The 143,659-nt window shown below is 43.0% G+C and overlaps 8 protein-coding genes across 12 annotated transcripts in view; 6 read left to right on the top strand and 2 right to left on the bottom strand.

The window, feature by feature from the left end:
• wnt4 (wingless-type MMTV integration site family, member 4) overlaps positions 1–7,018 on the top strand; it is a 22,266-nt gene extending 15,248 nt beyond the window's left edge. The window contains exons 2-5 of the mRNA XM_061218910.1: positions 3,375–3,610; positions 4,798–4,929; positions 5,729–5,871; positions 6,551–7,018. Of these exons, the coding sequence (XP_061074894.1) occupies positions 3,375–3,610; positions 4,798–4,929; positions 5,729–5,871; positions 6,551–7,018 (979 nt within the window). The remainder of the gene's footprint in view (positions 1–3,374; positions 3,611–4,797; positions 4,930–5,728; positions 5,872–6,550) is intronic.
• Positions 7,019–22,635: 15,617 nt separating this feature from the next.
• LOC133109292 (cell division control protein 42 homolog) lies at positions 22,636–38,242 on the top strand. 2 transcript variants are annotated; one of them, XM_061218550.1, is made up of 6 exons: positions 22,636–22,780; positions 24,716–24,859; positions 25,109–25,181; positions 26,319–26,428; positions 26,898–27,095; positions 33,860–35,405. In XM_061218550.1, exons 2-6 carry the CDS (start codon positions 24,755–24,757, stop codon positions 33,947–33,949), a joined length of 576 nt encoding a protein of 191 aa, XP_061074534.1. In that variant the 5' UTR covers positions 22,636–22,780; positions 24,716–24,754; the 3' UTR covers positions 33,950–35,405. The 2 variants fall into 2 exon arrangements, with proteins under 2 accessions (XP_061074534.1, XP_061074533.1); XM_061218549.1 differs by lacking the exon at positions 33,860–35,405 and adding an exon at positions 36,359–38,242 and having other exon boundaries at positions 22,637–22,780.
• A 12,370-nt stretch (positions 38,243–50,612) lies between these two features.
• Positions 50,613–69,281, bottom strand: cdc42 (cell division cycle 42). 4 transcript variants are annotated; one of them, XM_061219371.1, is made up of 6 exons: positions 69,167–69,253; positions 59,380–59,523; positions 59,072–59,144; positions 57,201–57,310; positions 56,528–56,725; positions 50,613–52,197 (listed from the first exon to the last, which is right to left on the bottom strand). In XM_061219371.1, exons 2-6 carry the CDS (start codon positions 59,482–59,484, stop codon positions 52,108–52,110), a joined length of 576 nt encoding a protein of 191 aa, XP_061075355.1. In that variant the 5' UTR covers positions 59,485–59,523; positions 69,167–69,253; the 3' UTR covers positions 50,613–52,107. The 4 variants fall into 4 exon arrangements, with proteins under 4 accessions (XP_061075355.1, XP_061075358.1, XP_061075357.1 ...); XM_061219374.1 differs by lacking the exon at positions 69,167–69,253 and adding an exon at positions 61,684–61,818; XM_061219373.1 differs by lacking the exon at positions 69,167–69,253 and adding an exon at positions 60,179–60,332.
• Positions 69,282–69,800: 519 nt separating this feature from the next.
• Positions 69,801–74,574, top strand: ap5b1 (adaptor related protein complex 5 subunit beta 1). Its single transcript, XM_061219370.1, has 2 exons — positions 69,801–70,317; positions 71,545–74,574. Exons 1-2 carry the CDS (start codon positions 70,174–70,176, stop codon positions 74,242–74,244), a joined length of 2,844 nt encoding a protein of 947 aa, XP_061075354.1. The 5' UTR covers positions 69,801–70,173; the 3' UTR covers positions 74,245–74,574.
• Positions 74,565–78,170, bottom strand: c14h1orf50 (chromosome 14 C1orf50 homolog). Its single transcript, XM_061219375.1, has 5 exons — positions 78,005–78,170; positions 77,503–77,618; positions 77,052–77,138; positions 76,523–76,654; positions 74,565–75,492 (listed from the first exon to the last, which is right to left on the bottom strand). Exons 1-5 carry the CDS (start codon positions 78,051–78,053, stop codon positions 75,310–75,312), a joined length of 567 nt encoding a protein of 188 aa, XP_061075359.1. The 5' UTR covers positions 78,054–78,170; the 3' UTR covers positions 74,565–75,309.
• Positions 78,171–80,186: 2,016 nt separating this feature from the next.
• p3h1 (prolyl 3-hydroxylase 1) lies at positions 80,187–93,827 on the top strand. Its single transcript, XM_061219773.1, has 15 exons — positions 80,187–80,723; positions 81,943–82,095; positions 82,775–82,964; positions 83,959–84,090; positions 85,450–85,589; positions 86,028–86,117; positions 86,811–86,863; positions 87,364–87,485; positions 87,884–88,011; positions 88,929–89,024; positions 89,419–89,569; positions 89,951–90,068; positions 90,169–90,244; positions 91,361–91,501; positions 91,856–93,827. Exons 1-15 carry the CDS (start codon positions 80,265–80,267, stop codon positions 92,948–92,950), a joined length of 3,144 nt encoding a protein of 1,047 aa, XP_061075757.1. The 5' UTR covers positions 80,187–80,264; the 3' UTR covers positions 92,951–93,827.
• Positions 93,828–111,993: 18,166 nt separating this feature from the next.
• Positions 111,994–123,274, top strand: cldn19 (claudin 19). The gene is made up of 5 exons (XM_061221002.1): positions 111,994–112,759; positions 117,525–117,689; positions 118,035–118,119; positions 118,803–118,949; positions 122,891–123,274. The coding sequence occupies exons 1-5, from the start codon at positions 112,537–112,539 to the stop codon at positions 122,925–122,927; spliced, it is 657 nt and encodes a 218-aa protein (XP_061076986.1). The 5' UTR covers positions 111,994–112,536; the 3' UTR covers positions 122,928–123,274.
• Positions 123,275–128,800: 5,526 nt separating this feature from the next.
• Positions 128,801–134,307, top strand: LOC133109397 (claudin-16-like). The gene is made up of 5 exons (XM_061218720.1): positions 128,801–128,914; positions 129,424–129,532; positions 132,378–132,542; positions 133,267–133,458; positions 134,219–134,307. The coding sequence occupies exons 1-5, from the start codon at positions 128,801–128,803 to the stop codon at positions 134,305–134,307; spliced, it is 669 nt and encodes a 222-aa protein (XP_061074704.1).
• The last annotated feature ends 9,352 nt before the right edge of the window (positions 134,308–143,659 follow it).

Raw genomic sequence — 143,659 nt, 5'->3', positions numbered from 1 at the left:
GGCACATAGGTGAATCCAAAAGCATCCTTTTTTTTGTTAGTTTTTGGTACAGCCACATACAATCAGATACTTGTTGAGAAATATGTGTTTGTAAATAGTTTTGTTTTCCACAAGCAAAAAAATCTAAACCTATGATTGCTGAGGTTTCAAGGGAGAAACAGTTCTGCTAGGCTGTTGTAAATGTAGGGACACTAACATGTTCATGTGACGCAGTTGGTTATCAGCTGAAGAAATAAAAGATTACATTGTGGAAGTTAATCTCAGGCCATATCAAGTAGTTGTTGCACGCACAAAATATATATGTGCATGATGCATGATGCTATGGGGGGAGGCTACAGACTAGTGTCTTGACTTACTGGACCGGGAAGGTTAGTGGTTCAAGCCACAGCTGTTGGCCCTTAACCCCACATTGTTCCTGGAGGGATTGACCCCTGCTTAGTCTAATCAACTGTAAGTCGCTTTGGATAAAAGCATAAGCTATTTAACCATAATAGTGTAATAATAGTATATGAATGCCTCCCTAAATGGCGTTGCGATTTGCTGTTTAGATTTGGAGGGACTGATTTTGACAGGGGGTGTCAGTACAGTACATGTTCCTCCCATGACTCCAGAGACTCAGAGCATCACACATCTCTCATTGTTACATCTCTCCCTCTCTCTCACCCTCCCTCTCCCCCCTCTCTCTCGCCCTCCCTCTCCCCCCCCCCCCCCCCCTCCTGCCTGCTGTGTCTAAATCTACCATCCCGGGCCTCGCTCCTAATTCTCTGAACATGAGAACTGGTATGTCTCTGGATGAAGTGTGGAAAGAGCCTGTTCAAGCCATTGTCATTTCAGCAACATTCATATTTCTTGCAAGAATTTGTTTCCATAACAAGCTTTCTATAAGCCAGTCCAGAAAGACCCCACTTAATTTAATCAGATGAGATTTTTTTAAAGGTTAATAAATATTGTTAAAGTTAATATTGCTTTCTTGCTTTGGTAGCTAATTATTAGAACAGTTCATTTTTAAGATTGTAATTTACTCAGGGCATTTTTAAAGAAATTAGACTGTGGTTCCAAACCGTAATTAGACTTGGGTAACAGCCCTTGCATTCAACCCTAGTGTACCATAGTGTATTACAGCCTTAGTGTATTATTATTGTAACAAAGTGGTCAATATACAGTGACTAACCTACCATGAACTCACAATGATCATTCAATTAAGCAAACATAACTCTACCCCTATCCCCCCACACACACACACGCATGCACACACACTCACAAAGAAAAAAATGGTCACATTCCTGTCTTGGTTTTTAGTTTTTTTGTATGCCTGAGTGTTATGAGTTTCTGTTGCCAACAGCTGTGCTGAAGTTGAGTGGAAACAGGACGGTAACAAAAACAAATGATTGTGCAAAAAAAAACGACCACAGGAGGAGCATGATAGCATTATACCGCAGGCTATACCGCCATTTTACCCCAGTCCCTGGGCTCTCGGGCAGCCGGAGCGTAGCTCCACCAGAGGAAGCGTTGCCCCCCCGCTTGCCCTCTCCCACCCCCCTGGCCTGTTTGATGTGAGGGGACCTGGCTAAGTGGGATGGGTCAAGGTTATCAGGCCCAGGAAGTGGAGAAATGACCCTGGGGAGACGGAGGTGTGCGTGTTATCTCCAGCGCAGCAGACCCTCAGAAACAGCGTGATTAATGTGGGCCCGTCAGCGGCACACTGGGGTCAGCCCCAGCGCTGTTTACCCAGCAGCCCCGGCGTCCGCGGCTTCAGCAGGGGGCAAAGGTCAGCCTGGTCACAGGCTAACATGCTGAAAGCCAGGAAGAGGCTACACATTATATGAAAAAAATGTATTGTGATCTGAACTCAACTTTCCTGGTAAAATTAGGTCAAAATCCACCCCCCCCCTCACCTAAATACAACAAGACAACTACATAAACTATAAATTAGACTTAAAACTGCAACATTTCATGATGATGTTATACAAAGTGGCACAGTGATTAAGTACTTGGATTTACAAGCAGAAACCTGCAGGTTGACATGGATAATGCAGCATAAGCACAAACCTGGTCTACTGCACAAAATAGCCAACTGGGAAAACGGATTACCTCTATAAACATGTGGGTTTTTTTTTCTGTTGCATTGGGCAATGGTGTCTGAAAGTAAATAAATTATTTATTTTATTTACAATACATTCAATTTCTTTTTGCGAGAGATACTGTACATTCAATCTAGCATAAAATAATTTGAGGATTTTAAATACAGTGTGTTGAATGTTTTCTCCTATATGCAATAATTCAATAATGAAACTGGGGTTAGGCATATCCCTACAGTAAATTCATTTATCAGTTGATTATATAATTGTATGAACTACATCTGCATTGACCGCAGTCCTTCTCCAAGCTCAAGACCTGGTATTTAGTGTTTGTAGCCACAGAAAAGATGTATTTGTTCTCTAAAGGAGAGACGAGCAGACTGCTCATCTGAGAGATGGTTGGATGCGGATGTTCCTGGGAGCCTCTCTTTGATCACCCAATGAAACGGTCTATTTTTATGAGGTGATGTAAAGTGACAGTAGTGCAGAGCATCCTGGGATAGCAGATGGGTGGTGGTGGGGTCAGAGCATCCGGAGAGATCACTCACTGAGTGGGGGGACATTCTGACCTCTGACCTCTGAGGTGAAAGAGCTTATCAGCCCTGAACCTCCCCACCACCGGCCAGTCAACACCACTTCATCCTCCCCCTCTGTCCCCCCCTCTGTCCCCTATCTGAAATACCTGGGAGCAGGGCTGCTTCTAGTCATTGGCAATATAGGCGGTCACCTTGGTCAACATCTGTATGGGCGACTTAAAAGTGAGAAAATAGTGTGTGTATGTATGTGTGTAGTCCCTGTGTACCAGCCCCTCTCTCTCCCTCCCCAGCTACCTGGCGAAGCTCTCCTCAGTGAGCAGTATCTCAGGGGAGGAGACGTGTGTGTGTGTACTGCTCAGTATATGTGTGTGTGCGTGTGTGTGTGTGTACAGTGCAGTGCCGTGTGTGTTTGTGCGTATGTGTGTGTAGTCCCTGTATACCAGCCTCTCTCCCTCTCTCCTCAGGTACCTGGCGAAGCTCTCCTCAGTGAGCAGTATCTCTGGGGAGGAGACGTGTGTGTGTGTACTGCTCAGTATATGTGTGTGTGCGTGTGTGTGTGTGTACAGTGCAGTGCCGTGTGTGTTTGTGCGTGTGTGTGTGTAGTCCCTGTATACCAGCCTCTCTCCCTCTCTCCTCAGGTACCTGGCGAAGCTCTCCTCAGTGAGCAGTATCTCAGGGGAGGAGACGTGTATGTGTGTACAGTGCAGTGCAGTGTGTGTGTGTAGTCCCTGTATACCAGCCTCTCTCTCCCTCTCCTCAGGTACCTGGCGAAGCTGTCGTCGGTGGGCAGTATCTCTGAGGAGGAGACGTGTGAGAAGCTAAAGGGGCTGATCCAGAGGCAGGTGCAGATCTGCAAGCGGAACGTGGAGGTGATGGACGCCGTGCGGCGAGGGGCCCAGCTGGCCATCGACGAGTGCCAGTTCCAGTTCCGCAACCGCCGCTGGAACTGCTCCACGCTGGAGACCCTGCCCGTGTTCGGCAAGGTGGTGACGCAGGGTAAGAGCACGGCGCCGCCCTGCTGGGCCCTCACGGCACTGCTGGGCTTAGCGTGACACCGGGATAATTTCTTCTATCTGTGAAGAAATTCCCGTCCATTAGATGCTCCTTCCCGGTGATAGAAGCCAGAGCTAGGATGCTCCTGAAGATTTATCGAGCAAGAAAACATGAGTCCATCCTTTGCGGAAGTATTTTTCTGGAATGCATGGCATATAAATGATGGACCTGTGGACCCACCTCTCCCCATCTGGCACACATCTGCCTCGTCTGTAACTGATGTGGCTTTGAGGATTTTGAGATGTTTTGGAGATAGTTAGCTACAGAATTTTTTTTTTTTTTTTTAAGATTAAAAGGAGAGGTTTGTGAGATAGACAGGTACAGCTTTGGAAGCTCTGGGGGAATCAGAGTTTTCGGCTGCCCCGCAGGGCCTGTGTGTGTCAGACAGAGCTCCAGGGGTCTCAGCCTGTCTGGGCGGCTTAGGTACATGAGACCCAGGTCATAAGCCTGTCTGAGCAGGCAGGCTGCCGCAGAGCCTTCTGTTAGTGGAGCTGAGGCTGCACTGCCCCCAGCTGGTGGGTATAGGGCATTGCAGCTCCCTGAGACAGTTAAGGTACATTGAGGAAACTAGGACATTTTTTGTATGCAAAACCCAGAAAGCACTTTTTTCCCTCACTTATTTATGAACATATGCCAATTTTAAAAAGGTTTTAAAAAACAAACAATTGTTGGATGTATAAAACATTTATGACACAGCCTTGTAATTATCGTTCACTCGAGAGAAAACCTGTCACTTTTAACACTTTCCCTAAGGCAGGGGTTTTCAGCGTTGGTCCTGGGGTACCACTGTGTATTTGGGTTTTTGTTCCAACCACAAGTGCAATGCCAGAATTTTAACAAGCTGTCACTTATTCTTAATTAGCTGCCTTTCATGTTTAGAGGGATTATTTACCCTCTCAAGCCACATGATGTCAGAGATAGCTATGCATGCCATTAGGAGAAAAAGTCCCACGTTCACGCTGTGCTTATTGTGCTATACTGCCAACAACTGCATAGGCTAAAAATACACAGCATTTTAAGGGTAACACTCCTTCATGGCATGCCTTTAAGTGACAGTGGGCAGCACGGTCCAGTGTGTAGCATATGAAGGATCGCAGGTGTGAATGTGTGCGGTTCTCTCGTGTTCCCAGGCACCAGGGAGGCTGCCTTTGTGTACGCCATCTCGTCGGCGAGCGTGGCCTTCGCCGTGACGCGGGCCTGCAGCAGCGGGGAGCTGGAGAAGTGCGGCTGCGACCGCAACGTGTACGGGGTCAGCCCCGAGGGTAGGTACAGATCCGCCCGGCAACAGGGCTGCTCTCACGGGATTGGCTGTTCACTGTCTTAAGTGGTTCCGTCTTATAATGACTTAAAAAGTACTTATGGTATTTCTTTTATTTCAAGTAGATTTTTTTTTAAGTTACTTTTTCATTGAAAAGTGGAATTGTCTTACCTCATTGGCAAATCTTCAAATGAGTAAAACTGTCTTACCTCATTGGCAATTTTTTTGTCTTATTTACTGTAACAAAAAAGTAATATAAATGTAAAGATTTATGTTTTTAAAATTCTAAATAGAAGATTAAAATAGTTAAGATTAACAACACTGTAAAAAAAAAAAGTAGTCAATCAATTTAGCAACTGTTTCTGTCAGTTGGAGCTTCCACAGCTATTATACTCACTTAACACCATGTGCCACTTAGAAGGATAACTGCCAACACCAGACAGTAACGGCGTAGATATCTAATATCTGACTGACTGGTGCTAATAAAAACTCCAGGAAAAACTTTATTTATAGCTCCTTTCTTTTTATTTTTTACAAAGGGCATTGTTTCAAAACAACTTTACAGAGACCTGGGCCTCAGCCTCCCTGGTTAGTAATGGGAAGAAGCCTTAAGCAGATCTCTGCTGTTGGCTGGTACCGGTTAAATTCAAAAGGGCCAATAGCATAATAAGCAGAACTGAGAAAACTGCAGTGTATAAATGGCAGTGGAGTTGGGTTACGGTGATTCTGGTGGTGTTGGGAGACACCTGGATAAAGTGCTATGACTGTGACAGTGGACCCGTGGATGTTCCCCTCTCCTGCAGGGTTCCAGTGGTCGGGCTGCTCTGATAACATCGCGTATGGCGTGGCGTTCTCCCAGTCCTTCGTGGACGTGAGGGAGAGGAGCAAAGGGCTGTCCTCCAGCCGGGCTCTGATGAACCTCCACAACAACGAGGCGGGGAGGAAGGTAGGCCAGCGCCTCAGACCTCTACAGCAGCAGAAGACTAAAATCAGTCTAAAAAATAAGACTAATAAATACCTAGTAAAGTGCTCACTGAGTGTAAGTCTGGAGGCCTAATACCATTGTGAATAATGACTTTTATTTTGAAAATACCTTTATACATAATGAACTTGTACTTTTTGTCCAAATCATTTGGATAACTACATGCACTAGAATAGAAAGTAATATCTTCAGTCATCTTTAAGGTCCAAACTGAGTGTCTCTGTATGTCTTTGTGTGTGTGTGTGTGTGCGTATGTATGTGTGTGTGTGTGTGTGTATGTATGTATGTCTGTGTGTGTGTGTGTGCGTATGTACGTGTGTGTTTGTGTGTGTGTGTGTATGTGTGCGTGTGTGTGTGTGTGCATATGTATGTGTGTGTATGTGTGTGTGCGTGTGTGTGTGTGCATGTGCGTGTGCGCGTGTGCGTGTGTGTGTGTGTGTACGTATGTATGTGTGTGTGTGTGTGTGTATGTGTGTGTGTGTGTGTGCGTATGTGTGTGTGTGTGTGTGTGTGTGTGTGCGTATGTGTGTGTGTGTGTGTGTGTGCGTATGTATGTGTGTGCGTGTGCATGTGTGCGTATGTGTGTGTGTGTGTGTGTGTGCGTATGTATGTGTGTGTGTGTGCGTGTGCGTGTCTATCCCAGGCCATCCTGAACAACATGCGTGTGGAGTGTAAGTGCCATGGAGTGTCGGGGTCGTGTGAGGTGAAGACGTGCTGGAAGGCCATGCCGCCCTTCCGGAAGGTGGGGAACGTGATCAAGGAGAAGTTTGACGGGGCCACGGAGGTGGAGCAGAGGCGGATCGGCACCACCAAGGTCCTGGTGCCCAAAAACTCCCAGTTCAAACCGCACACGGACGAGGACCTGGTCTACCTGGACCCCAGCCCGGACTTCTGCGACCACGACCCCAAGAACGGGGTTCTGGGCACGGCGGGGCGGCACTGCAACAAGACGTCCAAGGCCATCGACGGCTGTGAGCTCATGTGCTGCGGCCGGGGCTTCCACACCGAGGAGGTGGAGGTGGTGGACCGCTGCAGCTGCAAGTTCCACTGGTGCTGCTACGTCAAGTGCAAACAGTGCCGCAAGATGGTGGAGATGCACACCTGCCGGTGATGCCCCCCTCCCCTCACCAGGCCCCGGGGAGCCCCCTGCTCCAACCCCCCCCCCACCCCCCCACCCCCCTGAGAAAATAAACACGTATGTCAGGGGAGCACAGAAGTCCCAGCGATTCCAGACTTTAAAAAACAGAGGAAAAGATTCAAACCTGGGATGAAAAGAACAGAAAAATCTTTTTTTTTTCTCATTTTAAACTCCCAAAGGATTCTATGTTTCTCATGGCCTTTTTGTTGCTTTTTATTTTTGTACGGTTTTTGTGATTTTAATTTATTGTGTAACTGACATTGAGAAAGGAAGCTGAGACTGGACTGACTGGAGAGGTTTTTGGGGGGCAGTGGATGACATGGGACCAGGGTGAGGGGGAGTGGGATGGGGGGGAGGGGGCCCCCTCCTTTATAAATGCTGCTTTTTGGGACTCGTCTGGTGGGACAGACAAAAGGAGAAACCCAAGGGACTATTGACAGAGAAACATATGTCTTGAGTTACAGTCCAGGTGTACATGTATCTTATGTATAAAAAGCGTTTCAGGTTTGTGGCCATTGGTTTCTGTATAGCAACGTGCTGCTCATCTTTAAAAACAAAAACAAGAAAAAAAAACGCTTACAATGTACAGAATACTTCTTCCATACATAATGGAGTCAGTCTCTCTTACTTCTTCCATAGAAAAATGAAACAAACTAATCAAAATGCTATTGAAACACAAAAGTGGCTCTTTTAGGCTCTCTAGGGTATAGAAATGTGGAGAACTCTGACATTGGTAACAGCTTGTACTAGTACAGGGGGGTTGCTGCCAAGAGAAGCAAATGAGAGATTCCCCAAGAGATGAGTCGGGCACGTACAGTAGATCTGCCAATGAATCAATAGAACATGGTTGTTAATTGATGCTGTTGGTGGTGTTCATGTCTTGCTGTTGCCACGGTTACCAGGTAAGAATGGGGCGTTTACCTGCAGGTTGGACCTCGGACACTGTGCACAAGAGCACTTTCCTCTCCCGGCGCACATACCACAAATAAATAATGTCCCAGCATTCCCTGTTCCTGTCACGTGGGGGGCGGAGTGACTGAATTATTTATGACGAATATGTACAATTACCATACAGTAATTCCAAGCTTTCTATAGTAAATTGCTATCCATTATTAAAAAAAGAAACATAGATCGGTAAAGACTTATACACTGAAGAAGACTATATTACGTATGAATGTATGTTAAATTGAAATATATGCCGTGTCAAAAAGAAATTCTTGTCATATTTCTTCTTATTTAAACTGTAAAAAAGGTGACCATTGCGTACGATTACATCACTGGTGTGTTCAAGTTCTTTTTATCGGTTACTCTTTCCAAACCATAGATGGCTGCACTGTCCTTTTGCTTTCTTTGTTTTGGTTTGAATTAAGGCATTACCTAGTGGAAAAGTATCATGCAAAGTATTCATCAGCAAAATGCTGATTCATCACAAAATTGAATCAGTGGGGTAAGATTTTATTTGTTGCTCGCATTGTTCCATTATTATGTACAAAGGGCCATCTGTTATTCATATCCATTATTGTTATCCGTTATTGCTGCCATAAACAAAATAAGATTAGACGCAGCCTCAATGCCTAATGTACTTTCATAGGAGCGTAGAAGAGGGTAATGTCATAGGCATAGGGAACACTGTACCCCGGGCCGGCAGGACCAGCTCACTCCAGTCCTGACCTCGAATGACCTGTGGAACAGCTCAGACTGAGGGACAGCAATGCAGCTGCTATGCCAATAATAATAATAATATTAATAATAGTAATAATAATAATATAATTATTCAGAGATACTGAGAAGAATGCGAGGAATGAGACTGGGTGAGCATTGTTGCCCCATCTACCCCTCTTTTATTACCGTAGCCTGGTGATAACCAAAGATAGCCTTCTTATCTTTTTAAATCAGTAGGTTTTACGTTAATTGTTCAAGAAAAAATATTTCAACACAACATTATTTTACTGGAAATGTCTTGGGGCTAAAATTAAGGATTGCAGAGTGCCTGGTTTAACTTGCAGAAACAATTTAAATATTTTTCTCACAGAAAATGTCAAAAGTTTGTTCTGGTGTCAATTCTTTTTCGCTTTAGTTTCATGTCTTTTTGTTTGTTTCTTAGAGTTGTCCATAAACAAGACCAGTGTGCGAGCAGTGTTTTGCTCAAACCCTCCTTTTTTAACAGGGTTAACCCAGTTTACAGAACTCCTGATTAAATGTAGCCAGCGCAATGTCCTCCGATCAGCAGAACACATTGTAAGTGTGGAGGTGGAATATGACCTGAAGCTCCACCACGACGCTGCCAAGTGCCTGCTGCTAACCAGATCTCACAACAAAGGAGACTTCATCATGCAGGAAAGAAGCCACTCTTTTTACACATAATTACACCTCCACAACAGAGAACTGAAGGATTATGTGAAAATTAAAGAAATAAAGTGCCTCGTGACATGCAAACTCCCGTCATGGAGGAGGAAATCCATCGTGATTGGATTTCTGGCTGGGACTTAAAATGTCCTCACCCTTGCTTGGGGACGTCTGCTGCCAAAGAAACAGTCTATTATCTATAGTAATTTTCTCTTGGTCTGAGGCGATTGCTTAATTGTCCTTTCTTTGCAGAGAAGCAGGTACATTACCGCTCTCGGTTCCAGCCAGCCTGATAGCTATAAAACGTAATTTATATGCCATAAATCATCAGATGTCCCTGGGGCTTTTACATTGGTTTGGGGGAAAACCCTTGGGAATCTGCGATTGTACTGCCTATGACTTTGCGCTCTATAAAAAGTACATCCATCACAGTACACCAGTCCTCTGGGATTATAATCAAAGTAGGACCACATGGCATCTTCAGAAATGTATCTGTAATTCTACCCGCTGATTTCTTTTCAGAGGTCTGTCTTCAATAAAGCCCTCAGGTTTCTTTAGTCTGAGGACGTGGGTAGACACGATCCAAAGTGATTGTCCCTTTATTGTGTGCCACAAAACAAAGCTTTGCCCAGACAAAACTCCTATTACACTTCATACCTCTGCTTTCTTTGCTTGTGGAGGTGGAGATATTGTGTTTTAATAACAGTTGTTTTTGTTCGATAGACTTGAACACCTTTAAGTTCATATTTGGAGAAGAGAGGCCATCCCTCTCCACACATGTAGGGGCAGTTACTCACAAAAACCTTGCTCTACCAAAAACCAATAGATAGACTGTGCACATATCCTTCAAAAACTGCAGCTTTTGGTAGCTCATTTAATCACTATGTATAACATAACATGCATTCTGCTGTATGAGAGCGGATATGAAAATACTGCCTTCGAATCCACTAACCAAGAAGGACCTGTAATTATCTGGGCAAATATAAATCTGGAAACTAGGTATCCTTCACCAACCCTTTGATGGAAACACCCACCACTCAATAAGCACACTGAAATATGGGGCTCAACGTTTGAGCTACTTTCATCATGAATTTATACACTGCAGTCTACTCTAAAACAGTTCCAGGTCTAAATGAGCATGGTTGTGTGCCAGAGAGATGCCACTGTGGCTCCATGTGATCTGTTGTCTGCTGTAATCTTAATAATTGTGTAAAAATACAGAAATACAGACTAAAATGCTGCCAGCAGTTTGTTAGGGAAAAATGAGAGGAGCAAACAAGGGACACTAAACGAAAATAAATACCAAATAAAGGCTCATATTTACTGATCCAATAGTTTTCAGTAGTTCCAGACACTTTGAGCGATTGGACCACACATAACTCAGTGTACTTAATGGGTTTTAGACAGAATTAGAGACAGTAACAGAAACCTGGGGAGCCAGTCTTAAAAAGAAGCACTTTACACGCAAGGACGTAGAAAACTGTTTTGGAAAGAAGAGAGGGAGAGTACGTGTTTGAGCGCTTAACTTCATATTGTATTGGTTTATTTTTTTCCTTTTGTGCGGTGGTCTCCTTTATCATGCGGCTAATACCCGCCGGACCTTCATTCATCTAAAGCAGATTACTGCAGCATGTGGCCGCGCTTCTCCCGCGCCGTTCATAACGCTCCTGCTGTTTCACCTGCGTGGAATGGGTCATGGGAGGAAGTAAGCGGGAAGAGTTAACCTGGGCAGGGGGTTGGAGGCGGCTAATCTCGTACCCCCATTGAAATTCAGGGAAAGAGGTTTTAGTCCAAAGTGGTCCACGTCTCTCTCAGAGCCAAACTTCAAACTGCAGATCTCCAGCAGCATACTTCTCATATTAAAAGAAAACAGGTTACACAAATGAGACAGCTGTTTCTTGTTTGTGATGACAGTTGCAATTCTTTTTCGCCCCTCTTTTTTCTTTCCGGATCGGCGAGTTGTGTAACGCGATAGGCGCCTTCTCAAAGGGCAGGCCGAGACCAAAGCCCCGGAGAGTCAGCGGGAATAATGAATAACAACGCGTGCCCTGAACTCTGAACGCCACCCAGTTTTGTCTGCAAATTGTCACTGCGGGATTTTGTCTCTTTTTTGGCTTATGTGGCAGCTTTATGGCCTGCCATTCCCACATATGGGTCTGTCTGGGGGACTTAGGAGGAGAAGCTCCTTGTAGCGCAACAGCTTTTATTGAAGACTGATGTAAGCTGACCTTTATCCACGTTTCTGACATTCCGACGGTAAAACACTCTACATCCCCTTTCCCTCCTGCCCAAACCAAGAAGAAGAAATATGAATTCATAGAGTACCTTAATAAAGACCCACCTCCCCTCCCCCCTTGCTCCATACACACACATGTACACAATGCCTGCTCACATAAACACACACACAAAGCAGTTATCATGTTATTGTTACCTTACGAGGACCTAATTTCTCATGCAGTAGGCATCTTTGGCAATTAATAGTCTGCCTTTCTGGTGAGACTTTAAACCGAGTCCTGAAAAGATCCCAAGACCCTCATCGCAATGAGTACGGATTCCCTGGTGTCCTGGCTAAATTCTTAACCTGGCTCTCAGCTTGCCATCGAATCATCCTCTGATTTAATTGGCTAAAATACTGTTCTTTCCCTCTCTGCCTCAGCTGATGTGTGGTGAGCGTTCTGGCACAAAATGGCTGCCCTTGCATCCCCCAGGTGGATGCTACACATTGGTGGTGGTTGAGGCATGTTTCCCTCTCATCACTGTAAAGCACTTTGAGTATGAGAAAGTTAGGAATAATAATATTAATAGTTCATGTACCATGGCAACACAGGCAAACCCAAGACCCTGATCTGGATCTTCTTCTTGAATGAGAAGATACATTTCTCCACACCTTGGAGATCAAAACCCGAAAATGCAGCTTCCATGGCAGCCCCCCAACAATGTTTTCCAGCGTAACACCACATTCCCGTGACCGGGGGCTGGGAGAATGACACACATGATTCCGGAGCACTATGCTGCACCCCTCAGCCCACCACGTCCCGTAGGTCAGGGCCCAAATTTGGGATTGATGACCCCCTGGGTGAGGACCCCTGGTCCAAGGCTACATGACCACTTTCCAGCGTGATTCCACCACACAAAGATGCGGCATTGTGAGGACCTTGCCTGGGCTCAGTGTGTAATTTGTGTGGAATTCGAAGTTAGGGCGAGCCCCCTTTGTTGCCACGGCAGCCCCTGAATGCGGCCTATTGTCTTAGTGAACTTTTCTAAACACAGAGGGAATTCCTCAGTCACTGCTCATCCATCAAGGACTGACGCACGTGGCCTCGCCGATATATTTACAGTTTATTTATCTGTAACTCTCAATCTCTGACCAGGCCTCACATCGGTAGTGTGGACCAGCACACCAAGGATCTATGGCCTATGAGGAAAAGCTCTGAAGAGAAGAGAAATTGAACAGAAAGAATATTATTGCCATTCATGCAGTGCAAGATAGAGCACAATTCATGTGACATGAGGCTCATTACAAGTACTTTTTTTTTTTCTTGCTCCTGACCCGGAAATCGATCAAGACCTGTAAGGACATTCCAATGTGTTAAATGCAACTTCTATGAGCTAGAAGTAGAAGTTAGGAACTCCCCCTTTGTGGAAATATTTCAACCTGTAGGTCCACCTCTCCCCGTCTGCTGCACATCTGCCACGTCTGTATCTGACGGGGCTTCCAACTGATGTCTGAAGGAGCAACGACATTCCATTTACGTATTTTTGATTTCCCTGTCTTCATTTCTTTTTTTAGCCACTCCTGATGGGTGGAGTTAGGACAAGAAAAAGAAAAGGTGAAAAATAAGCGACATGAAACTTTTACAATTATTACTCTCCTCTCCTAACCTCTTCTTCTTTTGTATTAGTGACAAAATTGTATGTCTGTATGTTCCATCAAGGTGGAACAAGAAAACGACCAGACTAACCCAACTGCAAACAGCAGTCAAATAACAGAGCATATGAAGGACATTATACATGGCTTTGTAGTCAGAATATTTAGACCACTCATTAACCACATTAATTTTTTATTTGTATTTTGATGATCTTTGAACTCACCAAACAACATTTGTAAAAAGCAAAAGAAATTATAAAAGAGCAGATGAAATGGTATTGTTCAGTTGTTAAATCAGACAAATATTGATTTAATCCAGCAATCTAAATCTATTAGCATCACTTGAAGGTTACAGCTAGAAAGTAACACGGTCATACATTTGTAATTGCTTGTTGAGGTTGAAGTGCTTTGCAGTCCTATTTAACAGCCCTCTAAGTTATATAATTACACCCGGTAGTGCTGCACTCTAACACATTTATGTCTAGCAGATGAAAACCATGAAAGCACAAGTATTGTTTATGAGCTGAACATTTAAATGTTTACTTGGGGAATCTCTAATAAACCCTAGATCAATCTTCTGCTGAAAAGGTTGGGATGATACAGGAATGATGCTGCATTAGCCCTAGATTAGGGAAATAATTGTAATTGACAGCAGGTGAATATTTGTATCTGTTACTTAAGGCTTCACGACTGCACACTGTGCAGAGATACTGCGAGAATCAATGTAACACTGAGTCCTGATAATAAGACTAAAATACAGCAGAATGCCTTCTTTTGAAATAGCGAACTCAAACTTGAGGTGGGCATGAGCACATGACATTACAGATTAAAACTGAAACAAAAGTAATGAAGAACTATCTGAGCAATGGCACATTATATTCCAACTGAAGCACCCCACAATTATTAAACTTTTCAGGCTGATAAAATCACACTGTGTGCTTTGTAGTAATTCGATCAAGTACAGTAGTGCTAAATTTGGAAGATAACATCCTAAGAGCCCTATAACGCAATATTAAAGATATTAAGACGTAAAAAGTTTGTAAAAGAAATCCAACTCATGTACCTTTGACACAATATACAGGATGAATTTCAACAAAAGTCTGTATAATGTCATACAAAAAAAAAACATGAAATGGAATGTGGTACAAATAGTGGACATCACATCTTGCACAAGTGCCCTGAGAAATTAAAAACAAAAGCCGACAGGTTTGGCATCATGATGTCATCAGCTTCAATCGTGTTTATGCGGGCTCAGATTTTTTTTAACCTGGTCTTGTTTTACCTGGTCCCACCTGTATAGAAGCTGAGCCAGCACAGCTTGCTGTAACGCAGCTGAACTGAGCCTTGTTTCATGAACGTCTGCCTGGAGCTGCTCGCCCAGCTGCTGGGTCCGTCGTCAGGTTCGCTCACTCTGACGGGGTGTGCGGGACCCCTGCACCTGCCAGGTGGCCTGTTAGGGTTTGCGTCGCCACGGGAAACAGCCCGTGCGCAACACACACGTAACGGTAAGCCGCGCGGAGCGCCGTGTCACAACAACGAGCGGCCGGGAACGACGGTCACCGTGACGGTAACCGTGACGGCGGGGGACGAGGATGGAGGCGCCCGGGGCTGAGTCGCCGCTGGTTACAGAGCTGTCAAACAGCCTCGCTGGCCCTCTGCGAACCGCCTACCGCAGCTGTCATCAAAGCAGATGCTGAGGCACTGCCAACAGGTCCACCTGTGCGCCCAGCAAAGCACAATGCATAATGGCTGCATTGTGATTCACGCACAGCGTGTATAACCAACCATGGCCGTTTTAGTCAATTCTCAGCGTTAAGCAGCTGGACTGGGGTTATGGCCTAGAAATCCAAAGGACATGACAGCATCTCAGACACTAAACCAGTACCCTGGTGGTTAAGTAACTAGACCAATGCACGAGAGGTTTAACTTTCAAATAACTGAAAGGCCATTTTATGGGAATTGATCAATAACTTATTTCTATGACAAATATATTTAATTTATTAAGTGATTATTAAATATATATTAAATATAAAAAACTGATATTGAATATTAAACAGGCTTATACTTTATGAAACTGAGGAGACATGGTTTAGTTCTTGTTAAAAAACCCCACTCCGTACCTTCTCCCACTGAAGCCGCACAGGTCACTCAGACATGGATCATCAAGGCACCGGTCACTCAGACATGGATCATCAATGCACCGGTCACTCAGACATGGATCATCAATGCACCGGTCACTCAGACATGGATCATCAACGCTGAGAGCTCTTACAGCTTCAGTCCTCAGCCATCTCACAGTCCAAAGGGAGCAACCTCATCATCGAGGTGCACACAGATCACTTTATTTACATCATGACACAAAAAAACACACATAACGCAAAACACAGCTCACAAAATGGAGAAAAAACCACAACCAACCAAACAAAGAAGTCTAAGAGACTGCTCCCCAGTTGGGGCATTAACGCTGTACACTTGCACTTCCAGTAAATCTGGCTGTTTAAACTGATTGTACGTAAGAACGTAATCTGTGTAAATACATAAGATATACCCAACTGATATTATATTAAACATAAAATGCCCCGTGGCTATGTTTAGCTATCCTCCTAAGACCCTGTGTTCTCAAACGAGGACATGGCTTCCCTGAGTTATAAACAGCATTTCTCGTCACAAAAGATTTCAGTTAAAATGAAATAATGAAAATTTATTTTAAATACATTCACTGCAACATGTTTTTGTCATGCAAGGGTGTGCTGGTTTTGCACTTAACTGATCAATTAAAGCAGTTTATTAACAGTTAGCTCAACTCACCTCGTTACTTAGGTCTGAATTGGTTGGTCATATTAAGGCAAAACAAAACAAAAAGCCAGCAGACCCTGCGGCTCTCCAGGACCAGGAATGAAGATCAATACTCTTGAGGATGTGTCGGGAGACAGGTGGTGTGTTTCTACAATGTAGCCATGGCAGGTATGGAAGTGGAGGTGTCATTGCACCCCTCAGTGCCTGTCACAGATGGCTAGGGGTGCTTCATTGATTTATCGTCCTAAACCTCAGTTCATCTGCCATATTGTCACAGCTGCCTTTCAGCAGGACGTCACGCATGTTCACACACCGCAGCTTGTCTCTGTGTGTGCTCCAGTACCTCCTCCACCTGGCAGATTTAGCGGCACTGCAAACAACCGGCAGCCATCTTAGTTACAGATACATCACACCTGAGTACTATACACCTGGGGCTCATTCCAATCGCTTATTTTTCTCCAATTCTTTTCATTTTTTAACCTGGAAATCAAGCTCCGCCATCTTTCAGGACATTCCAACCCCTTAAATGTTCCTCCTGGGAGCAAGAAGCGGTTAAAACTCCCAATCTTTTCTTTGAACAAGAAAACATCTTTTTTTTGGGGGGGGGTTTGGAAAGCCTGACGTATAAATGATTGACCTGTGGATCCACCTCTCTCCATCTGCCACACATCTGCCACATCTTGGAATGACCCCATGGAGTTTTAAAATACAGAGCTTCTCCCTCCCTTCTTTGTAGACTGATCATTACTATCATAAGCACAGGCACATACTTACACAATCAACCAATCAAATAATCAATAAACTGGGATGTCCACATTGTCTCCAGAGTGACACTCGAAATGTGGCTGTGGACAAGAGGAGGGCTTTCTTCCAGAAGGTTACTTTTCTCAGCTTCTGGTAGGAAGGCAGCCGGGCCAAGTGCTACAGCGAGTGTCAGGCAGGGTGTTTGCTTTGGACCAGAACCAGAGAAACTGTGAGGAGAGGAAACCTTGGGAGCCAGGCCATGGGGGGTGGGGTGGGGGGCAGAGCAGCAGACACTCACGCACATGTCCATGTGCGTCACCTAACACGTTGCCCTTCAATTCTCTGAACTGAAACGTTAATGTTTGACCACCCCACGCTGACTTCACATTGAAACGATAGTTGAGGATAGGAGCTCTGCAGGAAAATTACACAACTCAAATAAGTAGCCTATCGTCAACAAATTTAATCACGACTAATGTCAGTAAATTAAAGGGATGTGCGTCACAGGACAAAATCATGGCTGATATTTGGGACATATGAAAGCCTGAATACAGTTTACAGTATACGGACACAGTATACTCTATTCTGTAACTACATTCAACATTAAAGGTCCTTTAGTGGTGCCAAATAGAAATTACATAAAATTGCCTCAAGCCTCTGACAAGCTAATCGAATAGAGTAGAGGTGTGCAAATATTTGAATATTCCAACTAATCCCTAGAAAATACAGTGGATTGCTGTCCGTTTGTCCCTGATACAACCACACTCCTTTGAAAAAAAAAAAATCCATAACATGGTTTACTGGGAATACCATGGAGAGGCATATTATTTATAGGGTCAATTAATTTTCTTTTTGGATGTCATGTTTAATTCCTTGTTTGAAGCATGAAAGGGTGAAGTCAGTGCCGAAGTTTCGGCACAGACCTGTCCCGTTTTACCCCCGATCCTATCCACATCCGCAGCGGGGGAGAGGCCACGCTTGCATTTCAGACCGCAGTTTGGACGTACAACTGTCAGTGGCGTCAGGCCATATTGTGACAGCAGTAGTGCAGATAAGCCAACCCACTCCTGCAGATGGCAGCCCCCCACAGCCCTCACCCAATTCACGGAATGTCTGCATTCCCCGCATGTTATAATTCATCGCCTTCAGCGGCCATTTAACAGAAGTACTCGCTGACAGACAGGGCCCCAGAAACGCAAAGAATGTGTTAGGGCTTCACTTAGAGATGTGGTGCCCCTCAAATCTACTCCCCTAAATAACAGATGCTCTGTGACACCTTTCTGTGTCCTGGGAGATTTACTGGGGACCTGCAGATCTTTCGTAACGCTCATTCCTTATTCATGCCCTGATAGAAAAAAAAACCCTGAGCTGTGACATAAGCAAGCCATACAACTCTTTCACCCATACGCTTACTTGATATAAGTAGTCTCCAAATGATATTTTGTTGCACAGTAAATGTTTGTGTGTGCTTATTATGCTACGCTGGTTACGGTAGGATTAGGCCAAAAAAAGATACATGTAAATTTAAGGCTGATCCATACTTACCTTTAGCTTTGCCGTTGCATAAACGTTCAGTTCAAGGAGGTTAGAGATCAGCATATGTTGGCACTTGTTCAGCAAAGCATCCAACAAAACCACACACCAGAATATTTTGTACTTTGCAGGAGAAAACAGCAGAGATTAAGAAATGGGCTGTTTAGCAGGAAGATACACCACTCATGTGAAGACACACAATGAATATAGACTCACTGAGCACTTTATTAGCAACATTTTTACTTAATTACTACTTATTCATGCGAGTATCTAATCAGCCAATTGTGTGGCTGCAGTGCAATGCATACAATCATATAGATACAGGTCAGGAGCTTCAGTTGATGTTCACACCAACCATCGGAATGGATAAAAAATGTGATCCAACTGACTTTGACTGTGGGATGATTGTTGGTGGCAGACAGGGTGGTTTGAGTTTGAGTATCAAACTGCTGATCTCCTGGGTTTTTCACACACACACTAGTCTCTAGAGTTTGCAAAGAATGGTGAAAAAAAACAAAAACAAAAATCCAGTGAGCAGCAGTCCTGCAGACAGAAATGCCTTGTTAATGAGAGACGTCAGAGGAGAATGAAGGTGACAGTAACGCAAATAACCACACAAACCTGAAAAAAAAAGTGGATGGGCTACAGCAGTAGAAGCCTAAAAAATTATAAATACCTCATAAAGTGCTCGGTGAGTGTACATACTTCTTTACCCACAAAACTCTCTTGGTGCAGGGGTCCCCTGCCCTGGTGGTCTTATGGGCCAGTTACCAATCTTGGCCAAATAAACCAGATGGCGTAATAAATCAATTGATTGGTAAAGTAGTTTGTAACAGTGAAAACAAACAGAGCCAGGGTTGGGGACCCTCCTTGTCACAGTGTATGGTGTAGTACTGAACTGGGAGACAAATAAATCTAAAACCACATGGCACAAGTATGAGGCAACCTCAAATGAATAATATTTGTCATGAGCATGTATTATGCTTCATACTTATGCCGTAAAGGTTTTAGAATATGCCCCATTCATCAAAACCAGGCAGCTTCACTTAGTCAAATTCTGGCAAAACAAAACAAATCATTTGTACACCCACACTGCCCCCTGCTGTTAATCTGATTCAAGAAAATACCAAACGCTGCAGTTTATGTAACCATGGTAACATTAGTTGCACAGTGGTGCTTAGAATTAAAAGTAAGACTTAAGAATAAGCAATTGGCTTAGTCACAGGGACTCTATAACATTTTTTTATAGACTGGAGGGATTTGTATATTTGTGGGCATTTTCTATGGACAATACTTGAATACTATATTAAAAAAACCTCATTACTCCATTATATTATATATACTGTATATCAAGCTCTGTTTTCTTATAGTACACGATCTTGCTCTAGTCTATACATTATATACCATTCAGTTTCAGTTCTGATGAATATATTGTCTGAAGTTTACTGACTGCTGTTGACCAATCAATAGAAATGGGGAGATTACACAACAAAATAAGTTCTACAATCTATTTAAACCTGGATCTGATATTTGAGTGTATTTTTATTTTATTTATTTTTATATATGAACATAAAATTTACCAGCATTTGGCTGGTGTTCATTTCCCACCCTGGGAGAAAACCAAGAGCATTCCACAATTTTTCAACTGATTTTTCAACTGATTTTTTCATAAAATCAGTTGTATACTATGTGTGTGTTCTGTGTGTGTGTGTGTGTGTGTGTGTGTGTGCATGTGCATGTATGTTCTGTGTGTGTGTGTGTGTGTGTGTGTGCTGTGTGTTCTGTGTGTGTGTGTGTGTGTTCAATCAGCTTTCAGATTAGTCTCAGAGGAGCTGTTTGATGAAAAAGGGATGTGGATTTCACAAGGGCATTTATTAGCTGCTAGTTCAGAATAAGGGTCTGCAAAGGAAAGGTCTTGGATTTCCAGAGTTATTCCATCATGTCGTTTTCTAATTGCACAAGAGCCTTAGTTCAAACCATTGTTTAGCTGATCCGCCTGACTGCTGTCATTAGAGTGATTCTGCTGGACCTGCACACCGGTGTGATTGAGAACACGCAGTAATGGCCAAACATTTTTTTTTCACCAATAGTGTTGGTTGACCCCATTAAAACAACGTTTGTTATTTTATGATTAAACACCCTCTCTTCACATGTAATTCTTGGTATACACTAGGGTCCAAAAGTCTGAGACCACTAGTGAAAATGTTTCTACTTTGCATTCCTTTCTAATTTAATTGAAAAAATTACAAATTATATTATCAGCATAACAATTTGAGTGAAATGTCTAATCTGAAAAATGTACACATCATTTCTTAGTATTTGTAATGTCCCCCTTTTGATTTAATGGTAATGCATACTTGAGCTGTCTTGGATTCCACTCATTTGTGCAAAACCTGATGATCCATGTTATCCCAGCATTATTTGACAATGTACCAAAGGGCATCTTGTGATGTTACTGAATGCTTGGCTTTGGTCAGTCTTCAAGTGCCCCCATAAATATTTAATGGGGTTGAGGTCAGGTGATTGTGGATTGTGCAGCACTCCTTGCTCTTCTTTGGTCTTCAAGTAGTTCTTGCAAAACTTTGAACTAATTTGTTTAATGTTTATTTCCACTATTACATGAAAGATAACTCCCAGATTTTGTATGTGGTCTCAGACTTTTGGACCCCACTGTACGTATACATACATATTCATGGGCAGCACACTACCATTTTTCTAGAAAATAGACCATGAAACTATTGCGGCTTAAGACATGCAAATAAATTCACCTTCTCTTTTCACAGTGCTTTACTAGTAGCCTACTGCCTGAACCAGATTTTGAATTAGGTTACAAACTATACATGAGTTATGAAGGCAAATGTAATTGTTTCATGCGCTCTGTTCAACTCTTTGAGTGTCTGCATAACTCCACACTTCATGTGGCTGGTCAGTACTTTAAGACAGGAAGATGATGTATATCCAGAAGCTGTGCTGAGCGTATTCCCTGCTTGTGTATGTAGTGAGTAGGAGCTGCCTCAGCAGCCTCCCGACTCCTAAATGTTTCATTAGAGGTAGGAAAGCTGACGTTTCGCTTACAGGGTGGGTTTGATGTCTCCTGAGTGGTACTTCCAATTTGGGTGTCATCTAGATCAGGGCTCAATAACCCTGTTCCTGGAGATCTACCAGCTACAGGGTTTAATTTCCCTAAAAAGCACTCCTCAAGCAACCGCTAGAGATCTCGTTGAGCTGCTAAATAGTAGGATCAGGTATGCCAAATTGGGGTTGGAGTGAAAACCTATAGGACAGGGGATACCCAGGGTATCCCCTGCCTCTGCCCAATAGCACCTCCTCTGGTTAGTCTGTGTTTTGCAGGCCAAATGCTAATGTACCATCTTCAACTGAAGGAGCATTTTGCAGCAGTTCAGTGAGCTTAACACTGCAGTGGGGCACGCACATTTGGTGAGGGAAATTCTAAACGAAAACGTGGTGTGAGTGTTAAGCCCCATGCACGGCCTCTGAATCTCCCATAGGCTGACTCATCATACTCATTCATTTGAATGCAACGAGTAGTGTAAATACCGACTCTTTCAGGCTCTGCCGATCACACGTTGGTTGTGATTTTCTGGATAAAGACATTTTGGATGTAATGCTTATCTTGTACCCAGTTATGGGAAGATGGAGAACATCGTTTCTGTGGGTTTTATGCTACCCCTGTTTGAAAATTGTCAGTGTCGTCCTCTACGTCTTCACCCAGGGTTTCTTTCCCTCTGCATAACCTCTGCAAAGTGTTCGATATTAATCTTTATTCAGCTGGCTGCTTGGGCACTGAATTTGAGTTTGTGTGTGTGTGTGTGTGTGTGAATATGCGCATGTATGTTTGAGTTTGTTTGTATGAGTGTGTGTGTAAATATGTGCATGTATGTTAGAGTTTGTTTGTGTGTGTGTGTGTGTGTGCATGTATGTTTGAGTTTGTTTGTGTTTGTGTGTGTGTGTGTGTGTGTGAATATGTGCATGTATGTTTGAGTTTGTTTGTGTGTGTGTGTGTGTGTGTGTGCATGTATGTTTGAGTTTGTTTGTGTTTGGGTCTCAGGTGTGAGAAGCTGATGAGGTCATGGGGAGTTGAGCTGGAGTGTGAAAGCAGGCTCCGTCCCCCTCGCTCTCTCTCCCCCTCGCTCGCCCGTCCCGCTAAAGCAGCCCACTGCAGAGAGAGACGCAGTCAGCACAGCAGCAAGCTCCACCGGGAAGCCCCGCTAGCACGCTCGCTCTCTCTCTCCCGCTCACTCTCTCTCACCCGCTCGCTCTCTCTCACTCGCTCTCTCTCTCTCTCTCACCCGCTCGCTCGCTCTCTCGCTCGGTTGCTCATCCTCACGGCGGCGCACCCCCTCCTTCGGGCCGCCGCACCCCACCACCAGGTCCAGTCTGGGGGGCGAGGCTCCCTCTCTCCCAGAGCCCGACCCTGCAGCTCCAGCGTGAGTTCCGCCGCCCTGGGCTAGCAGAGCCCGTGACGCTAAGCTACGCTATCCTTTAGCCGGAGCGCCGCAGTGACCCAGTAACGGCTGAACGGGGAGGGGGCGGTCGGGGGGAGGGTGTGTTGGTCATTATGCAGCTGCTTTAAACACTTTCTGTGGTCTCCCGAGACGATAGCCGAACAGACTGCCGTTATTGATATTCATACACCCTGCAGAGTGAAAGATGCACTTGACCCTTCCTGCTTGCGTTGTGTGGCTGGGGGCTTTTGTTTGTGTACCTCGGTCGGTCAGTAACTGTGCTGCTGACTGTGTTTTAGTGCACCGGAGACCATAGCGTTTAGGATCGGTTTTCACAAGTCATTGTTTTTTGAGAAAAGATCTTCTATTTCAAGATGCTATGCTTGTTGCTTGTGAAATATGCCTGATGCTCGTGCCAGGAACCGCTGAATGTCAAATCGCTTATTTAAGAAACTCAATATGTAACTGCAGAAAATATTATTGTCTTAGCATTTCCACCAGATGCATTGAAATGTTAGAGGCTGAGTGGAGCTTACTGGGTTTACTGGTAAATTGCTATGTGCAACATTTAAGCCTGACCCATTTGTTTTGCACCCGTCCAGATCACCATAAGGTTTATCTGACCGTACCGGGTCACGTGAAGCCCCTGTGTGGTTGATTGAGCTGGGGGAGTAAAGCATTATAAGGGGGGGGGGGGGGGGGGGAGGAGTGGTAGTGAGGTTCTCAGGGAATAGGCACTTGACCTTGCTTCTGAGCTCCATTTGCTGTGGAACGGATAAAATCAATGAGGGTACAGCAGGTCCACTGAGCAGTAACACGGTTTGGGGTTGATTTATGAGGGGCGTATCTTTGTGCTGGCTGTCCCTTCTGGTTTAACACTGGGATGTCCCATTTTTGCAGGCAAATTCTGTCCATAATTGTGCAGTATTTGTCTGTATGTCAGTATATGATAAAGTATATGAACAAAATATATATTAGCTTTAACTGAATTGTATTGGCCGAGGGTACTGTCTTGCACAAGGGCACGCTGTCTCTGCTGTGTGTTTTCATAGTCTCTTTCGCTAATGCTAAGGGGTAATTAATTAGCCGTTTCAGATCTCCCCCGGGGGCTGCAGTTACGCACATTAAGCAGGAACACAATATAGAGCGACTCAGAGGCTCATAAATTACAGGAAACCCGGCTTCTCAGACTCCATTTTGGCTCTGCCCTCCAACACCATCAATAAGTCAGCCCTGCCCGCGGCGATAAAAGGCCCACGCCGCGCTGACGCGATCCCCGTTTGATGAAATCTGCGGGAGACGTTGGCGGATTGATGTAATCTGGTTTAATGCGGCGGTGGCGGTAGGGGAACGGTATGTGCTCATTTCCTGAGAGTTGTGCAGGGTCAGTGTGGAGTAGTGGTGTGAAATGCGATTCTATTTACTGAGTTGTTCACTTTTGATTCGTTCAGCCAAAAGAACAACTCTTTTGAATGACTCACTTCATTCACTTGATTCAGTAAGGCCAGAGAGCATAGGAACATCAGCACATGCCAAATAGTGTAAATAGTGCTATGGTACTCTCGATAAGTACTGCTATTACTTTAGCTAATTACTGGCCTCTCTACCCAAACAGTACAGTGCTCTTGCAGGCAATTTTGATGCCTTTTCTTTTTCTTGGTTTCTCCATTTCACGGGTTTTAGCACCTGGAGCGAACTAAGAATGGTCAGCTTGTTTCTGTTTTTACTTGAAATCAGCAGTCGGCTCTGAGCCCAGAAAGCAGGTAAGGCAGGTACACTATGCTTTCATCGAGAACTAAAGTGCTGCAGCGCTCCAGAAGTTTAATTATTCTTTTTTTTAGCTGAAGAAGTCTTGGTGTGAGGTGCAGTGGGTGGAGTGGTGCATTGCTAACCTGCTCTTCTCTCCTGCTTTTCCAGATCTTGAATGAGAATAGTGGATCCTAACAAAGCACAGCTATGCAGACCATAAAGTGTGTTGTCGTGGGCGATGGTGCTGTGGGTAAAACCTGTCTGTTAATCTCCTACACAACCAACAAGTTCCCCTCTGAATACGTACCAACGGTAAGAGTCCCCCTGAGGTGTGTGTGAGAGAGACCCCTAAAGTGATGCATGCCACTGATGTATATATATTTATTGTAAAGTATGTTGGCTCTGGAAATTTGGCAATTTAGCACAATTTAAGATGACAAATTCAGAGCTGTTATTTATTAGCCTTGATAACACTTGTCCAATCATTACTAGCCCCTGCATGTAATTGCAGATAACATATATATACATATATATATATATTTTTTTTCTTCTTCCCTGCAGGTCTTCGATAACTATGCAGTAACGGTTATGATTGGAGGGGAGCCGTACACCCTGGGATTATTTGATACTGCAGGTACAGCACACAGGGCTTTGCACTGAGATGTTTTAAAGTAAAATGGCACCTTTCCCAATTCAGTGCAAGACACTCACTATCTGTGGCATTATGATCCATTGTCCTTCACCACATGTAATCATGCAGTTGTGTGTGCCATGACTAGAGTACATAGGATCTGCAAAGCTGCACCTTTGAGTTCAGTTTCAATAAGCTTCAAAAGCTTTCTCTAATTTTCAATGTGGCCCTGTTCTGAAGAAGAACGTTTGTTAGCGAATTTGTTCACACTGGCTGACTAAATATACCGTTGCCTAGTTACCTCAACATTTCTGACTCCTTACTCACCTGTTAGAATTTCAGAATTTAGTAGCTTAAAGTGTTTTGCAAGGATAGCTTTCACAAATTCTTCTTTCATAAATATAAAAATGTTTATACATTTACAAAACAGTTGTAGGCTGCATACAAAATGTTGTGCAATTTAGTTAAAAAATTATGTTTGGATTTATTACTATTATTATTTTTATTATTATTTTTATTATTATTTTTATTATTATTATTATTATTATTATTATTATTATTATGAATTTTAAAGCTGAAGCTAAAAACAAACCTTTTTCACAAAACAGTGCACAGCATGCTCAGTGTTTAGTGTATTACTTCTCACTCTGTGTGCAAGGAAGTATAACGTGTAAAAGTCTGGTCAGAAAACTGTGGGGTAAACTTGGCAATGTTCGTATGCCAAAATGATTTTATGTGCTTGCCAGTGATACTGAGCTCCGTCTGCCCAAAGACTGTTTCCTTTTTAAGTGAAATGCGATTTCAAACAAGGGCTGAACATGGCCACCCATTATAAACAGATTTTTGTTGTTGGAAAGTGGAATTTTCTGCATTCCTGGCATTCATGCAGGGTCTTAAGTTCTCGTGTGGTTGTTTTTTGAGGGAGTGCGTTTGCCTGCCGTGTTGTCAGGCGGAATATTCTGGAATTGGTGTCCCTTTTTCCTCGAGCAGCTGTTTATGGGCAGGTCTGGACCGTTCGACACAGTCCAGGCAGGATGATAGTACAGCGGTTTCTGTGAATGCCTTCTTGCCTGGTCTCTTGGTTTGCTGTGTAAAAGACTGCATTGGTCTAAACGGTGACGTTCTTTCTCCACTCCCCAGGTCAGGAAGATTACGACAGGTTACGACCCCTGAGCTACCCTCAGACAGATGTCTTCTTAGTCTGTTTCTCTGTCGTCTCCCCCTCTTCATTTGAAAACGTTAAAGAAAAGGTGGGTCTGTTTCTGTCATTGGGTCATGTGGCTGCATCCACTATTGCTTGTGATTGTGATACCCGTGTGGTCGCACAATATATCGAATCGCATCTTTTCAAATGTAGTAAGAACGCCACCATGTGGCCTACAGGCAATCTTTTTCTTTCATCATAACCTGATGCAGGAATAAAAGCTTAATCACATATCTATTGGGTGGGACAGCCAATCAGCAGCAAGACCTTGTAACTTCCATGTGATTGAAAAAGGAAATCGCATGATCACACTCACGATGTACAACCTTGCCACCGATAGTCTGCCTCAGATTGCAGTTGCATATACAGCAAATACACGTCTACACTTGGGGAAAAGTAACGAATTCCTAATTCTGCTTGTTGTGGAATCCAGTTGTCCTGGGCCGCCTCATGTCCCATTCTGAAGACCCCCCTCCTCCCCAATTCTGACTCCTTCTCTCTCCTTTCCCTCCCAGTGGGTACCTGAAATTACTCACCACTGTCCAAAGACCCCTTTCCTGCTGGTTGGGACACAGATCGACTTGAGAGACGACCCTTCGACGATCGAGAAGCTCGCCAAGAACAAGCAGAAGCCCATCACCCCGGAGACGGCCGAGAAGCTGGCCCGTGACCTGAAGGCGGTGAAGTACGTGGAGTGCTCTGCCCTGACACAGGTAAGAACACACCTGCACAGGCAGCTCAGAGCCGCTGTTATGCTATGGGCGTCATGGTGCAGTGGTTAAGCATGGTTATGGGTTCCACTCCTGGCCCACTGGATCCTCTCTGCGTGGAGTTTATATGGAAAAATATTTGTCCATTTCTACCCAAAAACAATGTATAATTGTTGGCTAGAAAGCCAAACGTATAAATTGAGCTAAGTTTGCTCAGGAAATTTGACTTGGCATAGTAGCTAGCCAATTAGCTAATTAGAGCACACACAATGCTGCCATGCAGCTGGTGTAACAGGTAGAAACAGAGCACCAGCGGAGGTGAAACTAAAATAGTTTTAGTTTAGCATTTAGCATTTTGTCATGCTAGACCATTGCCGTCATTTCTGTGCACTGCGAGGGAGTGGCTTTGCTGACTTTTACACGCGGACAGAGTGCAGTAATGTAAAGGGTGAGCTGTAGTGTGTGCCCTCCACAAAATATTGTGATATTTTCATGTAAAAGACAGCAGATGGTTCAGAAATATGCTGCCTGCTCGGTTCTTCCCTGCCTCTCTCAGACAGAGGGGAACAATCCCTGCAGCTGTTAGGATAGCAACGTGCATTTTGTCAACCAGTGATTCAGGAAAAGAAAAAGGCCACTAAACTTTGGTCTTGTGGGATTAAAAAAAAAAGTGTAGGTGGAAACCTGCATGTATTGTACTGTAGCATGTTACAAACCAGACAGAGGGGTTCTCGTTACCGCACTTTAATCTCCTTAATCACTCGGCACATTTCCAAAAACAAGAACAGTTTTCAACCAGCTCAAAACACACGAGTCTCACCCTCGCTTCCGCGTGGTCCCTCCCCTTCCTCCCCCCTGACCCCAAAACAATCCCTCCCTCATCAACGTCATCAACAGTCTCTTAAAGTAACAGTAACAGCTACTAACCAGAACTCAGTCCGTTACACTACCTCCCCCCCACAAAGTCACTCGCCCCGAGTGACCACTCAAAGTCTCTCAGGTATCTTGGAGGTCTTACTCTCCTCCAGGCCCGCCTGGGCGGGGAGGGGTGGGTGGGCGACATTCCATCGGGGGGGAATTTGGGTGGGGAGGGGCGGGGGGGTGACAGTCCATCAGGGGAGGAGTTGGGTAGGGTGGGGCAGGGGGTTGATAGTCCATAGGGGGGGGGGGGAATTGGGCGGGGCGGGGTGGGGGGGAGTCGGGTTGTCAACCCGGTTACCGCGCTGTTCACCCCCTTCTCCTGGGGGGGTGCCCGTGCCCCAGTAGGGGGCCAGTCTATCTCGATGCAGGGCGACTCTCCTACCTCTTGCCGGCAGCTGGACCCTGTACACGACTTCGCCCAGTCTCTCGAGGACCCTGCAGGGCCCCATCCACTTGCTGTCCAGTTTGGGGCACCTGCCTTTCTTTCTCTGGGGGTTGTAAACCCAGACCAGCTCCCCGGCCGTGAAATGCTGCCCTTTGGTGTGCACGTCGTAATTTCTCTTCTGTCTCGCCCCTGCGCTCCGTAGCTGATTTCTGGCGAACTCGTGGGCACACTCCAATCGATCCTGCAGCTTCCGGGCATATTCAAGCCCCGGGGGGTCCGCCGGGAGGTCGGGCGGCCTGCCCATCATCATCTCAGCCGGGGTCCTAATCTCCCTGCCAAGCATGAGAAGGGCGGGGGAGCAGGAGGTGGAGTCTTGCGTCGCAGACCGGTACGCCATCAACACCAGGGGGACATGCGCGTCCCAGTCTCGCTGGTGTTTAGCCGTCACTATGGCCAGTTGCTGTCCCAGCGTGCGGTTAAATCTTTCGACTAGTCCCTCGCTTTGCGGGTGGAGGGGTGTGGTGCGAGTCTTGTGGGAGCCAAGCTTTACGCACATGGCCGCAAACACGCGGGATTCAAAGTTTCTGCCTTGGTCAGTGTGAATGACCTCCGGGACCCCCAGTCTGCTGAACATCCCCTCCACCAGCGCATCTACTATCGTCTCTGCTTCTTGGTCCGGCAGGCAGTACGCCTCCGGCCACTTAGTGAAGTAATCCATGGCAGTGAGGATGTAGCAGTTACCTTTCTCTGAGCGAGGAAACGGCCCGAGCACGTCAATCCCCACTCTCTCCATGGGACAGCCTGTCGGAGACTGCTGGAGTTGGCAGTGAGATGTGCCCGTGGGGCCTTTACGTGCTGTGCAGCTGTCACAGCGGCGGCAGTAATCCCCCACGTCCCGCCCATGTTGGCCCCAGTAGAACCCCTGACGAAGGCGGTGGAGCGTTTTGTTGACCCCGAAATGACCAGATCCAGGGGCTCCGTGGACTGATTGTAGCACCGTTTCCCGCAGGGCCCTGGGCACGACCACCTGCCACAGCGTCTCCCCTGTGGCCGCGTCTTTCCACCCCCTCTGCAGTACCCCGTCACACAGACGCAGGTTAGGAAACATACTCCACAGTCCCTTTGTAGCCCTCAAACACAGGCTGATTCCTTCCAACCGGGGTTGGTGTTGTGCCGCTACCCACGTGAGCACGGGTCTGATGTCAGCGTCCTCTTCCTGTTTGCGTCTCCACTCTCCAGTTTCGATAGCTGTTAGGGCCGCTGTTGCGCATCTCACTCCTTGTCGCAGCTGCTCCTCCTCCCGCACCTCTCTTCTTTCACAGTAGCGACAGCCGTCAGCGGCGCAGGGCCGGCGGGAAAGCGCATCCGCGTTCCCATGCTGTCTACCCGCACGGTGGATCACGTTGAAGTCGTACGCCTGTAGTTCCTCGATCCAGCGTGCCAACTGACCCTTTGGCTCTCTGAAGGTCATGAGCCACTGCAAGGCGGAGTGGTCACTCCTGACTGTGAAGTGGAGGCCCCCGAGGTAATACTTGAAGTGTTCGACAGCCATGACCACGGCGAGCAGTTCCCGCCTGGTGACGCAGTAGCGGCGTTCGTGCTTATTGAGTGATCCGCTGTAGTTCGCCACCACCTTCTCCCCCTCCGAGGTCACCTGCGACAGCACCGCCCCCACGCCGACATTGCTGGCGTCCGTGTCCAGTATGAAGGGCAGGGTGGGGTCGGGGGGGGGTGAGGACGGGGGCCTCCAAGAGGGCCTTCTTCAGCGAGGTGAATGCTCTCTGACACTCGTCTGTCCAGATGAACTTCTCCCTGGGCCGTTGCAGCCGGAACAGGGGTGCGGCTATTGTGGAGAAGTCCCTCACAAATCTCCTGTAGTAGGAGGCTAGTCCTGTGAAACTTTTCACTTCGGAACCGGAGCTGGGGGTGGGCCAGTCTTCCACCGCCTGCACCTTTTCATGCGTGGTGCCGATGCCGCCAGAACCCAGCTTGTGCCCCAGAAATCTGACCTCCCGTCTCATGAAGCGGCATTTCTGGGGGTTTAATTTCAGACCCGCTGCAGTCACCCTCTCCAGTACGCGTCTGAGCGCCCTGAGGGCCGTCTCAAATGAGTCTCCATGGGCCAGGATGTCGTCTAGATATACGACACACTCCTGACGGGGGATCCCAGCGAGCAAGTTGTCCATCAGCCTCTCGAACGTGGCGGGTGCATTGCAGAGGCCGAAAGGAAGAACTTTGAACTGCCACAGGCCCCCGTGTGTGACGAAGGCGGTTTTGGGTCTGGCATCGGGGGTGAGGGGGACCTGCCAGTATCCGCTGCGTAGATCCAACGACGTGAACCAGGAGGACCCTGCCACCGCATCGAGGGACTCGTCGACTCGTGGAAAGGGGTAGGCGTCCCTTTTGGTCACGCCATTGAGGCGTCTGAAGTCCACGCAGAAGCGCCAGTCGTCCTTTGTCTTCTTGGGAACCATGACGATTGGAGCGGCCCAGGGGCTGGTGGAGGGTTCAATGAGTCCAGCACGCTGCATGTTCTGTAACGCCTTCTCCGCCGCTGCCTGTCGAGCCATCGGAAGACGGCGGGGTCTCATCCTGATGGGCGGGGCATCCCTTGTGTCGATGCTGTGTTGGGCTAGGTGGGTCTGGCCCACGTCATCCTCTGATAGGGAAAAACTGTCCTTAAACTCTAATAACAGCTGCCACAGCAGGCCCTGTTCAACGTGAGACAGTCCATCACAGTTCCCCTGCCACACCTCCCTCTCTCCATCTTCTCCCCCCCCACTACCAGTCGGTGCAGCGGGTGTGGGGTGCGGTTGCGCCTCTGTGGTGGTGGGCGGGGTATGGGGCAGTATTGGGTGTCTATCCGGGATGCAGACGGAAGTCGTGTTGGCCGCTGCCTCGGTTGCCAGGACTGCAACGGTGGGGGCCGGGGAACGTTTCGGCTGGGTGGGTTGTCTAGTCATTTGCACTACGTGTCCGTCTGGGAATGTGAGTGTCCCCCTCTTGGTGCTAATCACACAGTCCAGTTTTTTGAGTACGTCCAGTCCCAATATGCAGTCTTCTAGTTCCGCTACCCATATTGGGCAGTGAAGTCTCTCCCTCCCCACCTCCACAGTCTCTAATGTCTCCCCCACCATGGGTGCCCGGTCCCCAGTGACTGTCTGTAATCTCACCGTGGTGGGTAAGACTGTGGTCCCGCTCCCCACCGCGTCGGGTCTCACCAGGGTGGCTGATGAACCCGTGTCAACCAGTGCGGAGCAGCATATCCCCCCAAATGTCACCGGGGCGTACCAGCAGTTTCCTGTCCCCGTCCGGCCCAGCATAACGACTTGCACCTGCTGGCCGCCCTCACCCTCCCCTGTTTGCAATGTCCCCACCTGATCGTGTTGTGTTGTCTCCCTGCCTGTGCAGGGTCGGGACGCCGCCCCGGGGAGTCGCACCGTCCCGGTTATGCGTTCCCCATCCCGTTTCCCGGTTTCTCAGCCGTGTTGGGGCACTCTCTGGCCAGGTGGCCGGGCTTTCCACATGCCCAGCAGAGTCTCGCGCCCGTCCATGGCCGCTGTTGCCCACTCAGCGAGGCAGCCCGCACCAGTTGTGTTAGCTCCACCGCCCAGGCCGGTGCCGCTTCACCCCTCGCTGACACACCAGCAGCTCTCACCCTGGGTGCGTCCTCCAACGTAGCGGTAGGGGGGCCAGCGCCCAGCATCTCCCTCTCCGAAGCCAACTCCAATGCCTCCAGGAGAGACTTAGGATGAGCCAGCAGTGTCTGGATACGCAGGTCACTCGGCAGCAGTGCCTGCAGGAAGTGGTCTCGAGCTAATTCACACATAGGCGCGGTGAACAAGCCCTTCCACTTCATTGGCGAGGTCTCTCAATGGTTCCCCGGGCCGCCTCTTCCGACTGCACAGCTCGGAGCGGAGCAAGCTGGCTGCTGAACATTGTCCGAATCGCCTCTTTAATGCCCCCACTAAAGCATCATAGTCACTCCTATCATCGGGGGTCAGTAACAGCAGGCTCGACAGCGCATCCCCAGAAAGGCACATTGCAAGCTGGAGGGCCTTAGCTTCATTGGACCAATTGTTAGCCCGGGCTAACAGTTCAAATTGTGCATGAAAAGCCTCCCAATCAGCCTTGCCATCGTACCTGGGGGTCTTCACTGAGAGAGGAGCCACGTTGACGTTATCGCTCCCCGCGGCCAGCGGCCCCCTGCGCGCCGCACGTCCGTCCATACTGTGGGCAGCCGGTTTAAACCCGGCCTCAGCAGCCATTTGAGCGGTCATTCTCCTCACCCGCTCTCTGCGCTCTGCCTCCTTGGCAGTTTCGTGTCGGCTCCGCTCACTGTGTTCCGCCTGCCAGGCAGCCGTGTATCGACCCCACGCGCTGTTTTCCTCCTCCCGCTTGATCTTGTTCACTTCGCCGGGCAGCATGACTCCGTTTGGGAGGATTTGAGTGCGTTAGGTTAGCTTAGGTTAGCGGTGTAGGCGTACTTCCCTCGTAGCTTCGTCTCTTTCTTTCTTATTATTTATTTTTACTTCTGACACCAGTGTAGCATGTCACAAACCAGACAGAGGGGTTCTCGTTACCGCACTTTAATCTCGGCACATTTCCAAAAACAAGAACAGTTTTCAACCAGCTCAAAACACACGAGTCTCACCCTCGCTTCCGCGTGGTCCCTCCCCTTCCTCCCCCCTGACCCCAAAACAATCCCTCCCTCATCAACGTCATCAACAGTCTCTTAAAGTAACAGTAACAGCTACTAACCAGAACTCAGTCCGTTACAGTACATTTATAGGGGAAATTGTCAGGTAAGTTTGAGGGTGTCCTCTTTAACAAGTTAATGCGGATTAAACCCAACTTGGGTAAAAAAAGAAAAAGAAAAATGAAAGCAAGAAAGTGGAGATGCACGTGTGTGTGATTGAGACACAGGGTCAGATGCTGAAAGTCTTGAGTTGTGGGGTCTTCACTGTTGCCCTCTGCTGGATGGACTCGGTACTGCTCTGAAGGGTTGTGGCCACATTTTGTCTATGTGGGGAAGCTGCTGACCAAGCAATCATTTTGTAAGAAGTCATTGTAATTTTCATTCAGCTGTGTGATTTTATTCGTTTTGAAATAAGAAGCGGCAATTGACTAACATTTTAATTTCCCAAACAGACTATAACCAGTTTTTTAAGTTATTGTTTTGTGTTAGCTCATCGTGAGCATTCTGTAAATAGAATCTAGAGAATTAGCGGTCTAGATCTGTGCCGTAATAAATGGCAAGGTCAGTACCTTTCTTTACCGTGCGTCCTTAGTCTAGATTAGCTCTCTAATTTCTACACCAAGAAGCTTCTAGTTAGGACACCTAGATCCTAGTCTCTCTCTCTCTCTTTGCAGTAGGTTATTGTCTTTAATAAATGTGCACTAGAGCTTTAAAGCTTGCTTTCTCTCTCTCTCTTCCCTCCTCTCCCCTGTGTGTTTGTAGAGAGGTCTGAAGAATGTGTTTGATGAAGCTATCCTAGCTGCCCTTGAGCCTCCAGAAACGCAGAGAAAGAGAACGTGCTGTATATTCTAGTTGTGCCACAACACCCCCCCCCCCCAAGAAGTGCTGTACATTCTAGCTTCCCCCCCCCCCCCCACCCTGAGGAGGTGCTGTGTATTCTAGTCTAAACCCCTCGCCCCACTTGAACAGAACTGCTGTATATTGTACCTGTTCCCCATGTAACAGAAGTGCTGTATATTTTAAGATTCCTTCAGCTCCTCCTCTTTTGTTGGTTTGCCACATCTGTTGTCCCCACATGTAAAAATGCTTTTCTGCCCAATAAACACGCCAACACCATATTAAGCTTGTTCGGCTATGACCTCTAACCCTTCTGATGAGCTCCTGCTTCCTGTCAATCTGCGATTACTTATTTGGCCGTTCAGTTTTTTGGGCCTTGTGTTAAGGCTGCTGCTCATGTTCTTGTGTCCAGCGGGAGTAAGCACCTTCTCTTCTCCTCATAGTCTATTCTGTAGAGCAGTGCTCCCCATCCCTGTTTCTGGAGATCTACCGTCCTGTAGGTTTTCACTCCAACCCAAAAAAAACATTATTGGTCGCATCAGGTGTGCCAAATTAGAGTTGAAATAAAACCTACAAGGAACTCCAGGAACAGAGCTGGGCAGCTCATGGCAATTACTGCCTTTTTTATTTTTCTGTTTATTTAATTAATTTTTGTATTTATTTACTTTTGCAAAATTTCCGTTGTGAAGTAACACTTGATTTCAAGATTTTCCATGCCATTATGTTAGTGTATGATTTATTTTGTACATCTTCCAATGTTTCATAGAAAGTTCAATGATAAATTAAATTCTAAATGAGGTTTGAGAATTAAGAACCCAGTATACTCTTGTGGAATGATGTGTGACTTGAATAAAGGAAAACTGAAATGGCTGTCCTGTTCCTGTCCCTCATTTACTCAGGGGTAGCACACACAGAAGCGTAGCTGGATTTTTATTACTTATTTACAATAAATAATGCCTTCTGCACAATTATACAGGGCAACCCGCTTACTAGAATTGTATCCTTTCCAGATGACCAATTTGTTATGTAAAATATAATAAAAAATTATTGGATTAAAATTCCAAGGTCGACAATGCGATGCTTGTATGTAAACTTCCGCTGTGCTCCAGTGCTGTCCACTAAGCTGAGCCGAAACCAGTCCATTTCATATTTTTATATGAGAATAACTGATGCGTGTATTGTTGTCTTATTCTAAACATCCAGCAATGTTCTGAAATTTGTTTTGTGGTTTTGTGATTTTGTTGCAATCATACAGTAGTTACTTGTTATTCATTTTACTGCCATTTAGCTGTCATTTGGAGCAGAAACTTACCTCATGCATCTAGCCTAATCCCTGTGCCTCAGTTCTGCTGTTTCCATAACTGAGTGGAGCTTTCCCTGCTTCTGTGTTGTGTATCCACCAGACATTTCGTTTTGTCCCTGTTTTTGTAAGTAATAAACCGGCCTGAATAAATTATGCTTTGCTGAAAAATGGCGTGCTTACTTAATGCTGGTGGAGCTAATAAACCACATTATTAATAAACCCCACACAAAGGCAGCCTTGTACACCAGCGTTTGCTCATTCTCACACTGGCCGTTAACTGAGGGGCGTTAAGGCTCCTCTGAAGATGTTCTCCAGCCAATAACAATGCAGCTGGGGGGGGGGGGCCCAATCACAGTCACTTAAGGCAATCGGAGAATGACGGATCTGGAAGCTGAGCTGGTGTGTGATGTCTTCATTGTGTGTGTGGGAGTGTGTAGACCACTAGTATTTACATTTGATAGCCTTCACAAACTAGTGGTAAGGGTCTAAAACAGGAATGTCAAAATGATATATATCTTGTGAGCTGCTTTGGGCAGCCGCCATTTTACCACTACCCGTAATAATCCTGCAAGTGTCCATTATTCTGTACTGTGTGTCTATATTGTTGATGTCCTTTGATGTTCTTTGGTATGTGTACACGAATAAATGTATGAAAATGTGAGTGTTTATTTTAAAGTCCAAACCGAGGTTGTGCTTGTTGGGTTATGCCGCCCTTCTTCCTCCTCCTCCTCTTCCTCGCCTGCCCCCGTGTTGAAGCAGACCTGTGTCTGATCCTGTGTCTCTCCGTGTTCCTCCACTTTCTTGTTGGCATCTCTAGTGGGGTCTGCCACTCCCCATGCGACAGATAAGCTAATTAGTGAAATCAGGAGGTGTACTGAACAGTTGAAGCAAATGCCAGCAGACACTGCGGCCCGCAGGACGTGGAGCTGATTAGCAGTGGTCTAGTGTATTCACAATACAAAATGAAGCCATCTTCTGTGGCCATTTTGTAAGTGTCCCCCCTCCCCTCACACTGTCGAGGCTGGGGGTGAAGGACTCATGATGAAAACCCTCCATTTTGACGCATGCTGACTCCCACCCTCCTCTCTCCTCTTGTATTTCCTCTTCCTTTTTCTCCACAGAAAGGGCTGAAGAACGTGTTTGACGAGGCCATTCTGGCAGCCCTCGAGCCCCCGGAACCTAAGAAGAAGCGCAAATGTGTCCTGCTATGAGCACGCCCCCTACACCCACCCCCCCTCCCAAATAACCCTCACCCCAACTCCACCACCCTTGCTCTGCTAAGGCTGATCATCAGCTTTGTACCCTAAAGCAATGTGTGTTAAACATAGTTTGATTTTACTCCAGGGATCGACTCTGCGTACATCACAGCCAATGGGAAAAAACTAGTCTCTTTGACGATCATCCCATCAATGCAATGTTGTAGGCCTTTTTTCATTCAAGCTGGATAAGAATCCAAACTCATGGGTGTTTATTTTTTATTTGATTTTTTTATTGTTTTTTTTTTTTTGTTTTTTTAAAGGGGGAGGGGGCTGCAGTGACCCTGTATCTTAGTGATGTGATTGGCTATGGGGAATTGCTTGTGATTGTGTGCCACAGCCAGAACACCCACCAACTGATCAACAGATGCTGATGTAAGGTAGTTTATTAAAAGGAGTGGGGTCAGGTGGGAGGTGTCCAGTCCATGTAAAATGGTCGTCCCAGAAAGAGACTGTGCCCATCATGACTAATGGAGTTTCTGCAATGCCCCCGTCTCTCCTCGATTGGCTGGACTCCCAGGCCATGCCCCCAGTAACAGGCTTTTGAGTGACAGAGCTCTCAGTTGGAGAAATGAGCTTGTTTCTAATGGTCGGTATGTCTGTCATCTCTTCCCAAAACCAAATGATCTAATGAACTGAATGCAGCTTGTGCCTTCTAGTCTGCAGACAAGCACATCTCATTCCAAAACCTCTCCATCCTGCTAAACCTAGAATACGTATAAGAATCCCCACCTCCACCCCACCCCAAACCACAACCCTAGTGCTCGGTTGTGGACATTTGAGACATTAACCAGATTAATGTAAGGGTTTGTCTGTGAGGAGCATTTTAACTGCAGAAGTGGGACTGAGGAGTTGACTAAGGAAGAGCAGGGAACTTCAACAGTGTTAGCAGAACAAGTGGGGGAGTGTTCGGATGCCAGGGACCAAGGGGGCGTTTAAACCAGCGTGTTATCATGTATGTAGGAAAGCCTCTGTATTTAGGTTAACAAAATTAATAATAATGTAAGCTGGTAAAAATCAATGTTTTTAGATTCCAGTGTTATGCATTTTTACCAAAATCGACTTTTGTTCTTTTTCCTTTTTTTGAGCCGTTTTTATAAAGGATACTTTCACACCTTTCACCAATTACAGGCTGGATTACATCCAAACTTTGAACCACCCGTGACGGATAAGAAATAGAAGATTGATGAATTGTTGTTGTTTTTTCCCTCCCAACGTGAATTTTGAAATGCCTATTAGCTGTTCCTATTTTTTCCCTTGTTTTAATTGGCAAATAACGTTTGGAGCAAAGTTTTCATTTTATTCTTTGTCTGTTGTTTGTACACGCATTCTTTAAAAAAAATATTAAACTTATACCTTATTGGCCTTTATTACTTTTAACACCCTTTTCTTTTCCAAGTGAGCTTAACGGTCACAAGTGCTGCCTTTTCATAAGTAAACTAACTGTCCACGCCTATTCAAAATCTGTTTTTGAAATGCGGAGGATGAGATCAGTACTTATTTCACTGTTGTCAGTTTGGTTAACAGTGCGAATATATGATTGGAATTGGGTGGCTTTACTAATCTTTTTAGGAGTAACCCCACTGGCTAATCCTCTATGGGATGTGCTTGAGAAGTGTCCAGAAACTTCTGGAAAAGTGACAGATGAACAGCATCAAGACATTACTAATCTGCGAGGAGGTTGGCTGTCTGTTTGCTCAGATTGTTTCTATCCAAGAAAGCTGCATAAAATTCATGAATTAAGCAGAACTGCTCATTTATTTGTTTTTATGTAGTGTTCAGTATGTGTGTGGTAAAAAGGCTGACTGCTGACACGGGTTATTTATATAGGTTAATTTACCTCATATGTTGATAATTAAAATCTTGAGATTTTAATTATCTGTCTTTTTCCAAAGACATGTGAGCTTTATTATTAGTCAACTAAAACTGATTCAGGATTCTTCCGGAGGTGGTCTTATAGGATTCAAAATTTTTCCTGGGTTGCTTGATAAAGGACCCTGATCTTATTTGTGGCCACACTTTAACCACAAACGTTCCAGGTCCCAGTCAAGCACCTTAGCCTCTAGGCAAGAGGCACCTTAGCCACTAGGCAACAGGCACCATAGCCACTAGGCAACAGGCACCTTAGCCACTAGGCAACAGGCACCTTAGCCACTAGGCAACAGGCACCTTAGCCACTCGGCAACAGGCACCATAGCCACTCGGCAACAGGCACCTTAGCCACTAGGCAACAGGCACCATAGCCACTAGGCAACAGGCACTTTAGCCACTAGGCAACAGGCACCATAGCCACTCGGCAACAGGCATCTTAGCCACTCGGCAACAGGCTGCCCTGATAGTTCATATGCTCAAAGGTTGCATCATCTAGTTATTGCTGTATTCCAACACCTTCAGTCGGGACCGCATTGAAATAATGTTGACACGACTGGTTTTATTTGAGAAATGTTGCTGTTCAGTGCACTCATTTATACTTCTAACTGACGTTTCACACCACAGTGAAAATTTCAAGCAATTAATTTAAATCCAGCACAGGGAGGTCTCCTGATTATTCCAAACTGAATACTGTAATATGGGTGCATCCAAAATGCTACAGTATGGAATTGTGCCATGCTCTGAATGATGGATGCACTCCATTCCAGGGATGTAAGCTACACACCGTGATACAGGATGCCGGATGTCTTTGTGTATTGAGGGTGAAAGCAGGAACAGCATGGTGGCAATCTGCTAGATTAAACCTGCCTCACACACACTCGTGGTCTGCTATATGTAATGGAACACAGGCCCAGGAAGTCCCTACACAGCCTTGTGTTATGAGGAATTTCCAGAGTGGGGCAGACATGAAATTGCAGTGTGTAAACAAGATCTCCAGCGCAAGAGGCCGGTGATCTAGACTAAGAGTTCCCCACATCCTTACATTTCTTTTTGCATTCACATTCACATATTGAGCAGATGTTTTATCAAGAACAACTTGCACACAATTTTTGCAAAATAATAAATGCTATTTGTAATGCACAAAACAGTTACAAAGTGCTATACACAGAATAAAATAAAACAATAATGTGGTTAAAATACAAAACAAGCACAAAGTACAAATAGCAGAATAAATGCCAGCTAAAAGCAGCATAAAATAATAATAAAATAGAAATAAACTTATCCGAGACTAAAAGAATACCATGCTATAAAAGTATGTTTTTCAGGAGTGATTTAAAAGAAGACAGTTTACTAGTTTGATGTCCGCAGGCAGGCTGTTACAAAGCACCGGATCTAGGTGCAAGCAATGCATTTATACAGCTGTATAAATGCTTTTGCAATTCAGTTAGAGTATCTTGCTCAAGGACACAATGGCAGCAGCCCATCTGAGAATTGAATCCACAATCTTTGAGGTACAAGCCCCTAATTTCCCTAATTATGTTACACTGCCACCCCTCTCCACTGCAGCAGGTCTGTCTGCACTGTTCTGATGTACTTTCCCAAAAGGCACTGTCGATCACCCCACAGTACTACAGCAGAACTGGCGCTGATTGGAGGTGAGGTACGTCGCTTGGTGATAACTGCTGATGACCTGTGTGTGCCTGGGCTACCCCAGATGGAATGAAGTCAGTTACATTTGAGCCACTGCCGACTCCCAGTCATGGTTGGCTTGTGATATAGACAATGTTCTCAATTCTCTTGGTTACAAGTGCCAGCTAATAGTCATGGCATACAACTGGGCCACTCTGCAAAGCCATACCAAACATCTTTATAACTGACTTGCCAGGGTTAATGGGCGAATATGGACATAAATTAGTCATACTTCGAAAAAACACCTGTTTCTGTTTGGTACCACAAATATGCTGAACAGTTTATGCAAAACAACTAGAACAATGATGAAAATTTTAGGATCCCAATCAGTTTTCAACTTTAGCAAGAACTGAATAAAGCTGGCCTAAAACCCAGTATGCACACAGTGGAAGAATGGCTCTAAAAATTATGTAAGAACTAGATATAATATATAACTATATAAGATTTTTCTAATACATTTTGAGTGTATTTACTGTTTAGCGAGGCATTAATAGGTAAAACATGACAATCTGTTCTATTAGTATTACTGTGGTGTGTGTGCTTCATGTGGGAGCGTTTGAGACTATTTCTGTTGAACAACATTGACCAAATTGAAGTGAAAATCTGACAGGTTGTTGGCAACACACATTAAAGAATAAATTGCAGCAATCCAAGCTGTGCTCTTTAAAATGGGACAATTCCCGCAGGGAACAGGTGTTCCAAGAGTGTAATGTGTAAGGGTAACAGAATACTTAGCTCTGTGTTTTGGCAGAGCTACTTGGATTTGGCAGGGCTACAGTGCGATACATGATTGCAAGTTAACATACATTATACAACGGATAGGTCCAGTCCATTGTCTCTATTCGCCATTTGCGTTCTAGCTGTGTACCAATATCCACAATATATGCATTGCTAAATGGAACGTTCACACATCTTTTAATATTAGTCCACGTTTGTAGATCAGCATTATCTACTTTTTAACTGAAATGAATGAAAATTAATGTTATCATCATCTTGTTGCTAGTAGCCTACCAAAGTAAAACAGAATGAGGGATTTTAAAGTGCCCTTTGACCTTCTCTGGGATTTGGAAAGGAGTCAGATCGAAATAACAGCAAGACCACTGAACACTGGCGACACTATGAGTTATTGCAATAACTGCTCATTATCTGGCAATGTCTAGATAAATGACTACAACAAAGACACATGACTTGTGTGTCAGTGTCGTCAGGTGTGCGTGGGGATACATTATGGCTAGCTAACATTAGCAATACCTTTTCTTAGCAACCAATAAACTACTGTTCAGCAGAAGAATACATTTACTATAAACGATAGTTCCATTAAAAATACATTCATTTTAAGTTTGTCTTGTCTTTCTTTTGTGAAATTTTCTAAGATAAATGTGGTAGCTCCGCTTTGTGCCTTACCACCTCACTAGCTGTGCCAATATCCACAATATACCACAGGTTCTCACTCCATAATGCTAAATTAAACCACAGTCTTGGTAAATACACGATTCTCATTGGATGCTAGGTGGTGATTAAATTTGTATTATCCATCAATATTTGGCAGACAGTAGTAATCAGGCCAAGCCTAATCAAAGTTCTAAATTCCTAAGCTGCCTGCAATTTGCTGCAATTTACGGAGACCCAAAGCGATAGGTGTGATGCGCAGCTTTTTAAAAAATTGAACAGGACTTTGTCATGCCAATAAAATGATATGCATTTAAAAAAATGTGAAATCGTTTTGTGAAGTAACGTTACATTGAGATATTAATAGCCATAAGCGCTCTTATATTTTGTTATTTTGCTAACTCTAGCTAGCTAATGTAATGATGTTCATTCATTCATTATCCTAACCCGCTTATCCTGAACAGGGTCTGAGGGGGGCTGGAGCCTATCCCAGCATACATTGGGCGAAAGCTGGATCACCAGCGAACAGTTTTCGAATGATGCAGTCATGATAACCATTAGGGGATAGGATGGAGCCTGTGAATTTCAATGTGTTTCTATTTTCGTTTTTGACTTTGATAAGACTTGTTTTGGAGAAGGAATATGCTGTGAGACTGCTTTATGAATGCTCTCATCATGAATACTATCATTGTTACATGACAAGGGAATGACGAACTACGATCTAATTGGAATGTTCACCAATTTTCTTGAAACACTTTGTGTTAGCCGAACCTTGACGTGACTCCTGTCAGTCAACGGACATCACTAGAGCTTGATATGTCAGTCAAACAGCCAGCCCTGTCATGTTCTGAATTTGTGACACGGACATTAGCAGAATTTTCCATGGAGTGCATTGTTGGGTGGACATGGGAAGGGTGGCGTTCTATGGTGTGTTGCATGAGCCATTTCATGCGCTGGGCCTGAAACGCCCTTTGTTGCAGATCGCTCTTGTTTTCATTCAGCGGCTGTCCCCTTTCAGAGATCCTCTGCCTTTCATGACACTCTATGGTGCCATTGACCATACATTGTCTACCATCGAGCTGCAGTTAAACCCTTTTGTTGCAACAGTTGGGCAGCTTTTATATAGATTTAAGATAACTCATTTGAAAGCCTAACTCCCCACCCCCCTTATTATAACCCCCCTCCCAAAACTCTTCCAAACTCCAAGCAAGCAGCCGTGTTAGAACTTGTTCAGAATGGACAGTCTGTCTGGTTTCTCATAAATCTTAATAAAACGGTGGGCTTTTGCAACCACTGTGTCCAGCTTAGTCTGAACATAAGCATGTTGACCGGGCAATTGGCTCATTGATGCTTACTGATTGGCCCACAGTCTGGCTGCCTCTGCCCTGCTAATCACATCTTTAGCACCCCAACTTTCACCATTAATCCTGTTTATTCACCTCCTTTACTTTTACCAACAAAACATTTCACACAAATTATTTGTTCGATTTTATAAAATGGGCAGGACAAATCTCGCAATCTGATAGGCCCATAGGAGTGCTAAAACGTCTATATACCACTGCTGTGAGTTCTAATGCTTGTTTACAGCTCTATTTTGAGTATTACCCTGCAGCAAAGCAGCCATTTGAGTCAAAATGGAAAAACCCAGCCACATAAAATCTTTGGAAGCAGGACAGGCTTATCAAAGTAGAATTAACAAATGCCTCTTCAATAATAAAGGAAACTGAAATATTTTTCCCCCCCTCCCCATGAGGCCTCACTGCAAGAAGGTAGGATCAGAAAATCAACCAGAGGCCCACGTTACAGCCTTTCTTAAGCCCAAAAGACAGGGCGTCGCCACACCCTGATTGGCCAAGAGGAGAATGCACCAGGCTGCTCTCAATGACCAATTAACAGCCAGCTCCCACACCCTGAGCTGCAGGTGAACCAATCACTCTCCAATCAGCCCAGTGGCTGTTTACTCTGCTGCAAACTGAAATCTAAATCGAGGAAAAAAATCCCGAAATAAGCGAAGAACTAAAGGAACAACTAGCCAGCACCAGAAAATGGGTGACTGCTACATGACAGATACTGACTGGAGTACACTAAAACTAATCATTTTAATTTGAATTCATACACTCACACAGTGTATAAAAATTCATGAAAGTCTTGAAGTGTTATTATCAGTTTTGAGCAGAACTCTTCTCGACTAAAATAAAATAAAATAATAAAATACTTGTTGAGATGGTTGGTTTTTGCAGTGTGCACAGCATGTTCAAACTGAATGTATGCATGTGCATGGTTAACTATGAACAAAAGAAAACCATGCATGACCGAAGCCTTAACCTGGAGTGCAGCCTCAAGATGCACTGCAAGACCTGCAACAGCAGACACCTGCTCATACTCCACGAGGTCTCAGAACAGATACCTGAAAGGATCCGACTGAACCTGGAAACTCCCTCTTGCTGCACAGCCTCAGAAACCGTTCCCTGCCAAGCTTGGAGAAGAGGAGTTCAGAAAGTCGACATTCTGTAGCCTCACCTCTACCACAGAAATCGCAAGCACCCCAGACGTCAGCAAATTTAAAACGTTCAGCATGGGGCTGCAGAGGGAAGCCCCTCAGCCAACAACTTCAGGGAAGCAGAGATAACACTTTTTCAGTGAGCACAGCAGGATTGTTTTGCTTCTGAAATTGCACTCCTGAGAGCGGGTAAGCCAGTGCCACACGGCAGCTGCCTCATCAAGCTCACCCTTGAGTTTGATGACACTGTCCAGGTGGTTTGAGTAGGAGGTTGTTTACACTATAGCCCTCTGCTGGATCAAGATGCAGTACACCCAACTTTGCTTGACCCTCAGCACCAAATCACAAAGCAGTGGTTTTGATGATGATCTGTTTCACCCAGGTTTTGAGCGCGTGTTCGCTGAAGTGTGGGAAAATATTGGATTATCTGTGGCAGAGAAGCTGTCTGACATCACCAGCGGGAGTGTACCACATGCCAGAAATAGCGTGCTTCTCCACAGATTCTTAAAATAGCAGATCTGCCACCAGCGAGATAGCGCCTCCTCAAGCCTGCATTTTATTCCACTGGAGTGGATTGATTCGATAAGGTTAAGATCGGCCATCGAAATGAGAAGAGATGGGGTATAATTTCAAAGGGGGAGAATGAGAGCTGAAGGAAGCCTTTACTGCACTCCTACCAGAATATCAGGCTCAACTCGCTAGCCAGCTGATCCAGTTTTCCTTTAACCCACCAAGTGCACCCCACTTTGGCTGTTGGGAGCGAGAAACCTCTTCCCTTAAGCAAGCTCTCTCGGTAACCCTAGGTGCTCAGTCAGTCACTGAAGACGTTTTGAAGACTGCTCATTGAAATTGAGGGAATTCTCAACTTTAAACCTCTTTAGACATTACTGATCCTGACCCAGTTACTCTGAACACTCTGCTTATGGGGTGGCTTGATGCATCTCTACCGCAAGTTGTCTACACTGAGACAGACCTACTGAGTTGGCGAAGAGGGCATCACAGCCAGCAGTTGGCAGACCATTTCTGGAAGCAATTTCTTAAATGCTACCTGCCTGGCCTTCAAGCCCGCCAGAAGTGGCAGACAGAAGCACCGGATAGGTCGGTACCACGACCATGATCGTAGATCCACAACTACCACGAGCACTCTGGCCTGAGGGACAAGTCTCTCAAATCCACCCTGGACCTGACGACAGAGTTAGGAAGGCGGAAGTGCAAGTCAGAGAACAAACCTACCTGTGTCCAGTGGCACGGATTGGCAGCCTTGCCAAATTAGACTCCCTCCATTAAGGACTTCCCTTTACCAGAATTATAGTTCAGATTTCCACAAGAAATCTGGGGGTGTCTGGTAAAAAGGCCAAGCATATTCGTCAGCGTTTGAAGTTTCTGTTTTCCTACACGTTGACTCAGCTGTTAATCAGCACTTGCAGCGACCTCTCGGACACACCCGGAAAACCCGCCTTTTCCTTCTTCATCGGCTAGCGAGACAACAGTCATACCTTGGAGAAACAAAACTTTAAAATGTTTTAAGCGATTTCTCCTATACGGAACTTTGCTGCTGCAAACATTCCAAAGTGTTGTGCATACATCAAAACTGTAAGTGTCCAGTTCATATTTGTGGAAGGGAAAATGTATATTGTTAAGTCGATCTGTATGCTATTGCTACTTCTGATGGTTTGTTACTGCCTCAAGCGAGTTTGCAATATGTAATTATCCACAAATATTGTTCTGTTGCACTATCGACGGTTTTATCACTGTATGTGTACTGTGCGGAAGATATTATTTACTTTGGTAATGCAGTTTAGTTAACTTGCCAGCTGTAATGTTACTGAAAAAACTGGGTTTTTATGTTTAAGCTGCAATAGCTAAACATGCATATTAAAGTGCATGTTTAATGTTTGTATGTCAGTCAGCAATAGGCTGTGTGTGTGTGTGTGTGTGTGTGTGTGTGAGTGTGTGTGAACAGAACAGAACAGTGGTGATGAAGATACCTTATTGAAGTCAACATTTATCTCTTACCGGACATCCTGCAGTGTGTCTTCATTCTATATCAGCCAAAATCAGGCATAATTCAACGGGTGAGGGCTACAAGAGCTGACTGCTCATTTCACCCCAGAAATGCAAAGAATGTGTTAATGCTTTGCTTAGAGATGTGGTGCCCCTCAAATCTACTCCTATAAAAATCAGATGCTGTGTGACACCTTTCTGTGTCCTGGGAGATTTACTGGGGCTGCAGACCTTTATTTCTCCTTATTGTGCTGTGCGAGAAAAAAACCCTGGAACTGAGACATGAGCAAACCATAAAACTCTCCTCACCCATGCGAACACGCTTGCTTGATTGAAGTAGTCTCCAAAAGATTTTTTTTTGTTGCACAGTAAATGCTTGCGTGTGTTTATTTACCTCTTAATTGTTATGCGCCGCTGGCGATGGGATTAGGCAGAGAAAAGAGAAATATCAGTTTATGGCTAATCCATACCTACCTTTAACTTTGCCGTTGCAAACACGTTCAGTTCAATGTTGTACAGCATACGTGGGTACTTGTTCAGCAAAGCATCCACAAGAGGATTTTGCGTGAGAAAACTTCAGAGACTGAGAAATGGGCTGTTTAGCTGGACGAAAGCTACATCGTGTGAGGGCATACATTGAATATACATACTTTACCTACAAAATCTCAAATCCCTCTCTTGGTGCAGGGGTCCTCAACCCTGGTTGTCTTATGCGTCATTTTTATTTTTTATTTAAAAATCGCCAAACCAATCTTGGCCAAATAAACCAGGTGGGCTAATAATTAAGTTGATTGGTAAAGTAGTTTGAAAACAAACAGAGCCTGAGGTTACCCAGGACCAGGGTTGGGGACCCCCCTTGTCACAGTGTATGGTGTAGTACTGAACTGGGAGACAAATACATCTAAAACCACATGGCATGAGGCAATCTCAAATAAATAATATTTGTCATGTATTATGCTTCATACTTATGCCGTAAAGGTTTTAGAATATGCCCCATTCATCAAAACCAGGCAGCTTCACTTAGTCAAATTCTGGCAAAACAAAACTAATCATTTGTACACCCACACTGCCCCCTGTTGTTAATCTGATTCAAGAAAATACCAAGCACTGCAGTTTATGTAACCATGGTAACATTAGGTGCGCTGTGTGGTTCCATTAAAACTCCTGCACTAGAGTGTACTATCATTTCCAGCAGCCTGTTGTACCTGTATGACGTAAGTTCAAACGTAAATTCAGAGTCACCAACTGATTTAGTTCCCCCGTTGAGTTAAATACCACTTAAAATGTACACCTATTCCCTACTTGGAGAATAGGTGTCATTGTCATTCCTAAAACAGCCGCTGATTTGAAGGATAGGCAAAGTTCAGCGCGGTATAGGCGAGGAGCGCATTCTCCCCGATAGATAACCCCTTTCATTTGTATGATGAGATTGATGATACTTTATTTCAGTTGTTGGAGAACAATACATATTATCAAATAAAGAAACAGTCCATCCAGTTAACGCCCATAACGCGTCACCAGCCGCCGTTGGATTGTACAGTTTAGCCAACGTATTGACGTTAGGAGGGCACGAGACGTGAATAGCGATTTGTTTTTAAACGAGGGTGATTGGTCTGAATATTGAAACGTCACTGTATGCGACAATGTTTTGGGTTACCTGTGAATTTAGCGATACGTATACGTATTAATTGTGCAACCGAACAAAGACAACTTTAGTTTAAACTAAGTTGTTACAACGTAACCTTTAGTGTGGGCTTTACACTTTATCTTGTGATCAAACTTATATTGGTGCAACAGGCTGCTGATCTTTACCCGTTTATTTCCCGAGTTACAGAAGATGCGACTTGTTTTGAAACAAAGTCGAATTTCCGAAAATGCCATATAGAAAGCTACTGCGAACTTAAATGTTTCAGCATTTGACTTGATGCTCCTCGAGAAAGGAAAAGAATACAGGCAACAGAGACTAAGGCTAGTTCCCATTTATTGTAAATTGTATGCTAACTGCAATCCTGTATCCTGTAACCTACTGTTGCCCTACCAAAACTCAGAGCTAAGTATTCTGTTACCCTTACACATTGCACACTCGGAACACTTGTTCCCCGGGGGAATTGTCCCATTTTAAAGAGCAAAGCTTGGATTACTGCAATGTATTCTTTAATTTGTCTTGTCAACAACCTGTCAGATTTTCAATTAATTTTGGTCAATGTTGTTCAACATAAATAGTCTAAAACGCTCCCGGACCAAGCACCACAGTACGAATAAAGCAGATGTTTATTTTCCAATGAATGCCTCATTAAACAGTAAATACACTTAAAGTTGATTAGGCAAAAAACCGAAAACAATCTAGCAATTATTACTTTTTAGAACCATTCTCTTGGTAACCCACTGTGCAAACTGTGTTTTAGGCCAGCTAAGGTCTCAACTTTATTCAGTTCTTGCTAAATTTAAAAACTGAGTGGGTTCCTAAAATTCACATTCTTCCAGTTTATTTTGTACATAAATGAGACTGATCACAAGTATATCTGTGGAAACAAACAGAATGAGAATACAGCCGTTTCTTCACAATTTGCCCATTAACTCTGACAAGTCAGTTATGAAAACGTTTGGTACGGCTTTGCAGAGTGGCAGTCAGTAAAAGTTGTACGCCATGACTATTGGCTGGAACTTGTAACCAAGAGAATTGAGAACATTGTCTATATCACAAGCCAACCATGACTGGGAATCGGCAGTGGCTCAAATGTAACTGACTTCATTCCATCTGGGGTAGCCCAGGCACACACAGGTCATCAGCAGTTATCACCAAGCGACGTACCTCACCTCCAATCAGCGCCAGGTCTGCTGTAGTACTGTGGGGTGATCGACAGTGCCTTTTGGGAAAGTACATCAGAACAGTGCAGACAGACCTGCTGCAGTGGAGAGGGGTGGCAGTGTAACATAATTAGGGAAATTAGGGGCTTGTACCTCAAAGATTGTGGATTCAATTCTCAGATGGGCTGCTGCCATTGTGTCCTTGAGCAAGATACTCTAACTGAATTGCAAAAGCATTTATACAGCTGTATAAATTCATTGCTTGCACCTAGGGCTCCAGTGCTTTGGAATAGCCTGCCTGAGGATATCAAACTCACTTCTTAAAACATACTTTTATAGGATGGCATTCCTTTGGTCTTAGTATTTCTTCTTTGATATTGCTTTTTGCTGGCATTTATTGTGTTATCAATTCCTTTGTTGTGCTTGCTTTGCATTTTAAACACATTGCCTTATTTTATTCTGTGCAAAGCACTCAAACTCTTTTGGAAAGTCCTACACATATAAAAGTGCTATAAAAAAAAATGCATGCAAGTTGTTCTTGACAAAACATCTGATAAATATGTGAATGTGAATGCAAAATGAAATGTGGAGAACTCGTAGCCTGGATCACCGGGCACTTGAGCTGGAGATCTTGTTCACATACTGCGATATAATGCCTGCCCCACTCTGGAAATTCCTCATAACATAAGGCTTCTTTAGTCTCCTTGCAATCACATCCGGCCATCGTTATTGTGGTAGTCATGTGGAAACTTCCTTGGCCTGTGTTCTCTTACCTACAGCAGATGACTGGTGTATGTGGGGCAGGTGTATCCCAGCAGACTGCAACTATGGCACTCCTGCTTTCACCCTCAATAGACAAAGAAATCTGCCATCCTGTGTCACGGTGTAGCTTCCATCCCTGGAATGGAATGCATCCATCATTCAGAGCATGGCACAATTCCGTACTGTAGCATGTTGGATGCACCCATATTAGAGCTTTCAGTTTGGAATAATTAGGAGACCTCCCTGTACTGGATTTAAATGAATTGCTTAAAATGTTTACTTTAGTGTGAAACTTCACTTAGAAGTATAAATGAGTGCACTGAACAGCAACATTTCTCAAATAAAACCAGTCGTGTCAACAGTATTTCAACGAGGTCCTGACTGCAGGTGTTTGAGCATGTGAATGCAACCTTTGAGCATGTGAATTGTAGGGGCAGCATGTAGCCCCATGGCTAAGGTGGGGGGGTGTGTGATACTATTTATCTAATAATAATAAAGCTCACACGTCTTTGGAAAAAGACAGTAAACTTCCCAGTAATCTCAAGATTTTAATTTTCAACAGATGAGGTAAATTAAACTATAAATAACCCGTGTCAGCAGTCAGCCTTGTTACCACACACATACTGGACACTACATAAAAACCAACAAATAAATGAGCAGTTCTGCTTAATTCATGAAGTTCATGCAGCCCCATGCTAACGATGCTTCATCACTTCATACTTAACTTGCATTTCATATATGTCCTTAGATGGAAACAATCTGAGCAGACAGACAGCCTCCTCGAAGATTAGTAATGTTTTGATGCTGTTCATCTGTCACTTTTCGAGAAGTTTCTGGACACTTCTCAAGCACATCCCATAGAGGATTAGGCAGTGGGGTTACTCCTAAAATGATTAGTAACGCCACTAAATTCCAATCACATATTCGCACTGTTAACAACTCTAAACTGACAACAGTGAAATCGGACTGTACTGATCTCATCCTCCGCATTTCAAAAACAGATTTTGAATAGGCGTGGTCAGTTAGTTTACTTATGAAAAGGCAGCACTTGTGACCGTTAAGCTCACTTGGAAAAGAAAAGGGTGTTAAAAGTAATAAAGGCCAATAAGGTATAAGTTTAATATTTTTTGAAAAGAATGCGTATACAAAGAACAGACATCAGACAAAGCATTTGGTTCTGCACCAAAACAAAAACAAAAAATTCTGATGAACCAGGCTGGAATAAAATAAAAACTTTGCTCCAAATGTTATTTGCCAATTAAAAAAAAGGAACAGTTAATAGGCATTTTGCAAATTCACGTTGGGAGGGAAAAAAACAAAAAACAACGAAAACAAACAATTGGCATCAATCTTCTATTTCTTATCCGTCACGGGTGGTTCAAAGTTTGGATGTAATCCAGCCTGTAATTGGTGAAAGGTGTGAAAGTATCCTTTATAAAAACGGCTCAAAAAAAGGAAAAAGAACAAAAGTAGATTTTGGTAAAAATGCATAACACTGGAATCTAAAAACATTGATTTTTACCAGCTTACATTATTATTAATTTTGTTAACCTAAACACAGGAACCCAGAGGCTTTCCTACATGCATGATAACAAGCTGGTTTAAACGCCCCCTTGGTCCCTGGCATCCGAACACTCCCCCACTTGTTCTGCTAACACTGTTGAAGTTCCCTGCTCTTCCTTAATCAACTCCTCAGTCCCACTTCTGCAGCAAGTTAAAATGCTCCTCACAGACAAACCCTAACATTAATCAGGTTAATGTCTCAAACGTCCACAACCGAACACTAGGGTTGTGGTTTGGGGTGGGGTGGAGGTGGGGATTCTTATACGTATTCTAGGTTTAGCAGGATGGAGAGGTTTTGGAATGAGATGTGCTTGTCTGCAGACTAGAAGGCACAAGCTGCATTCAGTTCATTAGATCATTTGGTTTTGGTAAGAGATGACAGACATACCGACCATTAGAAACAAGCTAATCCCTCCAACTGAGAGCTCTGTCACTCAAAAGCCTGTTACTGGGGGCGTGGCCTGGGAGTCCAGCCAATCGAGGAGAGACGGGGGCATTGCAGAAACTCCATTAGTCATGATGGGCGCAGTCTCTTTCTGGGACGACCATTTTACATGGACTGGACACCCCCCACCTGACCCCACTCCTTTTAATAAACTACCTTACATCAGCATCTGTTGATCAGTTGGTGGGTGTTCTGGCTGTGGCACACAATCACAAGCAATTCCCCATAGCCAATCACATCACTAAGATACAGGGTCACTGCAGCCCCCTCCCCCTTTAAAAAAAACAAACAAAAAAAAACAATAAAAAAATCAAATAAAAAATAAACACCCATGAGTTTGGATTCTTATCCAGCTTGAATGAAAATAGGCCTACAACATTGCATTGATGGGATGATCGTCAAAGAGACTAGTTTTTTTCCATTGGCTGTGATGTACGCAGAGTCGATCCCTGGAGTAAAATCAAACTATGTTTAACACACATTGCTTTAGGGTACAAAGCTGATGATCAGCCTTAGCAGAGCAAGGGTGGTGGAGTTGGGGTGGGGGTTATTTGGGAGGGGGGGTGGGTGTAAGGGGCGTGCTCATAGCAGGACACATTTGCGCTTCTTCTTAGGTTCCGGGGGCTCGAGGGCTGCCAGAATGGCCTCGTCAAACACGTTCTTCAGCCCTTTCTGTGGAGAAAAAGGAAGAGGAAATACAAGAGGAGAGAGGAGGGTGGGAGTCAGCATGCGTCAAAATGGAGGGTTTTCATCATGAGTCCTTCACCCCCAGCCTCGACAGTGTGAGGGGAGGGGGGACTACTGAACTCCACGTCCTGCGGGCCGCAGTGCCCGTGCTACAACCGTTCGGTACATCACCTGATTTCACTAATTAGCTTATTATCTGAACCAAGCAGGCAAATAATTAGTGAAATCAGGTGGTGTAGCACACAGTAGGAGCAAATACCTGCAGACAGAGGCCCGCAGGTCCTGGAATTGAGTAGCGCTGCACTAAACAGATGGAAATAGGAGTCATGACCAAACTCAACAAAGAAACAAAATGGATGCTCAATTCAGTTCATGCCACAGAAGCTCCTTTAAGACTGTAAACCAGGGTTAATGTCCCAACCTATCACAATCATCGTTTAAAAAACCAGTCAGGATCTACGTCTCTACAGCCTGTCTGTAGTGTGTATATTATACTGTAACTAAATGGCCTGGACCAGCAGATCCAAAGCGCGGTGATAAAATGAACGCAGCACCCTTGTGGCCTTTGATGCCGTGACGGTCGGGTGGAAATGCATTCAGCTCGGGCCCACATGCGTCGCAAGGGGGAGTGGCAGACCCGAAGCCTGGGCCAATAACCACGAGCGCAAACGCACGCCAAACGAAACCCAACGGTGCTATGGCTGCTGGGAAATTAAAGACACCAACAAGACAGTGGAGGAGCACGGAGAGACACAGGATCAGACACAGGTCTGCTTCAACACGGGGGCAGGCGAGGAGGAGGAGGAGGAGGAGGAGGAGGAAGGGCGGCATAACCCAACAAGCACAACCTCGGTTTGGACTTTAAAATAAACACTCACATTTCCATACTTTTATTCATGTACACATACCAAAGTAACATCAAAGGACATAAACAATATAGACAGTACAGAATAATGACATTGCAGGATTATTAGGAGTCGAGGTATCAGCGCCGCCTCCAAATACGGCGGCTACCTATCATTGCTGGCATGGAGCAGTATCTTGAGAGCTCGGTCTGAAATTCACATTGCTGCCAGTTTCAGACTAGCTACCAAATATAAATACTACTAGTCTGTCCCACACATAACATGAAGAAGACAATGCAGCAATAGGTGGTCAAACTGCCAGCTCAGCTTCCAGATCCTTCATTCACCGATTGCCTTTGGTGACTTTGAATGGTCTGCATGCTGCGGTCATGTTTAGAATAAGACAATGCACACGCATCACTTATTCTGATAGAAAGATATAAACTGGACTGGTTGAGGCTCAGCTTAGTGGAAAACAGCACCGGAGCACAGCTGAAGTTTACATACAAGCATCGCATTGTCGACCCTGCGCTAGGAATTTTAATCCAATAATTTAATATAATATTCCACATTAAAAATCTGGTCGTCTGAAAAAGATGCAATTCTAGTCAGCGGGTTGCCCTGTATAATCGTGCAGAAGGCATTATTTATTGTAAATAAGTAATAAAATGCAGCTACGTTTCTGTGTGTGCTACCCCTGAGTAAATGAGGGACAGGAACAGGACAGCCATTTCAGTTTTCCTTTATTCAAGTCACACATCATTCCACAAGAGTATATACTGGGTTCTTAATTCTCAAACCTCATTTAGAATTTAATTTATCATTGAACTTTCTATGAAACATTGGAAGATGTACAAAATAAATCATCCACTAATGGAATGGAAAATATTGTCTTATGTAACGACGCATTATCCCACAGAAACTGAAGATATTTCTAAATTTTGAAAAAATAAAGAAAATAAATAGAGAAATATTTTTTTGAAAAGAAACTATAACCATGAGCTGCCGCCTCATATACACCCTCTATATCATTATATATCGAGCCGCCCAACTCTGTTCCTAGAGTTCCGTTTAAGTTCAGTCCAACTCTAATTTGGCACACCTGCTCAACGAGATCTCTACCTGTAGAATAAGGTGTTCTTTTCGGGCTGGAGTGAAAGCCCGCAGGACGGAAGATCTCCAGGAACAGGGTTGGGCAGCTCTGCTCTACAGCAGTGTGACTCAACTCCACATCCTGGGGGCCTCAGTGTCTGCAGGTATTTGCTGCGACCATGCCCTACACCGCCTGATTTCACTAATTTGCTTATTATCTGAACCAAGCAGGTAAAATAATTAGTGAAATCAGGTGCAGAGACTGTGGCCCGCAGGACGTGGAGTTGAGTAGCACTGCTCTACAGTATAGACAAGGAGAAGATGTAGAAAAGGCGCTTACTCCCACTAGACTCAACACAAGAACATGAGCAGCAGCCTTAAGGCCCAAAAAAACTGAACAGCCAAATAAGTCATCGCAGATTGACAGGAAGCAGGAGCTCATCGGAAGGGTTAGAGGCCATAGCCCAGGGGGGCACAACAAGGGCCGAGCCTTTTTCAGGATTTTCCGTCAACTTCTGGTCTTAAGTAATTCATTGGCTCAATCACATCTTATCTGACATGTGTATGAGTACCGGCTACAGCTGCAGACAGCAAGTGTACAGGCTTGAATCAGGGTAATTTGTAGAGCTGTCAGCAAATTAAAAACAAGGCCATTGGTTGGAACAAAAACCAGTATGCCCTCGAGGACCGGAGTTGTGCACCCCTGCCATAGCCGAACAAGCTTAAGATGGTGTTGGCGTGTTTATTGGGCAGAAAAGCATTTTTACATGTGGGGACAACAGAAGTGGCAAACCAACAAAAGAGGAGGAGCTGAAGGAATCTGAAAATATACAGCACTTCTGTTTTCTGTTACAGGGGGAAAAGCTAAAATATACAGCAGTTCTGTTTGAGGGGGGCAAGGGGTTTAGACTAAAATATACAGCACTTCCCTTGAGGGGGGGAGGGGGGCAAAGCTAGAATATACAGCACTTCCTCTGGGTGGGGGGGGGGGGGGGGGGGGCTAGAATGTACAGCACTTCTTGGGGGGGGGGGGGGGGGGGGTGTTGTGGCACAACTAGAATATACAGCACTTCCTCTTTCTCTGCGTTTCTGGAGGCTCAAGGGCAGCTAGGATAGCTTCATCAAACACATTCTTCAGACCTCTCTACAAACACACAGGGGAGAGGAGGGAAGAGAGAGAGAGAAAGCAAGCTTTAAAGCTCTAGTGCACATCTACAGAAGAAAACAGCCTACTGCAAAGAGAGAGAGAGAAAAGAGAGAGAGAGAGAGAGAGAGACCTAGGTGTCCTAACTAGAAGCTTCTCGGTGTACAAATTTGAGGGCTAATATAGACCAAGAACGAACAGTGATTTAAACAAAGGTACTGACCCTGCTCTTTATTACTGTACAGATCTAGACAGCTAATTCTCTAGATGAGCTGACACAAAACAATAACTTAAATAACTGGTTATAATCTGTTCGGGAAATTAAAATGTTAGTCAATTGCCGCTTCTTATTTCAAAACGAATGAAATCACACAGCTGAATGAAAATTACAATGACTTCTTACAAAATGATTGCTTGGTCAGCAGTTTCCCCACATAGACAAAACGTGGCCACAACCCTTCAAGAGCAGTACCGAGTCCATCCAGCAGAGGGCAACAGTGAAAGAGCCGTCACGATGAGTACCTTCAAGACCCCACAACTCAAGACTTTCAGCATCTGACCCTGTGTCTCAATCACACACACGTGCATCTCCACTTTCTTGCTTTCACTTTTCTTTTTTTCTTTTTAAACCCGACATCGGTTTTAATCCGCATTAACTTGTTAAAGAGGACACCCTCAAACTTACCTGACAGTTTCCCCTATAAATGTACAATACATGCAGGTTTCCAACCCAGGAGAGTCCAGGTTTAACGGCATTTTCTTTGCCTCTGCGGAGGGCACACACTACAGCTCACCCTTTACATTACTGCACTCTGTCCGCGTGTAAAAGTCAGCAAAGCCACTCCCTCGCAATGCACAGAAATGATGGCAATGGTCTAGCATGACAAAATGCTAAATGCTAAACTAAAACTATTTTAGTTTCACCTCCGCTGGTGCTCTGTTTCTACCTGTTACACCAGCTGCATGGCAGCATTGTGTGTGCTCTAATTAGCTAATTGGCTAGCTACTATGCCAAGTCAAATTTCCTCAGCAAACTAGCTCAATTTATATGTTTGGCTTTCTAGCCAACAATTTTACATTGTTTTTGGGTAGAAATGGACAAACATTTTTCCATATAAACTCCACGCAGAGAGGATCCGGTGGGCCAAGGAGTCGAACCCATAACCATGCTTAACCACTGCACCATGACGCCCATAGCATAACAGCGGCTCAGAGCTGCCAGGTGTGTTCTTACCTGTGTCAGGGCAGAGCACTCCACGTACTTCACCGCCTTCAGGTCACGGGCCAGCTTCTCGGCCGTCTCCGGGGTGATGGGCTTCTGCTTGTTCTTGGCGAGCTTCTCGATCGTCGAAGGGTCGTCTCTCAAGTCGATCTGTGTCCCAACCAGCAGGAAAGGGGTCTTTGGACAGTGGTGAGTGATTTCAGGTACCCACTGGGAGGGAAAGGAGAGAGAAGGAGTCAGAATTGGGGAGGAGGGGGGTCTTCAGAATGGGACATGAGGCGGCCCAGGACAACTGGATTCCACAACAAGCAGAATTAGGAATTTGCTACTTTTCCCCAAGTGTAGACGTGTATTTGCTGTATATGCAACTGCAATCTGAGGCAGACTATCGGTGGCAAGGTAGTACATGGTGAGTGTGATCATGCGATTTCCTTTTTCAATCACATGGAAGTTACAAGGTCTTGCTGCTGATTGGCTGTCTTCTCAGCAGCCAATAGATATGTGATTAAGCTTTTATTCCTGCATCAGGTTATGATGAAAGAAAAAGATTGCCTGTAGGCCACATGGTGGCGTTTTTATTACATTTTAAAAGATGCGATTCGATATATTGTGCGACCACACGGGCATCACAATCACAAGCAATAGTGGATGCAGCCACATGAGCCAATGACAGAAACAGACCCACCTTTTCTTTAACGTTTTCAAATGAAGAGGGGGAGACGACAGAGAAACAGACTAAGAAGACATCTGTCTGAGGGTAGCTCAGGGGTCGTAACCTGTCGTAATCTTCCTGACCTGGGGAGTGGAGAAAGAACGTCACCGTTCAGACCGATGCAGTCTTTTACACAGCAAACCAAGAGACCAGACAAGAAGGCATTCACAGAAACCGCTGTACTATCGTCCTGCCTGGACTGTGCCGAACGGTCCAGACCTGCCCATAAACAGCTGCCCGAGGAAAACGGGACTTCGGAGAACACACCCATTCCAGAATATTCCGCCTGACAACATGCCAGGCGAGCGCACCCCCTCAAATAACAACCACACGAGAACTCAAGACCCTGCACGAATGCCAGGAATGTAGCCGCCATCAATTCCACTTTCCGAATACAAAAATCTGTTTATAATGGGTGGCCACGTTCAGCCCTTGTTGAAAATCGCATTTCACTTAAAAAGGAAGCAGTCTTTGGGCAGACGGAGCTCGGTATCACTGGCAAGCAGATAAAATCGTTTTGCCGTAAGAACATTGCCAAGTTTACCCCAGTTTTCTGACCACACTTTTACACGTTATACTTCCTTGCACACAGAGTGAGAAGTAACACTAAACTAAACACTGCCTGAGCATGCTGTGCACTGTTTTGTGAAAAAGGTTTGTTTTTAGTTTCAACTTTAAAATGATCATAAATCCAAACATAATTTCTTCACTAAAATACAACATTATGAATGCAGTCAACAAATGTCAACATTTTGGGCCATTTGTATTCATGAAGGATGAATTTGTGAAATCTATCCTTTCAACACATCCTTGCTGTTGAGCTACTGAATTCGGAAATGTTGAGGTAACTAGGCAATGGTATATTAGTCAGCTAGTGTGAGCAAATTCGCGAGCCAATTTAGGCAACTGGCTAGCGAGGCAAGTAAATTACGAAATCACTGTCTCCACACAAAACAAAACGTGTTACGGTATTTAAAAGTAGGGCACATTGAAGATTAGAGAAAACATCTGAAATGTATTTAAACTGAACCGAGTCACTACCATTGCTGAGGGGGTGACAGTGTACAGTGACTGATTCTTAAATTCTCATCTGCTGCTTCTTTCACAGCGCAACACCTATCCCCATAATGGACTATGGGGTTAAATCACTCACTCATGAAAATACAATCGGCTGTTGAAATAAACATTCAAATAAAAAGGTGTCTGACTGTAACAAAACTACAAATATAAGTTAAGAAACATTCACAGCACACAGCCTTCCAAATTCAAGGCCTTGGGTACAAACTTTTTTTTAAATCATATGCGAACAAAGTGGGAAAGTTTGCAACCGAGAGGTTTAAACAGTAGCAGACATATCGCAGGGTGCTTTCCGCAGTCCTAAATTTAGAATTAGGAAACTTACCACTGCTATCAGTACCCAAATCCTCATTTGAATTTAGTGTGCAAGATGGACCAGACAATACAGCTGGGACATTTTACAGACTGCAATTATCAATGTGACCTTTCATTATTAGACGACAAAAAAACCCCGAAAAAAACACAGAAACTCCCCAAAAATGCCACTAACCCCTTGGGAATAGAAAAATGTAATTTGCCTTACGACACTCATCCATAATTTCAGAAGGATACATTCCAAAGAAATCAATGTACAATATTGTGTAAATTGCATCTGTAGTCAACGGTGCAGCTTTACAGATCCTATGTACTCTAGCCATGGCACACACAACTGCATGATTACATGTGGTGAAGGACAATGGATCGTAATGCCACAGATAGTGAGTGTCTTGCACTGAATTGGCCATTTTACTTTAAAACATCTCAGTGCAAAGCCCTGTGTACTGTACCTGCAGTATCAAATAATCCCAGGGTGTACGGCTCCCCTCCAATCATAACCGTTACTGCATAGTTATCGAAGACCTGCAGGGAAGAAGAAAATATATATATTTGTTATCTGCGATTACATGCAGGGGCAAGTAATGATTGCACAAGGGTTATCAAGGCTAATAAATAACAGCTCTGAATTTGTCATCTTAAATTGTGCTAAATTGCCAAATTTCCAGAGCCAACATACTTTACAATAAATATATATACATCAGTGGCATGCATCACTTTAGGGGTCTCTCTCACACACACACCTCAGGGGGACTCTTACCGTTGGTACGTATTCAGAGGGGAACTTGTTGGTTGTGTAGGAGATTAACAGACAGGTTTTACCCACAGCACCATCGCCCACGACAACACACTTTATGGTCTGCATAGCTGTGCTTTGTTAGGATCCACTATTCTCATTCAAGATCTGGAAAAGCAGGAGAGAAGAGCAGGTTAGCAATGCACCACTCCACCCACTGCACCTCACACCCAGACTTCTTCAGCTAAAACAATGTATGTGACAAACATCTGGGCTTCTCAATCGTGGTCCTGGGGAGCTATTCGTTGTTACTCAGCACTGAACTTCTCGATGAAAGCAGGTTACTCCATAGTGCACTTGCTGAACTGAACTGAACTGGTTGCTGATTTCAAAGTAAAAACAGAAAGAAGCAGACCATGCTTAGTCCACTCCAGGTGCTAGACTGAGAACCCGTGAAATGGGAGAAACCAAGAAAAATAAAAAAAACATCAATATTGCCTGCAAAAGCGCTGTACTGTTTGGGTAGAGAGGCCAGTAGTTAACGAAAGTAATAGCAGCACTTGGCCTTATAGAGCATATAATGGTGCTATTTACACTATTTTGCATGTGGTGATGTTCCAGGCTAATGACTAGCTAACCCGCTAGGCAGCCCTGCAAATTAAGCAATAAGATCTTTCCTTCATATAATATAAACACAGCTCTGCATAAAGAAAAATATAAACAGACAGCCTGGTGCTACAGTGTTAACAGTCACTGAAATTTGCCGTGCAACGGGTATAACAATAACATCACAAGGCCTTAACCAAGCACCAGAGTAACGCACCATATCCACAGAGCTGTGAACATTCCAAACATTCCCAAGCATCATCTCATGAATGATCCTGATCGGCACAGAAGGTAGTCTCGCAGACGCTAAATGAAGGCTGCTCTAAGCGGAACAGAACGGACGGCTTGCGTCAGTCAGACGGAAGAGCGGGCGGCGCTGCGCATTCCTCAGTGTAAAAGGAGAAGCGCCTCCACGCTGACCCTGCCCAATTCTCAGGAAATGAGCACATACCTTTCCCCTCCCTCCACCGCCGCATTAAACCCCATTACATCAATCCGCCAACGTCTCCCGCAGATTTCATCAAACGGGGATCGCGTCCGCGCGGCGTGGGCCTTTTATCGCCGCGGGCAGGGCTGACTTATTGATGGTGTTGGAGGGCAGAGCCAAAATGGAGTCTGAGAAGCCGGGTTTCCTGTAATTTATGAGCCTCTGAGTCGCTCTATATTGTGTTCCTGCTTAATGTGCGTAACTGCAGCCCCCGGGGGAGATCTGAAACGGCTAATTAATTACCCCTTAGCATTAGCGAAAGAGGATATGAAAACACACAGCAGACAGCGCGCCCTTGTGCAAGACGGCAACATCCGCAAATACAACAAGCAACAGAATAAATTAATGAATTAAACAACATTTTTTTAATATACTTCATCATATACTGGCATACAGACAAACTATTTTTGTACACAATTTGCATACAAAAATGGGACATCCCAGTGTTAAACCAGAAGGGACAGCCAGCACAAAGATACGCCCCTCATAAATCAACCCCAAACCGTGTTACTGCTCAGTGGACCTGCTGTATCCTCATTCATATAGTCCGTTCCACAGCAAATGGAGCTCAGAAGCAAGGTCAAGTGCCTATAGACAGAGAACCTGACTACCACTCCTCCTCCTCTCCCCCTCCAATAATGCTTTACTGCCCCAGCTCAATCAACCACACAGGGGCTTCACGTGACCCGGTACGGTCAGAAAAACCGCATGGTGATCTGGACCGGTACAAAACAAATGGGTCAGGCTCAAATGTTGCACATAGCGTTTGACATTCAGCGGTTCCTGGCACAAGTATCAGGCATAATTTCACAAGCAACAAGCATAGCATCTTATCTTTAACTAGAAGATCTTTTCTCAAAAAACAATGACTTGTGAAAACCGATCCTAAACGCTATGGTCTCCGGTGCACTAAAACACAGTCAGCAGCACAGTTACTGACCGACCGAGGTACACAAACAAAAGCCCCCAGCCACACAACGCAGTGAAGGCAAGCAGGAAGGGTCAAGTGCATCTTTCACTCTGCAGGGTGTATGCATATCAATAACGGCAGTCTGTCCTGCTATCGTCTCGGGAGACCACAGAAAGTGTTTAAAGCAGCTGCATAATGACCAACACACCCTCCCCCCGACCGCCCCCTCCCCGTTCAGCCGTTACTGGGTCACTGCGGCGCTCCGGCTAAAGGATAGCGTAGCTTAGCGTCACGGGCTCTGCTAGCCCAGGGCGGCGGAACTCACGCTGGAGCTGCAGGGTCGGGCTCTGGGAGAGAGGGAGCCTCGCCCCCCAGACTGGACCTGGTGGTGGGGTGCGGCGGCCCGAAGGAGGGGGTGCGCCGCCGTGAGGATGAGCAACCGAGCGAGAGAGCGAGCGAGCGGGAGAGAGAGCGAGCGAGAGAGCGAGCGAGCGGGAGAGAGAGAGCGAGCGGGAGAGAGAGCGAGCGAGAGAGAGAGAGAGAGAGAGAGAGCGAGCGGGTGAGAGAGCGAGAGAGAGCGAGTGAGAGAGAGAGAGCGAGAGAGAGAGAGCGAGCTGGTGAGAGAGAGAGAGCGAGAGAGAGAGAGAGAGAGAGCGAGCGGGGGAGAGAGAGAGAGAGAGAGCGAGCGGGGGAGAGAGAGAGAGAGAGAGAGAGCGAGCGAGAGAGAGAGAGCGTGCTAGCGGGGCTTCCCAGCACTTGCTGCTGTTACGAAGGCGTAGAGGACGACACTGACCATTTTCAAACGGGGGTAGCCGAAATCCCACGGAAACGCAAAGCACCACATTCTCCATTTTCTCATAACTGGATACACAGTTAAGCATCACATCCAACGTGTGATCGGCAAAGCCTGGAAGAGAGAGCTCACGAGAGCTTGGGAAAGTCGGTATGTGGGTGACAATCAGCTAAGGTGAAATATTCATAGACCATTAGGAAATGGCCCCTTTCATTGTGTTTTTTTTTTATTTCTTTTTATTTTTTTAAGACATTCAGGAACTGATGGTGATATGTTGAAATGTATTTACCCAAGAGACAATAAAGACAATTTTATGCAATAAAAATAACCTTTTGATAAAAATAATTTTAAAAAAACTACATGAGATCTATAGGTGTGGTTCTGGAATTTAAAATCTTGACGTCACATACTGGGGTACCAACCATGAAAGAGCTTGTATACCCTTCAGATGATTTCCTTACAATACCAATCACTTTGTCTTGAAGTATGTATCCACAGCCACTTATAAACAAATAAATATATAAATGAATGATATTGAAAATAGCCCTTGTGCACGTCAGTATGTCCGTCCACATTACGACAGACCTGACACGTTTTCTACCCAAAAAACAGAATCTGATAATGACTGAAATGAACCTAGCGAGAAATAAACCTTCTGCACAAATTTCACCATTTTCCCGGACTTTCCAGTCCGTCCCAAATATAATGGGCACAATTTATGCACGAATCTCCGCCAAAAGAGGATCATTCTTCCTGGAAATTGCCTTCCGCCCCAAGCACCTACTACGCCATCTGTTCTCGCTGAACAAGGCTGTAATGGTCGATCAACCGGTTTATTCAAGTGTGCATAAGTATACTTTATTTTTATTTTTTTTAAGTGGCTTAAAATAAGTCGGAATGCCGTGAGACTATGTAGATATTTTGAAATCTTTGTGCCACTTTATTACACCTTAGCTGATTGTCACCCGTGTACACTACTCGCTCATAAGCGAAACGTCAGCTTTCCTACCTCTAATGGAACAATTACGAGGCTGCTGAGGTAGCTCCTACTCACTACATACACAGCTTCTGGATATACATCATCTTCCTGTCTTAACGTACTGACCAGCCACATGAAGTGTGGAGTTATGCAGACACTCACAGAGTTGAACAGAGCGCATGAAACAATTACTTTTGCCTTCATAACTCATGTATAGTTTGTCGCCCAATTCAAAATCCCATTCAGGCAGTACTTTGAAGAGAGCTGGTGGATTTATTTGTAGGCCTTACGCTGCAATAGTTTCATGGTCCAAATTTCAACTGAGTATTTGCATCTAGTTTCATCTAAGTTTGAATATTTTGGAGTCCATTTTGAAGGAATATGATAGTGTGTGCCGCCCATGAATACGTATTTATACGTATACCATTGCAAGAGTTACATGTGGAGAGAGGGTCTGTAATCATTAAATAACAAATGTCCTGCTACCCGACTAGCAGGCAAGAGGCCATGACTGCGTATTCTCAATCACACTGGTGCGGAGCTCCAGCAGAATCACACTAATGACAGCAGTCAGGCGGATCAGCTAAACAATGGTTTTAACTAAGGCTCTTGTGGAATTAGAGAACGGCGTGACGGAATAACTCTGGAAATCCAAGACCTTTCCTTTGCAGACCCTTATTCTGAACTAGCTGCTAATAAATGCAGATGTTAAATCCACATCCCGTTTTCATCAAACACCACAGCTGCTGCTGCTGCCGACACAGCTAGGGGAGATGCTCCCCCCCGCATGGTAAACATTTATCATGGCAACCTAAAATAATTCAGAGAAACTCCTGCAAACAGAGTAGAACAGCCGTAGGCTGCCAGTGTCATGGCAGCTGAGCTACTGCTCAAGACCTCAGACGGCAGTTCTGTGAAGCGGTGGCATTTTTGACAGTTGCCACTTTCAAAATAAATTATTTTCAATCTCCGGATTGAGTCATAACCTTCACTTGAAGTGGTTAGAAAATATTGGTCATGTCCCAGAAGTGGGGAGGTTTTGCCACTCTGAACAGCAGGCTTATACAGGAGAGGTGAAAACCCCATTACACAGAGCTGCCCTTCGGTCAGACAGCTGTGGAGGAACACAGTGAGACAGTGTTGACAGTGCTGGAAGCCTCAGAGGAAACAGTAGGCTTGTATATCCCAAGCTTTCAAATCTCAGTATAATGAATTGCCACCATTAAATGTTTAATGTTTTGGTCTTTCTTTGCTGGCCACTGCATCCAACTTCTGCATTTGTTAGATCCTGTTATTAGCTAGACACAGAGTAGAGTTTAGAAATAGTATGCAAAATAGTGCTGGCAACATTGTACTGTGGTGGTACACTAAGATGAATTACCAGACAAGTACTGCACAGAAATTAGAAACAGTAGAAACAGATTTTCTTACACATTACTTGACGCATTGTTTTCACATTAGCAAGCCTTTACTGACAGGGTTCTACAGTGCTCCCATTTTAGGAACATTGGCTCCTGAAAACTGGTGTGTGCTAACTGGAAAAAAAAAATGTCACCTAACAAATCCAGCTATCTTGTTTTTGCACCTTCGTTACATGCAGAACAGATCCTGGGTTTCAAAACTGCTCACCCCCTTCCTGTTTCACATCCACCCACTGTGAGCGGCATTTCCCTACTCAGTCTGGGTATCACTGACACTCAACACCTTTAAATCAATATGCCCTGTGCAGCCAATGCTGTCGACGGCCACCGGGCTCATTCGCAAATGCAACCCATCCAAAGAAAGGCCAATCACAAACATGTTCAAGTGTACAGGTAACTATATGTTGCCATTTGCAGAATAAATAAAAATAAGGCCAACAAGACTTTGTCAAAACCTCAGATAAAGAATCATTACATCTAACGCCTCAACCCACAGTACTGCTGCTCAATGCAACATCTGATAAGGCAACGTCCTGATATAACAAGGGGTTTTTTAAAGTGAAACCCATACTTAAATAATCTATTGCATGTAAAATATAATTTTAGGCCTGTGGCAATTTAACCATTTCAATTTTACATCTGTATATACAGTCCGCACCAAAAGTATTGGAACAGCAAGGAAAATTCCTGTTATTCCTATACAATGAAGAGTTTGAGGTCAAAAGATGTATATGATGCCATATACGATTTTAAGCTATTATTTCCTGGTATTTTTATCTAGATTTGTTAAACAAATTAGAACATATCACCTTTTGTATCAGACCATCCAATTTCTAGGGGAGCAAAAGTATTGGAACATGTAACTGACAGGTGTTTCTTGTTGCCCAGATGTGTCCTGTTAGATTGATTGGTTAAACAATAAATTGTTCTGAAAGTCTACTCTTGGTTTTAGCCTTGGGTTTTGCCTATGGAAACTGTATTTGTGTTTGAAAAGATACACCAACATGAAGACCAGAGGCCTGTCTTTGGAGGAAAAGCAAGCAATTTTGAAGCTTAGGAAAAGAGGGGAAATCGATCAGAGCCACAAGCATTGAGGAAAGCTTGTACGACAACTGAAAATGAAAGAAATCGCTGGCGTACTGAGCAACAGACATCAAACAGGTCAACCAAGGAAAACAACAGCAGTTGATGACAGAAACATTGCGAGAGCTGAAGAAAAACCGCATCAAACTCCACAGGCAGTATCTCAATCAACCTTTCGAAGAAGACGTAGAGAGCAGCAACATAGAGGCTATACCACAAGATGCAAACCACTGATCAGTAGTAAGAATCGTAAGTCGAGATTACAATTTGTAAAGAAGTTCAGAGATATAGTACAAAGGCTCTGGAACAAAGTTTTATGGACTGATGAGACCAAGTCCGTCACCTCTCCCAAAATGATGGAAAGGCTAAAGCACGGAGAAAGGAGGGATCTGCTCATGATCCAAAACATACAAGTTAGTCTGTGCAGTGTACAGTGCAGGAAGTGTCATGGCTTGGACTTGCATGGCTGCTTTTGGAGTGGGTTCACTAATCTTTAGTCACGGTGTAACTCATGATGGTAGAATGAATTCAGAAGTCTAGAAAAACTTTCTGTCATGCAAGTTACTGAGAAATGCATCCGAACTAATTGGGAAATTCATCATGCAGCAAGACAATGGCCCAAAACACACTGCCAGCACAACAAAGGACTTCATTAGGGAGAAAAAGGGGAAGCTTTTGTACACTTTTGGCACAAAAAAAAAAAACCCCTGATAATATAATTTTTTGCCTAAGAACCGTTCACATCCCTGCTGTCGTAACCGCAGGCAAAGTCTGTGGATTAATTTCTGTGGAGTGAAGTATTGTTCGCTACGTGCACAGTACAGTATTATGACTTATGACCTCTGTACTATAAAACACAATGTGAGCGGCACGCAGTTACAAAACCACCATTTAACCACAACAGACTTTACACCGTGGAACGATAGACACGACCACAGCTTCGATTTTCCAGTCTAATAAAAAGCGCCCGGCCGCTCTAAAGAGCTTGACCTACTATTGCGCTGAGCGCAGACGTAACAGATGGAGCCTAAGTGAGAGCAGGAAACCAGCACAAAGGCAGACACCAAGGAGAGGAGGAGGAGGAGGAGGAGAAAACACAGGCTCGACCAGGCAGGCCCTGACGTACAGGCAGGTGAAAGAGAATCGGGATCCAATGCGGCGTTCATGCATGCCTTGCCCTAATTGCAGGGTCCTCTCGATGCTACCGGTGACAAAGTCCCACAGAAACATTGTTGCGCTCCACTCATGTGGAGATCAGTCAGCTTCAATCGCCGTCATTCCTCTAACTGGGGCCCCTGGCTTTGATGGGCTCTTTCTGCGAGGCTGAAGCCCACTTAACACGTCACATGCAAAACTGTGCACCACTCAGGACAATCAATTGTAGTTTTCAGTATGCTATACAGTATGGCCCTAACTCCAAAAAAAGGATCTCTGAAAATCAAGAACATAATTCTAGAAAAGTCAGTAGTAACTCCCATGTTGCTTTCTGTATCCCACACTTAGGCAGCAAAATTTTAGTATTTAAAGCCACACAATCCCATTGCAAAACTGGCATCGAGCTGACAGCCAAACACTAAGCTTGAAAACATATCAGCATGCTCTTCCTGTTTTGGGACAGTGATACACAGGACATTACTACCTCCCAATGACAGAGAGAAAGAGCCTTGTTTTCATGCGAAACAGCAACAACCAGTCCACAGTTGAGGGGCTGATTGCTACATGATTTATCTTTCTAAATACATATAATTATATTCCTAAATAAATGCATGTATTTCCTTGCTGTCTACCCAACAAGTACAAATCCACTGGTACTCTATGCAGTGTTGGAAAAGATGACGATATGAATTTCTCTAGAAGCGCATCTCCAGAAAAATGACCAACTGATTGAAAAATGAGAATGTTTACATGGACTCCTTCCAAGACATCCCAAAGGGATACATACCAATCTAAAACTAGTCTCTTAGGCTTGAATTCCATAACACAAGGAGTAAACCTGAAGCCAGGAATTATGTGCAAAAACAATATATATATATATATATATATATATATATATATATATATATATATATATATAAACTGAAATCATTACCATCATTTCTACATCATGACTTCTCTCACAACACTATGTTTTGACAACACAAGTAATGTGTCAGTTAATTAATATCAATTGGAGCCTCTGGCTAAGACTTAAATGGCCTTTCACGTTTACATCCTATTTCAACCAGCTGCTACAAACGTTTTATCGTGCCACTGGGGATTATGTCCACTGCACTGAACACAAATCCAGCTAATTTCGGCACATTATATTATTATGCAATCATAAGTATAACACTTCAAAAAATGTATATCGCGTCACATCCAAAAAACGTTACATTTCGCCGAGTTCGATGTTCCTAAAGATACATTTTTTTATAGAAACTAGTTGATGTGTTTAGATTAACAACTACCATGTAATTGCTTCTTCATAGCCAATTCAACATTGTTTTAATTGACCAGGTTTCTCATTTAAATAACTATCAAATAGGCAAACGTCCAACAAGGAAACTAACTTTAGTTGTCAATCTACTTTTCACGCATACAGGTTGCCAACAGAATGTTAACCCATAAACAGCGCATGACGCGGGCAAAAGTAGTCCAATCTAAATTACCTCGCCATCAGTTTATCAAACTAGCTAGCTTGTTATCTCCCTTTCCGGTGAGGTGTCTGCTTAACTAACTAGATAGCTGGCAAGTCAAATAACATAGAATTGAATGTTATTATAAATTAGTAATAGTATCCACTGACACCATTTATATTGCCAATATCGGATCTTGCAGCAAAAGCTAGCTAGCTACTGAGACAACAGTAGGCGCGCCAACACTATTCGGTCACTAGTTAGCTAGCTCGCTTAAATTCTAAGCAAGAACCCATTAATTCGCCATAGATTCAAGCTAGTAGCTACATTTAGGTCAACAATACGTTACAATCTATCGGCATTCTTGATGCCATCTTGGTTCATAATAACTACCAGAATAGTAGTTCGCTAGCTAGTAGTAGTAACAACAACCCAGATAGCAAGTTAACGTTAGCTAGCTACATGGCTAATATGGGGGTCATCAGGGGGTGTCAATTATTTGTCCATTATAATGCAAATCGTATTGAGATAATACCGTAACGGTAATATATGGGTTACAAATTATGATGAGATCGGTTGGTCATACAAACTACCCCGCGGTTATCAAATTGAATGCATAGCTATAGCAAGACAGCTATCGTTAGCGTGTTAGCAAGCCACATAGCTATGTGTTGTTAGCTAGTTTTTTCTGCTAGCTAGCTTCTGAGTTTTAAACGTGAAGGACCGTTCGATCGCTAGCTAACGACCTAGCCATCTTGCTAACTATCGTTTCGTATAAAACTGGGACAGGCGCGGGATATTCATGTACCATTAAAATTAGGAGGGAAAGCCACAACTGTATCCATTAACAGGTACATTAATAGTTTTATAAATACAAGTACAAACTGGCATTTCATAAATATGAACGGCTCTCTTACCGTATCCTCTCTGTTTGTGTCTTTACGCCGGGCGTTGGCAGGTCCGCGCTCGGGGTTCCACAGTCAAAACTACAGGGGCGCATTACGTAGTGGTACGGACAAATATCCGCTTAAAGTGGTACAGAATCTGTGCACAATAGATCATTAATAGTAGCTAAGCACACTGTCAAACCAAAGCATTTTGTCCACAAACCTGCAGTGCAAACTTGATTTTAAATATGGTATTAATATATATAGTTTAGTAAATCTAAATGGAAAAGATTGCTCAATCTAAACCAAAAAAAGTTAGATTAAATACAGCAAATTACTTTACTTTAAGTGTTTTCGGTGCATTCTGCCAAAATAAATGGCAAAACTAATTTTAGCAAACATTCTAAAATCTTTCATTTGCAATACAAGGAGGTTGAATTATGCATTTATTAAAATAAAATATTGCTACCAGCTAGTTTCGCTTGCTTACTTTAATATCATGTTATGTCATTAAAATATCCAGTTAGTTTGTCTTATTGCCATATGACTTTAATGACCTACTTTTGTAGGACGAATTGCCTTACTCTGCCACTGGATGGTGCTGTTTAGGAGGCATAGATGAATTCCATCGACGCAGACTCCGCTCCTTTGACAGTGGTTTGGTCATATGATACTACATGATCACGTGATTCTTCAATAGGGAACTAACTTCTGAAGATGGAAGCATAATGGAAAAAATAGCACCGACTGCTGCCGTTTAGCATTGATTTTAAAAAATATATTTCTTTAACCGGGTGATTAAAGTACGCATTTATTTTATAAAATAAGACGCGTTTGTTCCTACTAATCGTGTATGGTTGTTCCACAAGCGTGCGTGCTAGCTTGCTAACCTAGTCTAAGTAAAGCAAACGGACTCGGTATGCACCCGACCAACTGTGGCAAAGCAGCTTGTAACATTTTCAAAAAGTCATCTAACTAGTTGTGCCATTTCTAATTTTGAAGACAGACGATGGATTGAATTTGGGTAACCGTTCGCGATGGCAACTCCAAGTCCATGGCCCCAGAGAATCTCGGATTTCTCACGGAGTCCATCTCAGTTCTTGTATAGCACAACGTCTGAGTGCTTCCTGGCTGAACTCCTGTGCGAACTTAGAGATGACAAGGCGAGTGAGAGCATCAAGGTATGTGCCCCCAACTAACTAGTTTCTCTCAACTTTTACATTTAAATATTCGAGAGTGATGTTTCGAGGGATTGTGTAAGCCACATTATGTCAGATATACCTATGCATGCCATGAAGTATAACATTCCCAAGTTCATATTCTGCAAACATTTACATAAACATGAATACATTTTTTGATCAAGTGAAAGACCTGAAGTTAATCAATAGGTTGTTTTATTTAATAATTAACACTATACAGGTTTGGCTCTTTATCATTTTCTTTGTCTGGATTTTTTACATTATCTTCCTGATGGTTAATTTTATTCGCCAGGGAATTTTATTCTTCATGGCATGCATAGTTATCTCACATAATGTGGCTTCCGTAGCCCCACTAAACATGATGCACCTGATTAAGCCTGCTTGATACAATTCTGAGATTGCAATTAGGGTTGGAACGAAAACCAGCATACACAGGGGGCCCCCCAGGACCAAGTTTTGGAACCATTGTTCTCAATACTTTATGGCATGGGTCAAGGGCCGATCCGCTTCAGGATTTTGTGCCAACGTCTGCTCTCAATTATTTAATTAGCTACATAATGTCTTGATCAGACATTTGTATATGCACCAGCTACAGCCGCAGACTGCAAGTGTATCCTAAAGGTTGTACTGTGCTCAAAGTGAACCAACATAATTTCTAGAGCTGTCAGAAAAAGAAAAATAATTAATAAATTAATTGGTTAAAACAAAAACCAGTTTGCAGACCGGAGTTGTGCACCCCTGCTTCATTGGTATGGCATGCACTGTGTTGCCAAAGCAAATATTACAATGAACAATAGTAATAAAATAACCACTCTACAACTTAACTCATATATGCACATCCAATATTAAGTACACATACTTGCATATGTATGGTATATATAAAACATGAGCATTAACTGTAGATCTCTCTATCTCTCTCTCTCTCTCCCCCCCCCACTCTCACACACACACACAAACTTAGTAGATTAAGATCTTAATGAGAAATTTCAGTTGGTTGGATGCAGTGATTAATAAATATCAATTTTGAAATTCACAAGTATTAAAGAAATTGCTGTATTGGAAGAAATGTATTTTAAGATGAAAATGTTAGCTACATAATGCTATTCATTTTTTGAGAGTTTTGTAATTAAATCTGTCCACCAGAAAGCTTCAATGCAAGCTTCTCATTTCCATTATAACTACTGACATTTTATTTCTTTACTGTTGCAGATTCCATTGCTATCGCTCCTGCAGGAGTACCCCAATGTCCTGTGCCCCAGCTCCACAGTGGGAGAAGAGACTGTCCTTGATCTACTGGCCATCTTCAACCAGGCTCCTCCCAGATCCATCAACCTGAAGTGCCACCTGCTGCTGTCAATCACCAATGTCTTGGTGTGTACTTCCCGTTTGGAAAATCAGGGGAATGCAGCCGAGTGTTTCCTGGACCTCTTGTTTCAGACCGTCCAGGACACGAACGATCTTAAGGACGGGCAGGCTTTTCACTCTCTCAGGGCCATAGCCTGCGACTGCCTTCGTGAGGTAGAGACCTGTTTCCCCGGCCTGTTTTCTCAGAAGCTGGAGGCTCTTTACCTCTTGAAGCAGCAAGAGATGACACCCCTGCACCAGGCATACGGCATCTTGTACGCACTGAGCCTGAAGAACGCCATTCACCTTTTGACTCAGGGAAGTGGGGCTCCCGACGGGGAATTGAAGAGCCTTTTGTCTGGAAATGAGGGGTTGGCTTGGAAGGCCATTGAGAAGCCCCTCCCTCCTTTCCCTGCAAGCTCCATGAGTCAGGTCCCTGTGCTACAAACAAACGCAAACACAGACATCCGAGAGCTTCGGTCAATCATCTCCATGCTGCTGGAAGAATCCTATCTACTGACCCCCGTATCCCAAGCTTCCTTGCTCCGAGAGCTTGTGGAGGTCGTGGCGATGGTCCAGGCTCTCTCCCCAGCCATTTTTAAGACTCAACTCCTCCGGCTCTTTGGGACCACGGAGGTCACGCTCATGCACGCCACACTGCTCATGAAGGCGGCCTTCACGGACAGCCTCTTCACCACAGAGGATGAGAACTTCTTCATCAAGAGACTGGTGGGCATGGCCCAGCACCCGCTGCTGAAAAGTGCACAGAAGCTCTTCTACATGAACTGCATCCTCCATTTTCCAGAGAACCGGCCCATTTCCAGCAACGGTGAAGAGAGCCTGCCAGTACTGGTCACCCCTCGCCTGGCTGCCTCTCTCCTGCCCACAGTGTTCAACAACAGCAGCACCATGCTCTGCAGGTTGAGCCTGCTCAGCCTGGTATACATGGAGGCAGACGATGATGACGACAAAGGGGTAAGCTATCTGTTCGACCACCTGATGGCGCTCCACAGAATCGTGGACAACCACGGCACCAGAGAGATGACGGTTACGTTTTTCAGAGCCGCTTTTACCTTCCTTGGCTATTTTTACGACTCTGAGAAATTCACCAGTGCCCTGACAGCAAGGCTTTGCGAACTGTACTCAAGGCACTGCTACCTTGCACCCAATCTGAACAACTTGGTAGACCGAGCCCAGGAATGTTTGGGGGATTCGGCATGGCCAATCCAGCTGCTTAAAGCCTTGCAGAAGGTGATTGTAGAATTGCCTGTCCCAGAACTGACTCTCCAGAACCTCAGCTGGCACCTTAAAGTTTTAGGTCGTGTGGCGAGAGAGAGCCAGGTTCCCCAGAGAAATTCTCTGCGCTTTCTGCTCGGTGTGCTAATCCACTCCAGCCTGTGCTCCGGAGGAGGCTGGCGATTGGGAAACGCGGTCCTTGCGGTCTGTCGAAACTTACTCCTGCACCCAAGCTTGGACCAGGTGTTCATCGAGCTAGCAGACCTCCTGCAGCACATGATGCTCCACTATGAGGACACCGACATCCAGGATCACGCCAGGTTCTACTACACCCTGCTGACCAACCTGTCCAGAGAGAAGCTCTCTGGGGTCCTGACCAAGGGGCCAGAAATCGGGCCGGCGAAAGTGAGATCCCTGTCCGCCATCATGGCAGAAAGCGATGAGCAGTCCAGCTGCTTGACTGTGCACCAAACGAAGAAGCCAGTGCTGCAGCTCGTGAAGGTCCCACAAAACGAGGCGAGGGCATCCAGCAAGGGCGAGTCTGAGAATTTTGATGACAAGGAGGTGCTGATGGTTTATCGGGAACAGTTTCTCGACCCCGTTTTTGCTTCCAAAGTGAATCTGAAATGCCATCTAACGCATGTCGGGGAAGTGGCAGCTCTTTACCACAAGCTCTTCAGCATCTGTCTCCATTTTGAGCTAACAGACACCAATTATGAAGATGTTCAGAACATCAGCGTGCCGTGCGTCTTCAAGGACAGGAAACCCCCGGTCGTCCATCTCAAACTGAAGCCTCGCCATCCTTACCCAACACACCTTCGTGCCAGTGCCATGTTCGCCACTGAGGATGGGCTCTCTTGGTACACCCAGCTGGAAGACGTCTTTGTGTCTTTCCCAGATGTCTTCCTTCCACTCCCCGTCAAAGCTGATTGGTCCCAGGAGAGCCGAGAGCAGCTCTTTGACCATATTTGGAGATACACATGTTCCGAGGAATGCAGCCAGTCCGCCACCAGCCTGTTCTGTTTTGAGCTTGGAGACCGTAGTCTCTGTAGCCTGATAGACCTGAACTTTCACCCTTACCTGATCTCCAAAAACCAGAACCAGGATTGTTACAAGGTCTTGTTCTTCCTCCCTCCTCAATGTCATGTGCTACTGAACATCACAAACACAGAGGATGCTGTTCACATTAGTATCGCTACTGACAACTGGAAGCTTTTACCTTACATAAACTCTTACTTACAAAATGTCACAAGTGAGACGCAAAGAAATGCAGAAAGCATAGTGCAAGTGCCTGATGCTAGAATAGAAAATGCATCGAGTGAGGCGTGAATGGATATGAAAATGACTTGTTTTTACTAAAATAAATCCCTTTTAATGCTTTCCACTAAATGTTTGCTTATGAGTTAAAACTTTTGCTATTGATTTTCTTTATAACCAGTCCTGCTGTCTCTGATTTATTTTCATGAACCATTATGAAAATGCTGATCTGCCTTTTGTTTTGCTTATTTGCTTCTCGTGATATCATTGTTCTCTTTTTTAATATGCCACACTATGCATTTTGTTTAGCCACGTGTTGTGAAGGACAGATTTTTTTCCCTTGTGTGTGGGAATCTTGTATATTGATTCTATTTCTGTAATAAAATGACAAGTTAAAGTTCATCTATTTTATTTGATATTGGATGTTTTACTTATCCTTACCTGAGGACCCAGTGTACATTTCTTTAATCACATAAAAGCATTTGACAATATAATAAATTAAGTTGCTATAACATTGAGTAATCCATGAGTGCCATCGCAAATATAAATTGCCCAAAAAAGATGTGTACCATTAAATACTCCAGTCTGTTTCACAGGCACCAACCAAGACATTTTCAGGTAAAAATATTGGACTGTCTTCAGCGTTGGTTCTGATAAAGCTGTGGTTGGTGCACTTATCCCTTTAAAGCAATTAAATAAAGTAATCGAACATAAATTTCAGTAAGCATTTTTTGCACACTTGAATGCATACATTGGACAAATATAATATGAATCATAGCTTATTCTGAATTCAAAGGTTTGAACTTCTTTAAACATTCTGTTCCTCACTGAGATGCCTGACTCCACTAGGATGCACTACAAATTGACAGAAAGTATTGCACTGTAACAGACACAAACGGTAGGTTAATTTAACAGTTCACTGGTATATATATTTTGAATGCTGGATACATTTAATTGTGAGGAGGCTGGAGGACTTAAGGATTTTGAAAACTGCACAAATTTAAGGCTCTAGTTCTGCACCAAAAGGTGTGATTAGGCTTGCTAACATAATTGCTAAGAATTGTCTTGGTTTAATTAATTAATAATTAAGTCCAGACTGCAATGGAAGGCAGTTGGTTCTTGGTCATGGGCATTCATTTAGGACAGCCCCTGAAAGTTGGGCTCCGTCGCAGAAGGGAGGGCAGTTTGCTGGTTCAACAGCTTGTCCATGATGGCGGTTTCAGAGTCCCTTTTTTCCACATCCTCCAGCGGTGTCCAAGACATGTCGTACTGAAGCTTATACCCGCCAAGGAACTTGTGTGGGCAGCCAGGTCCCCATTCCTTCAAAATAAAAAGCAACCAAAATCAGAACTGACCTGTTTTCAGACTTGTGTTCAGGCTTAATATCGTCTGTTGCACTGAATGGAACACGTAGAATAACTCATTTCAAACAAACACAGAGACTTGAATCTTCACACTTGCTTCTCAACAAAATGGAACTTACAACAGTTTAACAAGGTGTTAGCTCACCTATTGAGTATTGGTCTTGAACAAAATGTTCAAATTCTGCTAATCTCTCCTACGTACCATACACAAATATTGTAATTAAACTTAAGCTTACACTCTTACAACCTTATTGTGAAGGGATAATAGTGACAGACAAATTAACTGTCCTAAACCAGTGTTGGTTCTCTAGGACTGCATCACACACAAACTTTGATCCCTGACATCAGGGAAACGCCACAGGACTGACACTGTTACATAATTCTGAACCATTGTAAAAATGGTAAAATTGTAAATGGCAGGCATTTATATAGCGCCTTCATCCAAAGCGCTGTACAATTGATGCTTCTCCATTCACCCATTCATACACACTCACACACCGACGGCAATTGGCTGCCATGCAAGGCCCTGACCAGCTCGTCAGGAGCATTTGGGGGTTGGGTGTCTTGCTCAGGGACACTTCGACACAGCCCAGGCGGGGGATTGAACCGGCAACCCTCCGACTGCCAGACGACTGCTCTTACTGCCTGAGCCATGTCGCCCCTTAGTTAAAACATTACTGTCCTTCGATAAAGTTGAGAATTGATCATTCTAGCTTTCTGAAGAGAGTGTGGGGAAAGTAGTGAAATGATTCTACATTTCCTCATAAAATTTGATGATACACAGAAATATTGTGGATTTAATTCTGTTACTTTGGAGCGGTGGTTCTCAATGTTGAGGGTGGGGCTCCCCAGGTCGGATGTGGTTAGGGTTGAAAGGGGGGGGGGGTCCTTTAAAAACTAAATTAGCACCCAAGGAGGACCGGGGAGGGGGGGGGGCACTGCTTTACAGGAAGGTATCGAGAGGTAATGGCATCACTCTGCCCTACCTCAGGTGAGAGGATGGAGAAATAGCGCTGCCCTGACTCGCGCAAGTAAAGGTAATACATGTTCCCGGGTTTCTTCACCACATTGCAGGCTGCATGATGCAGCTCGGCGTCCTTCTTCGCATCTTCCAAAACCTGAATGAAGGAAACACAACACAAAATCGATGAACCAATCAGTCATGTCCTCACCCCTACTGGGCATTTGACATAAATTATTTACGGAGCACTGTTAAAAGTTCCATCTTCATGAGCAGCCTGTGTTATTCAATGTCGATTTATATAATGACAACCTTAATTATCATTGTCAATTTCCTGTACAATTCCCTGTTCCCCCTCTGAGTCAGGTTTTACTCAAGGCTTCTTCCTGTTATCAGCCAGGGAGGTTTTCCTTGCCATTGTTGGCCTAGGCATACTCTTTGGGGCCGGTTCTCTGTAAAACTGCTTTGTGACAAAGCCCCTTTGTTAAAAGCACTATTTAAATAAAAATTGATTACTTGATCAATTGGCAAGAATTCCGAAAATGCCACCTTACCTTTCTTGCTTGCTCCTGAAGGTATCTTATTTGATCAGCGATGACAGTCAATCTGTTACATGCATTGGCTCTGATAAACTCATCTCCCTGTGAATCCAAAAACTAGCATTACATTTTTTTTGTAGAAGCCAGTTTATCAGAAGTTTTAACAATTATACAACTTGATGTCCTTCTCCTTTGTCACTTATAGCTTAATATTTTGTCATAGCATTATTGACTTAGCTAGCACCTTACTGTAAGAACAAGAGTTGATGTTCATGGCTGCAGAACAGCTGCTACCTTTGTACTTTTTTGTCCTTTTCCTGGCATGTATTTTGTACCCAACCACATTATTGCATGTTGCTTTGGATGAAAGTGTCAGCCAAATAAAATATGATGTTATATCCTAAACCAATATTTTATTTTTTAAGCAAATAAAATAGCAATAATGATACAGCATAATATCCCTTACTTTCTGCACTTGCTGCGCCAGGACAACGAGGTCCATAGGATCTCCAACTCTGTTCGTTTGATAGGAGCTCACCAGTTCCACACCACTCGGGGCGCTGTTGGTCTCCACCAAGGTAACTGCATGGAACAGTAATACAGTAGTGTGGGGCATGTCAGAATTAAACTGCTAAGCTAACGTGAGTTACTCTCGCTGTCACGTTGAAAGTTTCAATTTTATCCAATGCAAAAATTTTTAAAAGCTGTCAACATGTCAATACGTGCTGGAAACAACTAGCTATCTATAATACAAGAGATTGTTCACTATAGCTATATCACACTGGGCTGTCGAAGTAAGAAAATCACATAAACATGCAGAGCTAGTTTGTTGGACAAATTGGAAGCTTAGTTTCTTCGGTATTTCACGAGTAGTATAAAAATAATCTTATGCATCTGGAAATTCAGAGGGTAACGTACTCGAAACGACAATTTGCAATTACTGTTTATTTTAAAATAGAACGGCTTACCCGGAGTGGTTTTGTTAAGTTGATTTGGTAAGCTAATCGTCTTTTCCATTTTTATCTACTCACGCAAAGCACATGTAGTTACTTTCCAGTGCATACAGCACAATTTCGCAACAAACTCCAGTCAGTACTCAGTACGCAGCGACGCAAGTCTTAGGGGAATCGAGGTCCTTCTTTGCCGAATGCCTGTCCGCATTTATGCCTGACTGTATTTAAAATATAAAAATTGCTTATGTTTGCAAATCAGTGAAATATGTGGTATTAACATCTATATAGATTTTCTTTTACAAAAATAGTAGCAAAATACGAAGTAAAACGTCTAAACTTTAGAATATTTTCCTTATAAACTCCAGGCACCAACTGCAGCGTTCGGCTAAATGTTACGAAAGGATAATGGTAAATTAATAGTTAAAAAAGAAAAGCAAACAAGTTGTCCTCTCTAGTATTACATCACCAAAACCATTTCAGGATAAAAAAACACACAACATATATGTGAAAAAAGAATTTATTTTGGTATACCTGGACACAATTGATATCAAAATGATCGGAAAATGCATATATTTTCACCAATATGTTTGACAGAAACTAAACAAGCCTAGTCCCAAATAAATTATACCTTTATTTTCTTACATTCGTTCAAGTAACTTGGACCAGGGTTTCTTCATCTTACTATCTCATATATTTTACTTACTTTGTATCTAGTGTGAGGTGGCACGGATGATGCAGTGGGTAGCACTGCCGCCTCACAGAAAGGAGGTCCTGGGTTCGAATCCCCGTCGGCTGGGGCCTCTCTGTGAGGAGTTTGCATGTTCTCCCTGTGTCTGCGCGGGTTTCCTCCGGGTACTCCGGTACCCACAGTCCAAAAACATGCAGGTTAGGCTGATTGGAGAGTCTAAATTGCCTGTGGGTATGAGTGTGTGAGTGTGTGAGTGAGTGAATGGTGTGTGTGCCCCGCGATGGACTGGCGACCTGTCCAGGGTGTATTCCTGCCTTTCGCCCAATGTATGCTGGGATAGGCTCCAGCCCCCCGTGACCCTGTTCAGGATAAGCGGGTTAAGATAATGGATGGATGGATGGTATCTTGTGGAGAAGCAATAATAGAGGAATGAAAAACAGGAAAAATAACTGTGTGTTTACATAAGGATATACAGGGGAAATCCCAAATAGTGCTAAACTGTCAGGAGGCTACTGTACTGTATGGTCTAGGGCATGTCCTCAGCTAAGGTGTAACTTGGTGAAACGCCACCACATATTAGTGTAGTTTTCTCCCATTTATATGACCCAGGACTGTTAATGGCTGGTCCTGTGGCTAAATGCTTCAAAGTAGTTGGAAAAACTATGGTACATAACACAGAGAACATGTACGGTATGGACTGGATCTAATTACTTGTTGCCTATATTGCCAAAGGTATACAAGTTAGCAATCAGCATGGCATCCAGATCACCATAGGTACAATCCCTGAGTTAATTAAGCAACTGGCATGCTAATATTCTCAGGGTTAGGCACAAGCACATTGGACGGGGCTGCTTGCCAATAATTATAGCTATAGTATGGCTAGGAGACTTTGTGTCTTTAAAGAAGGGTGGGGGTGCTGGACAGGAGCTCCAATGATGAAGACCACTGAACTTGCAGATGATGATGGAACTGTGAGGGAACAACAAGCAGTATGTGAATGCGTATACATTAGCAGAAATGGCTGTTTGGTTTATCTCAACAGAAGATGCAGGGGAAGACACTATGGGCAGAAAGACACTTGTGTTATTTAGCTATGCTACTCTAATAAAAAATATAAATACTGTAAATATGGCAGGGAACATCACATTGTACATTATGAGTGTATTATCATTGTGCAAATAGATATTTGTATATGTAATGGTCCTGTTCCATTAAAATAGAAAAGGCATTAGACTACTGAGAAAATGGTAAATAAGAATTATCTTGTATCATGCACTGGAATTGTTTCATAATTTTATATAAAACACAAAATACAGTCAACAGACACCAGTCATTTCAGTAGTTACATACTTTCCTGGCTAAATTGTAGGTTACGCTGAGGTGGTCTTACTTTAGAAACACATGTGTTTAGGCCACTTACAATAGGCTACTTTTACATTTGGGAGTGTTAGCGGGTCTCTGCTAACTCCGCCCTCCGAAATAAGTGTGGTCCCCTCCGGCTAGGAATGTAGTTCTCTCTGTGCTGTAGCCTGAACTGCGCCGTGGCAGGATCTGTCTGGATAGCCAACAGAGGCCCAATCTCTCAGGATGTACCGGTTCATATGTATAGCAATATTAACTGTAAACCTTATTCCTAGCTGCTTCGCGGACACTAATTTAAATGTAGGATTAGAACCGTACGATCTACTTTTCGACAATGCAGTTGAAGCTTACTACAAGGCGGACTGGATATCTGTAATTCTGAACATGGAGCGAGCGCTTCGAAACAAGGGGACCGTTCGCCGTGTGAGGGCGCATTGCCGGCTTTCTTGCGCCAACCAGACCGACTTTGGTGAGCCCGTACCGGGCGTTGGTATTCCAATCCCCGGTAGTGGCTCCGTGGAAGATCTCAGCTTCTTTCAGAACATTTTGAAGCGGGCTGATTGTGTTAATTCCTGCGAAAGCGAGAAACTGGGATACCAGTCTCTTCACAAAATCAGTGCAGAAGTGGAACTTGAGTTTCGGAAGAGGTCACCCTATAACTATCTTCAAGTAGCTTACTTCAAGGTAATTCGTCTTTGTATTTAGGCATAAGACTGACGCCCACGGGCTTCTAAAAACATTTGATTTAACTAATTAATCTATTAACTACTTCGTACTGCTTCAAATATTTCCGCTGATGTTGCAGCAAGGATAAGTAGCCTGCAGATAGCCTACAATTAGCAAGGCAACTAGAGCGTTGATTCCTGGTGGATTGGTGAAGAATGATGATGTGCAATAAGTAATTCAACTTTACATACGTGTAACTGAACTATTGTTGTATACTTCATAGTATTCTACTTAGTAGTAGCTATACCTTGTCTTTTCCCGGAGGTTGAACATCTGTAATTCTCATAATTGTAGGCTCTTGGAGACCCAAGTTTTAATGCCACGTTTTTTTTTCCGCTGCAACCTGAATTTGTATGCTATTTTATGATCATAGATTTGCATGATTTGTAACGAATGTATGCTTCTTCTGTTTTCGGAAATGAAGAGGTAAATTGTACTGTCCAGAAAAGAAACGTAACGTTGAATGATACTCTAACTATTAAACGTCAGGAAGTTAATAACCTAGCCTATGTAGGCGATAGCCTAATCAAGTCCAATTCTGATGTAGGCTTACGTGCATTGACTCAAAAACACGTTTACGGGTACATTATGTTATTAATAGCTGTAGGCTATTTGATGTGATTTCGTGCTGAGTTCTCCCAACCCCCCCAGCTACAACTTCTGTGCCACGTCGTGAGGCGGAGTCAAAAGCAATTCGCAATTCCTAGCCTGTCTGGGATCATTCATAGCCTTGTCGCCTCCACGCCTTTTAAACGTCCTTTAATAAGATATAGCCTACTAACGAACTGTAAAGTAATTAAGAAAATGTTTGACCATGCTGTATTCCATTAGGCTAAAATATACATCAGGTTTTCCTTCCCCACTAGCCTATAAACTATCGTACCTAACTTACAACACTGTCGGTTATTAGGATGCATTTCAACCGGAACGGTATATTGAAAACTCTTTATGAGCGGATCGAAAGGATACTATCTATTCTGCATGTGATTTATTATGTCTATCTATTCTTCATGTGAATGCTGCACCCCCCGGACAGACTATAAAAAATATGCTGTTGATTTAATGTGGAACATTCTTAAGAACAAAAAAATGCTCATTTCCTATTGGATTTGTTATAAAAATTAGTTTAAAACTGAAGGTTTCACTTGACGTTTAATTCAGTGTTTTAACCGGATAGATTAACAAGCTGGATAAGGCAGTGGCAGCCGCTTACACCTTCTACCTGGCCAACCCTGATCACATGGAAATGAGGCAGAACCTGGAGTACTACAGGATGATGGCAGGAGTCAAGGAGACCGACTTCAAAGACCTGGAAGCTAGGCCGCACATGGTGGGATGCTGTGTGTGTGTGTGTGTGTGTGTGTGTGTGTGTGTGTGTGTGTGTGTGTGTGTTTGTGTGTGCGTGTGAATGGTGGGGGTGGGGTGGTGGTGTTGCACTGCAATGCTTACCATCTGTCACTGCAGTATAATGCAGGAATATACTGTAAATCCTAAATCAAATGAAAAATCCTCACTCATTAAGTCCAGCAGTCTTCGAAAAGCCTTGGAAACATTTCCGTCCAGCAAAATTATGGATAGGTAATGAAATGTAATGCAATATTACCCTGTCCCTGAACATTACAAATAATTATTGCAACTTCCTGGACTGTACTATTTGAAAATATGAATCCTATTTGATGGGAACCCTGAAATAAATAAAATAACATAAAAAACTTAGTTAATTATTTATTTGTGTACAATTGCTTTGCTTGTATTTTCAAAGCATGCATAGCATCACAGGTTATAGATGGCACATCATTTACTTTTAAGTAATAAGAATGAGATAAGCACTTTCTGGACTGAATATATTTTCTGGGCTACTTGACTATACAAATGGTATACATGCTGTTTATTTTGCACAGGTTGTGGCTCTGACAGTGAATGATACATTGCTGTAATTGTTCTGTGAGCTCTGAGTGGCTCTGCTGAATGCATGCAGTTTAAATGTAACACAAAGTGTTGTTTTTCAGGAGGAGTATCTGGATGGAAAGAAGATGTACAGCGAGGATAATTTCGCCCCCGCGATCGAACACTTTGAAGGGGCCGTGACTGAGTATTTCTTCACTAACCAGGATTGCAGGGCTCTGTGTGAAGGAGCCTATGACTATGATGGCTACAACTACCTGGAGTACAGTGCTGACCTCTTCCAGGCCATGACAGGTTAGGATTCCAGCCTGTAGCACAATGGTTAAGGTACTGGTTCAATCCCCAGTGTAGCCACAATAAGATTTTCACTACTGTTGAGCCCTTAAGCAAGGTCTTTAATTGTGTCTTTCTTTGTCTAATCAACTGTAAATTGCATTGGATAAAAGCTTCAGCTCAATAACATGCACATTCCATGGAGGAAGAGTTCTTTGTCAGGCAAAATGGTGCTTTGTCTGGTAACTTTACACCTATGCAGGGTTCCACAAAGAACTGAAATGGGTTCTTCTAAAGAGACCAGCCAAATAACCCTTTTTTCTGTGAGTGTATAACCTCAGAAATAAATAACAAATAACCTCTGGATCTCATTTTATTTCTCGCTGTGTGGAAGACGAGGGCATGAAGTATGGTTGTAGAACGGTATTAGAATCCAGAATGAAAACTCACACACTTACACTTACTTATGATCCAATAAAAAGGTGCCATTTTATTTGAGCATTAGTATAGGTTCTAATGAAGACCTACAGTTATTTACTCATTGTCACAAGTAAATAAAAAAAAAAGTGTTTTAAGTTTTAATTCTGGATTCCCTAATGTGACATTTTGACTGCACCTTACGGCAAGACATTTTTAGAGCATGCATGTTTGTTCTTTCTCATAACTGACTTTCAAGTTCAAGTCTTGACTAGCAGATGGGGCCTCCCTTGAGCATTGTACACTTCTGTACGGTTTCTCTGAATGTCCAAGTTGCAGGTTTTGTCTGAGCAAAACATCGTCTGGTGGAGGGGCTCAGTGCCTGTATTCACACTGTAAAACTCTACATTTATGACCTCATAGCTATGCCCAGCATGACATACTTTATTTATTTAATGATGGTTTTGACTGTGTTTAAAGTGTATCTGTGGCAATATGAATTAACAGTCGACACCATTGGAATCAGAAAACAACCAACAAAATTTTGCACATCGTTTAACCTCTGAATATGTTCCTTTTTTATTTCTCGTCTTTTCAGATCACTACGTACAGGTTCTGAACTGCAAGCAGAACTGTGCCCTGGATCTGGCAACCCTGCCTGGCACGGACAAATTGGTGGAAGATTTCCTGCCATCTCACTTCAATTACCTACAGTTCTCATACTACAACAGTGCGTTTTACTCTCTTCCTCCATGTTGCATGAAGCTTGAATTAGTGCATTGGTTTTTGCTGGCTGGAATTAATTGAATGGGAATGTAGATAGTATATTTACAGTAAAAATATTTCAGATGATTTCCCAGTTCTTGTTGGAGTAAGAGGAATGACTTATATTTTTTTACATAGTACCTGTAAATATAATGTCACATAAATAGAAATTTATATATAAATAATGTCTGCCAAGTACCGGGAACAGAATGTTTGCTCGAAAGTGCGCACAGAAAGATGTATCTGTGTGTTCTTTCACACCTTGTTCATTTAAGCAATGGATACAAATGCAAACCATGCTTGGTTAATTTGTACATAATGGGAGCATCCTAATCATAATGGGGCAGCCTGTAGCCTAGTGGCTAAGGTATGTGACTGGGACCCAGAGATTTGTGGTTCAGGCCCCGGTGTAGCCACAATAAGATCTTGAGCAAGGCCCATAACCCCACATTGTCCCCAGCTTAGTCTAATCAACTGTAAGTCACTTTGGAGAAAAGCATGAGCAAAATAACTTAAAACAATCAAAAGGAGGCGAATACACAGGGGAGATCTCTGACTGTGCATTTGAAGTCTTAGTCCTGCTAAAAGCTGAGACATGTCCAACAGGGAACCAAACTGGTGGGGTGGGTATGTCACCTATATACTGTTGATTTGGGAGTCTTCTGCCCTGATGTTGCTCGTAAATCTTTTATGAAACAACAGTGGCATCAACAGTATCTGTTATTTTCTGCATACATTTGTTAAAATCATTAATAACACAGGAAAATCAACAATGAACTAAGTAATTAAGTAATTAAACCTTTGTAGGTGAGCTGCAAGCTCGGTTTGCATGATCACAAACTTGGGGAAAAGTTTAAATTGACACCAAACAAAGTTTTGGTCTGCAAGTGGACCAAGCAAACAAACTTTAATTAATTAGCAAGTTAATTGAGTTTTGAATAAGCGTTCCTGGTCTGAAGGGAACAAATATAAAAACTTTATATAAAAAAAACAAACAAAAAAAACATTTAAAGTGCAGGGTGTGAAATATTCCTTGGAATGAATTTGGGGTTGAAGTGCCCTTCGTAAGTGCCCTTTGTGTGCTAGCTAACAATGTTGTTCCCATTGGATATGCACTGCTGACTGGGGCTTAAAATTATTCATAATCTTTCTTGAAACAGCCTATTCAGATTAAGAGAACGTGACACTGAGCCTTATGTTTCGATTCCAGGTAGACGCCTTGTATTTTGTCTTCTTGTCGAAGCACCTAATTTGAATTTACAGTCAATGCAATCAAACTATTCAGTGCTAAACAAATCTGTGCATGTTGTCTGTCATGTCACAGCTGAAAACTATGAGCGAGCCATTGAGTGTGCCAAGACATACCTGCTCTTCCACCCGGAGGACGAAGTGATGAGGCAGAACCTGGACTTCTATTCAGCCACGCTGGGAGAAGACAAGGCTGCAGGCATCTCTGCAAGAGAGGTAACCGGAACCATACACACTGAAATTATGTGGTTCGCTGGGTTAGCCTGTAGCCGAGTGGTCAAGGTCCATGACTGGGACACAGTTGGTCGGTTGTTCACACCCCTGTGTAGCAGTGAGAACTCCCCCCGCATTGGTCCAGGGGGGGATTTTCTAATGAACTGTAACTCGCTTTGCATAAAGAAATATAATAAATTATTATAATTACAATGTACTTTATATAAAGTATGATATATCTAATCTAGGCTGATATCCATGGTATCTCTGCTGATATCATGCTCCCTATGAGAATAGAATAGCCAAAAACAGTGTTTAGTTTTTCCACCCAGAAAACAACCTTGGGTACCCTTTAATTATACAAAGCATACAAAATGTCATCATCCATTAAAATGAATGAATTAATAAAATGTTTAACTTCTATTCCATATTTCCCCGTAGGTGATACAGCAGCATTTCAGACAATCCTTGTTGGAAAAAGAACTGCTTTATTTTGCAAATGAAGTCTTTGGCATAACCTTTGTTGATCCGGTAAGTTTACTAAGGTTTTGCTGAAGTCAACTAATGGCCTGAATAATTGATTCCTGGCTATATTTCCATTACAGTACATCTACTGAATGGTGGAATGATGGAATTATCCTTTTAGTCCAGCTTGTGTAAGGCTGTCTATGCCTTGAGTCTGTTTATGTGAGCATTACCATTGTAATGTCTTTGCGTTCTGCCCATGCTTTGCTGCTGAGACGTTTCTATCACATACATGGCTACATGGTTCGCTGGGAATGGGTGTAATATCACACTGCTGAGAGTGGCTGATTAATCCCAAACTGAATATATATAACAAAGAAACATCTGCAGGCAGAAATATAAAAAGATGCCTCTGAATAATACAGTCATGTTTTGTGCAATGAGCTTTAAGTCTCAATTGCCTGTGTAATCTTTGTTGTAAATACAGTAAGCATTGACAGTTTTTGTTTGATTCTTTATTTATCTTTTCTGATATTGGCAAGTGGTAAATGCAGGAAGAGCGTGGATAGATTTTTAATCTGTTGGCATTAAATTATTTTTAATTGGATCTTCTTCCATAAGACCCAGAAGTGTGAAATGGATTCATATGGAGGCAAATGTAGACCGACAGAAATGTAGCCAGAGATGAACTGCAGACCTTTGCTTATGCCTCATAGTCAGTCAAAGGCATCTCACCGTAATCCTGTCCTGCATTTCCAGGACAAGTGGACCCCTGCTGAAGTGATGCCTCTGAAACTGAGAGAGAAACAGAAGTAAGAAATTATTTTGTGTTTATTTTTCATGATATAGAACATACGTATAAGGCCGGTTACACAGACGCAGATAAAACTTGGTCCTGGACTAAGTTAAGTTTTGCATGGAGAATCTCCATTCAGAATTTAGTCTAGGACGAGGTTTAATCTGTGTCTTTACACTCAACACATATAATGCCATCAACTAGCATGCATACAATCAATACAACCATGCATGACTGCTTAGATGAAGCTGCATGCGACTTGCTTATCTTTGCAAACTCACCTGGAAGCAGAGTTTACAAGAGGGCCCACAGATTGATAGTTGCTGTGGGATATCTAAGCTCCTTTTTTCAAACTCCTGGCTGATATATCCTGGGTATATCAACACAAAAGCTGAGCTATATTTGGGTTAATATAGTCTTATTTTTCCACCTTGGGAGTCGTCCAGATTCCAGCTTTTGCTCACTGGGTAGGACTTAAACCAATGTCAGTAACTTTCCCTTTACTGCCCCCTACAGGACAGAACGGGAAACAGCGGCACGAATCACAGAGGAAATCGGGAATCTGATGAAGGAGATCGAGACCTTGGTGGAGGAGAAGAGTAAGGAGTCGAGCGATCTCACCAAGGTGGTGCGAGAAGGTGAGCCCTGGAATATCTATCACAAGGTGGACCTTGTGATGCAAAATGTAACGCCCAAGCACTTCATACCGTTAATGAACACTGGCTGTGCCTCCCTGGCTGGGAGTAGTACGGAACACCACCAGGGATTTTGATGAATTCAAATATTTTTTCTGTGCTCAATGGATCTTGCCTGGTGCAACTGAGCCAACCAAGAGGACCAGAAGTCGGGGTTTGCACTTTTTCCAAAAGTATTTAATAGGTTCCAATACACCAGACAAGCTCATTAAAGTGTAGAAATCCAAAACCGTTACGTATTTCACCCAGGTCTGAATTCGATATGCTGTTGCTGTATATTCATAGGCTTTCCTTGCTTCTCATATATAATATTAAGAACTCTTAACTCTTGCTCTCTTAAGGCGGCAATGTGCTGTATGATGACATCACCATCACCATGACGTCCAAGAACCTGAACGGCACTGAGAGAGTGGTGCTGGATAACGTGATCACCGAGGATGAGTGCAGGGAGCTTCACCGCCTTTCCAACGTGAGTGATGATTGGCTATGGCAGGGCGGTTACAACCTGTTACTTCCCATGAGTCTCCCATCTCCTACAGTGGGTTCCCTTGGCAACCAATGTCACACAGTCTTCGATCAGGGTTCACACTCATCTTGGATAACCTGGATATTTACAGATTCATTTTCCAGGAATGGAAAATAACAAAATGCCCTGAAAAAATATTTGTGAGGACAATTGTAGGCTAGGCTGTAAGTCAAGCTATGAAACAGTATTTTTCAAGCTGAGATTGTAGATACATTTCTTTATTTTTTCTGTAGTTTTATAGCTTTTCTCATTTTTGTACACCACAGCGCAAAGTTTTGATAGCTTACGATACTTCTACATTTTTTCATGCCTTTTGTACCTTTGAGCAGTGAGCTTAATCTGCACTGAAGGGTTCCCTTATGGAGATGTGCCAAAGAAGCGAAAGGGCTCATTATCTCCACAGGGGAATCCTTTTTCAGTTCCTCATTGAACCCTCTATGGTTGGAGTCAAAAGTGTAACAACACTCAAACTAGATATGGTTCCTCTATGGAGAGACAGAGATGCCTTTTGGATCCCTTTTGTCTGTGAGTGTACACCTCAGAAAAAAAAAAGATCCAGCCCATCTCTCCCTAGTCTTGAGGCTTTCACCTTGTTGCTGGCACTTAATTGCTTGTATCTTCTAGAGGTGCTTGCTTACTTCAGGTATCTACCAAAATAAAGGAAACCAAAGCCATAGTATTTCTCACTGTAAAGTTTTAGATAGAAAGTTCTTGGTGGAACACATTAGATTGATTGATTGATTGAAGGTCGATGACCTGTGTTGTCCCGCATCTCAAACCAGTGCATCAGTCTCTGCACTCCTGGACATCCCAGGTGAGGAGTGCGTTCTCTCCACTCACTGACCAGGTCTTCTCCACAGGAGGCTGCCCAGATGGGCGATGGCTACAGGGGAAAGCCCTCTCCTCATTCTCCCAGCGAGAAGTTCCAGGGAGTCACCGTCCTCAAAGCTCTCAAGGCAAGGCTTTAACATTCAGCATCCTTACTTTTTCTCAATCCTTACCCCTTAACCCCAACCCTACTCTTCAGTACGTTTTTTTTTTGATGTTCGAGAACAGACTTTCAGTTACTGATTGTTATATAAGCTATGGAATGTTTAGTTGAGAACATTTTGATAACATATTTCATAATCAATAAAGGGTTGATTAAAATACTTTCCCTCCAAGTCCATTGTAAAAATGCATTTTGTGGTTAGTACTTTTGCCTTTAATAATTATTGACAGTAAATCTGTATGTTTATTCATGTTGGATTTTCTGACTACAAGTGAACACAAGTGTAGTGTGCTGGTTTGGGTTAGCCCAGATGACATCACGTTTCCTTTCCGTTCCTTTGCTTCTGTTGGTAACCTCAGCTGGGGCAGGAGGGGAAGGTTCCCCTGAAGAGTGGCCGGCTGTTTTTCGACCTCAGTGAAAAGGTGCGCAGGATCCTGGAGTCCTATTTCCGCCTGGAGACCACTCTCTACTTCTCCTACACCCACCTGGTGTGCCGCTCGGCCATAGATGGTAAGCAGAAATCATCCTCTCTCGACTTGGACTTGACTTAGACTTGAATTAACTTTGACTTTACTTTTGATTGTTTTCATAAATGTGTTTGTTGCCCTAGACTTAAGTTTAAAAAAAAATAGTGTGTCGCTCACCGAGTTGAACCACCCATCCATGCTGAAAAAAACAGCTCAAGCTAGGTTTTGAAACAGCTGGTAGCTGGTCATAGCTGTATTTTACTCCAGGGATGCTTTTTTGGGATGGACAATATGGTGTGTTTTCCTTCAAACAACTTTGGTGACTGACAGCCCTGTAAATAAATGGACCATCGTTATTTGAAATGAAGATGAGGCCTACTTGCTGGATGTCGACAGTAAATGTTTGGGTCTCTTTATTCACCAGAGAAACAGCAAGGTCGGGATGACCTCAGTCACCCTGTTCACGTGGACAACTGCCTTCTGGTGTCAGAGCTGAACGAGTGCATTAAGGAGCCACCCGCCTACACGCACAGAGACTACAGGTACCTGCCAACACCACAGACCAGCTGTCACTCTCGATCCAATTCATGCACTTTAAAAACAGAATTGTCCTAATTTGTGTTAATTCTCCTGCTGTTTCAGCGCCATCCTCTATCTGAACGATGACTTTGAAGGCGGCGACTTCCTCTTCACAGAGCTTGATGCCAAAACGGTCACTGTGAGTGTTCACTTTATCATCAGAATCATCTTCATCAGCATCATTCACTTTCATTATGTCTTACACAGAAGTTCTGCTCAGCGCTGGGAGTAAATGAATGAAAATGAGCAGGAAGGAGTTTTTGCATGGTTAGTTAAAAAGACATATGTAGAGGGCTCTGTGAGAGTTCCTAAGGGCCCTGAAAAATATAACAAAATAAGGCCAGATTTACATGCATGAAGCTCACAGTGCAAAATGCAGCTTGACGAGGGTGTGTCTGCCTGCCCCCGCATTTTGTGAAAGAGACAGATCTTAAACAGCGCAGTTAAAACAGGTGTTTAGTGCTTTGAATATCTTCACTGCGTGTGGCGATATTCATGTATCGGCTGTCATGTAAAAGCATATCCAGTGCAGGACCAAATGTGTACAAATTCCAGGCTTAGTGCATCTGGCCCGTAGTATTTTCTGGGGTGTTGGGGCCCAATTTAAGATATTTTCATGGGGCCAAAAAATCCTGGTGGTGCCCCTGAGCACAGATGGAGCTTTAGCACAGGGAGATGAAAGTTAGCGCAGGTGTGTAGGAGCGTTAGCACAGGGAGATGAAAGCTAGCGCAGGTGTCTATGGAGCTTTAGCACAGGGAGATGAAAGCTAGCGCAGGTGTCTATGGAGCTTTAGCACAGGGAGATGAAAGCTAGCGTAGGTGTGTAGGAGCGTTAGCACAGGGAGATGAAAGCTAGCACAGGTGTGTATGGAGCTTTAGCACAGGGAGATGAAAGCTAGCGTAGGTGTGTAGGAGCGTTAGCACAGGGAGATGAAAGCTAGCACAGGTGTGTAGGAGCGTTAGCACAGGGAGATGAAAGCTAGCGCAGATGTGTATGGAGCTTTAGCACAGGGAGGTAAATGCTAGTGCAGGTGTGTATGACTGAATGCTGCCTGTAATAAAGTTGATTGGGATATAGCGTAGTGGTCAAGGTAAATGACTGGGACAGGCAAGGTTGGTGGCAAGGTTAGAGGATTGTATCCTGCTTAGTCTAATCAACTGTACGTCGCTCTGGATAAGAGCGTCTGCCAAATGCCAATAATGTAATGTAATGTAATGTAATGTAATATGCTGATGGTCCTGGTTTCCCCTGCAGGCAGTGGTCAGGCCCCAGTGCGGCCGGGTGGTGGGCTTCGGGGCGGGGAAGGAGAACCCCCACGGGGTGAAGGCTGTCACCATGGGCCAGAGGTGTGCTGTGGCCCTCTGGTTCACTCTGGACCCCCGACACACTGAGAAGGTATATATGCACTTCATAGTCCATAGAGAAGACAATGGGAAATAAGTCTATGTGTTTCATACCCATATTGAAACCGATGAGAAATTAATGTACCTCAGTCAATGCATTTCATATCTATAAAAGGCATAAAACATTAAAAACAGTAAAAGGCATTAGTGTGGGTCCTTGTACGAGATTTGTTCTTGATTGGTCCCAATATCCATAAAATTGCCCTGATCTTTGGCATGACCTTTCATGCTCTTAAACAGTCCCTCAGATGATATCAAGAGGCTGAAGAGCACGGTAGCTGCTAAATGTTTTGGGGAGTGTGTGTTCTGGTTTTGACCTTTGACCTTCTCTGTGGTGTAATTGCAGGAGCGGATCCAGGCAGAGGACCTCCTGAAGATGTTATCCAGCCCCCTGAATGCAGAGTTCCAGAGACCACCAACGGACCCTGAGCCCGCCCAGTCCGACCAATCAGCCAAAGAGACAGGGGAGCAGCCAATCACAGAGACCGACAAACAGGCGAGTGAACAGGCTGATACACAGGCTGACAAATCAACAGACAATGAAGCCAGCCAATCAGATGACGAAAAAACAGACCAAGAGACAGAAGAAAAAGATAGCCAATCAACAGACACAACGGTTGACCAACCAACGGACAAAAAAGACAGCCAATCAACAGGCACAAAGGTTGACCAACCAACGGACAAAAAAGACAGCCAATCAACAGGCACAAAGGTTGACCAGCCAACGGACAAAAAAGACAGCCAATCAACAGACACAAAGGTTGACCAGCCAACAGACAAAAAAGACAGCCAATCAACAGACACAACGGTTGACCAACCAACGGACAAAAAAGACAGCCAATCAACAGGCACAAAGGTTGACCAGCCAACGGACAAAAAAGACAGCCAATCAACAGACACAAAGGTTGACCAGCCAACAGACAAAAAAGACAGCCAATCAACAGGCACAAAGGTTGACCAGCCAACGGACAAAAAAGACAGCCAATCAACAGGCACAAAGGTTGACCAGCCAACAGACAAAAAAGACAGCCAATCAACAGACACAAAGGTTGACAAGCCAACCGACAAAAAAGAACAAGCAAAAGCAAAAAAAGAGGTCAAGAAATCGAACAAACAGCCTGCCAAACCGAAGCAGAAGTCAGCAGAAAAAACAGACGGTAAGCAGAAGGACAAGCAGGCTGTCAAAGACAAGGCCAAACAGTCTGATAAAGCGAAGGTGAAAGTGGCGGTGAAAAAGGACAAGCCTGCCGCCAAAACGACAGACAAGAAAAAGGACAAACCGCCAGTCAAAAAGGCCGGCAGTGACTCAGGGACGGTTGCCAAGGCAACCGACACAAAGCAACCGAAAGCCAAGAGCTCAGAGCCGCACAAAGACTCTGCGGACTCCAAAGCTGAGGCCAGCTCGACAGTAAACTCTGAAAAGGACAAGGATGAATTATGAGAGAACTCCTGTGTTCAATTTGTTTCTTTTTTTTTTTTAATACACTTTTGGTTTTGGGGTGGGGTGTTTTGTACAAAGATGTGTGGGATTGTTACACAAGTGCCTTTTTCTGTTCACTACAAAGGGGTTGAAAGTGGGCAAATTTTGAAACAATAGCCATTTCCTGAGCTTTGCGCTAACTGTATATATGGCAGAAAATGGATATTGGGTTTGTGTTCAAAGATGTGCTGCCTTTTGAGGTACTAAGTATTATTTTAATATCATGTCTTTCCCTTTTGTTTTTTGTTTTCAAACGATGACCAGATGAGACTATGCTCCCAGAGAAAGAAAATTGTAATGAATAAAATCTGACCTTTTTTTAAATAATGCTGAACATTACTTCTTTTTGACAATGGCAAAAAAGGTGTTTTATTTTTAACTGTATAGGGTGCAGTAAATATTGCAATATAAATCTTCAGTCACTCATTAAACAAATGAGTCAGAAAATCTTTGTCACTGCACCACCTAAATACACCACTAGATGGCAGGAGGGACTCACCATTCTTCCTGGTTCTGACATCGTCTTCCTCTCCCCATCTAAACTAGTGAAGATGCAGAAACCTTGGGTTCACATTCTTAGTGAGCTGACCTACAGATGTGAAGAAAGATCTACTTTGCAAAATGTTTTCTTTATTCTTGTTCCTTCCCAAAATTAGATATGCAGCGACTGGGAGAAAATAGCCTTTGGATTATGCAATAATCTGTTCTGCAGAGTAAACATGACTTATGTTTTTTGAAATGCTGACCGCATCATGTATCCCCTCAAGGACCAAAATGGCAGCCCGTTGAATTATAAAATCAGGTCAACCAAGCTCTCCTGGAATATAAAATGCCACTGTGGGTGATCACTTTTTTTCTTTTCTTTTTTTTGGTTTTGACATAAAATGGAAATAAGTGTCTGTTCATATGAACAATGGAATTGCAAGTATGCAGTGTGCAAAATTTGAATTTATGATCCTTCAGTGGAAATAAATGTGAACATTTTTGTAATGAAATGAAAGCCATTCAGAGTTTTTATCTCGGTGAAGAACAAGAAGTCAGAACTGAACTTGAAGATATGAAACGCAGTTGAGGACTTTGGGAGAACAGGGAGAAGTGAGTTTCGTCAGTGAAGTCGTCAGTGGGAGAGTTGTGATGCTGATGGTGTGATGTTTTGCATGTGAATGAAGCGACGCCCACACAAATCAGAAAGCACTGCAGAGACCACACGTGCAGTCGGCGTAACTCACACATACATGATGTGGATGAACTATTTCAGCTATTCTGGAATGCAGAAAAGCCCATTGTTAGGCAGATAGACTCTGAGCATGACAGGCTATGAGGGACAGTGTGTTCCATTTTCTCATTCACGAATTTGCATTACCTAACAGTGTTGGGGTGGTAGGTTCATTCAGCTGATATTGGAGCATTTATTGGACCTTTTTGAAGTTATGAAAACCTGAAGTTTTTTTCAAGGTACAGTACAGGTGACTTTAAGTCTAAACTAAAAGCTGCATCGCTTATTTATATACATTTTGTCTATAATCTTGAATGTGGAGCCATCACATAAGTCTGTTTTAATTGTACAGTAACGTTTGAAAAAGCCCCAGTGGCTGAGACACCATTGAATAGGCCCTCTCCTTGTGTTCCTGACCCAAACAGCATCTCTCTGTGTTGCCTCCCACTGCTCCAGAGTAGGAGGAAACCACAATGAGCAGAATTTCTTTGCCCATTGAGAGCATCTGAGCCTCTGTACAGTACACAATGAAACTTGGGGCAGCAGGTTTATAGTCTAAAAAAACCCGAATAGATCAAGCACCGGTGTGGCGTCAGTTTCAACGTCATAACTGCTGACTCAAAACAAGAAACAATGTAGATAAAGAAAAGAACAAACAAAGGTAAATAATTAGTGTTTTAAAGTTTCAGAAGGGTTTTTTGCATTGATTGATTTTTTCAGGGTGGTGGTGAGCATTTAAATACATTCTCAAAATATTTAATTATATGCTTATTAATAAGGAGCCAGTCTGCTTTAGAATACTAAAAAATGTGAAATTATGGAATGTTTTTGACTTGATGTAAGTTGGATATTTCAATCAATCTTTCAACTTCAATCAGTGGACCTCAATGAATAGATTACTATATTAGTAATAGATGGTATTTTTGCAATTATTGTCTCATGATACCATAATATAATTTAGTTTCCATGTGTCCTTTTGGAGTCTCCAAATGTCCTTCATGGAAAACTGCCTGATTAGAAAAAGGAATGTAGAATGCAAATTTTGGGTGATATTGTCCTCAAATTTGAAAGGGGATTTGTCCAGTGTTGTGACGTAGCACCATTGTGTACGTCACACCAAGTACACCAGCCACAGCCACAATAATATATATCCTGTCAAATACATAAAATCTTTTCAGTGAGAAAAAAGCTTCCACTTCCTCTGTGTTTGAGTTTCTGTAACCTCATTTTAGTAATATTTGGAGTAATTGACTCTTGGGAAACAAACCGCCAAAAATGTAATTTTTCATATAGGAACAAAATGTTCTATTTTTTTTTGGGTATGTTAAGTACAGGAACAAGGTCTCCTTGGATAAAATGGAGGTGAATTTTAGCAGTGCGGTGGTTTTGTCCTGGTGTCTGTGATTTATCTCTGCGCCACCGCTGCCTCATTCAACGTAACTCTCTAAAGCCCCATTAACCCCGCATTATTTACTGTTGCGAACACCATGTTTATCAACCACAACACAGGCTTCAAATCTCACAAAGGTGCCTCGGCAAAGAACGTCACCACGGCTGAGCTCGCGAAGACCACGATGCGGACAGTAAATCTGGACCGAGCGCAAGATCGGAGCACCTGCTCTCTCCTGCAACTCAACCGGGCGAGAGACGGATCCGACCATCTGTTAATTACCATCGCCGTCAGTCTATGACTGCGACTCCATTCTTTTTCCTCAACTTTTAGGGTGTCTCAGTTTGTTCCGTGCCCACCGTGGTGAAATCCCAGAAAGCAAATGGGCTCCAGGTAAAGCTGATCTAAGGATTTAAGCACCAATGCGTACCTTGAATTCCTACCGAGCTCAAAATAGGCATGTTTATGATCCTGTTGAGTGACTGAGCGTCTGTGAAAGCGTTTCATCCACTTCACTCATTACATCACATTTTGCATTGAGCAGATACACCTTTCCAGAGCTACTTACATGGATTATATTTTCATACACAATGAATTTTACACGGTGTATTTACTGAAGGACTTTAGCACCTTGCTCAAGGGCGCAATAGCAGTGCTTCGGTTGGAGGTCAAACTCACAACAAGCCCAGTTCCCTGACCTGCTGCTATGCTATGCTGGTGCATTAACGCAGCTAGTCTGATCCGAGTGCGGGCTGGATCGTCTGGAGCATCTCTGGTCCTAAATCATTACTCAACCCTGGCCCGTGTGCCACTGTTGGCTCCCTTCCTCCTGGATAGGGTGGGCCGATATGGAGCAGGGTTGTTGGGTTGCTACTGCACCAGTTCCCTGGAGATGCGCAGCAGTCTCCTGAGGCTGTAGACTGTGGGAGATTCATCCTCCCTCCCACTGCTGACAGCTCTTGTTCTGCACACTGTGTGGCCTGGAGCCTCAGGGCATTCTCAGACCCAGGGGCAGGTGTGTTGGATGAGTGTGTGTACTTCAGGGCACTTTGTGCAACTGCAAGTGGAAAGTGGAGAATGGAGAGAAAAGTACAGATGATGATAATGATGATGGCAATGACGATGATGATAATGATGATGGTAAACATCACAACTGCAAGTGGAAAGTGGAGAATGGAGAGAATGAAGTACAGATGATGATGACGACGATGACATTGATGGTGATGATGAACATCAGGGGGTCTATTGCAGCATTCTTAGCTGCAGTTTAAACCTTGTGTTAAACTCCAAGACCACAGAACTGCATTACTGGAACAGCTATCAAAATCTAGGAAATAGGATCTGTGCTCAAGGGGTTTAAACCTGAGGCTTAAACTCCAGCTAAGCGCACTGCAATTGAGCCTAGATGTTTATGTACAGTATGACATTGCAAATGGTTTGTAAGATATGCTTTCAGACTGAAGCTTACTCACATGGTTTGCTGTAGTAGCTGATAATTCCAGGCCAGTGCCTATTACAGTACATTGCATTACATTCACTTAGCAGATTTAATAGTGCCTATGATTTATTCGTCATTAAATGTTTCTGCCTTTTGCTGGGTGAACAAGGTGTTTTTTTCAGTCGACAATAGCAACTGTAAATGTGAAATGAAGCGATACGGTTTTAACTGCCCACAATAAATACTGTACATGTTTTTTCCACATATCTCCTCAGCCGAAACAAAGGAATACCATTTGTACAACATGTTGACCTGAGCCAGGAGAAGATTTCCGGTGCAAATGTGGAATGGCTTGCGGTCAATAGCATGTACTAAATAAATGGCTTCCTGTTCTAGAGCGCAAGTTGGAAATATCTGAACCCGCATACAGGACTGTTTAATGAGATATCCCCTTTAAGACTTAAGTTAATGTGTGAACGCAACCGGAGACCGGTACGTACTGTGCACTGCTTTGTGAATCAGACCAATATACACAGGACGCATTGTTTGCCTTCTGACCACCGTTCCGGAAATTGGGAAAAAGTACCACTGAAACACACATACAGCACTTTGTGTGTGTTTGTTTAATTGTTTTTACCAATTTTTTTTATACCCATTGTTACCACAATAGTTCCTGTTCAGCATATCTCGCATCTCTCATTATCTGTTGCATATAAACTGTATACACTTGGCAATAGAGTCTAAGCTCAAAGGGCAAGACTACTGTATGTGGGACCAAAGACTTAGGTTTTTTAACTGTATGCAAATAAATCCATGTTTGTCAATTACCCTGAGTTAGGTGGGATCTCCAACTGAGCCTCATGGTAGGATGTTTCTATGTTGTGTTAAATAATTCACAAGTTCACAGTAAAATATGCAGTGATAATTCAAGTCTTACAGAGTACAAATGGTCCCTGTTGGACTCAGATGTGCTGTGACATTCTGTTGTGTTTCTGGACAGATGCATTTAGTTGTGTAGACATGATTAATTGTATCATGGCTTTTTAGAGTCTTCAGAGAATTGTGCGAAAAACAAAAATCATCCAGTGAGCAGCAGTTCTGTGGGCAGAAACACATTGTTAGTGAGAGAGGTCCGAGGGCCAGACTGGTCAAAACTGTCAGGAAGCTGACAGTAACGCAAATAACCACACATTACAACAGTGGTATGCAGAAGAGCATGTCTGAACACACAACATGGATAGGTTACAACTGCAGAAGACCAGTAAGTCTAATAAAGACCTAATAAAGTGCTCAGTGAGTGGATACAGCATTTCTGGGAAGTCTCTCTCTTTATTTAAGTTGATTTTTAATAAATGCTTTTACAAATTACTTTCTTCTCAGTGGCTTCTTTATAGAGTTCCCACAGCAATCTCTGAACTAGGGAAAAGAGCATTCACTTATTCAGAACCATAGACCTGGTATTAACATCCAATATTCTTTTAAATTAGATATGCGTATTCCATTGAATGAACTGATTACCCTTGTGCATAACACTTCTCATGAAGATTGTATTTCTTTTTACCAGGTCCCTGGCAATAGTGTGATTCCTCATAAATTGAATTTTACTTATTGTGGCTGCCTTCTTGGCCAGGTCTCCATGGGAAAAGAGATTTTCTTTTTACCTCAGGAGATTTTTCCCGGTTAAATAAAGGTTAAATAAAAAGTAAGGAAAAGTAGAGCATGTCTGAATTTCATTTCCTTCCCAGCCCTAGAAATGTGAGCAGGCGGTCATCGGGGAAATGCTCAGTTTCATGCAGCGAACACTCATAAGCAGAGCAATAGGGTAATTATGAGACAATTCATAACAATTCAGTCCTTCAGTGGCAATAAGCTAACTGCCTCCTCAATACACCACCTGTTAGGGCCATTATCTGCCATTACTGCAGTATGTGAATGAACTCAATTAGCAGTTTAATTACTACCAATTATGTGAAATTCATGGACTGCTCTTGATGGCTGGTGACTGGTGTCTCATTAATAAATCACTTCTAAAACTATGACGAAATGACATAATGTTGTTGAAGCCTGATGTTTGTGGAAAATAACTTCATTAATAAACATACAATCAATGTAGCTGATATGCATAACTGCTTGCATGTGTTCTATGTGGTATTTCTGGCCATGTAATGCATAATTATAAAAATTGATATTGAGGATAGGTTCTGCTACAAAATCTTGCAGCACTGGACTAGAGATTTGACAAAAGAAGGAATATTTCCAACAAGCCTTTTGCTTGCAGATTTGTTTCTAGTTTTTTAGTGAAAACATATGGATTGGCAAAATAATAGAACAGAATAGAATAGAATAGAACAAAACTCCTTCAATTCGCTTCTTTAGAATCCACAGAATATAAGGAATAAGGTCAACTGCCATTCTGGGGTGGCTGACTGGGACTCAATGCACCAGGAGAGTCACTGTTGCTCAGTTAGGTGCAGAGTCACTGTTGCTTAGTTAGGTGTGGAGTCCTTTACTGCGCAATCCTGAGACAATTATACTGAATATGTATAGTCCTTCACAGCTTATGGTCTTGTCAAAGTGTATGTTGAAATACTGAACTTTTCTTTTGGTAAAGTTAATGAAAAAATTATAAGAAACACCCAGATATTCTTTTCAATCACAAGTCATCATTTGCCAATTAGTTTTTCATTAAAACCATCGGTCTCCACAGTGAGGAGCGAGATTTGAATGTATTTTTCATCCAGCCTCATGCCATGTAGGCCAGATCCTCTGGGCTAGCTAGATTATGTCCGCTCACCCTCCTCACGGACACGGTCACAGATGAAAGTAACCATTGCCCGTTGCCGGGGAGACAGCCCCAGCAGGCCCGTTCTCTGGCAGGATTAGAGCGGACACAGCGGGTCGCGGCTTGGCTAAATTAATTCCAACTCTTTGACTTGAAAAGGTGGCTGCGAAAATAAAACAGCGGGCTAACAAGCCCTGACACGGACCTCGGCAACTTTCCTGTGAGGCCCGAGGATTCCCGAAGTGAGTACATGAGGCACACACCTCCGTGTAGATCCCGCTCTCCTGAACTCTGTCACAGCGCCAACCAGTTGAACCAGGACTCGTCCAACTTTTAGACACAGGCTTCAAAAGTGACCTAGGGGGTCTGGGGGTTTTTACCTCAATCCATGTTTCAGATATGGGAGAGTTCCGGATTTTATTCGGTGCGGTTATCCAGTTAACTCAGTAACTCTGCTTTATGAAATGGGCTTGTTGAAACTTCTTGATATTTTGGAAAAATCACCAATATGCCTCCATAGTCACCTAAAAATGAGCTGTAACGTTCACCTTAGGAATGTTCTCATTAACAATGTGTCTAATTGTCCATTATGAACCTTTTCCTTAGCCCGAGGGAAAATGTCTGGTTGGATTCCTACCAGTTACACAAATATTCAGCAACCAGTACAAGGCACATTTGTAAATCAAAAGGCCTAACAGAATAGCCCCATGTACCTCATCAACCTTGTGACTCTGTGAAATAAAAAAATCATAAATTGATTATTTATATGCAATATACAGTGCATCCGGAAAGTATTCCCCACGCTTCACTTTTCCCACATTTTGTTATGTTACAGCCTTATTCCAAAATGGAATAAATTCATTTTTGTCCTCAAAATTTTACACACAACACCCCATAATGACAAGATGAAAGAACATGAAATTTTTGCAAATTTATTAAAAAACAAAAAACTAAGAAATCACATGTACATAAGTATTCATAGCCTTTGTTGATGCACCTTTGGCAGCAATTACAGCCTCAAGTCTTTTTGAATATAATGCCACAAGCTTGGCACACCTATCGTTTCGCCCATTCCTCTTTGCAGCACCTCTCAAGCTCCATCAGGTTGGATGGGGAGCGTCGGTGCACAGCCATTTTCAGATCTCTCCAGAGATGTTCAATCGGATTCAAGTCTGGTCTCTGGCTGGGCCACTCAAGGACATTCACAGAGTTGTCTTGAAGCCACTCCTTTGATATCTTGGCTGTGTGCTTAGGGTCGTTGTCCTGCTGAAAGATGAACCGTCGCCACAGTCTGAGGTCAAGAGCGCTCTGGAGCAGGTTTTCATCCAGGATGTCTCTGTACATTGCTACATTCATCTTTCCCTCAATCCTGACTAGTCTCCCAGTTCCTGCCGCTGAAAAACATCCCCACAGCATGATGCTGCCACCACCATGCTTCACTGTATGGGATGGCCAGGTGATGAGCGGTGCCTGGCATTCACGCCAAATAGTTCAATCTTTGTCTCATCAGACCAGAGAATTTTGTTTGTCATGGTCTGAGAGTTCTTCAGGTGCCTTTTGGCAAACTCCAGGTGGGCTGCCATGTGCCTTTTACTAAGGAGTGGTTTCCGCCTGGCCACTCTACCATACAGGCCTGATTGGTGGATTGCTGCAGAGATGGTTGTTCTTCTGGAAGGTTCTCCTCTCTCCACAGAGGAATGCTGGAGCTCTGACAGAGTGATTATCGGTTTCTTGGTCACCTCTCTGACTAAGGCCCTTCTCCCCCAATTGCTCAGTTTAGACGGGCGGTCAGCTCTAGAAAGAGTCCTGGTGGTTCCGAACTTCTTCCATTTACGGATGATGGAGGCCACTGTGCTCATTGGGACCTTCGAAGCAGCAGGAATTTTTCTGTACCCCTCCCCAGATTTGTGCATCGAGACAATCCTGTCTCGGCGGTCTACAGACAATTCCTTTGACTTCATGCTTGGTTTGTGCTCCGACATGCACTGTCAACTGTGGGACCTTATATAGACAGGTGTGTGCCTTTCCAAATCATGTCCAATCAACTGAATTTACCACAGGTGGACTCCAATTAAGCTGTAGAAACGTCTCAAGGTTGATCAGTGGAAACAGGATGCACCTGAGCTCAATTTTGAGCTTCATGGCAAAGGCTGTGAATACTTATGTCCATGTGATTTCTTAGTTTTTTATTTTTAATAAATTTGCAAAAATTTATAAAAAACTTCTTTCATGTTGTCATTATGGGGTGTTGTGTGGAGAATTTTGAGGACAAAAATTAATTTGTGAATACTTTTCGGATGCACTGTAAACTAGCAGACTTTGCCAGCTGTCAAAGTTATATTTCTTACATCGCCAAAAAAGAATTAAAGAAATAAAGAAATAAAGAAATAAATACAATCTAAAACAAAGAAATCCATTGAGGGCCTTTGATTGATTGATGCGTGAACCATGACTTCAGCGGACACAGCGATGAACCGTCTCCTTATTCCCAGGAGGAGGATCAGTCCGGTTCAGTGCCGGCCTGGGACTGCCTCCAAGTCATGGTCCTGCTAGGCTGCCGGGGAAGGCTGGGGGACGCTTATTGGAACAGACGGTGCAAGTGGACCAGGGTACAGACACTCTGCTTGAGCTGGATCACAGAGTATTCATATCTGTCTGAGACTGACGCTCTGGTCTCGGAGAACCGCAGGGCCTGCTGGTGTTGACTGGTGCTCAGAACTGGTTGAATTGATCAGTTAAGGCAGCTGATTACAGTTAACCCATTGATTGACTTCCTGACTGGAAGTTTTGAAATTCCTGTAGTACACTTGAGCATTAGTTTATTTCTAATGACTAAAAAGTGTATTTTTTTAGACCAAGCAGAATGACCTCTGCGGCCATTTTCTATTTTCAACTATTTTTAGTCTTTAGTCATATATGGATTAATGAGCCTGAACCTGTATTTTTAAGGTTGAATTTGTTGCTCATTTTAAGGTGAAACAAACTAGCCAAACACAGTGGTTTCTCCAGTATCGGAGCATCACACCCTGCTATAGAGTAGAGACAATCTTTAAAATAGCAAGTGCTACAGTTGGTATAACTTGAATAATTTGAATAATAGTCACACTGTGAAGAGTAAATCAGTGCAATTTAAATGGCATGGAAACAAATCAATACGTTTTAGGAGTGATCATACTGTGCATTTGTACCACACTGTTCTTACTTTTTTTTTACATTCGTTGTACTTTGTTTTAATTGTGGGAAGGGGACAGGGCTGTAACTGTCCCCTTTCATGTCCTCAGTCAGACCACACAAGCCCATGTAATCTCTCAGCTCTTTCACAAAATTGATCCTATTTGCTCAATCTCCACCCCTGCCCCTACAATTAAGAGAAGGCAGAAAACAGGCCCAGTATTCCCACAGTGAGGGGGGTGCGTGTGGACATTTAAACGTAGCACGGCGTTGTATATCAGTATCGAAGTGCAGCGTTTCCTGGAAGTCCGCTCCGCTTGCATTTCTAGGGAACATAAAGCCCACTTCTCTCCGTTCTCGGAGCTCGTCTTTGTGGGGCCTGTCGAATAAAGATGTCACTGTGCGTTGCCATAGCGATGGCACACCAGTGCCTGCCTGGCAGCGAGCAGATGGGACGGTCAGCCGAAACGGCGAGTAGACAGCGACAATGACAGCGACTTGCGTGCAAGCCCCCGTTTTTAACCGTGCCAGGGGTGCAGGGCAGGAGTGTGGCACCGTCATGGCCGACTGGCAGCTGTGTCTCTCCATGAGGAATTAACGGCTCCGACACCGATTATACTGCCTCTTCCCATTTCTGGGTGGCCTCCCAGGTGACCGAACCATGACAGGTGATTCACTCTGCTGCAAGCAGCCATTTTGACTTTGTCTGTGTAAAAAAACGAGGCTAAATGTATTTATTATTTTTTTATCACGACGAGACAAATCCATGGCCTTTGGCTCAGTGGCATTCATCACATCAGTTTGTAAGCTGAAGGGGTGACGTGTTTCAGGATCATTATGAGCATTGATCCTGACTTCAGTTCCCTGTCCTTTAACACATATTCACTATGATGGATCAGACACATCGATTGTCTGTGTCAATTCCTGCTACATTATATACAGTAGTTCATTCTACAGTGTCAATGGTCATGATCAATACTAAGTACCCTGCCTTGTCCTTAACGTGACCAAACGTAAGATGTAAGTCTCTTCTGGAACAGTGTGAGATTTGCAATGATTTAAATTAATCGAAGGTATGTAAGAAAATGTAAACGCTTATTTCCACCAGAAAAAGGAAATGACATTACCCCGAGCTGTTAGATATTTTCTCTTCAATGGAAAAAAGAACATTTTGAGACCAGAGAGACACCAATAATGTACATGAATACATATTTTTTCAGACCACAAAGACAAGGAAGGTCATATTCCTCATTGATATTCCAGTGTGACCTTCAGATATGAAAAGGGGGGGACTGTTATTTACCAGACGGAAGCATCTAGAACACCTTCACATTTACGCATGAAGGACAGACACCCAGGCCACTGCAGTTTCATTAAGGAGGTGAAAATTAGCCAAGAGTGCAATGAAGTGGAAATGGCACATTAGCCGCTGTTTACAGACAGACTCAGACCACGCTGAAGAATTCTCCCCTTTCTCTGCTCTGCCAGGTCTGAGGGCCGAGGCAGTACAGTGGATTAGCCTGGCACATTCCCTGCCTAATCTCCTCCCCATCTCTAGCCCCTGTGCCCGGTTTGGCTGTTCTGGCCCCGGAGGGCAGGGTGGGGAGGAAGAGGGGTGGGTGGAGGTGTAGGGGGGTGGGTGGGACAGGCCTCCTGAGGATCTCTCCTCGGGGCATGTTGACTTTTGGTTATCTCCTTTAATCTCCCCGGAGGACAGCTGCTCCCGCCCTATGCCAGGTGGAAACACTAGGGGAAGACAGACCCCACGCCCCACTTCAAGCCTGAGTATGGGGTTAGTGTGTATTCGGCATGGGGGTTGGTCTAAGGGTGGGGAAGGGGGTCCATCTGGGCCCTGAAAACGCCCTCCGCAAATGAGATGGGAAAGGAGGGGGCCCTCTCTTGTGCCCGTTCAGAGGCCACAATCGTCTTGGAAACGGAAGCTAACCCTGACATTTGAAGAGCATTTCATGGAAAGGTCCATCCAGATTCAGGAAGTCAATGTCAAATGGAATAGTTGGAAGAGGGGTGTGGGGGGGGGGGGGGGTGGGGGGGCGCGTCAACAGAAAGGAATTACAAAACAGTAATGGGGGCATACAAGAACTGGAAACAAAAGCCCCTCCTTTCCCATGTCCGGGCACGTAGAGTGGTGGGTTCCTCGGGAAGTTCACACGTTGGGAACAGTCCGGTCTCGTTAGCTGGAAATATGACTTTTCGTCTTTGATCACGTCAGCTGATTTTTAAGCTGAGCTTAGCATTGGGAGGGCCAGGAAAATCTCGAGAGGGGGACACGGCACGGGAACCAGCTCTCCTCTCCAAACATGAAGTGCAAACACTCATGATTGCAATTTTCACATTGGAAGCATAGCTGCAGGAGCTACACTCAAAACTAGACTGTGTAATAAGCATTCATACAGCTCCTAGAAAAATTATATGTTTGCGTCTGTTGGCACTTCCATTCCATTCAAAACAGCAAATTTTGACCCACAGTATCTCACCCGTTTCAAAACCATCTCAATGCCATTTTGCAGGTCTACTACAATGGCAACTACCGATTTTGGTATTGATACATTGCACCATTGTTTTGTACAGAAATAACTATGAGTCCAGAAGTCCACTCATTCTGTGGGAAATTCAGAAACACACATGCTTTTTCTCATTTCATGACTGTACATTCTATAAATGGTAAATTTCAACCCGTAGACTTAACATGGGAGAGACGCATGCAAACACGAATTAGGCCAATTGAGCATTCTATTCTTAAACGGACATGAGAATCGGTATTGAGAGCAGGCAGTAGATGACACCGACAGTAGGCTAGTACTGTCCACTTGAGACAGTCTCATACACTGTTAGACCTAAACAGCCATTCTACCTCTATTAGCTAAGTTAGCTAGCTAGCTAAGTTACTGAAATGTATGGTGTTTAACCTAGCTCTAACGTTAGCAAAACAGACTGTCTGACACCCTATCAGCTACCACATTCTTTACAAATTAGGTAGCTAACTGACTGGCTGGTGTGGGATATTTCTCATTAACATAACACATGAGTGAACATGCAATCTCGCAAAGAAAGGTGAGTTAATATGCACATACCATGTTTATGACAGACAGTTGGGATCTCTTTTTGACTAAAGAAATAGCTGAATGCCTCAAAAGACAGGCAATTAAATTGATCAGCCCTAACACTAAGATCAGCCTGCTCTCCATCAAGGTATCAGCACAGGTCTTTGAACATTCTTTTAACATTAATTGTATATATTACATTTAATTTTGGACAAAAGTATAAAAAGTAATTATGTATAGGTCCATATATGTACATACTGTAAGCTATATAGTATCGCTGCTGCTACACTTTTATTCAGAATTACATACAGTAGGCCTACATGAATGAGATCATAGCAATATGGTGTACACTCAATATTCCACAAGTTATAATTAATTGCAGAATCTATCAATTCATCACACTAGTTTAAAAATGGTATGCTATGCACCAACAGTTTGTGTGCAAGCTATGTTCAAAGTGTGATACATGGTATGTGGTCTCAAAGAGGACACATTTGACATGATGGAAATGAATCATGCACTAGAAAAATGCAAAATAAGTATATTGCCTCTAACTTTAATATGCAAAATTGCCAATACACTTTACAGTGCACTACTCTAAGATTGTGAATTCTTTGAGAGGTTTGAATCTTAAACAATCTGCCCAGGGGTGACATATTGTTTGACATAGAGTAGACATTGTACATGGCTGTAGCAGTTGTCAGAGATTGTTGCTGATGCCTTGATGGAGAGCAGGCTGATGTTCGCATTAGGGCTGATCAATTTAATTTCCTGTCTTTTGAGGCTTTCAACAAATGCAAACATTAAAAGCATATTTTTTGGTGATTAATACTGACTGAGTTTTGAGCCAGAGGTTTGAGATCGATGAAAGCACAATTCCAATACCCAACAAAGATCAATCAACCAAAATGTTTATTTAGTCAAAGATACATGACCGCAAATAATAGAGAGCATTTGAATCGCTGACTTTGATTTAGTACATCTTAACAAAGGCAAAAATGATAGCTCATAAAAAAGTCAGGGTACACACCAAACTGAAAGACGCATGTTCCAGTGCTGTCTTAAAGCCAAAAATACAATGACAAATGAAGCAGTATTAAAAACACATCATTCAGAAAGTCATTTTCTAAGAGCCGAAGCATAAAATAACAACTATGCCTTTCCCACAGTGTGTTATTGTCAGCAGGCTGACTGCTTGTTTAGCTAATTCTTCTCAGAATGACATTTGACCTCTCCTCAGCATCACAATTAAAGATGAACGTAGTGACAATATGAGAATAGTGATGTGTAATGCATGTGGGTCACAGTACATAGAAGAAGGTAAATGGTGATCCTTGTCACTAAAGTTAATGGAGGACCATTAACCATAACCATTTTTAGTGGAGGACCCTGTGTTTCATTGCAATATTACCCTGCTGGAAAAAACAGCGTATGCTGGTAGCTGGTAACCAGAATTAGCAGCTATAGGTTTGTGAAACATGCTGGTAGTTGGAAGCTGGTGACCAGACTGCTATTCATTACATCTCAGTCAAGCCAACCAAAATGTGTTGCACATAATTCTAAATATGTGCAAGTATGGAACTCTATATATGATTCATTAAGAATGAAAATTAAGAAATGTCTTTGAAATGTGATTCATTGAGCCCAAATGACATTCTAAACTAGATAATGAATGCTTGTGTCTTTATGGACAAATTGACTGAAAATTGTTCAAAGCATAACCAGATCTATGTATAATGTTATGCTATACCTTTGATGTCGTCATCATCATATGCATTTTATACTGTGTAGTCTTTCCATATGTGATCTTTTGTGAATTCTTAGTAGCCTTAGTAACACTAAATTTACCACTAAATTTAAATAAACTACCTTTCTCTGTGCTGGCATTGATCTGTATCTGGCAAAGAAATTGCAGTATAAAGCCCAAAATGTTATACAGTATGTGCATATTTTGTGCCACTGAATATAAATCCCCCATTAATTAGGCAAACACATGTGTCTAAAGGTTTAAAAACTAAATGTACACTGCATGCTTATAATCCACCAAGGGCAATAATCTTGGGACAGCCCAGCCCAACAGAGCCTGGCCAGGTGTATACCAGCTTGTGGCCTGACTTGACCAGGCCAGTACACCAGCTCAAACCAGCCTGACCAGCCACATTTTTAGACCGATCATAAGACGATAAATGTCAATCAATGCTAATTGGCTCATTTGCAATCAGTCATACTGTGCTTTGAAAGTGCCCATTTTCACGTGGGTATGAAAAACACAAACGTAGTAAAAAACAAACCTTAGGAAACTTCAGTGGGATACAAACAATACCCAAGAGCAATAGCATATTCATGACACCAATCATAAAATATAAATGAAAAACTAATCCTAAATTCAGGTTCTTAGGGAGCATTGCCCAATGAATTTACTATCTATTCGGAGCATAGAAATACCCGCTACATAGCATTTTCCTCTTTTCCAGTAAGTTTAAAATAACAATGAACATCATTAATCTTTACGTGACATTAATGTAAGAAGAAGACACTGGCAGTACCTGCAGACACCAAGGCACTTCTTTGCTTGGGAATTTAGCACACAGAAGAACCATTATAAAGTGCTAATAATGGTTGCCAATTAGAGCACCAGATTAGAGCTCCAGAAGGCACCCTTTAAATGTAGTGACAGCCTCAAAATGGTCGATTATTTTATTTAAATGTCTTCATCCTTAATGCAGTACAAATGTAATGGTATATACATATTCTTTTGCACACATTATTACTGAAGCAGCAACAAACCAAGATATTTTGTTTTCCTCTGCAAATTACTTTTCTTACTGAGAGGTAAAAAGAATCAGCAGCTGAATTTTCATCATTTGAAAAATTAGATGTTAAAAAACAGCAATGAGATATAATTATTGATAAATGATACAGTACAGGCAAATAGTGGAATCAATTATCTACAAACATACACTGACATATAATCAAGTAAATTAATGCATTTCTTCGTAATAATTAACACATGTTGTGCTCAGGGCATTTCATTCATCCAATGGCAACACACTGTTATTTTTTAAATTCAAAGCCCTTTGTGAATTGACTAGAATTTTTCTTGCCTTTCATCTAGACTATATGTCCACTTTGTTTTATACAAAACCTGGTATTAAAGAGTACATCTGAAAGCTGATTAACCCGTGCTGAACTTGGTTTTAAGGCCTCCACCCACAGTTACAATAATTATACTGCGGCTTCCTGGCCTCTGTTGAATCGCTGTGATTCTGCGGAATGACGGGTTGTATTCTGTGCTGGGACATAATATCAAAGGGAAATGACGCAGCATAGCAAATGGGACAATTTTAACCATTTACACAAAAAAAGCAAGTTGTAAATAAATGCTATGTAACTAATGATGTGGTACATTTACTATGATGTAATATGATGTCATGGAAGATGTTTTTTCAGATGCAAAATGTATTGTACTGGCAGCTCTTTAGCTACATATTGTATACTTGATTTTTTTGTGTGCAATAAAGTCAAAAGTATTTTACTGTATTTTATGAATAATGATGAATAAACTCATTTAAAAATGAGACTCCCCTATACCCCCACACGTACAGTACACACAGAGCTCTGAAATTGTACCCTACAGTCAATGCTACCTGCTTTCATTCATTAATTGAAAATCTGATGCTTTTTGAATAATTGCATATGAATTTCACCGCAATATAGTCATTATCCAGAAATTGGAAAACATAATTAAGGAAAGCCAGTCTTAGTATTTCACCATTAATGCCTGCTTTTTAGCGCCCACCCCTCCTCCCTTAGCCCTCTCTGAAGAACACATGATGGGGTGATGATGCGTCCGAAGGCATAGTGAGCATAAACAGGAGAAAGGGAGAAATCCTGGAGTGGTGGAGCGTGTAACCTTTCTCATGTGAAATGAATACAGACATAGCTGAGCTACTCCTGGTGAATTTACATCCATAAGAGATAAACTATGACTGTAAAGACCAATGAAGTGTTCTACCTCATCAAAAAAATATGCCTGGTTTAACCTAACACTTAGGTGCTCAGCAAATTTTCTAAGCATGTTTTGCCATTAACTATCTGAAATGGGGATACGGTGAAGTATAATTTGCCCATATAAATCTTTCTGTAGCTGGAGGACAATGTACAATGGGTTTAAGGGGTCTACTGCCTTTGAAGCTGGGGAAATAATCAGCCTACTGAATAAGATCATTCACACGGAATGGGTTTACAGGCGTTAAATGTCTTTGTTTTCCAAGCAAAAACACACAAATGAATTATATATTGCTAGCTATGGGTACAAATTTATGTACCTACAGTATAGGGTGCTGCCCCAATGACAAGCATTTGTACCTTTTTAGGCATAATATACCATTATTTCTGAGTGTGTTGGCACAAAAGAGCAGTTTTCTGCCTTGCATGGGGTGCGCATCTAAAGGAGTGGTAGAGTGGTCTGGGGATGGATAAGAAGGAGGAGGGATATAGCGAAGGTGCAGGCCTCGGTTCTGTCTCTGTGCGCTCGATGCGGCTTTGTGCGGACGCACGCAGGCATGGGCCCCGGCTGGCATGTTAATCCGCCCAGGAGTCGGGCTGTTTGTACAAGGACTCATCCCAAGCTCACAGTCCGCTGAGCTCTGCTCGCTCGTGAAGACCGGTGGTGAGAGGGCAGGAGAGGAGGGGAGCGGTCTCGTGGTCCTCCCGGAAAAGTTCACGGCCATCCGTATGATTAAACCCAATCCCAGGGGGCCCCCTTCTACCAAGCGTGACCCCCCAAGTATCTGAGCCCATGTGAGGGGGTCGGGGGATTTGGAGGGGTGGGGGTGGAGGGGCATCTAATCCTCTTCCAACAGGATGCCGATCTCCATAAAAAATCTTGCTGGGTCGAAGTAGGGCCCCTCATCATGAAGAATGCAATAATTACTTTGTTTGGATCTTCTCAGTGCTGAAACCCTCCAGGTTATGTAATGTATTTTCTGAACATGGTTTAAGATCTGCAGTATGGCTAAAAATGGGGATAGTTTGATTGTTCTGGCTGTTGAGCACCTATTTGGCTATCTTTTATTTAGCTGGTTTGAACCGCGTTGGGAATCTTTTTCTTTCATTAAAAAGAGGATATTTGGGTTCAAGTTTTGTTCTTGCTTGAGGTTTGAAGTTTGAGGACCTAGCTTTTTGTTAACTTTTGACACCATGAACAGTCGCATATTCACGCTGAAAGTTTTGGGAATGGCCTCAAACCTCAAAAACAGCTTTTGAACCAGGGCTCACGCTTCAGTTGCTGTTGGGCAGCTGGTGCGAGCGGTCACCATAGGGTCATAAAAATGATTTTTTTTTTTACGTTTGTAGAGTGGGACAACACGTCTCCAGCAACTCATTCAACAGGCACCATCAATTCCTGCTGTGGGGCGAACTCTCTCCGGGATGCAATTGTACATGTTTCCATGGTGATCTCAAGATCTTTGATGGGATGGCCCTAAATGTTCAGTAAATGCAGAGAGGGGGTTTGTGCTGGACAGACCCTTTAATGCAAGTATGCTATGGGCTGATGTTTACTGGTTTGTTGAGGAGATCCAAAGACTTTGTTCACTACAGGGTTGATAACTGACAGAGGGGACGAGAGACCAACATCTGCACTTCCTCCCCAAGAAAATATCCTCTGTTTGCTTTTTCAAAAAGCAACATTATTCCTATTTAATTATTCCTATTCAACAGGCTCCTTTTCACATCATGCTTTGGCTACAGAGCTGAACCAGACCACAGCAGAGCTTGAATTTTTCATATTCACTGAGTGGGTGTTTCCTTCCAGCTCAGACAGCCAATCAGCAGGCTGCCTTACAGCCCCCCCCTCCCTCTTTGCATTCAGCAGTTGTGGAGACCGTCAAGGCTTTTTTTTTTTGTCTCCAGTGAAGTTTTTATTGCTGTTCAGACCCACAGCACGCATCCAGACCCAGTGGAGTGTGACAGGAGAGGATGCAGCCTGTAACCAGCCGTCACCCCCAAGCCTGACAGCCGCCACAGTCGCTAAGACCAAGTTTCCGAGCAGCCGGGGGGCGGGCAAGCAGGTAGGGGTCTCTGTGGAGGTGCAGTGTCCCGTGAGCCAGCTCTGACTCTAGATGAGGGGCAGGCGTCCTACCTCCAGCCTTTTGAGCAACGGGAGGACAAAGTCGAGCTCCAAATGACCGAGCCTGCCTTGGACACCATCAGCACAAAGAGGGACCGGCAAGTGACTAAAGAGGCAACAGAAGAGAAACGTAGAGGAAACTTTTTCAGCTCAGTCACCACTGCGCTTGGGATTAAAGAAGGCGAAGGACTACTTTGGAAGTGGTGAATCACGGCGATTGCGTGAAGTTCACTTCAATCAACCGGGAGAACTGTGTTCCTTACGGATTGTCTGTGGGGATAGTTGCTCATTTCCCAAGGAGAACAAGAGGAAACCTAGCTCAACCCAAAAATAAAAAGAGAAAAAGTTAAAGGAAATGGCCAATTCTGGTTTCCAGCTTCTGGGGTACTTCTTGGCTCTGGGCGGGTGGATCGGCATCATCTCCACCACGGCTCTGCCTCAGTGGAAGCAGTCGTCCTACGCAGGCGACGCCATCATCACGGCCGTCGGCCTCTACGAAGGACTGTGGATGTCCTGTGCCTCCCAGAGCACTGGGCAGGTGCAATGCAAGGTGTTTGACTCTATGCTGTCCCTGGATGGTGAGTATTAACACATTACTGCAGCATTGTGATGTTATAATGTACTGTAATATTATGGAGTCTTTGACTCAATGCTGTACTTGGACTGTGAGTATTAATACATTACGGTAGAATTGTAATGTTATAATGTACTGTAATATTATGGAGTCTTTGACTCAATGCTGTACTTGGACTGTGAGTATTAATACATTACTGTAGAATTGTAATGTTGTACATTAATGCAGTAATGTTATAATGCATTGTAGTATTGTAAGGTCCTTAGACAGTGAGTATTCCTGTATGACAGGCATTTAGCAGGCTCTTTTAGCCAAAGCTTAACACAGTCCCATTTTTACATAGCATCAATTTATACTGGTGGATATTTACTTATGTTCAGGCAATTTTGGAATTCAGGTTAAGTACCTTACTCAAGGGTAGAAGCAGCGATGGTATCTGCTGCTACCTCACACAGGTTAGGAGTGATGAGCTCTCTGTGTGAGGTAGCAGCAGATACCTGTGTGTTTTCCAGATAAATCATGTGGCTCTGTTCTAGGGCCGATACCCTTCACAAAGCAGGGTTACTGTGTTAGCTGGGTAAGTTTGCTGAGTAAAACCCCAGAACAGCTCTTTTTACTTCAGTCCATGTTTCAAATTCGGGAGGTTCTGGGTTTTACTCAGTGCAGTTATCCAGCTAACGCAGTAATCCCGCTTTGTGATACAGGCCCCCTGTGTGTTATGCCTTTCTAGTCACACCCAGGGTCAGTTTACTGAGTTGCCTGTCAATCCTTATGAAACAAACAAACAAACAAACAAACAAACAAACAAACAAACAAACAAATCTTGTGCATTTACAAAATAGGCAAAAAAATAAATAAATAGGCAGACAAGTATAAATGTCAGTGATAATATACATTATCAATGACTTCCTTTGGTACATACACAATTTTATATTTCAGTTCCTGCTGCGATTTAATAGAAATATAATCAATCATGTGTCTCATAAACATCTGTGAACAGCACTGGCATATCAAATCAGTCAAAAAAACTAAAAGCTGCTGTAATTTTATTCCTGTGTTGTGGGGATTTCCTTTTCTCATATTTTATTATTTATTTATGGCATAATTTATAATATATGCTTTATAATTTGGAGATGTATTGGCTGGAATGACAGTTTAATTACATAAGAAGATAAATGATTCCCTACAGACTTAATGTGTTTATTTTGGGTTGACTAATTGCCAGACTGTGATGCCAATATGTTATGAAGTTACTGTTCAGAAAATCTTTTTGCTTTCTCTTTTTTTCCGAAACATTTTTGCGGCCTTCTCTTACGTGAGATGTAAAACCACTTTCGACTTTACTTCTCGGCGCAGAAAAAGCAGTGTATTGTCCCCAATAATAACATGCTGTGTGTCTTCAGAAGAAAAAGGTCTGTGTTGGGCCCAGAGCCACAGATATTCTCAGAATGTGAAAGTCACTTCTCAACACAATAGCATTGTTTGCATCTCCATCTCCACAAAGCCTCTGGTGAATGACTGGAAAAATATATTCAGTTTGCTAATCATAGGTTGTATGCCCTATTTAATACATATTACAATGGAGAATCCACAATAAACCCAGAACACAATACCAACCCTTTAAGCTCTCGTCTTAACTTTAAAATCCAGGTTTAAACAGGGGCAGAATCCTACTTGTAAACTTACAATAAGCATATGAAGGCCAAAATATGTAATATGGCATATTTTATCATTTAATGTTCTAGGGCTGCTGCACATTTGATACCTCTCTGATCTAGTATATTTCCCTGACCAGTTTTCTGACAAATAATCCTCTTGCTTTGTAATATGTCATAACCTGTATTAGTGCATCGTTGGTTATTGCTTACAAATAATAATCTTTTGTGCAAAAATGGTAAGCACCTACAGATACTGCAGTGCTGAATTGCAGTCATTTATCTTTTTTTTTTTTTATTGTATATCTTTCTTGCTACACACATCTGTACACACCCAAACACAAGTGTGCTGTTAGTTAGTGGTGTTGAATGTTGTTTAGTGAATAAAATTTTAGTTACTTTTTATACATTTAAATCTCCAGGTTGGCAAATGTATCATGAATGCGTTCAAAGTAGCTGCCTTTGTTTTACTTGCTTACCAAAACAGACAAACTAGATGTAAATTATACCTTGCATATAAAGCAAAAAGATACAGAAAACAGACAACTGATATTTTGCCTCTTGGAAGCTATAAAAGGCACAAGCTCAAACATATTTACCGCAAAAAGCAAAAAATAAGTCAAATATTTTAGTGTTATACTTAGACTTACAACCTTATTTCTATTTTTTGCAACAAAAAAAAAGGAATTTCTATGACCTTTTTAAGAAAACTATTATCAAGGAGACTCATTTCAAGATTTACCAATGGTAAAAATTACAAGCAAAAAGTACCTTAAAACTTATCATTTAAAACCATATATTTTCTACTTGAGAGGAAAAAACAAGATGTTAGATCTTATTACAAGACACTTATTACAAGACAGGCTTTTTGCAGGGTTGTTCTTTCGCAGTAGCACAGGCACCCTGACCCCTGAAACAGTGCACAGACAGCTCATGGTGGAATCCCACCCCCGTGCCACAGAGAGTGGCTAGGCCCTGCCACCAGCCTCTCCACACTAGTCTCGGCCTGCATTAGCTCATCTATAGGCCCATAGGCCCATCAATGCTCCTGCTATGCTTCTGGTGCGCTGCCCTGTGAGCCCACATTGTTTCGACCCAGGCCAGAGCCACAATGTCTTCTCCCGGGTAATTATTCTATGCAGGCGAGTGCTATTCTGAGTGCCGGGGCTTATCTTCTCTCTGTGCTGCGGGTCCAGCTGCAGTCACTGAGAGATTTGTATGTTCCCAGCACTGATGAATTGGAGCTGCGAAAATAACCGGTGATGAGGTGGGCCTGTAAACAATGGTAAATTCAGCAAAATGTTTTTCTTTCCATTTTTGGCTGATCTTGTTGTTCGGAGTGAATTCTTGTTCCATTTAGTATTTTCCATGCAGAAAATGGGCTTGGGAGTGAAGTGGCTAATGGGAGCATCCACAGGCCACACACCTAGGAGAAATCACACAGGATAACACAGAGACCAGTCTTGGTCAGGATAGAACAGGGATCACCAAACCACGGTCCTCGAGGGCCAAGAAAGGCTGGTTTTCCACCCTCCCTTTGCCTGGGAGTCAGGTGTGAAGACAGACTGGCCAATCAGCAGCACCAATGGTTTATTAAATCACCTGGGGGGAAAAGAAAAACAGGGCTGGATTTGGACCAGGGCCGGATTTGATGATCCCTGGCATAGCACAAGGTATTGCACATGAAGGCCGTTGGGAAATGAGGGTAGTTTGAGGCTCCCCGTTTGGACTCGCCCCCCACCTCAACAATGACCCCCCAGTCAGAAGGCTTTTTTTGGTCTCTGCCGGACACTTCCGCTAGAACAACAGAGCACAATGGGCGCCCTATTGAAGTGTGCCTCTGCCCACTGCAGTGCAGGCTGCCGGGCCTTTTACCCGTGCCAGGCAGTGTCAGGCAAGGCATCGCACCGAAGACTGGGAGTCCAGTCTCCTCTCTCTCCTGCCACCTCTTTACAGTCAGCATCAGAGAGACGGCATCAGAGCGAGAATAGGGCTTCAGACACACACACACAAAGGAGAAGAATACGGCTGCCTACGCTTAAAAAGCCATTAAACATCTCATCAAAGGCCCATTATCACATAAATCACACACCACAGATTATCTACAGACTGGCTCCTTGTTCATCCCATTCTCTTTGAAATGGCCGTAAACGTAAAATATTACCCTACGAAGGCCAAGGATGAAAGAACGTTCCCGAAATTCTTAAAACACGTCATTGAATTGTTTGTATTGTCATCGTATGACACGTACATACATGAAAGTTATGGGAACTATACATACTGTTGTTTGAACATACTGATTCAATATACCTTTTTTTTCTACTTTCAAAATGGTACATTTCATAGAAATAATTTTCATTTCTGTGTGTAGTTATTATTATTCTTATTATTATTATTATTATTATTGTTATTATTATTATATATCTGTATATATCACATAAAAAATAAATTGACAGACAAAGATACACATTACCCATACTGTCAAGCACAGACAGAAACAGTCAAGATAGTCAAATAAAACACGTACAAGCATCACTTAGAACATAAAAGTCAAGAATTGTAGATTTAAAATCATTAATTTAAATGAGTGTATCCAATGTAATTAATATTGTTAGTTTTTTTCATGAAATAATGTTTTTTAAAAGCAGCTGAAGAACTTGGCCGTCACTCCCTGTGACAAAGGCAGCGGAGCCAGTAAAAACAATCCCTCTTTGTGGCAAAGCCACATAATCCCCTCTGTGTGAAACATATAAAAACGTCACTCCTACGCATTTATGGGGGCTCTGCAGTCCGTGAGGGTTATTCATGGGATTCAAAGGAGCGTTAAAAGCCCAGGGAACCACATCAGAATGATGATGAGGGAACAAAGGGTCGCTCGCTGTCATTAGACTTAAAACCTGGATATGAGCGTGAGCTAAAAGGACTGAAATCAGCTCTTGTACTATTTACACATTTCTCCATGATCTTTATAAAGGTTTGAAGGCTCTTCTAGGCCATTTCTCTGAGGCCACTTTCCAGGTGCTCAATCGAAAAGTAAACACAACGGTTCCCCAGACATGCACGATGAAGGTTTTAAAGTGACCTTTGACCTCTGACCTCTGCCCTCACTTGCAGTGCATATCCAGACGTGCCGGGCGCTGATGGTGGTGTCCGTACTGATGGGGTTCATCTCCATCATCGTCAGCGTGGTGGGAATGAAGTGCACCAAGGTCGGTGACAACAACCCCCTGACCAAGAGCAGGATCGCCGTATCAGGAGGGGTGCTTTTCCTGCTCGCCGGTGAGGTCACCACGTCTAATGCCAATCAATCCCAAAATTCTGAGCACACCATCACCGTGGAATTATAAGGCTCTATCTGCATCTGAGTAGTTTTGAGATACTGAACTTCACAGCTTTCACATCCTAACACAGGACCAGCAGCAATAATGGAAAGCTGTGTGAGATGGGCTGGTAGCTGGTGGTCATTTTTTGCATTAATTATTTTTACTGTAGTGATACAAATTGAACACCTTACTGAGTTTAATTAGGAATAACAGCTGGATCCCATCAGAGAATTAAACCATGGATGCTGAATGCATGGCCACTGATATGCATGGGTAAACTGTGTATGTATTCCTGTTCTAGGGTTGTGCACATTGGTGTCTGTATCCTGGTATGCCACACAAGTCTCCTACCAGTTCTTCAATCCAAACACACCTGTAAATGCAAGGTAAAGTTTACATTTCTGTTTCTTTTTAACCACGATTACCTGGCTCACACATATAGTTGCATATGGTGAACTCCCTTAGTCATATTCACACACACTTCCACTCACACTAAGTAGCAAAATGTGAAATGACAAATAACTACAGGTGCTTTCTTTGTAAGTTAGACTTTTCAGACGAGAAAGTATTTAAGATGTAAAATAACTTAACACTTATCACGAATTTAACAAGCTTTACAGTTTGAAAAATTAGTTAAAAGGGCAAAATTTGGAACTGAGTTTTTATTTATTTTTACATTTGTAGATACATTTGCTTTTGTAGTCCACCTGTATACTCTTACATATGTACTTTTTAAATTGCTCATGCACTATCAATCAGTCTTTTTAGGGAACATACAGTAACCTAGTAAATGAATGCTTAAAAAACCAATCTCACTCTCTCTTTCCCCATCTCTCTTTCATTCTCTCTCTCTGTTTCCTCCCTCTCTGTTTCTGTCCTATCTATCTCTCCTCATCTTTCACCCTTCTTTCTCTCCCTTCCCCCCCACCCATCCCCTCTCTCTCTCTCACCCCTCTCCCTCTCTCACACTCTCCCCCTCTCTCTCATTATTTTTTCAAAATCTTTCTCTCTCTCCCCTCCTCTCTGACTCTCCCCCACTCACTATCTCTTCCTCCTCCCTCTCTCTCAGGTATGAGTTTGGCTCTGCCCTGTTTGTGGGCTGGGCAGCAGCCAGTCTGACCATGCTGGGGGGCTCCTTCCTGTGCTGCTCCTGCCCCACAGAGGAGAGGAGGGGGCAACAGTACTACCGCCAGTCCCAGCCCTCTACAGCCAGGGAGTACGTCTAACCTCTCTCTCACCCAGTTCTGACAAACAGAGCCCAGAGCCTCTCTCTCACCCAGTCCTGACAAACAGAGCCCAGAGCCTCTCTCTCACCCAGTCCTGACAAACAGAGCCCAGAGCCTCTCTCTCACCCAGTCCTGACAAACAGAGCCCAGAGCCTCTCTCTCACCCAGTTCTGACAAACAGAGCCCAGAGCCTCTCTCTCACCCAGTCCTGACAAACAGAGCCCAGAGCCTCTCTCTCACCCAGTCCTGACAAACAGAGCCCAGAGCCTCTCTCTCACCCAGTCCTGACAAACAGAGCCCAGAGCCTCTTTCTCACCCAGTCCTGACAAACAGAGCCCAGAGCCTCTCTCTCACCCAGTCCTGACAAACAGAGCCCAGAGCCTCTCTCTCACCCAGTCCTGACAAACAGACCGCAGAGCACAGCCCAGACCAGAGCAATCTACACCAGAGCTGCTTTCCTGCAGTGTGACTAAACTTCACTGCTCACATTAATACACACACACATTGACATATTCAGGCAGGCAGGCAGACAGGCATACACACACACACACACACACACACACACACACGCATATTCACACACACAGGCAGGCAGGCATGCACGCACGCACACACACTTGCATGCACAGGCACACACACATATGCACACATAGACACACATACAGACGCACACACACTCACAGGCACACACACTCACACATTCAGAGGCATGCACACATACACACACAGACACACTGTGAAAGCAGCTCATGAAGATGTAAAATGTACAGGTGTCAGGGACACAGCAGCACACATAATGACAGGATTAATAATAATGAATTATGATAATATCAGCCGATGCACAGGCCCGGTTTTCTAGGTGTTTTCTGGCACACCTGCTGCTCATCAGTCACCTCTCTCTATGGAGCTGATACTGTAAGCACACTCCACTAAATGTTCCCCCAGCACTGAAAACATAAATAAATAGTTTACTACTATGTTCAGAGAGAATGATGGTCTACATTACAACTGTTTGTCTAGAATGGGTGATTCTTTTGTATTTTAACATATAGAATTATTATTTAGCATAAAGAAATTTGGGTGGTTTACTTGGACTGAATAGCTGCTCTTCAGCCCATACTGCTTGTTATTGTGTGGATAAACAATCTCTTTCTACCAAAGATGTGCAAACAGAAAGAGAGTAATGTATATCATATCCCACAATTAAATAATTAGGTAGTATGACACAACTGTAACTACCACAAAGAATAGCGTTAATCATGGAATTGAAAGGGAAGACGTGGATGCAGGCACTGGTTAAGCTTTAAACATACATGTAAAGCATTAGTTAATTCCTTGTTGTCTTACACAGATTTTAACAAAATTTTTGAAAATGCTCTTCAATTAACTAGCCTGAATGTGGCTATTTTGTTGCCACATTGAATTGAATTGACTGATCAAACTCAATTTAGCTAAATCAGGGGCTTTCTATTGTGGAAAAGAAAAGACTCTTGAGGCACAAACAACACAAAAACTTTAAGCCAATACAAGCATGCTAAGTTAAAGAGGGGAAACAAAAACCTTAAGTACACTATAGCAGAATGAAATCAAAAGGGTTTTAGAAACTGTAAGTACCCAATGTAGGAAGTAAATAGCGGCGTAATCAGGGAACAAAACTGAACGACAGAACTTCAACTCAAAAGCAAAAAAACGGCAGAAAAGGACACAAAGGAAATGGCTGTTCTTTCCAGGAACTGCATTTTTTTGTTGGGCTGGACTGTGTTCACAGTGGGAACTCTGCTTGATGGCTCCACATTAACTGCGGTGCCAGGCTGATGTTGTATTGAGGAGGCGGAAACTTAGGAGGCTTTCGCCTCTGTGATGCGGTTGAATGCTGTGAACCCACCCCTCTTAAGGTTTCAGAGAGCATAAATTACCTCCTTGATTTGTGAACATTCAGCCCGATTGTGGGAGCTACGGGCGGGTAAATGCCATTCGCATCCTTAAAAACCAAGCTTATTTACGCAACAGTTAGGAGAAATGAAAAACATAAGCACATTAAATTGTCACATCAGCTAGATATAGTGGGAGTGACCGAGTGAAGAGTATGTTTAATGAAGTCAAACAATAAAATATATTGTTTTGAGTTTGCCTAATGTTTGATTTTACAGAAGTTACACATTAACATAGGCTTCAGGAAGAATCAAGTAATAAAATCTCTCTTTTTTTACATCAGGAATAGTATTGTGTTTGCCTGTTCTAAATGCAGTAAAAAAGCAAAATGACTCCCATCACAACATAATGCACTGCCACTGTAATCAGTATTGGCTCAAGGCATCCGAAATGAATTGCAATGGAGTGTGAAAAGTATTTGCCAGTTTTGATCTCCACAATGCAGAATTCATCTGAAGTGTCATTTCTATATTCAGCCACTCACTGTTCATTCAGTTCCAGCGTGAGATTAACTGTCACCACCCACTTTCACACTGATGTACTAACAGCATTTCTATTGCGCACGCCTTTCTCATTTTGACTGTTTGCGCAAGAGAAGGAGAACTTAAGTCTTAATATAGGCACTGTTTTATAAAGTGGTTCATTAAAAACACTGATTGGCTAAAGAAAACACACACCTGGCTCTGGAGGGCTTAACTGGCAGCTGAAAGGGAACCTCAAAACCCTGCAGCACTGTGGCCCCATTTGACAATTCAGTTTGACACCCCTGAAGTAACGGCACAGATTAGTTAATTCAGCTGCAGGGAAATACTGCTGTAGTGGCTTGGTCCACTCACAAGGTCAGCTGATTAAGCTCTTTTAAAAGTTTTTGTTTTCAAATCTTTATCATTTTGGTAGCCAATTTTACCCCATCTATTCCTATTATCGCTGTTAGCTGAGGAAACACTGTCAACGACCCCATCCCTTGAGCTGATTAACAGTAGTAGATGGGGTACATCAACAGGCGATGGGAAAAAAAAGTTGATGATCATAGATGATCAATGCTACAAATCAATACATTATTAAGAATGTTTATCAATGAAATGCGGCATAAATCTAGATCAATATTTGAAACATTTAACAGGGCTATTGTGTTCCAGACATATATCAGTTTGAGACAATAGATTGCACAATGTATTGAGTATTACAGTTACAGAATTAATGATCATTCCACCACTCATAAACAGTCATGGCCTCAAATAACCTTTCACACCTTTAGCTACAGAGCATGCAATGCATCATAGCAGCATTTTACACTCTATAACAGCTCATACCACCATCCGTCAAGGTGTGTGGGACACAAGAATAATGCCTTATTTAAACATATGCACATATCTTACCTAGGTCAAATACGTAATTGTTTTGGATTCAAATACTTTTCTGTGCTTGCCTGGTGCAACTGAGCCAACCAAGAGGAGCAGAAGTTGGACTTTTTGAGAGTATTTCATAGGTTTCAATACACTAGACAAGCTCTCAAAAGTCTAGAAAAGTATCTGAATCCAAAACAGTCACATATATGACCCATGTCTGGTACATACATTCACATGGGACACTGTTCCCAGGTTGAACATTGCCTGGTGTAGACAGATGTCACAGCCATCACACACAGGAATAATAACCCCCAAAACATCCACATTTAAACTTTTTAACCCGGTTTAGCTGCACCACTAACCATTCACTGTACACATTGTTCTTGGTTTGTGATTCAAGGACTGTCAGACTGATGAACAAATGACATCTCGGACCCTAGAAACTAACCGCAAATGCATGCCATCCATCCTCCTTCCATAACATCCCATCTACTAATGCTTTCTTTTAGCTCATTCTGCTTTGTTGTCATCACCTTTCCCATTCGCTTCCACTAAATGAAAAAAGAACCAATCAGATTGAAGTCTTGAAATGTTTTCCTTCTGTCCTAATGCTGTTCTTTCTGTGACTGTCTCTTCTCTCTTTAATTCAGGGATGAATTGTTGAGTGAAACTAGTTTCCCTGACTGACCACCCCCCTGCCTTTTCTCGAAGATTGTCCAAGTTCCGCTCACTGTTTGCCTTTCCTTGTTCCTTCCTAGATTCAAAATTTGGACCCTTATCACTTCTCTATAGCACATATCGCACCCCCTACATGTTTGTATCTTATCAGCATCTGATAACCAAGTTTAAATTCACACCAAGGCTATACCCCCACCCCCTTTCGCCTGTCCCACCCCTTGACTTCTGTGTGAATATGGACTATTTAAAGAACAGTGTGAATAGACACTTTGCATTGGCTGCTTGGTCTTGACCATACTCAATGTTGTGTGAACTACCTGTATGTACGTCTGTTATTACACCTCTATTACCTGTGATTTTGTCTCATGTCATGATGTTCTGTGTGGTTCTTGAATACCTGCAATTTTGGAGATTGCCTTTCAGTTTTGTTTTGAGAAAATACAACTGTACATCGACTTAAACCTGATTTTTTTCTTTTCTTTTTAAATTGCAGAGCAAATGTAAAAAGTTCTCCAACAGACAAAGGGGAGCAGTACTTATAGTTTGGGAGAGTTTGAGAGAGTGGGCAACACGCTGATCACATGCTGTTTAGATTTCACAAGACAAGATGCTTTAGGCAAAAAAAACATAAAATAGAAATAAAAATACAGTAAACAAACATGCTTTCAGAACCAGCCAAAATGTATTGTATTGTTGCAGTAAAAACATGTATGAAATATGCATCTTATTTATAAGTAATAAAACAACTATTTCATGCAGCAGTCCTTCAGGTTACCCTCCCCATATGCATTTCTGAGCACTCATGAGATACAACAAATATAATTCCCAGTATTGCAACATAATAAATATAATATTAGTGTTGTTATGCTCAACATGTTATTGATTATATATAGTTCACGGTCATTTTAGCTTTCTACATCACTTCTTTAAGCAGTCTGTCATTTGCCTTTTATATGATATTCTTATGCACTGGGGATTTGCTTGTGTAATGATAACGAAAGCATAATGCATCAAGAACATCTCCTGAAAATTGCCTTATATCCAGTTTGTTCACTGAGTTTTGTGATTTGTCATAGATCTGTCAATTTGCCTGTCTAGTTAAGTATTTGTTTTTCTTTGAAAGTTAAATATTATTCAATTCAATTTGTTGTTTTTAATTCAAAATCGTTAACATACAACATATCAAATGCTATATGAAAAAGTAAAGATGTTAACCATGTGATAATATCATGTAATAATAAATGCAAATGATAACACACAGTGGAGACGGTGGCAGAAGTTCATATAGCGCTTGCTACAGGTGTCATGACCTGATAAAACTTTCACAAGTATAGTTTTCACACAAGTAAAGCCCGGTTTCCACACACTGCTGTGTAAGGGCCTGATACAATTAAACTGAAGTGGTTTGTCCTTGTTGAGTAGTAGGTGGAACATTTTTATTTTTTAATTGATTCCAACAGCAGATATTGGGAGCCATTGGTCAGTCAGTGTGTGAAGGACAATCTGAGCCTCTAGGCCTGTGTCCTAGGTGTCCTTGGCACACTGCTAGAGTATGAGTAAATCTGGCCCTTTCTATCTAACAGAATATAACAATTGGTTTTCTGGATACTTCTGTATATTCCACATTAAAAGCTATGGATTAGATTGACAGTGTAATTTCTAAAATAATGAAATTGTTGTAATTGCATACACTTTGTATTGACATCTGAATGTTGCTCTTTTACCAAGAACAACATTCATTTGAAAATCACTGTCCGGATCTAAATTAAATATTGTTATTATGCCTTCCATAAAGTCTAAGTTAAATATAACTCCTCCCCAATAAATGCATTGTATGCATATTAATGGAAATAATTAAATGGCTTCTAGATGTCAGAGAAAAAAGTTATTTGGACTGAGAAAGAGGTGCCGTCAGAGGACAAGATAATTTTGGACAAACCAAAAAAAAAAAGAACAATAACAAAAAAAAACCCAATTAAATCCAGCAACAACTGACACAAAGCCATCCTGGATTTTTACAAATCACATCACAAATATTCAGCATTTTAACTGAGGACATGGGGCCATCAGCCAAAAATCATTTAAAAGACCAGAAATATTTAGAGAATAAAAAGTCTCTTATTTTAACTTCTGTGAGGTTTGTGGTAGACCATAGAATGCTATATACCCTACTCTAAATATTCCAGTCTCAGCTCTGGGGTTTTCTTTAATTATGTTGATATTGGCTCCAAGAAACACAAGCCGGGATCATGAATGTGGTGAGGAGGGTGGTATCAGACAAACCTCATTGGTCTCTTCATACTACAGCATGGTAAAATGCTCCTGATGCCAGCACAACTGTCAACTCACCATCGTTTAATCCCCTTCAAAAAGCACTTTATGACCACTTTCTACACTATGATACAAAAAAAAACGATCAAAAAAAAACAAAACAAAAAAAACAAACACAGTAGACCACCCATCCACAAGACATGAAAATCTCGAGTCATGGTCTAAATCATGCAGTACACAAGTATTTAATGTCAAGCTTATATTTTACTGTCCGTGTAGCAGTTTATCGTTCACAAACAGTATTCTTATGTTGTGAAATCATAATGCTTTGTTGCTTTTTAACACACTAAAATTAAAATTTTCACAAAAAGATTGAAAATTGACTAACATAGTAAGAAATAGCTTCCTTTTTGTCCTATGTGCTGTTCCTTAATCACAGTTACTGTATGACATCACATGGGTCACACACAATCACACAGATATACATAAAAAAACATGCACACATGAACACATTTTATCTACACATACACTGTCATACATACATACAAACATACATACATTATACACATTATGTATGTCTTATACAGAAATGCACACTCAAACATGCATGTTTATATACCCAAGGGGTGTGTAGCTAGCAAGCCAATAAAAATGTAAAATAAAAAATGAATTTGTTTACTGTTTTTGTCTTTATACCTTTGTCTTTATATCTATCATGGTATAAATTGCCATTGTATTTTGTAAAATGTGTTTTTAAAATCTGCCATTAAAGATCTGAGAAATAATTTGTGTGGTCATGTGGATTTGACTTATACTGCTGTTTAATTTATAATATTGAATATTGAACCTTCCATGTAGAAATATAGTACATAAGACTCTCTCTAAAAAAAAAACAACTAAAAAACTCATGGGCTTTGAAAGCTTTTTTTCAGAATGTATTATATTTTTACATTTCCTCACGGATCTCATAACATTGCCAGCACTGTAACGACTGAGTAAGGCACACTTCCTGTCAGGATTTTTAGCACCATAAGGATAAAGTAAACATGTTAGGCATTTAGAAATCACTGAGCAACTTACACAGCTTATATTGTTAACATAAAATCAATTTACATTTAAGTGTCTTGCTTAAGGGTACAAGAGCAATGTCCCAACTAGAGGTCAAACTTAGTTAAAGGTTAAAGGTGCCATTATGCAACACGGGCGACCTCAGAACTGATGTTAGATTAAATACTGATAGATTAAAGGGGGGTAATACTAAAATTACATCAACCTTAATGCATGGGAGCCTGCTCAATGGAGAATTATGAACCAACCATAAGTGTTCTGGCCCCAGGTTCCAGTGTTAAGGGCATAGTATACTTCTGGGCGAGAGGATAAGGGAAAAATAATTGGGGAAGGAAATGTGGTCACGGTCAGTGTGGTCAGGGGATAATTTATTCTGACAGACGAATGGAGGAGTTACCCACATACTTCTGCCTCGTTATAACAGACGTTCTCATTTCCAAAAGTGTTCAAGGTGTTTTCAGTCTAGTGGGCCAAGTGATTAAACTTTCACTCATGTGAAAATACAAAGATTTAGCACTTCCACTTATCATAAACAGTTTTCGGTTTCTTTCTGTTTGCGAAAGCCAAGTTGTTACACACACCCATGCCAATATTTTCTGCCTAAGGCACAACTCAAGATGTTCCGAAAAACATTTCACATATGTGTAGTCTGCAGTTACTCATCTTGAACTGCTGTAGAAGTCACAGTTATTTATCAGCTCTGGACACCAGCAAGTTGTCCAGCCAACTATAATCAGCGTAAGTAATATTTCTTATCGCTTTCCAAGCCTAAAACAAATTAGGATAAAGCAAAAGTTATAATCCCTCTCAACCATGACTGTTTACTGGTGAATGATCATTACCAAAACCTCCAATGAATGAATGAATGAGTTTAGAATCTAGCACTACATGCATTAGGGCTGGACCCAAATGCCTGGCAGAGACTTATGTTACAGCGCTTGAAAATGGCTAATGAAGGAAAACAATCGGCAATCAACCGATTGAGCAAGCGTGGGCACAACCCCTGGAGCAGTGTTAGCTCACCTCAGTAATCGTGCTTTTGAACCTATTAATACCATTATCACGGTTGAAAGAAGGCCCCTTATAGAAATTCAAAGCACACCCTGTGCTCATTGCGGGGCCCAGAATGACCATGGAAAAACCAAAGTGTACTTAGTTTTGATGTCAGGAAAGACGGCGTAATTAGTGTCCTGCATTATTCAGAATACACCCCCCCCACCCGCCCCCACGAAAACCCACGCTGGCCCTCCTGTATCAATCCAGTTCAATCCTGCTGGACCTGTCCCATTTTTTTCTTCCCCTCCAAAAAAAAACAAAAAAAACAAGCTTTAGTTTCCCAGCTCCTTCGTCACTCAAAATTCTTCATTTTTCAACCGACAAACTTCCATGTAGAGCCAGCCCATGAGTCCTGCCTGCTCAAAGTGGAGGTAAATCCCATTTTATTTCATTTATACTCTTTTTACTGATTGTAAAATAACTGGGTCTACAGTGGCGATCATTGGGATTTTTGGGGATTATTGGGATTAACAGCATCTCTTTGGGGACTGGCAAGTAAGAACTGCCCACTGTAAGTATGGAGATTTATTAAGGGATGTGATTTGTTTTGGTCTAGATTCATGGGAATTTCAGTTCAGTTGGTTCCGTTATTTTTTTTCAATTGTGTACTGTGACCTGCCAATTAATTAGTAGCACGGTACTTTTAAAGTGATAAACTTTAGTGATTAAACAAATCTACCAAAACACCACGGTGTCTGCAGGAAGCAAATCATTATTTTGTTCATCTTTCAGCATCAATATTTGATGACAGTATTTCTGTGGAACACCATTCAGTATTACTAATTTTCTTTGTGATTTTTTAAATGAGATTCCATTTCATTTGTTAATTTATTTTGTCACCAAAAAGTGTTAATATCAATTTAGCCTTAAAAACTGTTGGGAATCTGGGTAATTAATGAATATTGCACAAACACCACTTAAAGAGAAGCTAGATCACAGAAAATTGATGTTTATTTTTTCTGATTGTTATGAAAAAGCAGTTAACATATCCACGCATAAGTAACTTTTTTTACCTGTGACATTGTTTATATCTGAATGACCCCATAGATTTGGGGTCATGGGATGGACAAAATGAACCTTGAGGTAATGGACACATTAGGCAGTCAATCAGTAGAGAGTACATTGTTTCAAATATTTTAATTATGCTAGAGCAATCATGATTTATACATATTAAATTAGACAAATGATGCTAAATATGCAGGTGGTACATCGCAGTGGGGCTTGTGTACACGTGCTGCTTAGTCTTCATGTTCTCTACAGGGCAGATTGAACACAGAGATTCTGATGGGGTTTTGCTTTTGAAGTTCACCCATTCACAGTTCTCCCTCTCATTCTCATTTAACATCAGTAGGACTTTTTGGTGTGCGCACATGTGTCTGTTATTGGAATGATAGCATCAAGAGGCTTCTTGGATAAGAGATGGGCGACAGTTACTTTACAGTTATTTTTTTTACATTTTTTATTTTTGGAGTCCTCCAGTGTGTAGAATGATGGTGGTACTGCAGTTAATGGCGATCTGTCTGGCACTGGTCTCGACCCTCTTCCTCATTGTGGCTACCTGGACAGACTGCTGGATGGTCAATGCAGACGATGACTTGGAGGTGAGAGATTCATGTCAACCACACTCTTGTTTCTGTTGTAGCGGTTATTACAATTTTCAGAGATTATTAATTAATATTAACAAATTATGGCAGTTGACCTTACGTTTTAACTAAAGATGAGAATTGAATAAATAGTACCGTATTTATAGCACATTTCTTAGGTTTAGTGTCAACAATGTCCAACTAAAGGTATAGAAATTCAACTAAATTATCTAATATTGCTTTCATCAGTGAAGGGATGACACTCTTTCAAAAGAATGCAAAAGCACAATACAAGCCTCTGTCAGTGAACTGTGTGATGTTCCGTTTGATCCCCATTTTAGCCTGACAGATGGTGCCTGAATAGAGCACTGTCTCCTTAACAGACCATCTCTGTCTCCATCTCGAGAGGGTACTAAACTCCTCGATCCCACCCAAGGTGTCCGCTCTTGTCTGGTCTTCATTGTGTGGTCTTCCTGCTGGCTCTGTGGCTCTGCCCGTAAGCAGACTGTGTGGATGTGTGACCGCAGGTCAGTCAGAAGTGCAGAGGCCTGTGGTGGGAGTGCGTCACCAACACGCAGGATGGCATTCGCACCTGCGACCAGTACCAATACGAGACCATCCTGGCAGAGCACCCGCGTGAGTCCCCCTTTCCGTCCATATCCTTTGTCCCTGTCAGTCTTTCACACCCGCTGTGGAACCGTCTCTGCGCACTTTATCTGCCCAGGTTTAGCTGCGTTTACCCACATCACTTTTATTACAGTCCAGGACGTAGATCTCAACTGAGGAAATGCCTGTGGCCTAGTGGCTACGGTGCTTGACTGGGACCTGGAAGGTTGGTGGTTCAAGCCCCACTGTAGCCACAGTGAGTACAGTGAAGCTGTGCCTTGAGCAAGGCCCTTAAGCATAGATTTCTCCAGGGGGGACTGGCCCCTGCTTAGTCCAATCAATGGAAGCCACTTTGGAAAATAACTGTAATGTAATGACATTTTCATTAGTATTTATTTTTCATGTTAGGGTGTGTGCCCACTGTCTCCCCCCTGGGATCTACATCCACAGTTACAGTCCATGGTCATGTCCTGTACCTTGATGCCTGGTACAGAGCTTTGAGCTGAGCTAATTTTGGGATATACGTACATGTGGTGGAGAACCTCTGTTCAATAGGCTGTGTAGCAGCAAGGAATTCAACAGCGCACATGTGACCAGATACAGCCCAGGGCCCTGCTCGCCTTGCTTCACATTCCTGGTGCCAATGAAAGCATGAACACCGTACACTCATTCCTCAGGGTCTTTCCTCCTGGAAAACACACTGGGAACACACCCACTGTGCTCCGCTTTAAGAGACGCATTATGGGAGAAGGCGTGGGATAGACAGCCCTAAATTGGTCCTAGTCTCGGTGGTGTACTGGTCCATGTCATTGAATAGACTTAGGAGAAGCTGTAAGGTTGACTCACACAGATTGCTTACTTTTACTTATTTCCAAATAGCGTTTTGTGACCTGAATAGTGTAATGTACAAATACCTTAACATTATTTTTTTAAATCAATTCTACAGACAGAAGATCTGAATTGAAATGAATGTATAGACATTTTCCCCACTTACAATACAACTGTTTATCTGCATACTTTTCCTTAAGAGATGAAGTTTGCTGAAGTAAATCACTCTGTAACTCCTCCCAAAACTAATTAAAAGCTCAACTTGGATCGCCTTACAAATACAGAACGCACATTTCTTTGAAGAAAACGAAATGAAACGTAAATCAAAAATAGTGCACTCAAGTGTCAGCCAGCTCCGATTTGGATGCAATTAAAGAGAGCCGTTCCAAAGACTCAACTCTTTGCCAAAGACGAGTCCACCGAGGCATCGATGCGCACAAATAAAGCGCCGCTCCCTCACTCAATTAGAGCAGTGTAATCAGCAGTCTCTTTCCCTGCTCGGACTGGTGCTGACCTTCAGGGGAGATTTCCCTCCCTGAAATGAAAGCGTCCACCCCAGTGCCGGCCTCCTGGGGCTCTGTAATTGCAGGAGGTAAAAGTCTCTTTCTGCCCCAGCGGCCTGGCACAAATTCAGCCTCATTAATTGAATTCCTCAGATCTGAGCAGCGGGTGGCTGTTGTGAGGTACCCCAGGCCAGCGACTCTTTAAGTTCGACTTCGGCTGAACAGTGTTGTGTGTGTGTGTGTGTGTGTGTGTGTGTGGAGGGGGCGGCTGTTTGGGTCTGTGTGTGTGTGTGCGTGTGTGTGTGTGTGTGTGTCTGTGTGTGTGGGTATGTGTGGTGTGTGTGGGTGTGTAGGGGGTAGCTGGTCGGGTCAGTGTGTGTGGGTGTGTGTGTGTGTGGTTTGGGTAGATTTGTAGGGGGCGGAGGCGGAGTAGGGGGTTGTGGGATTGTAGATGTGTCTAAGCTTAATCCTGCTCTTTATTCATGTGCAATTCATTGTAGCACATGCTGCATGCACAACTCTAAAAGCCAACAACATCTACTGTGTCTGATACACACACACACACACACACACACTGACAAGTGAAGAAGGTGAAGAAGGTGATGATTGGTTCATAGCGCGCAGAACTGTACAAATGCATGGCACAAATTCAATTCTTAAACTGAGAAATAGAGCACCTGTAGGGCACATACAGGGGTGGTGGCGGGTTAGATATATTCCAAGGACCCTGACTGACAGGGGCCCTCAAACAATTGTGCAGTGATGATGGGGCTCAATTCCAGATCTGTTCATGAGGTCCAAAACCCCTGGTGGTGCCCCAGGGAACATACGTATACACACACAGATGCACACACACACACACACACACACACACACACAGCTCTACTCGTACCAACAACAGTGTCTTGAGACACACTGTGAAGCAGATCTGGCCCAAGGGTTGTGGTGGCCTTAAACCAGAAAGTGCTACGTCATAAATCACAGTCACCACTTAAAGGCTGAATTAACAAACTCAATGGTAATAGCTGTAGCCTTCAACTTTTAACCTGTGTTTCTACCTGTTTTTAATGGCTTTTTCCATCTTGCCCAGGGACCGAAAACTAACCTGTTGGCTGATACTAGCACATTTATAATAAGGTTGATTAATGTTCTCTGTCTCAGTGAAAAGAAACTTGTAAATAAATCAATTAAATAGATAAAATAAAGGACTGGTCAGTGCTTGTTGCCAGCTGTCTTCTCTGCTGTGAAGGCCATACACCCGGCTGAAAACAACAGCTCAAGCTAGGTTTTGAAACAGCTGGTAGCGGGTTGACCAGCTAGACCAGCTCCATACTCAGCATGGTTTGACCAGCTCAAGCTAGGTTTTGAAACAGCTGGTAGCGGGTTGACCAGCTAGACCAGCTCCATACTCAGCATGGTTAGACCAGCTCAAGCTATGTTTTGAAACAGCTGGTAGCTGCTATTTCAAGCTGGTCATAGCTGGACTTTACACCGGGGCAGTGCTATAGTCGGTGCCATGGTAACCCTCTCCTGGTGTGCTGCAGTGAAGATCGTGCTGACCCGTGCTCTGATGATCATGGCGGACATTTTGGCCAGCTTCGCCCTCATCATCCTGGTGCTGGGCCTGGACGTCATCAAGATCCTGAAGGAGGAGCCGCACATCAAGATCAGGATATACTACTTTGCAGGATTTATCTTCGGGATAGGAGGTGAGCTGGCCCAAGGCCAACGGGAGGCCTGAATTTGGGAAGCAGCCATTTTGGTAATACGCCAGTAGTTACAGCATCTATCGCCGACGGCTGACAGTCAGCAAGAATTGGAATGGTACTTTAATTTGACTTTGGAGCATAGATCATTTGTTATTATAACATAATAACATTTCTGAAGCTGTATTGGAGTAAATTATGACACCCACTATTTTTCAGTATCATACCCGACATCCATATGTAATAATCAGCTGTAAGTGCAAATAATGTAAAACGTTACTCGTTGAATGAGTATTCACTTATAATATGTACTTTTGTGGTAAGATTATGAAGGTGATAGGTACTCTATACATAGAGTATTATACAAATGTATTCATAATACAACCACATATCTTGTTTGCAAATATCATAATAGAATCATTTTCTAATCTGAAATATTAGTTATCCCTGACTTAACATACAGTCAATAGTAGGGAATAGACTGTATACACTGTAATGGTTAGAGATTGGACTTGTTAAACGTGAGTTTGCAGGTTTGACTCCCAAATAGGGCACTGTTGCTGTACCCTTATGCAATGCACAGTACTTAACCTGCCTCTCCAGTGTACATCCAAACAATGCATTCTTTGGTCTTCTTGGGTCTTCTGGACAAAAGTGTCTGTTTGAGCATAAGAAAGGAGAAGACCGTGGGGTCATGAGTGGCTCCTGTCTGTACCCTGTTATCCAGGCATTCCGGGTATGATCGGATCCGTGTGGTATGCAGTGGACGTGTATGTGGAAAGAGCCACCCTCGTGCTGAAGAATGTGTATCTGGGAATGCACTATGAGTTCGGCTGGTCCTGTTGGCTGGGAATGGCTGGCTCCACCGGATGCTTTCTTACCTCAATTGTGCTGACCTGCTGTCTGTATATTTTCAGAGGTGAGTGTGACCGTTAGTGCTGCAAGGACCCTCCCCAAAAAAATAAAGTGGTTGCGGTACCACATGACATGGGGCGATATTGGCAATATAAGAGCGGTCGTCTGGCAGTTGGAGGGTTGCTGGTTCGATCCCACCCTGGGTGTGTCGAAGTGTCCCTGAGCAAGACACCTAACCCCCAAAATGCTCCTGACGAGCTGGTAGGTGCCTTGCATGGCAGCCAATCGCCGTTCGCGTGTGTATGAATGGGTGAATGAGAAGCATTCTTTACCCAATGTACAGCACTTTAGATGAAGGTGCTATATAAAGATCAGGCATTTACATGACTTTGTGGCAGCAATTTTGAATCAAGCACAGCAGATCTGAACTATTCTGCAGGATCACTCAAACCTTGTTCAATAAAAATTAGTCTTGATTGAAAATTATCCTAATAAATATCTTAGAGTGGTACTTACAAAGATATTTCTGATTGTTAATTGTTGATTAATTACAGTAGGCTGTTTCTATGGGTGGATTGTTAACCCTGCTGTAAATTACAGCTACAACCGGCTTGAAATTACCAACTACCAGCTGTTTCAAAACATACCTTGAGCTGGTCAAACAATGTTGAGGGCGGTGGAGCTGATCTAAACTCGTCAACCAGCTACCAGCTGTTTCAAAACCTAGCCTGTGCTGTTTTTTTTTTTTGCAGGGATGGTATTCATAAAATTAATTAAACTGTCCCAAACATTGTTTTATTTAGTCTTTTTCTTACTCTTGACAGATGCCAGATCATCGCAGCACCACAGGTCCATATACCAGTACGGCAGGACAGCCGCGGGGAAGAAGTATGCCATGGACTCGCGTGTGTAGCACACTGTCACACGGAGGGAGAGAGGAAGAGGGGATGGAGGAGATCGTGTAGGAGGAGGAGACATGGGGGGACATGTGATTTCACCTGGACAACCTGTGAAAAGGGAACCGTTTCACCCACCCAAAAGGCTTTTAAAATCAATCACACTGCCATTCAACTGCTGAGAGTACTGGCCTCCAAAGACTAACTTTTCCACAGCTAATGAAATTTGTAGGAAACAACTTTATTTTCTGACTCATCGGGTAAGGGCGGTTCATGTGAAGCCATGCGATTTAATTTATAAATTATTTCCATTTCACTGGACAACAGTTTTGTTTTGTTTTTTAAGTGTTTTCCAGGTACTTATGGATGATATAAAATCACAATATCTGCAATCTAGTGCAAGTGTCTCGGTTGAATAATGAATGCTGCTTCAAGCATGCCAAATGGACCACTTGTTGGTACAGTTAACTGTGACAAAGGTTACAAAAATATGCCTGCCTGACATTGCAGGCTGTAGCACATATTTATAGACACATCACAGCACTTTCAGCAAGACATTCTGAAGAGCGTTGACATTTAATGAATAAGACATGAACGCTGCAGACATACTGTATACCCATCTGTTCTGTAATCTCCTTGTGCATGTTTAATGCCTTGATGTCATGTAAAAAATAGTTTCTAGTTCACATATGTTTTCATATTATATAGAGGAAATCTAGGAAGTAAAATCTTGTGAATATTTATTGACTCCTTTGGAAATGTTCCCATATTTCTTCTATTCTGTACATGCTGAAGTTATTTGTCTTATGCCATATTATTCCAAAGGGATAATGAATATTTTTTGCTAATATGATTTGTACATAAGAAATGTTTGTAAATTTTTAATATGCATTATTTGACTTTGTATAGCCATACCAACAGCTGAATTATGATGAGAAGATATACAATTTGCATGGATTATTATAAGAAAATGTGTTCCAATGTTTATCAGTGTTTCTTCTTTTTTGATCAAACACTGTAAAGCACAGCTTACAATTGCAAATGGCTGCTAGTTAGAATTTGCTTCATATAAGAAGCTAAGGGTCTTTATATCCACAGATAAGCCAAACAAGTACACTGAAATTCTCATTTTGTTTTGTTGATAATGTAATGATGTCCATGATGTAAAAATAAAAGTAAATCATAGCATGATTGCATATTCATAAGTGCAGTAGAACCTCACGGTTATGGAATAGCCGCTCAGTCTATGCCTTTTCAAGCCGATAGCCTCCCTCAGTCTATACTGATGTACAGGGGGTTCATCAAAAAATCAGCACATTTTTCAGGGGGAGAAAGTTTTCAACAGTCAGGCATAACAAACAAAAAGAATGGCATTTCATTGTGTACAATGATACAAGAAACAGGTGTGTTGCACCGAAGGTTTAAAGCAAAAATGAATTTCTATCCCTTGCCGTCAGTTAGATTTGAGGAAAAATAAAATAATGGCACCAAATATAAAATGTAGAATAATTCAGCAACTGTGTTTTTCTACTCCATGCTGTGACTGTATACTGTATGTGAATAACACTGTGCCTACTGAAAAGGCTCCATCTTGCACAAATGCATATTAAAATACTAATGCATCGAATAGATATCAAGTAATCGTGGCATGTGTAAGTCCACCAAAAAATAACCAAGTAAACATTTTCCAAGTGAAAATTTCTAGCTAGTGTAGTACACAGTATGTTACAGTAGAGGGCAGTAATGGGCCAAAAAAGACCTGTGTGGTTCAAGTGATGACAATAAAACTGTGGAAAAACTTTACACAGGCAGAACAGCAACGAAAGCATTTTGAAAGTAGCTTTAAAAAAGGTTAGCTAAAAGTAGTAACTGAAGGAAAGACAAATCATAAGCCAGAAAGATACAGAGGATTCTCTTGCCAATGCACAGTGCAGAATCAGCAGGAGCAGGAGGGCCCCTGGGGATTTTGGGCCCCAAGACAATATCTCACACTGGGACCTAGCACCCACTCTAAGCCACTCTACTCCCACACAATTACAACAACTTCTTGAGGGGCCCTGTCTCCTTAAACCCCCTACCCCACAACCAATACAGCACCCTTGAGTATGACCACTTCTCCACAGTAATCAGTGTTGACCTCCACAGAGGAAGGTGGCGCCAGATCTACAGCTTGTCTCTATGATCCCTGGTATCACACCAATTTTATGCATTGCCTTCCACAAATCAGCACGAGGACAGCCAGGGCACAGATTCCACAGGAGACCACAGTCAAAACACAAGTTGAGAAGGGAGAGGAGAAATTCAGAGTTTCCTGTCCTCGAAGGCAACTTGATGGTTTGATTGAACTTGATTGAACTGGTATACAAGTTCACTCTTGAAGAACACGCTGGGAAACTGCTGGTGAACAACAGAGCTAAAGGAGATGTCTCACTCAGTAGATCTCCCAGGTAAGACAGCGGAATGTCAGAGGTCCGAAATTTGGGCAGCGTTGTCATGGAGACGCTCGCTTCAGGATTCCCAGCACAGGAATCTCAGCCCGAAAGGGCAGAACTGGGCTTCTGCATCACGCTGTGCGCGCCAAGGGACCGTCAGTAAAGAGACAACATCAACAAAAAGACAAACAACAACACCATCTGTGTTAATTAGCCAGGCTGTCATAATAACTTAATCCCTTTGAAGTCACTCTCTGATGGGGAAAGCAGGGCTGGGAGTATGCAGGGGAGAAGGGATTCGTGGCCTGTGTATCGGTGCTGTGTGGGGGCGGTTTGTAAGAGTCTGGTCCCAGGGGGCATTGATCTTTTACTTAAGATGTGAGCAGAGGCACAGGGGACTGCCCAGGGCTTTGAAATTACAGCTCTCTGACCTCCCCAGAGAATTTATTGATGCCGGAATAATCTTTTATTTCATTTTATATATATATATATATATATATAGAGAGAGAGAGAGAGAGAAAGAGAGAGATCATTTTTTTGTGTGTGTGTCTAACTGCTTTGTTGCTGACGAAATTGTGAAACAAATCACTACAATTTGGAGCAAGAGCACAAACCCCTAATCGAAGAGAGCAGAACGGGAGAGGTGAGATCGAAGACTGCCGTCAGGGGGGCAGACAAAGTGCGGTCTCGGGAATGTGAATCCAGCTGTGCTCAGATTCCAACTGCCATTCCCAAACAACGGAGAGGGGTGTCGTTAAAGTTCTCTGTGATCGTTCGTTTTTTTTATTATTGCTGCATAACTGTTCATGAACTGTGTTTGCAAACAGACTCCATAATGCTAGAACATGTATATTATGTCAAAGGTCACCTGAAATAAAACTTCAACCCAACCAAAACAAGCTTTTACACGGACTGTCTCAGGCTAGTCCAGGGGTGTAAAACTCCATCCCTGAATTGGCCGCAATGTCTGTTGGTTTTTGATTTGTTCCAGCAGAGCTGATCCATTTCAGCCATTGATTGGCTAAAGAGTCCACAAACCTTGTTCTCAAGGCCTTAATTGGTAGCTTCTTGAAAGGAAACCATAAATACCTGCAGACACTGCAGCCTTCCTGTACTGAAGTTTGACACCTCGGGGCTAATCATAAGTAAGAAAGGACTGAATCTTATTAAAGTTCCATCAACTTTTCATACGCTTAATTACATACTCAAAAACGTTCTTCATGGGACGCCTACTACTGGCATACTGCCTCCAATCATGATTTGTCATATTAAACAGCAGACAGGAGGGGAAATTTGGGCACGCGTTCAGTCAAAAACAGATTTTTTCTTGCCAGGTTTTATACCTGCAAGTCTACAGAAAAGGATACTTTGGTAAGCTAGGATTATCCTGTTTCTCTCCAATTTTGAGCAGACAGGTCCAATTCCCTATCATATATTTGTTTGTTTTATTCAGACAGAGAGGGAGAAGAGAGGGTAAGAGATAAAGAGGATGACAGCTCGCATGGGTCATAGTGAGGCTGACACTGGGGGGGCTGGTGTGGTTCACGCACGGTTGGAGGAACCTGGTTGTCGTTCAGTCTGCTCCACACGTCTCACCTGGCTGGGCTCTCTTTATGCCCATTATGTTGCATAGCCTTTGAGTTGCCTCACATCTGAGCCTGTATAGTTGTTGAGTTACTTCAGCATTGAGCCTTTTATTTATAATGTTATTGGTTGTGATTTGAATCACGCCACCTTCTCAATGTCCTTTGACGCATATCAATGAGATGAGAGCTCTGGAGATACAAAAGCCCTTTCTCTGCCACAGTGCGGCTAATGGGTGGAATCCGATCTGTTTCCTTCAAGCTCATATTTACCAACTGTATGACAAAGGCGTGAAACATTTCAGACATAGACATAGACTAAATTAATGCAAACTTGACTAAATACTGAAGATATTTGTTGTATTAAAAATATATTTGAGTGCATTAAAAATGTATGCACAAGGTATAATACAATAACTTGAAATGTGATTTATCTTAAATAAAATTTTTGGATGGTATAATTAAAGAAATTAATTTCATGATGCATTTGACATCCCACCTTATCTCCTGTTCCGCTCCTGAAAACTTGCTGAATTATTTAGAATGTCTTTTGGCAGACCTTTTTCTTTTGTTCCGTCCTCTTTGTCTCTATGTTTCTTTGGACATCCGTGGAGTGCATTTTAGAAGTCGTAATTAAAGAGAGCAGAACCCCAGTCGCACAGAGCTGAGAGCACTCACAATGGCATCCAAAACCGTTTTTTTCCCAGATATTTTCATGAGTGCACTAGAAAGTTTGACGTGATGGCATTCAAATGTATAACATTTACCCACTTTTGTTAATCATTACTCTTTAGCCTTGACAGCTGTGTTACTACTGAACAAAAACACTGTTTGTTCTTCCCACAATTTATTAGATCAGCGGTTGTCAACTCATCGTCTAACGCAGGGCAGATCTGCCATTGATAGCCAGTCAAGGACAATTGCTCAAGAACAGCAATTTTGTAATTATGGGTATGTAAACATTAGTATGATATGCATACATTCTTGTGTTTGCATACCCAAACATTATTTGTGGAAACAGACGCACAGAGCTACACAATTTAGCCGAAAAGCCTTGAAGTCATCAATGATATAAGCACATTGCAGCAGTCAGCACAATGTGCTGGAAGTTAAATCTAATCTAAATTTTAATTAAGTTGTAATTTAGTTCTAATTAAGACTGTTCATGAATTACCACAGCCACATTATTTTCTACAGGAACTGTTCCCATTCAGGAAACCCCTAGAGCTCCACAGGTCAGAGGTGTGTATGAAATAAAATGGCTTCCCTCCCCATTGGTTTCATTCTCCAGTATCAGTATCAGAAGGATGCTGAACATTCGCAATATGTCTCCTGTTTTCCACTTCGTGATTTCTCCTAAGAAGACGCAGGTTTTATCTGATCCTACCCACCAGATTTAAGAGTTTCAGGTACGGCTCAATATTTTATGCAAAGAATATCCCCCCACCAATGGTTAAATATTCATCAACCATTATTCAGTTCACAGCCAATTATAGTTGAAATAATGATCATGTTTTTTCGCACTTTCAGTGTGCATAATTTAATCAGTGTATTTTTGTACTGCTTTCACGACACAAACTGTGCTTCTATCTGTTAAATTCAAACATTGTTAAAGCCGGCAAAGGCAAATAAAGGCAGCTCTAAATTATATTCTTATTCTTACAATGCAGTTTGGTGAGTGAACTCCAAGTTTACTGAAGGGGAAGGAGATTAACAACTGAGGAAGTCTAGCTTGTTGCTTTTGGATGGGCAATAGATTCTCTTGCACATTATTTTAAAATACATAATGTTAAATTTAATGGTAATTTAATACATGGAATACATATGTCTGCTGTGCTATCAGTTAAACACTGAGGAAATGGGAGCACAGTCTGACTTTGGACCAAGAAAGCTGTGGGGAGCTTTGGAGTGTTAAAGGCTAAAGTTTATTTCAGAGGCATTAACTCCCCAGGAATGCCACAAAACTGCAAACCTGGCTTCCGCCTTTCTCCCCAATAACGGAAGCAAATTAATGAAGCCCTCTTTGGCATTTTGGAACAGAAAGGCATTTCCTTCCACTTGAAAGAGTTTTACTGAACTGCTTTGAGTGTTGCAAAGACCAGGCAGCTTGATAAAACTAGTAATGTTTTTATGAAATATTCTTCCAGTTTTAGTTCAGAATTACTGTCCTGTACAGAATGTTTCATCCCTAATTCCATGAAGAGCTTGGCTGCCAGGTGTAAATTATATTATAGTATAATATTACTCCCTGGCCCAGGACATTAATATTTACCATAGGACCACACCACTGTTAACAAGGTCAGTGTGCATCCAGTCCAGAGTTTGTCCAGCAATCTTCACAAGCACGGACATTTAAAAATCTCATTTCACAAGGGCTGCAGTGGCGCAACAGGCTAGGATGCAGCAGACTTGCAGTTGCAGTTCGCTGCAGTTGCACACCGGGGACCGGGGTTTGATTCTTTGTCCTGCCAAAAGCCAAGTTTGGCCGGCTCACGTGGAGCAGCATAATTGGCTCGCTGCTCCAGGGGGAGGGACTTGGCACCTCGGGCGCCTCGGAATCACGGTTACCAGCATGTGGTGAGATGGCTTGAAGAAGGCGTGTCGCTCTCGTAGGGCCGCCGAGGGACGGGGTGTGGGCGGTGTATCTAATACTAGCTCTAATTTAATTAGACGGGGTACAATTGGCTACCAAATTGAAAAAAAAAAAAAAAAAAAGTCTCATTTCACCAAGTACCGGCTGATCAGGGGGTGTTTCAAATAATACATTTGATTTTAATTATATTTTATAATATGATACCATATAATAGATTGATCAAAACTGAAAGTAGGGTGGAGAATTGATGTGTCTAAATTTGAGTAATAGGCCTTGCTGTTAATCACTTGATGACTAATGCTAATGGAGCTTTGATGAAGTTATTACAAGCTACTGTACGTAGACACCAATAAAAAGAATACTGCAATCCACTACAGTGAACACTAATCTACCTGCAGTACTAAATCTGAAATAACCAGGGCTCAAGTGTCCCGTGCTCTGGTCTTACACCCCGCTAGATGAGAGAACATCCTATGAATTAACACAAAAATAAAGGCTGAAGAAGACCTGACCTTAGAAAAGGTCATTGAGCAAAGCTCCGGACGGAAAACCAAGTATGTAAAGGTCATATGTGTGGATCGCAGGGCATTTTGTTGTGCTGCATTAGTAAAGGCCTCACGGTCTGGTGTGAAAGATCATCTGTACTGCTCTGTTAAGTCCTAACTATGGCATACTAGGGGCTGCGGAATCTAGATCCAAACCATGTCTTAACCTCAACTTTTTTTTTATGTGTTTCTGTGCTAGTTATTCATTTATTCCAACAAATTAATTCCATAAGACATGATATAAAAATAAAATGTTACCTCATAGTGCAATTAAATTAAATTAAATTCAATGAGCTTTATTGGAATTAAAATAATGACACAATATTTCCAAAGCCATTAAGTTTATATACATGCATAAAAGAAAATGTAGCATTATATTGGTTAAAATAGAGAGATGTAAGGATAGTTTATTTACAGTACAGTTGCCCAGACTCCCTTGCTCTGGCATTATTTCAGGCAATATTTATAGGATTTCACCTTGGAGTGTTTCCAATATGAAGCTACTCTTCCCATTTAGCGAATAGCCCTCACTGAACTGCATTATTTTCTTTTTTCACTTGCAAAAAAGTTTCCCAAAAGTTCCTCGACGTCAGTGTCATGAGAGAGTGAAACGAAGCTCTTAGTCTTTGGTGTGTCTTTAACAGCCAACCTCTGGGGCGTTTTACCACCGAGGAACAATGACAGCGAAGCGGGATGATGAAAATGGCCGCCTTGCGAGAGCGGCTCCCGCTGAGGCGATCGTAAACACATCAATCGCCGTTCCGCCGCGAAGCGACACTGGAATCGCCATTCCGCCCGGCTGTAATGGGGCCTTCCAGGCCTGCCCGCTGTGTAGAGGGATGACTTTGTTCCACGGGCGCGATGACACAGCACGACCTTACTGTACGCGGGGGAACCCAGGGAGGCGCCGGCCGCTGAGGCCGGACTGCAGACGCCTCCCTCCCGATACGGAGCCGGACATTTCTCATCGCGCTGAAGCGGCCTCCTCGTTAGCGTGCTAGTGTAATGAGAGCCTACTGATCTGAGATCAGTCACACACTGCGGAGACCTTGGCAGATGCCAGATCTGTATAAAAGAGTGTTGATGGGGACAGAGAATGCGGGTGCGTGATTCTCTGAGGGGGTGGTGCCAAACTCGGACAGCACGAAGAGGAGATATGATGGTAACACCCACCATTTTACTTAGGTTTTTAGGTTGAATGCAGACAAATGTAAGTTGTGAGAGTGAAACTTTGTTGAAGCAGAAGGAAAACTCCACACTCTCGATTCTCAGACGGATTCAAGGTCATCCCAGACAACATCTGTCGGTGGGGGAGCAGGGAGGCGTTTGATTGGACGTACCGAGACGTTTATCAATTATACATCAACCATTACTAACTCAGCGTGTGCTTGTGTACGCATCATTGTCAGATAATTATAGCCGCACATTCTATGAATCTTAATTTATTTCAAGCAGGGGATTGATATGAAGGTTTGATTCTATTATGCTTAAATTAATATTTTTCATAGTTATACTAATTTCTAATTACACTTAAGACATTTACAGAATTATATCCTGTCTCTTTAGCATACACATTTCTTCTTTGGATGTAAATGAAAAGCACACTTGAAAGAAAAAACACCTAGTTATAACGGACACCTGAACTGATCTTATTACTGACATCCTTGTGCTCTCTTCCAGGGTTTCATGTCTTCCAACGACAAAGCCAAGCTGAGGGACAGCATTTCTATCAGCCATTATTCATGTCTCATATAGCGTTTTGCAATTTAATAATCACTATCACATGGGGCGACTTTGGCTCAGGCAGTAAGTCTAGCAGTCGGAGGGTTACTGGTTTGATCCTGCCCTGGGTGTGTTGAAGTGTCCTTGAGCAAGACACGCAACCCCAAAATGTTCCTGAAGAGCTGGTTGGTGTGTGAGTGTGTGTATGAATGGGTGAATGAGAAGCATCAATTGTACCGCGCTTTCGATAAAGGCATGATATATATGCCAACCATTTGCAATGCAGTCAAATCATGCAGTCACAGTGATGTCACTAAATCTTGTGGCCTCAAAGCATGCTGAAAGTTCAGTGTATTCAAGCATGTTGTCCATGTCCTTGTTTAGAAGCAAAATGAACTGAACCTGAATCATAGCAGTGTTTTGTCTGGCTAATATTAACCCTGGCTTGTGTTATGGATTGGAAGACGTGGTGTGTAGTCCTTGAGGTCCTTGCT

The sequence above is a fragment of the Conger conger genome, chromosome 14 (assembly GCF_963514075.1).
Source record: "Conger conger chromosome 14, fConCon1.1, whole genome shotgun sequence".
Classification (NCBI taxonomy): Eukaryota; Metazoa; Chordata; class Actinopteri; order Anguilliformes; family Congridae; genus Conger; species Conger conger.
Note: the sequence above shows the minus strand (reverse complement) of the source record. Positions and strands in the feature narration are given on the sequence as shown.

What these genes read in the sequence shown, in the direction of transcription:
- LOC133109292 (XM_061218549.1), top strand. Translation starts at nt 24,755, where the DNA reads ATGCAGACCATAAAGTGTGTTGTCGTGGGCGATGGTGCTGTGGGTAAA. An exon ending in CCTCTGAATACGTACCAACG is followed by an intron (nt 24,860 to 25,108) that starts GTAAGAGTCCCC and finishes TCTTCCCTGCAG; the next exon opens with GTCTTCGATAACTATGCAGT. An exon ending in GGGATTATTTGATACTGCAG is followed by an intron (nt 25,182 to 26,318) that starts GTACAGCACACA and finishes TCCACTCCCCAG; the next exon opens with GTCAGGAAGATTACGACAGG.
- cdc42 (XM_061219372.1), bottom strand. Translation starts at nt 59,484, where the DNA reads ATGCAGACCATAAAGTGTGTTGTCGTGGGCGATGGTGCTGTGGGTAAA. An exon ending in CCTCTGAATACGTACCAACG is followed by an intron (nt 59,145 to 59,379) that starts GTAAGAGTCCCC and finishes TCTTCCCTGCAG; the next exon opens with GTCTTCGATAACTATGCAGT. An exon ending in AGTGCTCTGCCCTGACACAG is followed by an intron (nt 55,294 to 56,527) that starts GTAAGAACACAC and finishes GTGTGTTTGTAG; the next exon opens with AGAGGTCTGAAGAATGTGTT.
- ap5b1 (XM_061219370.1), top strand. Translation starts at nt 70,174, where the DNA reads ATGGCAACTCCAAGTCCATGGCCCCAGAGAATCTCGGATTTCTCACGG. An exon ending in AGGCGAGTGAGAGCATCAAG is followed by an intron (nt 70,318 to 71,544) that starts GTATGTGCCCCC and finishes TTACTGTTGCAG; the next exon opens with ATTCCATTGCTATCGCTCCT.
- c14h1orf50 (XM_061219375.1), bottom strand. Translation starts at nt 78,053, where the DNA reads ATGGAAAAGACGATTAGCTTACCAAATCAACTTAACAAAACCACTCCG. An exon ending in ACTTAACAAAACCACTCCGG is followed by an intron (nt 77,619 to 78,004) that starts GTAAGCCGTTCT and finishes TGTTCCATGCAG; the next exon opens with TTACCTTGGTGGAGACCAAC. An exon ending in TGGCGCAGCAAGTGCAGAAA is followed by an intron (nt 77,139 to 77,502) that starts GTAAGGGATATT and finishes TTGGATTCACAG; the next exon opens with GGAGATGAGTTTATCAGAGC.
- p3h1 (XM_061219773.1), top strand. Translation starts at nt 80,265, where the DNA reads ATGTACCGGTTCATATGTATAGCAATATTAACTGTAAACCTTATTCCT. An exon ending in GTGCCGCTCGGCCATAGATG is followed by an intron (nt 89,570 to 89,950) that starts GTAAGCAGAAAT and finishes TTTATTCACCAG; the next exon opens with AGAAACAGCAAGGTCGGGAT. An exon ending in ACCCCCGACACACTGAGAAG is followed by an intron (nt 91,502 to 91,855) that starts GTATATATGCAC and finishes GTGTAATTGCAG; the next exon opens with GAGCGGATCCAGGCAGAGGA.
- cldn19 (XM_061221002.1), top strand. Translation starts at nt 112,537, where the DNA reads ATGGCCAATTCTGGTTTCCAGCTTCTGGGGTACTTCTTGGCTCTGGGC. An exon ending in CTCTATGCTGTCCCTGGATG is followed by an intron (nt 112,760 to 117,524) that starts GTGAGTATTAAC and finishes CCTCACTTGCAG; the next exon opens with TGCATATCCAGACGTGCCGG. An exon ending in AACACACCTGTAAATGCAAG is followed by an intron (nt 118,120 to 118,802) that starts GTAAAGTTTACA and finishes CCTCTCTCTCAG; the next exon opens with GTATGAGTTTGGCTCTGCCC.
- LOC133109397 (XM_061218720.1), top strand. Translation starts at nt 128,801, where the DNA reads ATGATGGTGGTACTGCAGTTAATGGCGATCTGTCTGGCACTGGTCTCG. An exon ending in CATCCTGGCAGAGCACCCGC is followed by an intron (nt 129,533 to 132,377) that starts GTGAGTCCCCCT and finishes GGTGTGCTGCAG; the next exon opens with TGAAGATCGTGCTGACCCGT. An exon ending in ATTTATCTTCGGGATAGGAG is followed by an intron (nt 132,543 to 133,266) that starts GTGAGCTGGCCC and finishes CCTGTTATCCAG; the next exon opens with GCATTCCGGGTATGATCGGA.